The 116,990-nt window shown below is 44.6% G+C and overlaps 1 protein-coding gene across 4 annotated transcripts; it reads left to right on the top strand.

The window, feature by feature from the left end:
* Window positions 1-8,326: 8,326 nt before the first annotated feature.
* Window positions 8,327-103,095, top strand: LOC121291464 (large proline-rich protein BAG6-like). Of its 4 annotated transcripts, none has more exons than XM_041212677.1 (27): window positions 8,327-8,509; window positions 20,301-20,389; window positions 26,012-26,129; window positions 28,216-28,427; window positions 29,879-29,950; window positions 53,181-53,234; window positions 56,665-56,739; window positions 59,941-60,212; window positions 64,330-64,459; window positions 66,124-66,318; window positions 67,306-67,555; window positions 67,897-67,959; window positions 75,194-75,298; window positions 80,412-80,524; window positions 81,124-81,238; window positions 84,610-84,926; window positions 85,680-85,980; window positions 86,436-86,605; window positions 88,479-88,532; window positions 89,012-89,114; window positions 89,663-89,787; window positions 92,464-92,628; window positions 94,804-94,872; window positions 95,995-96,135; window positions 98,626-98,733; window positions 101,438-101,584; window positions 102,722-103,095. In XM_041212677.1, exons 2-27 carry the CDS (start codon window positions 20,321-20,323, stop codon window positions 102,815-102,817), a joined length of 3,639 nt encoding a protein of 1,212 aa, XP_041068611.1. In that variant the 5' UTR covers window positions 8,327-8,509; window positions 20,301-20,320; the 3' UTR covers window positions 102,818-103,095. The 4 variants fall into 4 exon arrangements, with proteins under 4 accessions (XP_041068611.1, XP_041068610.1, XP_041068613.1 ...); XM_041212676.1 differs by having other exon boundaries at window positions 67,303-67,555; XM_041212679.1 differs by lacking the exon at window positions 53,181-53,234.
* The last annotated feature ends 13,895 nt before the right edge of the window (window positions 103,096-116,990 follow it).

Raw genomic sequence — 116,990 nt, 5'->3', positions numbered from 1 at the left:
CCCCACCCCCTCCTTTCCCATTCCGGAGTCTGCGTGCATCCTCTCCCACTCATACATGTGGTAGCCTATCCATCCCCTTGTTTGTCAGCATTTCAGTTTCCCTTGTCAGGCTCCAGCTGCCCACCTCTTGGTCTCCCCTCTGCCTTCCATCGTTACCCCTCCTCCCTCAACCCCTTGCAATGCCTTCCTGCCCCGTGCGTTACCTCCCCCAACCCTTTGAAATGCTTTCTTGCCCCTTTGCCCCCACATGTGTTCACCCCCAACCCCTTGCAATGCCTTCTTGCCACTTTGCCGCCCCTTCCTCCCCCCATCGTGTGTTCCCCCTTCCCCCACCAACCCCTTGCGATGCCTTCCTGTCCCTTCCCCCTCCCACCCCGGTTAAAAGGCAGGCCTCATGTTCAGCCCTGCCTGCGTACCGCTGCTCAGTGGTGCCCTTCTGGACTACAGAGGAAGCCAGCGGGAGCAGCATAACGCTAAGGCCCCAGCAGTGTGGCGTTCCACTGGCATTGCAATGAGACTGGTGCAGCTCTGTGGCAGGTAGGCTATGAATGTTGAAACTCACCTCGAAATTGCGAGTGCAATGAGGTCCAACTGCTGCACACCGCTCTTTTTCAAACATGATTTAGACCGGTGTTATTTTCCGTTGGCATGATACAAGATTGGAAGGCGGCACATGATTCCATAAGACCATAAGACGTAGGAAGCAGAAGTAGGCTATTCGGTCCATTGAGTCTGCTCTGCCATTCAATGTTATCGTGGCTGATCTGATGATCCTCAACTCCACTTTCCTGTCTTTTCCCCATAACTCTTGATTCCTTTACTGATTAAAAATCTGTCTACCTCAGCCTTGAATATACTTAACAACCCAGCTTCTACAGCCCTCTGCGGTAAAGAATTCCACAGATTCACTAGCCTCTGAGAGAAGAAATTCCTCCTCATCTCTGTCTTAAATGGGCGACCCCTTACTCTGAGATTATGCTCTCAGGTCCTAGACTGTCCCACAAGGGGAAACCACCTCTCAGCATCTACCCTGTCAAACCCCCTAAGAACCTTTGTATGTTTCAATCAGGTCTCCTCTCATTCTTCTAAGCACCAATGAGTACAGGCCCAACCTACTCAAGCTCTCCTCATAAGAAAATCCCTCCATACCCGGGATCAACCTAATGAACATACTCTGGACTGCCTCCAATGCTATTATATCTTTCCTTAGTTAAGGGGACCAAAACTGTACACAATATTCGAGGTGTGGTCTAACCAGTACCTTGTACAGTTTTAGAAAGACTTCCCTATTTTTACACTCCATTCCCTTTGAAATAAAGGCCAGCATTCCATTTGCCTTCCCTATTACCTGCTGAACTTGTATGCTAGCTTCTTGTGACTCATCCATGAGGACCCCCAAATCCGTCTGTGCTGCACCTTTCTGCAGTCTTTCTCTATTTATATAATATTCAGCTCCTCTATTCTTCCTGGTAAAGTGCACAACCTCACATTTTCCTACATTATATTCCTTCTGCCAAGTTTTTGCCCACTCACTTAACCTGTCTATATCCCTCTGTAGACTCTTTGAGTCATCCCCACCACTTGCTATCCCATATATTTTTGTGTCATCTGCAAACTTGGCGATAGTACATTCACTTCCCTCATCCAAGTCATTAATATATATTGTGAATAATTCTGGCCCCAGCACTGATCCCTGTGGCACTCCACTAGTTACATTTTATCATCCTGAAAATGCCGCCCCTATCCCAACTCTCTGTTTTCTATTAGTTAGCCAATCCTCTATCCATGCTAATATGCTACCCCAAGACCATGGGCCCTTGTCTTATTGAGTAGCATTATGTGCGGTACCTTATCAAACGCTTTTTGGAAATCCAAATATATTACATCTACTGTATCCCCTTTATCTATTCTGCTTGTTACCTCCTCAAAGAATTCTAATAAATTTGTCAGGCACGACTTCCCCTTCATGAAACCATGCTGACTCTGCTTGATTATATTATGTATTTCTAAATTCTCTGCAATTACATGCTTTATTATAGACGCTAACATTTTTCCAATGACGGATGTTAAGCTGGCCTACAGTTACCTGTCTTTTGTCACCTTCCCTTTCTGAATAAGGGTGTTACATTGGAAGTTTTCCAATCCTCTGGGACTTTTCCAGAATATAAGGATTCTTGGAAGATTACTACCAGTGCATCCATTATCTCTGTAGCTACTTCCTTTAATATCCTAGGATGCAACCTATCAAGTCCAGGGGACTTATCAGCCTTTAGCCCCATTAGTTTCCCTGGTACTTTTTCTCTAGTGATAGTTATTGTATTTATTTCCCCCCCCCCAAACCCCACCCTGGCTTTTGCCCCTTGATTATTTAGTATTTTTGGGATGCTATTAGTGAAGACTAATGCAAAGTATTCATTCAACTCTTCTGCCACTTCCTATTTCCCCATTATTACTTCCCCAGCCTCATTATCTAAGGGGCCTATGTTCACTTTGGCCTCTTTCTTTTTTATATATTTAAAGAAGCTCTTACTATCTGTTTTAATATTACTTGCGAGTTTACCCCAAAGTTTATTTTCACCCTCTTTATTATTTTTTGGTCACAGAATCACACAGTGCAGAAGAGGCCCTTCGGCCCATCGAGTCTGCACCGACAAGTGAGAGACACCTGACCTACCTACCTATTCCCATTTACCAGTGCTTGGCCCATAGCCTTGAATGTTATGACGTGCCAAGTGCACATCCAGGTACTTTTTAAAGGATGTGAGGCAACCCGCCTCCACCACCCTCCCAAGGAGTGCATTCCAGACTGTCACCACCCTCTGGGTAAAAAAGCTTTTCCTCACATCCCCCCTAAACCTCCTGCCCCTCACCTTTCACTTATTTCCCCTTCTGACTGACCTGTCAACTAAGGAGAACGGCTGCTCCCTATCCACGCCCCTCATAATCTTATACATTTTGATCAGGTCGCCCCTCAGTCTTCTCTGCTCCAACAAAAACAACCCAAGTCTATCCAATCTCTCTTCATAACTTAAACATTTCATCCCAGGCAATATCCTGGTGAATCTCCTCTGCACCCCCTCCAGTGCAATCACATCCTTCCTGTAATGTGGCAACCAGAACTGCACACAGTACTCCAGCTGTGGCCTCACCAAGGTTCTATACAACTCCAACATTACCTCCCTACTTTTGTAATCTATGCCTCGATTGATAAAGGCAAGTGTCCCATATGCCTTTTTCGCCACCCACTAACATGCCCCTCTGCCTTCAGAGATCTATGGACACACAAGCCAAGGTCCCTTTGTTTCTCAGAACTTCCTAGTGCCATGCCGTTCATTGAATACTTCCTTGTCAAATTACTCCTTCCAAAGTGTATCACCTCACACTTTTCAGGGTTAAATTCCATCTGCAATCTATCTGCCCATTTGACCATCCCGTTTATAACTTCCTGTAGCCCAAGATACTCAACCTTAGTGTTAACTACCCAGCCAATCTTTGTGTCATCCGCAAACTTACTAATCCTAGCCCCCACACAGTTATCTAATAATACAAATAATAGGGGACCCAGCACAGATCCCTGTAGAATGCCACTGGACACTGGCTTCCAGTCACTAAAGCATCCTTCTGTCATTATCCTCTGTCTCCTACAACTAAGCCAATTTTGAATCCACCTTATCAACTTGCCCTGTATCCCATGTGTATTTGCCTTCTTTATAAGTCTCCCATGTGGGACCTTGTCAAAGGCTTTGCTGAAATCCATATAAACTACATCAACAGCACTACCCTCATCTACACACCTGGTCACCACCTCAAAAACTTCAATCAAATTTGTTAGACATGACCTCCTCTGACAAAGCCATGCTGACTATCCCTGATCAAACCTGGCCTCTCCAAGTGGAGATAGATTCTTTCCTTCAGAATTTTCTCCAATAGTTTCCCTACCACTGAAGTGAGACTCACTGGCCTGTAGTTCCCTGGCTTATCTCTACAACCCTTCTCAAATAACTGAACCACATCAGCTGTTCTCCAGTCCTCTAGCACCTCTCCCGTAGCCAGAGAGGAATTAAATATTTGGGTCAGAGCCCCTGCGATCTCCTCCCTTGCGTCCCTCAGCAGTCTGGGACACAAATCACCCGAACCTGAAGAGTTGTCCACTTTTAAGCCTGCCAGCACCTCCAATACCTTGTCACTCCCTATATCAATTTGCTTAAGAACCTCGCAGTCTCTCTCCCCGAGTTTGATAACTTCATCCTCATTCTCCTGGGTGAAGACAGATGTGAAGTATTCATTCAACACTTTAGCGATGTCCTCTGGCTCCACCCATAGATTGCCCCCTTGGTCCCTTATGGGCCCTACTCTTTCCCTGGTTATCCTCTTCCAATTGAAATACTTATGGAATATCTTGTGATTTTCCCGACTTTTACCAGCCAGAGCTTTCTCATATCCCCTCTTTGCTTCCCTAATTGCTTTCTTAAGCTCCAACCTGCACTGTCTGTACTCCACTAATGCCTCCGCTGATTTGCTTCCCTTGTACCTGCTAAAAGCCTCTTTTTCCCTTCTCATCATAACCTGAATATCTCTGGTCATCCATGGTTCTCTAGGCTTGTTACCCCTTCCTATCACCCTAGGGGGAACTTGTTGAGCCTCTACCCTCCCTATTTCCTTTTTGAATGCACCCCCCCACCACTGCTCCCCTGTAGATTTCCCCAAAAGTAGCTGTTTCCAATCTATTTTGGCCAGATCCTGCCTTATTTTACTAAAATCCACTCTCCCCAATCCAAAACATTTTTTGCAACTTGTCTATTTCTTTGTCCATAACAAGCTTAAACTGTACCATGTTGTGGTCGCTATTACTAAAATGCTCCCCCACCACCATCTCAGCCACCTGTCTGGCTTCATTCCCCAGAATTAGGTCCAGCACAGTGCCGTCCCTTGTTGGACCCTTTACATATTGACCTAAAAAGTTCTCCTGTACACATTTCAGAAAATCAACTCCATCCAAGCCCTTAACACTATGTCTATCCCAATTAATGTTGGGAAAGTTGAAATCACCTAATATAAATACCCTATTGTTATTGTTTTTACACACCTCTACAAATTGTGCACATATTTGCTCCTCTATTTCCCGCTGACTATCTGGGGGTCTATAATAAACACCTAACAATGTGGCTGCCCCTTTTTTATTCCTAAGCTCTACCCACAAATCTTATTTCGATGCTTACTGCAGTAACTGACCCCTTAATTAATAATGCAATCCCTCCTCCTCTTTTACACCCTCCCCGTCTCGCCTGAAGATTCTATATCCCGGAATGTTGAGCTGCCAATCCTGCCCCTCCCTCAACCACGTCTCAGTGATAGCTACTATATCACAATTTCACGTGCCAATCCTCACCCTTAACTCATCCCTTTCACCTGTAATACTCCTGGCATTAAAGTAGAGGCTATCCAGCCTTGCCTTACTCCCTTGAAACTTAATGGTCATCTTTTGTTGGTTTTTAAAACTTTCCCAATACTCTGGTTTAGCACTAATCTTTGCCACATGTATGTTTTCTCTTTCAATTTGATACTACCCTTAACTTCCTTGGTTAGTCATGGTTGGTTTATCCCCTTCCTAGAATCCTTCTTCCTCACTGGATATATCTTTGTTGTGAGTCATGAACTATTTTCTTAAACATCTGCCATTGTTCAATAACCGTTTTTTCTGCTAACTCCTTTCACAGTCCACTCAAGCCAACTCTGCCCTCATTCCTTTGTAATTACCCTTATTTAAGTTTAGCACAGTTGTTTCCAACCCAAATTTCTCACTCTCAAACTGAATGCTAAATTCTACCATGTTATAGTCACTCTTTCCTAGGGTATCTTTTACTCTGAAATCATTTATTAAACCTGCCTCATTACACATTACCAGATCCAAAATAGCCGATCCCTGATTGGATCCACAACATATTGTTCTAGGAAACTGTCCCAAATACCCTCTATGAATTGTTGCTCATGGCTATCTCTGTCAATCTGATTTCCCCAATCTACAAGAAGATTAAAGTCACCCATGATAAATGTACTGCGTTTGTTACATGTCCTCATCGTCTCTTGATTTATTCTCTGTCCTGCAGTATAGCTACTGTTAGGGGGCCTATAGAATACTTCCACCAGTGTCTTCACCCCCTTGTTTTTTCTTACCTCCACCCATATGGATTCTACATCTTCCGAACAAAGATCATTTCTTGCTATCGTACTTATTCCATCTCGTACCAGCAAAAGCTACCCCACCTTCCTTTCCTTCCTGCTGCCCTTTTGAAAAGTCACATACCCCTGAATATTTAGTTCCCGGCTTTGATCTCCTTGTAACCATGTCTCCATAATGGCTATAAGATCATATCCATTAACCTCTATTTATACCATTAATTCACTGATTTTGTTTTGAATTCTACACGCATTTAAGTAAAGAGCCATTAATTTTGCCTTTTTACCAATTTTCCCCTCTTTGACCCTATTTGCTGCTGTTTTTTATGTTTGTACACTGTCCCTTCCTGTCACACTCCAGGTATCATTACCTAAATAGCTGCCCTGCAATGCTGCCATATCCTTTTTCTTTGTAAGCTAGTGTACCCCCTCTCCAGAACCCTCCCCCCATCTATTTAGTTTAAAGCCCTCTCTACAGCCCTAATTATTTGGTTCGCTAGGATGCTGATCTCAGCATGGTTCAAGTGAAGCCTGTCCCAGTGGAACAGCTCCAGCGAGCAGCATGTTTAACGAGCATTCATGCCACGAATAAGCAGGATACCCAACCCATCTTTAACCCGCCACAGCGAGAATTTCAAATTGTTTTCATGGCAGTGCGACTCCGGATTTTTGGCTGCCCACCACAGGATGGGAAAATTCCGTGCAGTGAGTGTGATCAGTGAGTTTGAACAGAAGTGAGTGTGAACAGACAGTGAGTGAGCGTGAACAAATAAGACAGTGAGTCTGAACATTGAGTTTGAACAGACAGTGAGTGAGAATGGACAATGAGTGAGTGTGGACAGTGGGTGAGTGTGAACAGACTGAGTGTGAACAGAGTGAGTGAGTTTGAATGCAGTGAGCGTGGACAATGAGTGAGTGGGAACAATGAACGTGAAGACAGACAGTGAGTGTGCACAGACAGACATTGAGTCTGAACAGACAGCGAATGTGAACAGTGTGTTTGAACACACAGGGAGTGAGCATGAACAGTGAGTGTGAGTTTGAACAGAGTGAGTGTGGATAGTGAGTGTGAACATATAGACAATGAGTGGGTGTGAACAGATGAGAATACTCTGTTCAAACTCACTATCCACTCACTCAGTCTGTTCACACTCACACTATTCCCACTCACTGTTCAAACTCACTCATTCATTGTCTGTTCACACTCACTCACTATCTTTTTGTTCACAAACTGTTCATGCTCACTATGCCTGAACAATGAGTGTGAACAGTGAGTGTGCACAATACACATGAACAGACAGTGTGGACAATAACTGTGAACAGACTCTAAGTGTGGACAGATAGACCGTGCATAATGAGAGGTGAACAGACTGTGAGTGTGCACAATAAATGTGAACAGACTGTGAGTGTGCACAATGAATGTGGACAGACTGTGAGTGTGGACAATGAGTGTGGATAATAAGTGTGGACAGACAGTAGGTGTGGATAATGAGTGTGGACACAATGAGTGTGCACAATGAAAGTGTACAGACTGTGAGTGTGGACACAATGAGTGTGAGTGTGGACCATAAGTGTGGACAATGAGTGTGGACAGACAGTGAGTGTGCACAATGAGAGTGAACAGACTGAGTGTGCATACTGAAAGTGTAGACTGTGAGTGTGGACACAATGAATGTGGACAGACTGTGAGTGTGGACAATGAGTGTGGACAGACTGAGTGTGGATAACGAGTGTGAGTGTGGATAATAAGTGTGGACAGACAGTAGGTGTGGATAATGAGTGTGGACACAATGAGTGTGCACAATGAAAGTGTACAGACTGTGAGTGTGGACACAATGAGTGTGAGTGTGGACAATAAGTGTGGACAATGAGTGTGGACAGACAGTGAGTGTGCACAATGAGAGTGAACAGACTGAGTGTGCACACTGAAAGTGTACAGACTGTGAGTGTGGACACAATGAGTGTGTACGGGCAACGAGTGTGGACAGAGTGAGTGTGGACAATGACTGTGGACAGACAATGAGTGTGAACAGACCGTGTGTGCACAATGACTGTGAACACTGTGAGTATGAACAGGCAGTGAGCGGGGCAGCTCCGGTTTCCATGGCAGCCGGTGGGGGGGGAGGGGTTATGGGGGGGGGGCCTGGCGGGGTTGCGCAGGCGCGGTGGAGTCACCGGGACACAGATCGAAGCCGGAGAAGAAGGGGGCGCCGCCGGGATCAGTGCTTCTTCCTGTCGCTGTCCTCTGTCCTCAGGGAGTAGCCCCTTCCTCCCCGGGGGTGTGGGGTTTGGTGAGCGCCGTGAGCCCGGAGCAGGAGCGCGGGGATCCAGGGTGAGTGCGACGCTGCGGGCCCGAGGCCTGAGCTCTAGGCCGCAGGCAGAGGGAGAGATGAGGAGGAGGTGAAGGTTTCGAGGCCACAGGGATAATTCCCCTGATTAACCTTTGTCTGGAGTAGAAGAGCAGAGAGCTCGTGTTGGGCCTGTATAAAATATCAGGTAGAGAGTGAGGAGTGGAGCAGGATTAAACCAATCCTCATGTAAGGTCACACACTTGACATGTTCACTTTGTTTCTTTCTCTCCACAGAATCTGCCAGACCTGCTGAGCATTTCCAGCACCTTCTCTCTCTCTCTCAAAAAAAATGTATAAAACACTGGTTGGGCCACAATTGGACACCCACAGCTCTGGTCACCACCTTACAGGAAAGCAGGGTGACCTGAACTCTCAGGGAATAAATTGAAGAGGGCACTATTGGCGCTGCTTACCCTGCCAGAGCTCTGCCATTCAATACAATCGTGGCTAATCCTCTTTCTTAATGCCATGCACTCTCTCTCCCCATACCTCTTGGTGCCTTAAGAGTCTAGAAATCTATCTATTTCCTCCTTAAATATATTCAATGACTTGGCCTCTGCAGCCTTCTGTGGTAGAGAATTCTACATGTTCACCACCCTCTGAGTGAAGAAGTTTCTCCTAATCTCAGTCCTAAATGGCCTACCCCATATCCTGTGACTGATCCCTTGTTCGAGATCCCCCTGCAAGAGGAAACATCACCCCTGCATTTTTCTGTCCAACCTTGTCAGAAATTTATATGTTTCAATGAGATCCCCTCTCATTCTTCTGAACTTCGGTGAATATGGCCTAGTTGGCCCAATCTCTCCTCATACAGCAATTCTGCTATCTCAGGAATCATTTTTGCTGCACTCCCTCTAGGGCAAGTACATCCTTTCTGAGGTGAGGAGACCAAAACTGCACACAATACTCCAGGCGTGGTCTCCAAGGGCCTGTACAGCTGCAATAAGATATCCTTGCTCCTCTACTCAAGTCCTCTTGCAATGAAGGCCAACATACCATTTGCCTTCCTATCTGCTTGCTGCACCTGCATGCTCGCTGGTGGACAAGAACACCCAGGTCCCTTTGTACATCAACATTTCCCAATCTATCATCATTAAAATAATACTCTGCTATCCTGTTATTCCTACCGAAGTGGATAACTTCACACTTATCCATGTTATACTGAATCTGCCATGTATTTGTCCACTCATTCAACTTGTCTAAATCGCCTTGAAGTCCCTTAACATCCTCCTCACCTCTCATTCCTACCAAGTTTTGTGTCGTCAGCAAACTTGGAAATATGACTTTTGGTTCCCTCATCCAAATTATTGATATATATTGTGAATGGCTGGGGCCCAAGCATCGATCTCTGTGGTACCCCTTAGTCACTGCCTGCCACTCTGAAACAGATCCGTTTATTCTTACTCTGCCACCAATTCTCAATCCATGCCAATATATTACCCCCAATCCCATGTGCTTTAATTTTGCACACTGACTCTTATGTGGGACTTTATCAAAAGCTTTTTGAAAATCCAAATGCATCACATCTACTGGTTCTCCCTTATTTATCCTCCTAGTTATTTCCTGAAAAAACTCTAGTAGGTTTGTCAAACATGATTTCGCTTTAATAAATTCATGTTGACTTTATCTAACCCTGTTGATATTTTCTAAGTGTCCTGTTATCACACCCAGTTAGCTGATATCCTCCCTATAGGAATGGAAATGAGAATGATCCCCAATTATTCTGTTAGATAGTTCCATTTTCGCAGAAGGCCTAGTTTTGATATAAGTTTCTTCTAAATTTCTGGAGCCAAAAAAAGAGAACTGAGCTTTGTGGGCTAGCATTAGTGAAAATTAACAATTTAAAGTTGCTGGATTGTCAGTAAAAAGCCATCTGGTTCTCCAGTGCCCTTCAGAGAAAGAAACTTGTCGCTTGCACTCGGCCTGACTTCCGTGCAGGTTTGACATGATTCGAAATGCCCCCTGGTGTTACCTATCAAATGAGGATGGGCAATAAATGCAGCCCTGTTGCTGCCATGCATAGCCCAAATCTCTGGATCCAAGCAAGTTTCATTGTGTGTCCCACCTAATGTTAAGCCAATAGGAGATTTTCTGCTTTATATATTTAAGAAGGAGGGGTTATTAATCATGTGTCTGAACATCTATTGATTTTAATATAAAAGCAAAAAAACTGCAGATGCTGGAAATCCAAAACAAAAACAAAAATACCTGGAAAAACTCAGCAGGTCTGGTAGCATCTGTGGAGAGGAGCACAGTTAACGTTTCAGATCCGAATGACCCTTCAACAGAACTAAGTAAAAATAGAAGAGAGGTGAAGTATAAGCTGGTTTAAGGGGGGGTGGGACAAGTAGAGCTGGATAGAGGGCCAGTGATAGGTGGAGATAACCAAAAGATGTCACAGACAAAAGGACAAAGAGGTGTTGAAGTTGGTGATATTAGCTAAGGAATGTGCTAATTAAGGGTAGAAAGCAGAAAGCAGGACAAGCAAGGTACAGATAGCCCTAGTGGGGGTGGGGTGGGGTGAAGGAATCAAAAAAGGCTAAAAGGTAGAGATAAAACAATGGATGGAAATACATTTAAAAATAATGGAAATAGGTGGGAAAAGAAAAATCTATATAAATCATTGGGAAAAAAAGGAGGGGTTGGAAAAGGGGTGGGGATGGAGGAGACAGTTCATGATCTAAAATTGTTGAACTCAATATTCAGTTCGGAAGGCTGTAAAGTGCCTAGTCGGAAGATGAGGTGCTGTTCCTCCAGTTTGCGTTGAGCTTCACTGGAACAATGCAGTAAGCCAAGGACGGATATGTGAGCATGAGAGAACTAGGAGGATAAATAAGAGAGAACCGGTAGATGTGATGTATTTGGATTTTCAAAAAGTTTTTGATAAAGTCCCACATAAGAGTGGAGTGTTGAAATGGCAAGCGACAGGGAGGTCTGGGTAATGTTTGCGGACAGACTGAAGGTGTTCTGCAAAGCGGTCACCCAGTCTGCATTTGATAATCTCCAATGTAGAGGAAACCGCATTGGAAGCAATGAATGCAGTAGACTAAATTGAGGGAAGTGCAAGTGAAATGCTGCTTCACTTGAAAGGAATGTTTGGGTCCTTGGACAGTGAGGAGAGGGGAAGTAAAGGGGCAGGTGTTGCACCTTCTGTGGTTGCATGGGAAGATGTCGTGGGAGGGGGTTGAGGTGTAGTGGGTGATGGAGGAGTGGACCAGGGTGTTTCGGAGGGTATGATCCCTGCGGAATGCCGCTGGGGGTGGGGTGTGAAGGGAAGATGTGTTTGGTGGTGGCATCATGCTGGAGTTGGCGGAAATAGCGGAGGATGATCCTTTGAATGCGGAGGCTGGTGGGGTGATAAGTGAGGACAAGGGGGACCCTATCATGTTTCTGGGAGGGAGGAGAAGGTGTGAGGGCAGATGCGCGGGAGATGGGCCGGACACGGTTGAGGGCCCTGTCAACCACTGTGGGTGGAAAATCTTGGTTAAGGAAGAAGGAGGTCATGTCAGAGGAACTGTTTTTGAAAGTGGCATCATCAGAACAGATGTGACGGAGGCGAAGGAACTGAGAGAAAGGGATGGAGTCCTTACAGGAAGCGGGGTGTGAGGAGCTGTAGTCGAGGTAGCTGTGGGAATTGGTCAGCTTGTAATGGATATTGGTGGACAGTCTGTCACCAGAAATTGAGACAGAGAGATCAAAGGAAGGGAAGGGAAGTGTCAGAGATGGACCATGTGAAAATGTTGGAGGGCTGGAAATTGGAAGCAAACTTAATAAATTTTTCCAGGTCCAGATGAGAGCATGAAACAGCACCAAAGTAATCATTGATGTACCGGAGAAAGAGTTGTGGGAGGGGGCTGGAGTAGGACTGGAACAAGGAATGTTCCACATACCCCATAAGGGGACAGGCATAGCTGGGGCCCATGGTCACATCTTTTATTTGGAGGAAGTGAGAGGCGTTTAAGGAGAAATTGATTTTATTTTTGTCTTCGTCCTTTGCCTGTACGTTTATTTTAATCTGCTCTGCTTTTGTGCTAGCAACTAATTTCCTTGAGTCGCTGGCTGTTGTGTCACCTATGCGGCTTCAGTGAGTTTAGCCATAAATGAATGGAGTTCATTGGCTATCCCTTGTTGTAGGTGGGCCAAATAAGAGAAACTCAGCTCCGATTTTGGTGGCAGTTAGGGAAGTTTGGGTGTTTGGTGTGTTGGGGGAAAAAAATGAATATTTTTTCTATTAGGGCTTAGATTTCGAAGTCAAGTGGAAGTTCCACAGTGCAGGACACCATCAAGGTTTAAAAAGAAAAGATGTCACAGAAAATTATGAAGTATTGATAAGGTGGCAATGAGCTTGTGCTTAAAAGTAAGAGGAAATGAAGTACCGAACTTGAATATTGCTGAGAAGAGAGGAATGTTGCTGAAGCTTTTCATCTTACACTCATCAGGAAGGAAAAATGCAAGATTACCAAATTTCAAATGATCACAACAATGTATACTTAAAGAGAAAAGGTGCTGATTGGTTGGCAAGTGGACTCTAATTGGCTGAGGTGTTGCCATGGAGAAAGCAATGGGGAGCTATCGGCTCCCCAGGCCCCCTGGTAATTCAAAAAAAAGGCACAAGGCTTGAACATATTCCTTTTGTTTGCAGAGAACGGGTTCCTCTGTGTGAATGTATGTCCCTTCGAATAAATGTTACTGAGACATGTTACGAGTTTGATTGATTATCTAATTGGTTGTTTATGTAACCATTATTGGACTCAGGATTGTTAAGCAAGTGTTGTCCAATCACTGAATTACATGTAATCGAGGTTTTGTTTTGTTGGTTTTGCAAGCATGGGCTAGTTGATTACGCCTGTACTCTGCTTGCTGTTGATGATCTTTTGAAATTTGGCATTCTTGCTTTTGCCCTGATGAGTGCAAGATGAAAAGCTTCGAGGCTTGGCCTAAATAGCCAAGTGGTTATGGTACTGGGTTTGTAATCCCAAGATCAAGAGTTCAAATCTCACAATGGCAAACAATGTAACTTCATCTGAAACAGATGGAAACGGGTTTGTACTCGAAAGAGTTACATTATAAGCTTGGCCTAATAGCCAAGTGGTTATGGTACTGGGCTTGTAACCCCAAGATCAAGAGTTCAAATCTCACAATGGCAAAACTATGAAAAGCTTCGACAAGTTATCTTTCTTTTCCACAGTATTCAGGAAATAAAGTATTAAACATGTACGGAATTTCATCATTAGGATCCTGGAGAAAAATGGATTCGACTTGGCTTCCAGATTCCAGCATCATACTGAGGAGAGCTGCAGGAAAAAGTGTGCATTGAGGGATATTTGGACCTCGAAGAATGAGGTGTGGGGGGGACGGGGGACGGACGCAGTTCAGAGGACAATTGATCAGAATGGAACAGATGACTGAGGAACAATACTTGGGCTGCAAGCCTTGATCATTCAGCCCATGAAACCCAGCCAGCTTAGTTCAGTTTTACATCTGTAATTCTTTAAGGATCTTGCAACACAGAAGGAAGCCATTTGGCCCATTACAACCATGCCGGCTCTTTGAAAAAGCTCTCCAATTGAGCCTGCAGCACTTTCTCCATTAACCCTGCAAATTAGTCCTCTTCAAGTATATTGCACCGTAAGTGAGGAGAGGGAGAAGAAAGGAAGAGCAGGAGCGATAGGGGATTCGTTAGTTGAGGAAACTGACAGGCATTTCTGTGGCCGTAGGCCTGACTCCGGGATGGTATGTTGCCTCCCTGGTGCCAGGGTCAGTGGAGCGGCTACAGGACATTCTTCTGCGGGAGAGTGCACAGCCAGAGGTCGTGGTCCACATTGGTACCAATGACTTGGGTAGGAAAGGGAATGAAGTCCTGAAAGCAGATTGTAGGGAGCTTGGAAGGAGATTGAAAAGCAGGACCTCAAAAGCAATGATCTCAGGATTACTGCCAGTCCCACCTACAAGTGAGCATAGAAATAGGAGAATTCAGTGATTGAACATGTGGCTGGAAAGCTGATGAAGGAGGGAGAGCATCAAATTTCTGAGGCATTGGGTCTGGTTCTAGGGAAGGTGGGGTCTGTACAAGCCGGACGGTTTACATCAGTTTACATCTGAATATCTTCACTGCGAAGTTTGCTAGTGCGTTTGGGAGGGTTTAAACTCGATTGGCAGGGGTTAGAAACCTGAGGGCAGCTTCAGATAGGACAAATTCCGAGCAGGGGATGGGAGACAGAAAATTAGTGTCTCAAAGTCAGAAGAATCAAAGATTGAAAAGTGTACAGCACAGGAATTTGGCAGTGTTAAAAGGTTTTTTATGTAAATGGAAAGAGTATAGTAAGTAAAGATGATGAGCTGAGGGCACAGAAGATATCACATGCAGCATGATATCAAACTATAATGGAAACTTGGCTTAAAGAGGGGCAAAAATGACATTCAACATCCCTGGATCTAGTTTTCAGGCAGGATAGAGAGGGAATAAAAAAAAAAGGTGGGTGGTAGCATTATTGGTTAAGGAATCAGTGACAGCTGTGAGGAGGGATGATACACTAAATGAATTGTCAAACAAGACCATGGTGGGTTGAGCTCAGAAATAAAAAAAGGAGCAGCCACACTACTAGGTGTGTACTATCCCCCGCTATTAACATCCTGGGGGGGTTACCATTGACCAGAAACTGAACTGGACTAACCATATAAATACTGTGGCTACAAGAGCAGGCTAAGAACCCTGCGGTGAGTAACTCACCACCTGACTCCCCAAAGCCTGTCCACCACCTACAAGGCACAAGTCAGGAGTGAGATGGAAACTCTCCACTTGCCTGGATGATGGCAGCTCCCACAACACTCGCAGCTTAACACCATCCAAGACAAAGCAGCCCGCTTGATTGGCACTCCCTCCACCACCGACGCACAGTGGCAGCCATGTGTACTGCCTACTAAATGTGCTGCAGAAACTCACCAAGGCTCTTTAGACAGCACCTTTTTTTTGTATTCGTTCATGGGATGTGGGTGTCACTGGCTAGGCCAGCATTTATTGCCCATCCCTAATTGCCCTTGAGAACCGAATAGCTTGCTAGGTCATTTCAGGGCCATTGCTGTGGGCCTGGAGCCATACCAGGTAAGGATGGCAGATTTTTTTCCTAAAGGACATTAGCGAACAGGATCCAGATGGTTTTTTACAACAATCGACAATGGTTCCATGGTCATCATTAGACTTATAATTCCAGATTTTTATTCAATTCACATTTCACCACCTGCTGTGGTGGGATTCGAGCCTGGGTACCCAGAGCATTATCCTGAGTCTGTGGATTACTCGTTCAGCGACAATACCGCCACGCCATCGCCAACCCCCAAACCGATTACCACTACCACCTAGAAGGACAAGGGCAGCAGATACATGGGAACACCACCACTTGGAAGTTCCCCTCCAAGCCACTCACCATCCTAACTTGGAAATATATCGGCCGATACTTCACTGTCGCTGGGTCAAAATCCTGGAACTCCCTCCTTAACAGCACCGTGGCTGTATCTACACCACATGGACTGCAGCGGTTCTTGAAGGCAGCTCACCACCATCTTCTCAAGGGCAGTTAGGGATGGGCAATAAATGATGGCCCTAGCCAGCGATACCCGCATACCTTGAATGAATAAAAAAAGCTATAGACCCCCTAATAGTGAGTAGGAGATACAAGAACAAATATGTAGGCAAATTTCTGAGTGCAGAAACAATAGGGCAATAATAGATGGGGACTTCACTAATATCACCTGGGATATGAACACTGTGAAAGGCACAGAGGGCACAAAATTCTTGAACTGCATTTAAGATAACTTTTTTAGCCAGTAAATAAGCCCAATGAGAGAGGTTGCAATTCTAGATTTAGTCTCATGCAGTGAAGCAGGGCAAGTAGATGAAGGTGTAGTAGGTGACCATTTTGGAGATAGTGACAATAATACTGTTAGATTTAGTATCATTATGGAAACGGACAAACATGGAATAGGAGTACAAGTTCTAAATTAGGAGAAGACAAATTTTACAAAGCTGAGAAGTGATGTTGCGAAAGTGGACTGTTTACAGCTACTTGATGGAAAATCAGTGTCAAATCAGTGGGAGGCATTAAAAAGCGAGATTCTACAAGTATAGTGTAGACATGTCCCCAAAAAGAAAAAGGACGGTACTGCCAAATCTAGTGCCCAGTAGTAATCCAGAAGCATACAGGGTAAGATAAAGCAGGAAACGAAAGCTTATGACAGTCACAAAAAAACTTAACACTTTAGGAAGCCTACAGGAGTATAGAAAGTGCAGAGGTAAAGTAAAAAAGGAAATTTGGAAAGCAAAGGGAGAATGTGGAAAAAATATTGGCAGGTAAAATCAAAGAAAACCTAAATATGTTTTATCAGTACATTAAGAGCAAGAGGATAACCAGGGTAAGGGTAGGGCCTATCACAGATGTACAAGGTAGTTTGTGCGTGGATGCAGAAGATGTGTGCAAGGTTCTTAATGAACTTTGTCTCTGCCTTCACTAAGGAGAGGGGTGCTTAGACATTCTAGTTAATGAGTGTGAAACATTAGATATAATAAGCATAGGGAGAGAGGAAGTACTGGAGGGACTGTCATCCATGAAGGTAGATAAATCACCAGGGCCGGATGGATTATATCCCAGGCTGTTAAAGGAAGGAAGTAGAGGATGCTCTGAAGATCATTTTTCAATCCTCACTAGATATAGGTGAGGTACCAGAGGATTGGAGGTCTGTAATTGGTGCACCATTATTTAAAAAGGGTCCGAAGGATAGGCCAGAAAAATTATAGGCCAGTCAGTCTGACTTCAGTGGTGGGCAAATTATTGGAAACAATTCTGAGACACAGAATAAGCTGTCACTTAGAAAGGCACGGCTTGATCAGGGATAGTCAGCATAGTCCACAGGTCCCTGAATGTAGCAGGATAAGGTGGTAAAGAAAGCATGTGGAATGCTTTCCTTTATTGGACAAGGTATAGAATACAAAAGCAGGGATGTAATACTGGAACTGCTGGTTAGGCCAGTTCTGGTCGCCACAACAGGAAGGACATTGCTCTGGAGAAGATACAGAGAAAATTTACAAGAATGTTGCCAGGAAGTGAAAATTGCAGCAGTGAGGAAAGTTGAAAAGGCTAGGGTTGTTTTCCTTAGAACAGAGGAGACTGAGGGGTGATCTAATTGAGGTGTAGAAAATTACGAGGGGCCTAGATACAGTAGACAGGAAAGACCTATTTCCCTTACCTGAGAGGTCAATTATCAGGGGATAAAAGCAAAAACCAAAACAAAAACAAAAAATACCTGGAAAAACTCAGTAGGTCTGGCAGCATCTGCGGAGAGGAACACAGTTAACATTTCGAGTCCATATGACTCTTCAATGGAACTAAGTAAAAATAGAATAGAGGTGAAATATAAGCTAGTTTAAGGGTGGGGGGGGTGTGGGACAAGTAGAGCTGGATAGAGGGCCAATGATAGGTGGAGATAACCAAAAGATATCACAGACAAAAGGACAAAGAGGTGTTGAAGTTGATTATATTATCTGAGGAATGTGCTAATTAAGGGTAGAAAGCAGGACAAGCAAGGTATAGATAGCCCTAGTGGGGGTGGGGTGAAGGAATCAAAAAAGGCTAAAAGGTAGAGATAAAACAATGGATGGAAATACATTTAAAAATAATGGAAGTAGGTGGGAAAAGAAAAATCTATATAAATTATCAGGGGACATAGATTTAAGGTGATTGGTAGCAGGATTAGTGGGCACGTGAGGAAGCATTTCTTCACCCAGAAGGTGCTGGATGTCTGGAATTCGCTGCCTGAATTGGTGGTTGAGGCTGAAACCCTCAACTCATTCAAAAGGTACCTAGGCTACTGCATCTGAAGTGCCGTAACCTGAAAGGCTATGGACAGGGTGCTGGAAGGTGGGATTAGAATGGGTGGCTAGTTTTTCATTCTTTTTTGGCCAGTACAGACATGATGGGCTGAATTGCTTCTTTCTGTGCTGTAACTTTTCTCTGGTTCTATATGTCCACTTGCCTTTGAAAATTTCCAATAGAACCTGTGTCCTGGATCTGAAACAGCTGTATGTGTGAAGACATTTCTCATTATTTCCCCTCTAATCCCTGCCATTGCTTGTACCATTTACTGGATCTGAAGGTTTGGAAGGGGCTAGGCTTAGTGTGAAGCCTCATTGATGATTAAACCAGAGCAGTAGAGTCTATTCGATTGAATGGGAGCATTGGTTTAAACTTGATGCAGGATTTACCAGTCTTCACACTACGCTCCTAAGTGGGCCATAAGAGAATACCCCAAAGACTGCTCCAGTAAAGGCAAGGATATTAAGGGTTTTGGACTGGTGGCCCAGGATCGAGGGGCCAAATGGCCCACTCAAGTTCCTACATTCCAATGTCCTGCAAAAACTTAAAATACAAATTATTTCTATGTGGATGATTCATGGTGCAATTTTTTTAAAAATGCCAATATGACAAATATTTAAGTACCCAAACTGGTAACTATTACCTAATTAAGGTACTGCAAAATAAATGTGCTTATATGCTGCGTGGTGAAAATCCATATATATTTCACCCATGTTCCAGATGAGTTTTTGATGCTGCATCAATTTTGTGGCTGAATTATCTGACTGATTGTGTTCTCTCCTCATCAATTGATTTAAATTTTCCCTCACTGATAACCCTGCTGCTTGGGCCCACAGGTTTTGTGTACTGTGTGCTGATGCACCTGTAATTACATAAGTATTGGGAATCCTACCATGTTCTTGCATACTGGTGGTGGGATCAATTTAAGATGATGCATTAAGGGTCCAAAACAAGATGCAAGTGGTGGAAGTACAGATTTTGCTTTGTTCTGAATAGCTCCAGTCGCAATGCTAGCTATTTTTGTATTTTATGCTAATTGAGGTGAGAGCTGGTGATGGTGGAGAATGGAACACTTTCTGTTTTGTGCAGCCAGTGAGACACTCCCAATGATTCAATTTCTCCACCTTCCTGCCCCAAACTTCTTTGGAGCATCTCATGAGACTATGAACTGTTTACCTCCTTGTCAACTCGGAAAATGGCATGAAAATGCTCCAGCTCATTTTGCATTTTAAAGAACAAAAGACTTACATTTATTTCACGCTTTCGGGAAGCCTCAGAGCACTTTAACAGCTGACAAATTCCTTTTTGAAGCAAAGTCGCTATTCTAATGTAGAAAACCAATTGGCCATCAATTTATGCAGAACAAGGTCCCACATACAGCAACGACAACATAAAACGTTGATTGAGGAAAAAATGTTGGCCCAGGACAATGGGGAGAGCCCCCCTGCTGTCCTTCGAAATATTTTCATGGGTCCTTCTAAGTCCACCTGCGAGGGCAGACAGTTTAACTGTACCTCTGCCAGTGCACCCTCAGTATTGTTCCAAAGTGCAGATCAATATTTTGTTCCCCTGTATCCTGGACCCATGTTTATCCCTTATGTGTGGAGTGGGCCCTGATTTACTGATTCAGAGAGTAAAGTGCTACCTATTGAACCGCAGCTAAACATCTCAGGATGCTGGCAGCTAACAGATGCGCATCTCATCAAACTGGGCTGGATTTGAACCCAGGTTCCAGAGATGATAGGACTGTATCTGAACTGAAGTCATAAAATAGTTCAGCACAGAAGTAGGCCACTTGGCCATTGTGTTTTCAGATCTTTGGCTTCCATCTACTGTGATCAGTTTTTAAAAATTAGCTATTGTATATAGAGACCATATCAATTATGAATGATTTGTTCTATTGCAGAGGAGAACTAAAAGCCAGGCATGGCCACAACAGAGGTTACAGTGAAGACTCTGGACTCCCAGAGCAGGACATACACAGTTGAAGAAGAGGTAAATACTGGCTGTATCTGGGGAGCAGGCCACCGACACTCCTTTCTTACCTACTACCTACTTCCTTAACCTCACCACCACTTGTGTGTGTGTGTGTGTGTGTGTGTGTGTGTGTGTGTGTGTGTGTGTGTGTGTGTGTGTGTGTGTGTGTGTGGCGGTGGGGGGGGCTATTTTCAAAGGACTGACTCGCCTATCCAATTGTTCTGCATTTCTTCATCTCATCAGGAGAAAAATCTTAGTGCTGGGCAATGGCAACCTTTTCATTTCAGGCTGAAGCCCCATTCTAAAGATGGTTCTGGTCCTGCTTCATGGCTTACCTGTATCTTTTTCAATGACCCATAGAGGTATGAGGGGCTCAATTCATAGAGACATCATGGCACAGAAAGAGGCCATTCGCCCCATCTAGTCCATGTTGACTCTTGATAGAGCAGTCCAGTTAATCACATTCCCCCGTTCTATCCCTGTAAGTTTATTTCCCTCCAGTGCTCATTTAATTTCCTTTGAAAATCATTCATCATCTCTGCTTCCACCACCCTCATAGGCAGCAAGTTCCAGACTGTTACCACTCACTGTATAAAGTTCTTCCTTGCATCCTCCTGCATCTCTTGCCCGAAACCTAAACCTGTGCCCCCCAACCCTTGTACCATTAGCTAATGGGATCAATTTTCTCTTTGTATATGTTATCTAAACCTGTCATAATCTTGTACACCTCTATCAAATCTTTCCTCAATCTGCTTTGCACTGTGGGGAACTACCTTAGCTTTTCCAACTTACCTTTGTGGTTAAAATTCCCCATCCCAAAACCAGTGTGGTAAATCTCTGCACCCTCTCAAGGACCCTCACACCCTTCTTAAAGTGTGGGACCAGAACTGGACAGAATTCTCTAGTTGTGGCCTAACCAGAACTTTAAAGAGGTTCAGCATAACTTTCCTGCTTTTGTACTTGGCAAGATGTAACAAGTGGAGTGCCACAAAAGTCAGTGCTGGGGCCTCAATTATTCACAGCCCATATCAATGAGTATTGCTGAAAAAATATATTTTGTTGGAGCTTTTCATCTTGTACTCATCAGGATAACCGCAGTGTCAGGGAAAACAACTTTATATTGTATAAGAAGAGACTACTGATTGGTTGGCAAGAGGACTCTGATTGGCAGAGGTGCTACCATGGAGAATGCACAAGTTAATGCTGACTGACAGCTGCCAAGTGTTGTTTGAAATTTTAAATTAGGCAGCTTGACTCTGGTCAAGGCATTGCCCCGAGCAATGAATCAGCGAATGGCTATCACTTATTTTGTTTAGCTGAAATAGGCGCAATGTGTGTACATGTTCTTTCTGCCTGCAATGAACAGGGCCCTGTGTATTGATATATGTAGCTTTGCAGCACCACACTCTGAGCTTGACTGAAAATCTTAAATGGCTGTCAGCTTAATTTTTAGCACACTGAGGATTATTTAGCAAATGTCCAATTGCGGAATCACATCTAATGTTGGACACTGTTTTGAGTTTTACAAGCACGGGCTGTTTGAATGTGGTCTGTACCTTGCCCTTGTGAAAAGTGGAAGAGACATACTGTTTAATATGATCTGCTGGCCTACGTACAATAGCATCCACTGGCACTGAAATTCATATACCACATTATTAATTGTGTGATAGGCAGAATGTCTTTTTGGTTTGATGGCAGCATCCTGTTAGTGGTGAATACCTCTTGTGTTGCTACTGCATTGTAGCAGCATGAAACAGCTAGCTTCACTTGTTGCTCAAATTTTTGAGATGCCTTACCCTTCCAGGGTAACCTGCGGTAGGCTGTGCACTTTTCAGGGCTAAAAGTGACTGCGTTAGGCCCATTCATGAGTCTGCGTGCTTTACAGCACAAAATGATCTGATCAGGGTAACAATCGTCCTGTAAGATGCCTTTGATGTGCCCTATTTCAGCATCCATCTTGCCTGGTGAGCAAATGGTTCAGGCCCTATGTAAGTTGTTGATAAGGGCAATCTTATAGCGCGTGGAACTGTAAGAATCCTAAAGCGTGTATTAATCATTGTAGAGAGGCTTGTGGTAGACTGTGGTAGAGAACTCCCTGGCAGATTTCTCAACTCGTATGTCAAGGAAGGGGAGTTCATTTGACTGCTCCATTTCTAAAGTGAATTTGAGTGCAAGATGGAGCCAAATAATACATGCAAATAAATTATTACATGTGCCACGGATTTAAATATAGCAAGCACATCATCCACATATCAGCCCTGAAAAGTGCCCAATCTACGTCAATACCCTGGAAGGGCAAGGTGCCCCAAAAATTAGAGCAATGGGTCGTGAGTCTGTGGAATTCTCTTCCCCAGAGAATGGTAAAGGCAAGACCATTGAATATTTTTAAGGCAGAGGTCGACAGTTACTTGATTACCAAGGGAATCAAAATATTTCAGGGTAGGCAAGAAAGTGGCCACAGTCAGATTAGCTATGGTCTTGTCGAATGGCGAAGGAGGCTCAAGAAGTCGAAAGGCCTCTCCCTCCAAATTCGTATATTTGTATGTACTCAATATTTCTATTTATGAAGCCCAAGAGCTTATATGCTTTGCTGACCACACTCAATATGTCCTATTCAAAAATCTGTCCATGTGAACCACCAAGTCTATCTGTCCCTGTACACTCTTTAAAACTGAGTCATATAGCCTATATTGTCTCTTCCTGTCCCATCTGCCAAAGTGCTCACCCCACACTTGCTGTGTATTAAATTTCATCATTCCAATTGTCTTTTTAATTCTTTCATGGGATGTGGGCATCGCTGGCCAGCATTTCTTGCCCACCCATAACTGCCCTTGAACTGAATAACTTGCTAGGCCATTTCAGAGGGCAGTCAACCACATTCATGTGGGCCTGGAGTCACATGTAGGCCTGACCAGGGAAGGACAGCAGATTTCCTTCCCTAAAGGACATCAGTGAACCAGGTGGGTTTTTGTGACAATCGATGTAGCTTTATATTCCAGATTTATTAACTGAATTCAAATTACACCAGCTGCCGTGGTGAGATTGGAACCCATGTCCCCAGAGCATTAGCCTGGGTGCCTGGATTACTAGTCCTGTGACATTGCCACTATGCCACAATACCACCATCTCCCCCAATTTTGTCCATTCTGCTAGCCTACCTATGTCCTGTTGCAATTGATTGGTGGTATCCACGCTGCTACATCTTCCAAGTTTTGTATCGTTGCAAATTTTGAAATTTTACTCTCTTCCAAAACTCAAGCTATTTTCATGTGTATAAGTGACCCGAGCATTTAATCTTGGGGAACATTTGAAAAACCACCAATAAGCATGTCACGGTCCTATGGCTTTGAGCCAATTTTTTTTCTATGCAAGCTGACACTGACCCTCCTATCCCATGAGTCTCAATTTGATTAACCAGCCTTTTCTGTGGTACTTGTCAAAAACTTTCTTATAATCCATAAAGACAACATCCATTGTTTTCCTGTCAACTTTCTTTGCTACTTCATCAAAAATTTCAATTAGATTAGTCAAGCAGGATCTACCTTTACATATCTATGCTGGCTCTGCTTAATTAACTCAAACCTCTCCAATACTCTGTTGGTCTCTTATTGTTTCTAAAACTTTAACTACCTCTGTGCTAAGCTATAAAAACAAAAAAACTGCGGATGCTGGAAATCCAAAACAAAAACAGAATTACCTGGAAAAACTCAGCAGGTCTGGCAGCATCAGCGGAGAAGAAAAGAGTTGACGTTTCGAGTCCTCATGACCCTTCGACAGAACTTGAGTTCGAGTCCAAGAAAGAGTTGAAATATAAGCTTAAACCAGCTTATATTTCAACTCTTTCTTGGACTCGAACTCAAGTTCTGTCGAAGGGTCATGAGGACTCGAAACGTCAACTCTTTTCTTCTCCGCTGATGCTGCCAGACCTGCTGAGTTTTTCCAGGTAATTCTGTTTTTGTTCTGTGCTAAACTAACTGGCCTATAGTTTACAGGAATGTGATTGCATCCTTTCTTGAATAAGGGTGTCACATTTGCCACTTTCCAATCCTCTAGCACCTCCCTCCCTGTTTAGTGAAGATTTGAAGATTATGGCGAGCCCTTCCTCTATCTCCACCCTACTTCCTTTAGTAACCTGGGATGCAAGCCACCTTAACCAGGCAACTTATTCACCCTTAAGGATCGTCAGCCTTTACAGTACATCCTTCCTATCAGTTGTCACCCTGTCCGTTACCTCCAACACCTCTGCTTCTACCACTATTTTGTCAGCAGCCTTTTCCTTAGTAAACACCAATATAAAGTACTCCTGCCAATAGGTTCTCGCAGAATAAGAAAAGCTAAATTCCACACAAGTACACGAAAACAAGTTGCAAAGACACGCATTGGACACACGGTTTTCTTAAACCGATGAGATTGCTTGAATTTACCCTCACATTCTAACCTCATCCTAAGCATATATCACCCTCTTTGTCCCTCATAGGCCCCACTGCACCTTTTGACTGCTTGCTATTTACAGAAGATGATTCTTGGGTCCCCTTTTATGTTGGCTGCCATTCTATTCTCATATCTCTTTGTCAGTCATATTTTCACCTCAACCTGGTTCTTGCTTGAAGAATTCATCTGATATGCATCATACGCCCTCTGTTTCTTTGTTGTTTCATATTCTCTGTCTTGTCATCCAGGAAGTTCTGGTTTTGGTTCCCCTGCCTTTCACCCTTGTTGGAATGTACCTAACCTGTACCTGCAACAGTTCTTCCTTAAAGATTACCAATTGTTCCATTTCAGTATTTCCTGTCAGTCTTTGGTTCCATTTGACCCTCCCATTGAAAATAGCCCTCTTCCAATTTAGGAGTTAAACTTTAGATTGTTCCTTCCTTTTCTCTGTTACTAATCTAAACCTTTTGATACAATGATCACTCATACCCAAGTGTTCCCCCACAGACGCTTGATCTATTTAGCCCACCTCATTGTCCAGCACCAAATCTACCAATTTCTCCTTCCTAGTTGGACCAAGAACATACTGGTAAAGGAAATATTTCTGAACACATTTCAGAAATTCCTCCTTTCTCTTACCCTTTAACTCTGACTATCCCAATTGATAATTTAAAGTCCCCCAGTATCACCACTCTATAGTTGTTGCACACCTGTGATTTCCTTGCAGATTTGCTTGTCTATTGTTCTCTCACTATTTGAAGGCCTATAAAATACCCCCAGCAGCATTATTAGCCCTTTTTGCTCCTCAACTCTAACTAAATGCATTTTGTCCTGGCCTGCTGAAGGATGTCCTCTCTTTCCAACACTACAATGTCTTTCCTAATGAGTACTGCTACTCCACCTCCCTTTTTTCTCTTCCCTATCTATTTGGAACTGTATCCTGAACTATGTTGTATTGTTCTATGAGGATCCAGAATACTCTCCCAATGATTTTCCTGTGGGAAGTACCGGGCCTTTGTTCAAAAGATTCCTGTAACAACACTTATGAGGTTCAGAACCCTTCCGAAATCTCGACTGTTAACCTGCCACTGTATTGCATGTGTTGTTTTGTGTCTTGGTTTGTGCTGAACTTTTGAGGATGTTTTGGTGAGTTGTTATTTGTTGCAGCCTAGTTTGGCTGAGCTGGTGTTTGTTCTCCTTCTCCATTAGCTTACAGTCAAAGAGTTCAAAGAACACATCTCTAGCTCTGTGAACATCCCAGCGGACAAGCAGAGGCTCATTTATCAGGGTCGGGTCCTGCAAGATGACAAGAAGCTGAAAGATTATGGCAAGTATTAGCCCTTTCCTTTTTCTTCTTCCTTTAAGGCGCTCGGCTTTTCCTCTATCCCATGGTACAAGTGCTCTTTTTACAAACTTTATTTACATGGCTCATTTCTTAAGTATGTTCTATTTGGCCCAGTTGATCTTATTGACAACAATATGGACAAAGTTTTGGCTTGGGGTGGGGGGGGGGGGGGGGTGGAATACAAAGCAAGGAATTTACAACCCTGTTGAAGCCAGATGCAGTGACGAGAAATCTACTAGCAGATAACACACTTACCTGAAAGAATATTTTTCAGCAAAATCTTTAAATGATTTTCACTTTATAAATAGAAGAAAATATAAATACGCACCTCAAGTGCTGTAACTTGCAGGGCTACAGACCAAGCCCTGGAAAGTGGATTAGGCTGGATGGCTGGTATTTCAGCCAGTATAGACACGATGGGCCAAGTGGCCTCTTTGTATTGTAACCCCTCCGATGATTCTAAGAATCTTGCAGGTGTCTACCTGTTCGAAGATTAACATCACCGTTAACTTACTTGGGCTAAATAAGTTGGAGCTGTTCCCAGTAGCAGAAGGGCTGGTAACAAGAGGACACAGATTAAGGTAGTTAGCAGAGAACCAGAGGCGGCACGAGGCAAAAATATTCCACGCAGTGAGTTGTTGTGATTTGGGAATATGCTTGAAAGGGTGATGTGGTGGTTGAGGTGGGGGGGCGGTTTGAACTGGCTGGATAGCTCTTTCAAAGAGTCAACGTAGACACGATAGATTGTGTGACCTCTTGTGCTGTATCATTCCGTGATTATATGAAGGTAAAAGCCATTTGCCTAGTGGAGAAGAGGAAGTGATTAGAATTGGAATCTCTGCCTGAAGAATAAAGACAACAAGGTGTTACTGGCATTAGCAGTCTAATTGACGAGCAGGAGTAGAAACTAATCTGTTCTGAGGCACTGTGAGATGGTTAACAACTATTTTTTGTCCCTTCAGCAATATTAATCACACAGGATGACACTGTATTCACAACACAATCTTTAGGCCTATGCCGGAGACTATGCTCCACACAAGCCTCCTCCTGCCTTACTTCATCTCACCTTATTGTGTTAACGCTGAAATGGTGGTGATTTCTAAGAACCATGACAATACCAGGCATCTCATTTATCCTAAAGCTTGATCTCAATTTTTCCAAGACTGAGTCTTTGAAGACTACATTTCCATTGATAATTGATGTCTGTTACTTCCAGTTACTGACTATCTCAGCTTTACAATTGAGGAAATGCACTGAGGTCAGGAAAGGCCCCGGGTTCCATTGTCTTTACTAAATTCACTGATTGTGCAGCGGTTGCAGGCTGGGGAGTGCCTAATACCCACCGGTTGGCACCATAGTACATTCACTAAGTCAGCAGGGATGTCAGACTCCTGTGTTGCACTTGCCTTTGAGTACACACGGTTTGCTTTCAAGAATGGTATTATAGGACGTAAGCTTTACTCTTGTGGCGTTGTCAGCCTCATGATTCTAATTCTGCATGTGCGTCCTTGATTTTCGTCACTCCACTATTGGTGATTATGCCTTCAGCTGTCTGGGCCCTCCTCTCTGGAATTTCCTCCCCAAACTCCACTTCTCTATCTCGCTCCTCCTTTAAGACGCACCTTTAAACTGACCTGTTTGACCCAGCTTTTGGTCACCTGTCCTGATATCTCCTCACCTGGTTCAAGGTCAAATTTTATTTGATAAACACTGCCATGAAGTTCCTTGTGATGATTTACGATGTTAAAGGTACTAAATAAATTGCAAGATAGGTTGAATAGAACATGTCTGTGCTTGCACTTTGACTAATGGTCATTTGGTTTAGGCAATCAAGGTTGATTATCACCCTTGAGACCATTCACCTTCAGGGGTGACACTTTTTGGGAGCTGGGAAGCATTCCCAATGTAACAGGCACCAATATTATCCATTTTACTGGAAGGGCTTTGATCGTATTTGTTTATAATGTTATCTTATGCCTGTGAAATAAGCAGCTAAATGACTAAAGCAGACTTTGTGTGTTGCTTGCTGCAGAGTTTTAACTTTTTTTTTTGTGTTCCTTCTACTCAGATGTCCACCACAAAGTCATCCATTTGGTCGAGCGCGCTCCGCCACAAGCGCAGCCAGCCACTGGAGGGTCTTCCTCGGCGGGTGCTTCCATGCCACACCCCGGAGGCACGCGAGGGACTCCAGCTGGGCCGCATGACAGGAATGCCAACAGTTATGTGATGGTGGGCACCTTCAATTTGCCAGTCAACCTTCTAGACCCTCAGCAGATACAGGTCAGTGGTGGAGAACTGAGGGTAAGGGGCAGCAAGCGGAGCCACCTGGTTAGAGGCAGAGTGAACCCCCTCCCCTAAGCTGCCCCCTGCCCCTCCCCTCTCCAAAAAACACTATCTTAACCTCAGGCGGCATGTCCGGCTTTCTGCTTCCTAACTATCGTAAGCTCTCTGCATGCATTCTTCCAAAATAACACAGCTTGCCTCCATGACACTGAGAATGGCCTGCGAAAATTCATGGCCTATTTCTCCACCTATGATCCTTAGCAGCAGCAAGTGTTTGCATTCAATGTAGTGCCGTTAAGATAAAGAAATATTCAAAGGGACTTTATAAACAGGTATAGCAGAAAGGAAGAGAGGTTAACCGGGCTGGCCAGAAGCTTGGTCAGAGATTTTGAAAAGCATTTTGTTTAAAAGGAGGGGGAGGCAAAGCATTACAGAGACAAGTCCAGAAAGTAGGATGGAGATGGCTGATCATTGTTGTAACAATGGTTGGATGAAGGCGCGGGGAGGGGGATTGTGGGGAGGAATCCCAAGTTCCTTTTGAGTTGTCGGGTTTGGGGTTTGGGGAGCGGTTTGCTTGGGATGGAACGTGGGGGATGTGAGCACAATGCGTCAACAGTAACAGACCTATCCTTTCTGAAGTTTCCCATCCTCCAGATCCCAGCTTTTCCATCAAAACGAATCTGCACTGTCCTGACTGTGGCCCTCATATACTTAATTGCAGTAGCTGCCAACCTGTGCTGTTTTAATGGTGGTTTTCATTTTCATTCCCAGAGTTCAGACTTGATTGTGTTGTTACAAAACTAGTTGAGAGTGTTAGTGGCAGTGTATGAGCCAACAGTTTTAACATGCTTTGAGATAACTTGTGTAAGTTTATCCAAACGCTCCAATAGGTCTGTAACTAGCAGCACTTCATCCTAGCATTGCTTCTCTTCATATATGCAAACCCAAGTTTGAAGGGACAGAATCTATACTTGTAGCATGACATTTTTCCATAGTTCAGCAATGAATACCTTAGAAATCTTGAGTACAACACAGGGCCTCGTGTTCACTGTCACACTTCAATAACACTGCTATTACCCTGAAGCAGTGAGCAACACCACAGAAGATGTCTGGTGGTACGAAACCTTGACATGCCCACCGTTAACAGCAGGTTTTCAGTAAAGTGTTACACTATTTTGCACAGCAAATAGCCAAGACTGCATATTAAGTCTGTTACCACCTTATGCAAACCAGTATGGTGGCAGATATCCTGCATAGATCTTATAGCTGCGCTTGCTTTTAGGAAGGTCCTAGGTAACTGCGGATGCATGCACGTCGCAAGGGCGTGTCTTTTTTTTTGTTATATGTGTGTGTTCCCCGATAACGTGACACTGATTTATGGTGTGAGGTACATCCACACGGGTGCTGCAGTGTCGTCCCGATGATGTTTCCTTTCCGTATTGTTACAGCAATCAGTACAGCAGGTGATGGCAGGTTTGGGTGAGGCTGGTCGGAATACACGAGTCACAACTTCCACCGGGGTAAGTGTAAGTGTGTGTCTTTCACTGTGCTTGGGCTGGGAGTGGGGTGGTGAGGGGTGGTGGGAAAGGGTTATCAGGTGCACAGGCCGACTGGCGCAGGTACGACCTTTTAAAATTTTTCCTTTCAGCATCGAAAGTTGAGTTGATTCTCCCAGGACTCCCAAATCTGCAAATCTTTCAACCATTCAATTGCCAGTTCAGTTCCAGCTTCCAAAGCTTATTTCATCGGTTGTTTGGTCTAAGCTGAATATTTTGCCATGTTTACACATGAGTTTTGCACATTATGACACTTGGAAAGCTGCACGCTGCATATTATTTAAACTCCTCGTTTCGGTGGGATATTAGAATTATTGGCTGTATTAGGCCAGCATTTTATATTTTCCCACCTTAAAGACTAGCAACGGTGGTAATGAGGCAGTAGAGCATGCAGTTAAGGGGAATATACCCATATGGGTGGAAAGGTTGTTGCGTGGAAGAAAGCGTAGTGGTAAAAGGAAATTATTCTGAATAATGAGGTATGGTGTCCGTCTTGGTACTGCTTGTATTTACTATGTATCACAGTGGTCTGGGTTTAGGCATTGAGCGAGTCAAATTGAAATTTCATTGACTGAGTTGATGAGGATTGTAATAAATTGAGAGAAAAGTTGCGAAAGAGTGCAGGGGGATACAGGCTAGCAGGATTGACAGACCGGGTTAAGCGTAAAAGTGAAAAGTGTTACATTTTGGGAGTAATATATTTTAAAAGGACCAGAGGGGGATCTCAGTTGACAGAATAGAGGTCGTCAAAGATGGCAGTGCAAGTAGGGTTGGATCTAGAAGTATAGAGTACAAAAACAAGTGAGGGGGTCAAGACTGATCTTGTACAAGACTGTAGAGCTATTTTTCTTTCAATTCTTGGGATGTGGGTGTCGCTGGCAAGCGTTGCCCATCCCTAATTTTTCTTCAGCGTAGTGGCTTGCTAGACCATTTCAAAGGGCAGTTAAGAGTCAAACACATTGCTGTGGGCCAGGCCAGGTAAGGATGCCAGATTTCCTTCCCTAAAGGGCATTCGTGAACCAGATAGGTTTTTACGACAATTGATGATAGTTTCATGGTCACCATTACTGAGACTAGCTTTATAACTCCAGGTTTATTGCCAGAATTTAAATTCCACTAGCTCCCGTGGTGGGATTTGAACCCATCCCCCCCCCCCAGAGTATTAGCCTGGGCCTGTGGATTACTCTTCAGTGATATTACCACAATGCCACCATCTCCCTATCTCACTCCATGTTGGAGTGTTGCCTACAGATTTGGGAAACGCATGAGAGAAGCAATGGATGAGGTATGGGGTAGATTAACTGGAATGTTGTCAGAGATAAGGAGTTTTATGAAAATTGGCTGAAATGTGGACCATTTTCACGAGAGCTGAGAAAACGGAGGGATGACTTGGTAGAGGTTTTCAAAATTAGATTTATCAATTTGACAAATGAGAAACAGGGTGCAAATCAGATAAGCACAAGAGGCTTAGGGAAATGAATAAAATTCTTTCATCCACATAGTTCTTAAAGTGTGGAAGCTTTTGTCACAAACCATTGTTGAAAGCCTTTAAAAGGCATTTAGGTTGCTGTTTGGGAATAAAGGAATATTACAGGGGTATGGGTGGTAATCAAGAAAGTGGGATTAGGTTCGAAGGCTCATGGGAAAGAAGAAACGAGCACAAAATTGAATGGCTGAATGTTTCTCTGTTTCAAAACATTTTATAATACTCAACTAGAAGAAATGATGTGAGCTTCAATATTTTCTACCCTATAATGGAAGCCATTCTTTTATATTATGCATTTCGCTGAATGTGCTGTTTAATAACATTGTTCATGTTTCTGAAGGAGTAATCACCATAGTGCAACCTAGATCGTAAGGTTGTGCAAAAGCAATTCTCTCTGTTTCCTTCCACCCCATTGAATAGTGGGTAAACGCACAGCTTATTGTTTTACTAAACCAGGCAGCCATGGAAGATCCCAGCTGCTAGTCCTGGTTGTGGATTGATCTGCCCACAGTCAGGATGGCACCATATTGAGGATGGCTGCAATGACTGTAGAGAGGTGCAAGCAGCAAGATTACTATGCAGTAGCTCTTGCTAGGAGTTATATAACTGACCTCAACAAGTATACCCCGATGGTAGAACACTCGTTGAGGATTGTGTGCGAAACATGGTAATTAGGGCGAATTATTGGAGAACTGCTAGTGTTCCATGTAACCTTACTAAATGTTAACTAGTGCCTCGGGGTGTTGCCGGTGCGGCGGGGTGCCTCGGGGTGTTGCTGGTGCGGTGGGGTACGGCCGGGCACCTCGGGGCGTTGCCGGTGTGGTGGGGTGCGGCCGGGCGCCTCGGGGCGTTGCCGGTCCCTCAGGCGAGAATCTAAGCTAGGAGAAAGTGACAGATTATCTGTTGAGTTGCAGGTCAGATCTAACCCTGTTGGATCCCATCTGACACCTGTAGCAATCAGATCCGTCTCATCACGCGATCAGGAAAACTTCGAAGATGTTCTTGTGCCATGAACTTGTGTGTTGCTCTTCATGGTTGTTTTGAAGATGTGACTCACCTTCTGGTGACTGTTTAGCAGGATAACTCGTGTTGATTCATGTGCAAATGTATGCTGAGGAGACCTAGATCTCCTTCTCTGGGAATGGTTAAAATCTAACCGATCACTGTGATGTTCTGCGCACACTGAGCAATAGGACCTGTCCCTAATTATTGTGGAATGAAATACTTGATATAAAGATGGGGAAAGGATGCAATTTAATTAATATCATGGACGTGTTACATAGAATATACCACACAGAAACAGCCTTTTTAACTCAACTATTCTATGCTGTTGTTAATACTCTTAAGGGCCTCCTCGTATTCCATCTGGCTTATCTCAGCCTTTCAGTGTACGTTTCCACTCCCTTTCTCTCATGTACTCTCGAGTTTATTTTTTGAAAGCAGCTGAGTTATTCACCTCAACCACTTCCGTGGCAGCTGGCCCTAGTCACCATGACCTATGATGCTACTTTCAATGATTTGTTTACCAGGATCCCTAGATCATTTTGCTCTTCTACTCAAAGTGTAGCCTGGTACAACAAATTCCTTTGAGCTGGAGCCACCCCTGGTGTACTCTTACCAGAGCAAAATACTGCAGATGCTGGAAATCTGAAATAAAGACAAAGTGCTCAGCAGGTCTGGCAGCATCTGTTGAGAGAGAAACCGAGTTAACGTTTCAGGTAGATAACTTTGAGTGTACGAAGCCTTGAATGACCAAATGCAAACGTAGGAACATCCAGCACAGAAAGGGGCATTTTCTCCATCATGCCTTTGCTGGTTCTTTGAAAGAGCTGTTCAATTAGTCCCATACCTGCTCCCTTCCCCTGCTGTTTCCCCATAACCCTGCAAAATTTTTTCTTTTTAGGTATATACTGACTCCCTTCTATTGTTAAATTTACTTTCACTGTCTTTTTGGGCAGTGCATTCCAGATCATCATAACTTGCTACGTTTAAAAAAAAAAACAAAATCCTCATCTTTTCTTCCCCACCCCACCCTTTGCCAACTACCTTAAATCTGTGCCCTCTAGCTACTAGCCCTCCTGCCGATAAAAACAGTTTTGTCTTTATTTTCTCTATGGAAAGCCTTCATAATTTTGAACACCTCTGTTATATAACATTCAAGCAACGTTATTGAATATTCACCATTTTACTGAATGAGTACAGCTCCAATAACACTTGAAGCTTGATAGCATCTAGGAAAAAGCAACCCCATTGATCAACAACTCATTCACCACCTTAAATGTTCAAACCCTGCAAAATAATTCACTGGATAAAGTGATTTAGAGATTTGAGAACAGTGTGGATTTATGAGATTTCCCTGTGCAGTTGATCTTTTTCACCCAAAGTATCCTGACCTCTTGCATCAGTTGTCAGCAAGCTTAATGTCACCAGTGACATGTACATTTTACGATCTGATTACCTCGTGCTGAATATTTCAGAAGCAATGATTGAAGATGAAGGAAGACATTTATCGATGTCCCAAAAAATTATGTCTCTGATGTGACCATTTCTGCTCTCTGGCTCCTTGAGATCTTTCCCTGGTTTTAAGCATACAGTAATTTCCATGAGTAGGTAATGTTTCTGTCAACACACTCTGGCCAAGTATGAACCCGTCTTTCTACCATCTCTCTTTCTCTGTCCCTCCTAAAGAAACTTGGTTAACATAAATGTAATTGCTTGCATGCTAATCTGAGAGTAATAGAATTATTATAGAATACTAAATAATTAAGCTCAGGCAACATAAGCAAAATCCAAGTTGCCAGGTTGTACTGACATGTTGTCTGGGCTAATTAGCAAATCTTGATGGAATTTCTGCGTCTCTGGACCTCCACTTATGACTTGCCTGCCTATGATGCTGTCACCAGAGCTGAGATGCAATGCTACTTCCCTTTCCACTTACTATCCAACGAAGTAAATCAAAATGTCCACAGAGGGAAATCCTGGAATCCTCAGCATAATTCACTGCAAGGGCATTAGTAATCCATTAAATTTGGGAATTATTTTTCCACAGTCTCTCGTCTTTCACCTTGCATGTCGATAGTGTGGCTACATTTGAAATAGAGAGCTTTAACATACTGGGCACAAAGCCATATCTGATCATTCTCTGTAATGTGCTGGATCGTTCTTTGGAATGACCCTCAAGTGAGTTATTGCTCATAATTGTTTAATGTAAGCTATGTATCAGCGTCTGTATCTGTCTGTCTTTCGTTCGTGTATTTCTACTGCAGCAACTTCAAGTGTTGCGTTCATATCACTACGACATTCAAAAGAACAGGCGAGCTGTCATTTGGAATGTACAGATAGCTATCATAGAAACATATAAAATAAGAGCAGAAATAGGTCATTCGATCCTTTGAACCTGCTCCACCATTCAATATCATGGCAGATCCTCTAGCTCAATGCAATAATCCAGCTCTCTCCCTATACTCCTTGACGCCTTTAGTATCTAGAAATCTATCTAGTTCCTTCTGAAATATATTCAGTGTCTTGGCCTCCACAGCCTTCTGTGGTAGAGAATTTCACAGGTTCACCACCTTCTGAATAAAGAAGTTTCTCCTCATCTCAGTCCTAAATGGTCTATCCCATATCCTGAGACTGTGACCCCTTGTTCTAGACCCTCCCCAGAATTTTCTACTTTTCAATGAGATTCTCTCTCGTTCTTCTCAGCTCCAATGAACACAGGCCTAGTCTACCCAATCTCTCCCCATACGACAATCCTGCCACCCCAAGAATCAGTCTGGCAAACCTTCGCTGCCCTCTTTTTGGAATGTATATCCTTTCTTAGGTAAGGAAACCAAAACTGCACACAATACTCCAGGTGTGGTCTCACCAAGGCCCTGTACAGCTGCAGTAAGACATCCTTGCTCCTGCACTTAAGTCCTCTCGCAATGAAGGCCAACATACCATTTGCCTTCTTAACTGCTTGCTGCACCTGCATGCTTGCTTTCAGTGATCGGTGTACAAGAACACCCAGGTCCCTTTGTAAATCAACATTTCCCAATCTATCACCATTTAAACAATACTCTGCCATTCTGTTTTTTCTATCAAAGTGGATAACTTCGCACTTATCCATGTTATACTGCATCTGTCATGTATTTGCTCACTTACTGAATTTGTCTAAATCGCCTTGAAACTTTTTAACATCCTCCTCACCACTATCATTTCCACCAAGTTTCATAATGTCAGCAAACTTGGAAATATTACATTTGGTTCCCTCATCTAAATCATTGATATATATTGTGAATAGCTGGGGCCCAAGCACGGATCCCTGTGGTACTCCACTAATCACTGCCTGCCACTCCGAAAATCCAGAAACATTATGTTCTGGAGTCAGAACGTTAATTGACCTTATCAAACATCTTTTCTAAAAGAAAACAGACTGATGGTCCTAACCTGTAACGAACATGGTTGTCCAGTTCATATTTAACTTCGTTTGACTTTGTGGCCTTGAAAAGGCTGACAGCCTCACCTCAGCAGCATTGTGCATGATGCCCAACATTCCTGCAATTATAGACAGCACAACCGGGCTAATCTCCCAGCAAATTTGCTTTCTTGTCTCTTTCCGCATGAACCTCCTAATCTCTTCCCTGCTCACTCCCCATACGATTTCCTCTTTTTCAAGCAGCCAGCTTTAATCCCTCTTAAAAGTATTGATGGACTTGACTTCGACACTGCTTTGTGGCGGAGAATTCTGTAATCTAACCACCCTTTGTGCAAATAATTCTGATCACCATCAATGTGTGCTCTTGTCTGACAGATTGTTGATCATTATTTAATTATGAAGGCTTATAATAGGATTGTGATTTTTAATATTGTCTGACATGCTGAGAAACCACCACAGAAGACGGCCCAATTTCTGCTATTTGTAACTGGTGTATTGATGATATCATGTTCTCATTTAATTCCTGGGTCTATAAGTGATGATGATCCATAGACTTAGCAATGCTCACATCTCATGAAAGGATAAAAAGAATACTCCCCGTAACCTTCTCTGCTCCAAGGACACCAATCCCTGCTGCTCCAGTCTCTTCACATAACTGAAGTTCTTCCCTCAAACCTTCTGAGTTGCTTCTGAAAATTAAATTGCACATGTACGTTTTCCGGTTTTATGTGAAAGTTTACACTGGAAGACAGCCTTTCCTTTCACACAGCCTAGAAAGACCAAACGGGTTGGGGCCTCATTCTTTACAAATGTGAACACTTAGATCTGATAGAGGTCTTTAAATTTGAATGGATTGGGCAGGGTAGATGAGGAGGGAATATTTCCACTTGTGGAAGAATCTAAAACCAGGGGCCATAAATATAAGATAGTGGAAACATCTAAAACTCAGCTGTAAATACAGGATGTTGGAAGAATCTAAAACTAGGGGCCACAAATACAAGATGATGGAAGAATCTAAAACTGGGGCCATAAATACAAGATGCTTACTAATAAATCCAATGACTGTAAAAGAGAAATTTCTTCACTCAGAAAATGGTTAGAATGTGGAACTTGCTACCACGGGATGTGGTTGAGGGCAAACAGCTTGGATGCATTCAAAGAGCCAGTGAAGACTCGATGGGCCGAATGGCCTCCTTCTGGACTGTAAAGATTCTGTAAAAGGGAAATTACATAAGTACGTGAGAGAAAAGGGAAAGGCTAAGATGGAATGGGAAGAAACTCGTGTAGAGGTGAAGTACCAGCACAGACTGGTTAGGCTGAATGGCCTGTTTTTAACACAAAAACAGAATTACCTGGAAAAACTCAGCAGGCCCGGCAGCTGTATATTCGACCTTGGTATTTATTTGCCACCTGAGAGTTTAAGACCATGAGTGCTATTGAGGTATTCACTCAAGACTGATGCTATAGTTCCCTGGCATCGATACAACTGCAAATTTCAGCAGGTGTAATTTGAGAAAGGCACCAGAGTGGGAAGGCGTTTACTTTAATTCGGTCTTTCAGTCTTTTTGGACAACAGCAGCTGTGAAATCCTTGCTTTTGCGATGACAGTTTTTTCTTTGTGTTCTGCTGTTGTCCAACTGAGCTGATGCTTTTCATTAAGTTTGTTTTGCATGCACTAATCAGAGCTGGTGGATTTTCAGTCTGCCAGAACTTAAATTTGTTTTGTGTCACTGACTATCAATGCTAAGCATTTTTATGGCCTTTTTAGCCAGTCGGTTGCAGCACCGAGTTTTCTGCCACTAGGTGATGTAGTTTGCTAATTTACAGCAGACACCCAGTGGCTTAAAATCCAGTACTGCAGGATCATTTACTTTATAATGGCAAAAAAAAAAATTGCCTGCTCTTTGTGTCAAGGTGTAGGAGTATTATACTAAAGTGAAATTGTTATCGGCACCCTTCACCTATAAAAGGTGTTGGACATGCAGCAAACAATCCATTTTAGATGGGCTGCCTTCATCTGGCCCATCTTTGCTGATCGATGAACAGGCCAATATCTTTGAGAGGCAGGTTCTGTCACAAGTGCCGCACATGAAGCTTCCAAGTCTAGTTGTAGGTTGAATTCAGCGTTGGGGCCTGTAGTCACTGGTCATCGTGGTGGCTGCACGCCAGTCCACAGGAGGTGTTACCATAGTAGTCACTGGTCATCGTGACGGGTGCAGGCCAGTCCACAGGAGGTGTTGCCATTTTCCTGCGTCATCAGCTAGTGATTACCGGGCGTGATAATCAATGTTTAAGACCTTCACGTTATGCTTACAAGTATCCTCGAAATGGAGGTTTGGGTGTCCTACTGGTTGTCCGGGACCAGCTACCTTGACATACGAAGGTCCTTGGGTATGCAATCATCTTCCACCCTGCAGATGTGCCTGAGCTAGTGAAGCTGCCCCTGTTTGAGTGCTAACAGACTTGGGAGTTCTGCCTTTGAGAGGACAGCCGCATTTGTGATTTTTCCCTGTTAGGATCTACCCATATTACACTGCAGACAGCAAAGATGGAAACTGTTGAGTTTCTTGATTGCTGTTTCACAGCCATCCAGCAAGGTGCTGAGAACACAAGCCTTCAGCTTGTTCCTAAGGCTCAGCTTGCGCATTTCATGAATCAGCCAAAGTTGGTAGCTGCTTTCCTTGTGTGTGTCAAGGGACAGATTATTGGTCGCCATGGACCCAGAGCAATAGAGTTTGCGAACCACTTCCAGTGGTATGTTATTTAGTGTGATCAAGGGCGGAGAAGCAGCACCCTGTCCCGTAACCATCGCTTCTTGACCACAGCAGTCAGGGAGAATAAGTTACAGGCATGGGGGAGAAAGTCCATGAGTCTTTGTAGCTGAGTTTCCATGTGGATGACTAGCACAGCATCAGTGTAGAGGATTTCTCTGATCTGGACGGGATGTGTTTTTGTGTTTGCTTTCAGTCTTGGTAGATTGTAGAGCTTGCCGTTTGAGCTAGTGTGCAAGTAGACTCCTTCCTGTCAAAATGGTGGACGGCCTGCTCTAACAATGTGCTGCTATGCCTGACATTAATTGGCTGAGTGGTGGTGATTAGAAAGGCCAAGGTTGGAAGCGGCAAGCAGATGAGGGACAGTGAGTGGGAGAGAGGGCCATTTCTCAGTTGGGCTTTTCTTGGGAGCTGGGGTCTGGTGTGATGTGAGGCTTGAGTGTGGGGCTGGCTGGGAGAGGAATGGAGGCTGGAATGACCCTGGGATTAGCTTTTTGGAGTTTGGGTTGGGGGGGACCCTTCACTCCAGCAATACAGGAAGCTGTTCTCCTGGCTCTGCGGGTCCAGCTGGGGGAGGCCTCACTTAATAACCAAGAGGCTATATGTCTCCAGCCTGGTTTCTTTTTTTTAGTACTCAGCGAAGGGCAACTTGGGAGTATCCTCCCCTCATTGGGGCGCAAGTCCCGCCTGCTGGAGCTGCCAACCACTGAGATTGCTGCCAACTCCATCACTTCTAGCCGTGTCAGGAAGGCATCAGTGGCGGCTGCTGGGACTGTAGGAGAAGATGACCAAGGCCCGTGGATCCCCGGAACAGGCAAGGCTGAAGTCTCGGGTTGGGAGGATTTGCATAGGTTAGGCAGAGGGGTTCACGGGGTGGGGGATGGAGGGGATGGGTTTAAAGGAGCAAGCGGGTAGGAAGGAAGGAAGGGAAGTCTGACTTAAGGGGGTGGGCCCCGCTATCGTCAAAGGGCAGGCCCCGAAGAGTGATACCACCTTCCTTCCTGACCTTAAAACTCTTCAATGAAAAAATCGAGCCTTCTACTCCCACCCGGCTGCCCACACCAAATGCTTTATGGTGTGTCCAGTGTATTATCAGTGTCAATTGGCTTGATAACAAGCCTAATGCTGCATTATTAATTTAAATATGTATTATGGGAGTGAGCTTGGGAAGGTGGTGGGGTGGGTGGACCCTTGCCTGCCCTATTTTACGTGCTTCCCCCCACAGGAAACATGCCTGCCGGGGGCATGTAAAATTCAACCCATTATTTCTTTGCGCTTTTCTTTATTGCCACAACATTGGGCTCGTTTTAGAAACCACTAGATGTTGTAATGGAAAGATGGTTAGGTTGATGTTCTGGGAGGCTGAAATTAAAATTCTCAATGGGTCCTTCACCATCCAAACGCACCTTGTGATCTATGTAATTGTCAGCTTCACTCTGAGCCAGAAGATTGTGCATTCAAGCCCCATTCCAGGGCTCGAGAGTGTAACCCAGACTAACATGTTAGGGCAATACTGAGAGAGTCAAAGATTATTGCCTTTTGAATAATGCATTGAATTGAGGCCCCATCTGCCTGCTCCAGTGGTTTGAGCAGATGTTGAAATCCCTAAGAACAATTTGAAGAAGAACTGAGAGTTTGGTGTCTTGGCCAGTATTCTGGCCTCAACCAGAAAGTTGAACAGATCATTGCTGTGGTATTTGTCTGTGTCACAACCTTTGATCCGGAAGCAGGACCTTTAAGGAAAATTTGTAATTTCCTTAGGATGTCTATGGAATCTAAAGAATGTTTGAAAAGGACTTTTGAGATTGCATCAATTGTATAGGGATCAATTGTAATTTTTTGGATGATAATTACTGGTCCATGTGACTTGGCGACCCTTGACCTGACCTGGAAGCTGTACCATTAGGAAGTTAAGACCAGAAGCTAGGTGGCTGGCAGACACAAAGGAGATCTGGAGGCAGAAAGTGATCAGCACACAGATGCAGACACAAAGTGTTGTAGTAGGACACGGTTATCAAACTCCTGGTGTTTTTAGGAACAAGCCAAGCTCTCTACAAAATGGTCGGTTTTCTGTTTGGAAGAAGGAAAATAGAATTCCAGAAGCTCTTCGGGAAGCAATATATGACCGAGCTAAAAGGACTGAATCCTAAAAGCAGTATGAATAACTCAGGCATCTGAAAGAGCTGAGAGTTGGTATCAGAGCACCAGATCGTGAACCAGGTATTTTTGGTTGGTTGGTTGAAAAGGAACTCTGGAAAGCTATACCATCAGGACTGATGTGACCCGAGTGATAGACGTTTGTAGAAGTGTGTCTTGGTAATGTTAACTATACCCAGTGACCTCATGGAATACAGCTGCTGGTGAACGCGACTCAAGGGCTGAATTGGTTGAATAGGAAAGTGAAAAATCCTATGTACCAGACGCCGAGTTGGAAAGATTGTGGCATTGCGCATGGTGCCATGTTTGTGCTGGGGCTGCTTGTGGTTACATAAGTCGTATCTTTGCATGGACTATTTAAGTGAAATTTACCTTTTCATTTGACATACTGTGAATTGATTTAATTTGCATTGGTCCTGATTTGTGTTAAAGTAAGCTACAAAAAATGGCATCTTGTGAGCACTTTCTTCATTTGGTTGGGCATGGGACGGGACCGGTCATTCAGTAAGTTTGGTTATTTTGGTTTATGGTTCCCCCTTGGGGATTGTAACTGTCTGCATCAGTTATTATCCTTCAAAGTAATTCACTGCTTGAAGTGATTCAGAGGTTTGAGAGCCAGTTTGGATTTACATCTTGAGATTTTTCTGAGCGGTTGTGCAATGACTTTTTTCTTCCAATGTACCCTGACCTCTTGCATCAGTTATCAGAATCTTCCGGTTTTTGTACATGTTTAACTTCACCAGTTACTTCTGTAAACAGATTTTGTTTCTTTTCTGAGCACACCTTTTACTGCCTAATATCCAATTAAGCACTAGACTGACTAGGGTATCATATCTAGGAACGTTGGTGTCTGCTGACGCATGCATTCTCTTTCTTTAAATGGAAGTCAGGCTATAAGGTGCTCTGTAGATATAGGCAAAGCTTCAAACCAACAGCTAGTTTATTTTGCATTACGTACAGGCACAGTATGTGGCTTTCACAATGAGAAACTATTTCCCTATGATGCTGTGTCATGAAGAATAATAAAGTCGAACTTTTAATTATTTAAATATAGGTTCAGTTCTCCCATATTTCAAACCAAGCTGCTTCAGGCTTTTTAATCTGCTGCTGCTTTCTAACCTTACAGGCCATTCTGTATCTGGGGGAGAGAGAGATTCTGTCTTTTCCCTTAAGCTGATATGTCGATAATGTGCATTTTACGATCTGTTTACCTTATGATGAATATTTCAGCAACATTGACTGAAGGTGAAGGAAGACATCTTCATCGATGGCCCAAAAAATTCTCTCTTTGACATGGCCATTTCTCTGACCCCTTGAGAACTTACCCTGGTTTCAAGCATACAGTAATTTCCATAAGTAGGCAATGTTTCTTCAAAAACAGCTACTCTAGTAGCCAACCAAGACCCAGCCTTTCTACCTTCTCTCTATCTCCGTCCCTCCTGAAGAAACTTGGTTAATTAAATTTAATTGTTTGCGTGCTAATCCGAGAGTAATAGAATTATTACAGAAAACTAAATAATTAAGCTCGGGCAGCACAAGCAAAATCCAAATGCCAGGTTGTACTGAAGTGTTGTCTGGGCTAATTAGCAAATCTTAATGGAATTTCTGTGTCTCAGGACCTCCACTTATGACTTGCCTGTCACCAGAGCTGAGATGCAATGCTACTTCCCTTTCCTCTTGCTATCCAATGAGGTAAAATGCCCGCAGTGGGAAATCTGGAATCTTCAGCACAAGTAATTGCAAGGGCAGTAGTGATCCATTAAATTTGGGAATTATTTTTCCGCAGTCTCTGTCTTTCGCTTTGCATGTCGATAGTGTGGCTGCATTTGAAATAGAGTTTTAACATACCGGGTACTTGGGCACAAAGCCATATCTGATCATTCTCTGCAATGTGCTGGATTGTTCTTTGGAATGACCCTCTAGCGAGTTATTGCTCATAATTGTTTAATGTAAGCTATGTATCAGCATCTGTATCTGTCTGTCTTTCGCTCATTATTTTTGCTGCCACCACTTCAAGTGTTGCGTTCATATCACCACAGCATTTGAAAGAACAGACGAGCAGTCATTTGGAATGTACAGATAGCTATCCAGGAACATTGTATTTTGAAGTAAGAACGTTAATTGACCTTATCGGTCAGACACCTTTTCTAAAAGAAAACAGGCTGATGGTTCTAACCTGCAACAAACATGGCCGCCTAGTTCGTATTTAACGTCATTTGACTTTATGGCCTTGAAAAGGCTGACGGCCTCACCTTAGCCGCGTTGTGCATGATGCCCAACATTCCTGCAATGATAGCACAAACGGACTAATCTCCCACTAAATCTGCTTCCTTATTTCTTTCTGCATCAACCTCCTGATCTCTCACCTGCTCACTCCCCATACATATGCTTTCCTCTTTTTCAAGCAGACAGCTTTATTCCCTCTTAAAAGTATTGTTGGACTTGACTTCGATGCTTTGTAGCAGAGAATTCTGTATTCTAACCACCACCTGTGCAAATAATTCTGATCACCGTCATCGTGTGCTCTTGTCTAGCAGATTGATCGTTAATTATGAAGGTTTATATTAGGATTGTGATAGTGATTTTGAATGTTGTCTGACATGCTGAGGGAACCATCACAGAAGAATGTCCGGTTTCTGCCATTTTAGTGCTGTAACTGGTGCATTGACATTGCCTTGTTTTCCTTTCATTTCCGGGTCTATAAGAAGTGATGATGCTTTATAGACTTGCGGGGTGTGCTTTGGAAGTATATTGCAGAGAAGCTGAAAGCGCCAGTCTGGTTTCATCTGGCATGCTTCTGCACACCGGAGATTGGGAAGATACCAAGTCTGATGCCATAACTACATGGAGTTCCTGGGGTTTTCCTTTTTCGCGCAGAAAGGAGCATCAGGAAATCTTTCACCACCACCACCATCGCCTCCCCATAACTCATCATTAACAAATTAAGACCATTAACTTTAATATGCAGCCATGCATGATTTGGGCTGCCCTCCTTTATTTGAGCTGGATGTGCGAAAGTGGAAGATCGTAGAACTGATCTCGGCTGAGACAGACAAAATCATTGAACTCAGTGTCACCACGTTGGGATGGATGAATGAGGAAAACAGCAAAGGTTTTCATTTCGACCACTGCCAAGTGACAGCTGCTGGAAATTTGTCTGGGCTCCAGGTGAGGACAGGGTTGTCTACAGTAGAATAACTTTCCAAAAGCATCTAACTGAAGAATGACCACTTGGATGATATACCTTTGAGTACAACTGTGCGTTTATGTAGAGTGTCATCAAATAACTGACATCTCGCTGCAGAGGGTGGGTGGTGTACACATGGAATCTGGCTTGTTTTCCGATGATGTCACTGAAGTGTCGGTGGGAGAGAGCAGGTCAGTGAGAAATGCGAGGGGAAATACAAGTGGGTCAATGATAGATCCTTGGAGGAACTTCAGAGGCAGCGATTCAGGGAGAGGATGAGAAGCCATTGCAGGATAGTCTTGGGATGTGACTTGATAGATACGAATATGAAGCAGGTGAGGGCAGTCCCACTCGGCTAGACAGCGGAGGAGTGATGTCTGAGGAGGATGCTGTGGTCAACCGTGTCAAGAGGCTGCAGACAGATGGAGTTGGATGAGGCGGTGTAGTACACCATGGTCACAGTCACAGGATATCATTTGTGATTTTGATTTCGGTCAGATCCAATGCCTCCACAAGATGAGAATCAATGGATGAGAGACTAGGGAAGAAAGGAGCAGGAAGCTGTTTCGAGGAAAAAAAACTGTTGAAACTTTATGAAGCTGGAGGGAGCTTCACACCCTGTTGCAAAATTTATTGCCAATAAAAGACTGGTCTTGATTGATCTAGTAAGAAATACGACTACTGCTGTTTGGATCTGAGCACAAATGTGATGAAATTCACAGATAAGTGGAGTTGGCCTGAAGGTCAAAATCTTGCACAAGCAAGCAGTCTGCATGCACACAAGCAAACTGAATCAATTAGGCGTCTGCAGCTTTGAAAAGGATCTCTGAGGTGTAATTAACATTTTTTTTCAACTTAATTATCTTCCCTGCATTGTGAAACCTACCCATAGGCTAGAGGCAGACACTGCAGAATGCCACCAAAGTTGAGAGAAGCAGAGGAGATGAGGGAATCGAAGGAACAGTGAAGCTGAGGTTCTAAATATGTCTTCCCAAAAACAAAAATAATTTAAAAAAAAACCCTTGTATATGGTGGGATATTGTACCCATAGCTCCTAACATCAACATTCGTGCTATTACCCAGAACTGGCTGCCAAGCTGAACTGCAGAACACATTCTGGGGTCTCCCTCCTTGTTATGCTGTACATGGTAGCAGTTGTGTGGTGAAACCAAAGAATAATTCCTGTTTAAAAAGTTATGGGGATACTTAGTAGAGATGTTCAAAATTGTGAAGAATTTTGATAAAGGGTAAATTAGAACAAAAACTAGCATTTACACAGAATCTCAGGATATCCCAAAGTGCTTCACGGGTACTTAAGTACCTTTGAACTGTGATAATATCGGAATCATTAAGCATATAAAATGGGAGAAACGAAGTACAATGGTAAGAGAGTCAATATACCAGAGGACATTATGGCCATTCCTTTACTATTCCTGTGTAAAAAAAAAAACCTGAAACTCCCTTCGCACCGGCATTGTGTGGTTGTATCTGCACCACGTAGACTGCAGCGGTTTAAGAAGGCAGCCCATCGCAACCTTAAGGGCAATTAGGGAGGGGCAGCAAACATATACTTACATAGGAAATCTTTGCAGGGCTATGGCGAAAGAACGGGGTATGTTGGGAGTAATTGGATAATTTCGGAGCTGGAAGATGGACCTTCTGTGCTGTATGAGAAAAGACAATTGCCTTTACTGTCCTGGATGTATCAGGAAGTGTTTTTTTTTGGAAGCTGGTCTCCTTCTGCAGCACCAGATTTTTAAAAAAGAAAGACTTACATTTATGTAATACTTTTCATGACCATTGGACAGCTCAAAGTGTTTTACAGCCAGTAAAGTACTTTTGAAGTGTAGTCACTGTTGTAATGTAAGAAACATAGCGGCCAATTTGCACACAGCAAATTCCAACACACAACAATGTGATAACGGCTAGATAATTTTTTTTGAGATATTGATTGAAGGATGAGTATTGTCCAAGACACTGGGGAGAACTCTCTTGCCCCTCTTTAAAGTAATGCCTTGGGACTTTTATACATCCACCCAAGCAGACAGAGCCTCAGTTTAACATCTCATCTGAAAGACAGCACCTCCAATTGTGCAGCACTCCCTCAGCGCATCAGCCTTGCGCGTTCACGCCCTCGAGCAGGACGCAATCCCACAGCCTTGTGGTCCAGAGACAAGAATACTACCAATGTGTGGGAGCGTTCCTTGTCGTTGGGCAGGGCACTGATTGGTTGGTTCTAGGGTGCCTGTGCGGGGGATTTTTTAGGACCAGGAGGGGTCTGAAGCTTGGAAGCACTCTGTGGGAGTTGGTGTTGGAAACTGCATATGAGAAAACTATTGGCACCACAGAACCTCAATCCTGCAACAGTTAACAGCTTCAAGAAAAGGAGAGAAAAAAAGAGAGCCCGTGGAGAGAGGTGTTTATGTCACTTAGTATTATCCTCAGTCCTTTAATGCTGTGCTGCACACCTCATTGAGCTTTCTTATAGGGGCCACACAATTTTCAATGAACTGTAAGTTAATTCCCAATAAAACTGGCATGATGCCACAATCACAAGCCTCTTGGTGCCATTGTGACACATCAGCGATCAACGGCATAGAGCATTGCCAACAATAAATGCCAGCATAGGAAGTAGCCAAAAGTAAAGGAATCCACCCTGCACAGTCTGCCCTTACTGGAGTGATATGTCCTGGAGCAATATCAAGGTAGCAATCTTAATCATTGAAAGTCAGATATCAAATGACACAAGGTTTGGCATAAACTTGCTTGTTTGTGTTATGTGATGACTGCACATCCATGATTGCTGCCAGTTATTCATTATTCAATATATAAGTCACCTAAATTGCTTAATTAAAACCCAGTCTATAACTCATTCCCAGGAATCAATTTTCCATACGTAAAGCACCTGAATCCTCTTGATTAGAGTCCAGCTTGTTTTGACAGTTTTGAAATATGAATATATTTGCAAACCCATTCGTACACGCATCCTGATTCAAATAGTGTAATAATGGCAAAGGTTGTAGGATACAGGCATGCAATACAGTACACTATAAAATAATACAGCTGGTTGCAGAATCAGTTTACAGGCATTTTGCCCATATCTAGCATGAGCTTCGACAATGAGCATCGGTAACCTTTGAACCCAGGAGTATACGCCATCTGATACTGCTCCTACTTGATGTCTGAATCTTGCAGCACAGGAGGAGGCTATTCAGCCCATTGTGCCTGTGTCAACCCTCTGAAAGTGCTACTAAACAGTCCCACTCCTGCTCTATCTACATTCCTCTTCAGGTTTTATATTTCCCTTTTTGCAGTATATATCAATTTCCTTATATACATATTAGGACTGGGGTCACGACAGAAATTAAGAGCATGCCCCTGAGCTGGATTTCTATCTCCCCTTATTTATCTCTTTTCTAGTCCAACGACATTGAGTCCAATTTGTAGCGTCTGAACCGATTCTTTGCTTGAGATTACGTGATTAATTATTGAAGTCTGTTTAACCTATTACTGCTGATCCCCATAATGACTTTATAGTCCCCCAATTTCATCATAGCAAATTGCCTATGCAAATATATTTTGGAGGGCACTGTTTAAAATGCAAAGAGTTCTAAACAACCATTTTACACCCCCCCACCCTCCCGACCAGTTCCCAACTGCCATTGCCCACCCCGAACTGCTTTGTGTTCTGTTTTCATTGGAATTTAACAAAGACAAGTGGATTAAGTGTTATAGATAGCGGATGGGTTGGAGACAAAATGAATAGGTATATTAGTACTGTGCAAGGTATAGGTCAGACTCTATCTGGAGCACTTAGTGAGGTTCTGATCATCCAAATCACAAAGTGATTCCTGCAATTGGGAGGAAAGATGTATTTTTTTTAACCCCAGCATTTTGTGCTCCTCTGAAATTAACTCCTTGCTAGAGTACAGCTCCATGGGTACTCTCCAATATCTTGCTCAAAGGGGGTTGTTATTCATGCCTGAACTTGGAGTTTGAACATCAGCATATTATTCTACTATGTTGGGAGGTACATGGAATTCTAATTGTTATCCTCACCACCACATATTCCAGTAGGAGTCACATACACACAGTAGTATGTGATTGGGGACTCTTGCCTCTTTCTCCAAGCTCCCCATGCAATCCAGCAATGCAGAGGCAGTGCACCCAGTACTCTTCTGAGATTAACACAGACCTGGAGATTGAATTTGGGACCTCTCTGTGCACCTTGGGTGCTTGCTGAATGGAATTCAGTAAGCCCCAGGCTGAAAAGGTTAAGGCAACTCGATGTTGACTCCTTTGGGAAGGAGCAATGCTGCAAAACAGTGGAATGGAAAGTTCCAAGATTATTCACAGAATTCCCCTGAGGAAACTGCGGTAGTGGGGGGAGGGGGTTGTGTGTGTGTAAGTGTGTGTGTGTATATCACGTATCAAGATGTGCAAGCTCCAAATCAGGAAGCGCAGAAATGCAACATTCTCACCTAAAGGATAACAAAATTGTGGGTTAATTTGGCAGGAGACACAAGGGAGCACCATCACCTGCAAGTTTCCCCCTCCAAACCACACACCACCCTGACTTGGAGCTATGTCACCACTTCTTCATTGTTGCAGGGTCAAAATCCTGAGATCCCCTAACAACACCAGGGACTACAGCAGTTTAAGAAGGTGTCTCGCATCCCAAGAATGAATAAAAAGAAAGAATTCCTTTCAAAATAAGAACTTCGGGATATAATTAAAAGTTGGGGTGATATCTGAAAGAAAGGAGAACTTAAGATAAGAATGAAAAATGCTGGAAAAACTCAGCAAATCAGGCAGCATCTGTGGATAACTCTGTTTCCCTTCAATGAAACTTCCTGATCTGCTGAGTTTTCTTTTATTACAGCGTTACTTTGTTCTTTCGGATTTCCAGAATCCGTAGCACTTTGCTTATGAATGGGATAAGAGAGGAGTGCTTGCTGGATCTTAATATATTGTTTCTGTTCCTAAAACACTGTTCAAAAACCTTAAGACATTTACTGACTGGTTTTGTACATTTTTTTTAAAAAAGACTGAACTGCTTAAAATGCCTGTCGCTGCTGGGTCTTGTGAATAATTCTGAATTAATCCTTTTCTACCCGATTAAAGCAAAAATATTCTGAGAATACGCAAGGTCAGCTATTTTCCGGAAGAGAACTTTGCCAAGATAAAGCCTAGCATCCAAAACGTTAACCTGTCGAGATTGTGGCTGTGTTCTGCCAGAATTTTCAGCTGTGTTTTTGCTCATGTCTCAGGCTTAGTTTTACTCCTTGTCTCATTCATTCAGCTGTGTGTGCTTCATTCCTCACTGCCCTTTGCATGTTTCCTCTATAAATCCATGCTCTAGAGCAGAAAGCAGCATCTGTGAATCTGAATATCCAGCGAAAATCGCCCACTGTTCTCCATGCTCTTCATGTCAGCATTTTATTTGGAGTACGTGTGTTATTTTGACTGGCTGAACCTAATCCTGCACAGCACCACTGTTTTTAAAAGATCAGAAATGTTGGAAACGCTCAGACCCCACAGCATCTGACAAGAGAGAAAGAGTTAATGGTTAATGATCTTCCACTGGAGTTGGAAGATGTTCAAGATTTAACAGTTTTTAAGTATGTGCAGAGCCAAGGGGAAAGAGGTGGTGGCGGAGACAAAATGGCAAGATCTGCGACTGTGTGGAGGGCAGAGTTATTAAATAGTTTGAATCATGAACAAAAGAGATAAGGGATTCAAGGCAAAAGGGGCTGATGATGGGACTAATGAAGAAACGAAAGATGGGCCTAGATGAGGTGTAAATGGTTACAATAGAACAGTTATCAGCTCTGCTGTTTGAGAAAATGTGGTTATGATCTGAAGTTGTGGACCTCATAAGGTGCCCAGTTGGAAGGCCAGGCTGTTACTGGAGCTTCAGTTGAGGTGTTTGCAGTCTGCTATTGAGTGACCCCTAGTGTTACTGTAATCGTCATTTGGAACAGTTGGAGAAATGGGAAGATTTGGAGATGAGCCCTTGTTTTTGGATGCCTGCTTGCAGTATTTCTTTGTGGGATTGTCACTTGCATTCCACCCCAATGGAATTGTGAGCTTTTTAGTGAACATGAACTTGGCTCGCTTCAGCATTGTGCAGTGATTACAAGCTGACTTATTTGCCTATTTTGGAATTTTATACTGCTGCAAGTTGTCAGAGGTCAGATTGCAAGACTGCCCCCTTGCCCCTTGAGCTTATAGTTTTCTAAGTTACATGCAGGATGTCTAAATGCAGCATTTGGTTCCTGCTGTATTGCCTATCCCCGCAAAAACAACACTTTCCAGGGCCGTTGCAACACAGGTTAATGTAAAGCTGATTCTGCAATGTCCAATCAAGGACTGCTAGGTTAGGTTTACTTTATTCTTTCATGTGGTATGGGTGTTGCCTGCAAGGCCAACATTTGTTGACCCATCCCTTGAGAAGGTGGTGGTGAGCTGCCACCTCGAACTGAATGGCTTGCCAAGCCATTTCAAAGTTCGGTTTGTCAACCACGTTACTGTGGATCTGGAGTCACGTATGAACTAGATCAGGTAAGGAAGGCTAATTTACTTCTCTAAAGAACATAGTGAACCAGATGGGTTTTTACTGCAATCGATGACAGTTTCATGGTCACCATGAGATTACAGTTCCAGGTTATTATTTACTTGAATTTAAATTCCACCTACTGCCTTGGTGGGATCTGAGCCAGTGTCCCCAGGACTTAGCCTGGACCTTATGTTATTAGTCTAGTGACATTTGCTACTGTGCTATCCCCTGCACCTTTGGTTAGTAACAACAGAAACTTCCTTCCATACTGACATATCGGAAACTCTTTGTTCAGGTGCAACACCAATTCAAGTGCATGTAAATCTCCCTCTACACTATTTCATTGAACATTTCCAGCTCAGAATGAAGCATCCTCTGCACTGTTCCTCAATCTCTCCCAGGCTTTGTACAATGAATTCCTACTGTAAAGATCCCTCTACACTGTCCCAGGACAATTGAAGCTTGGTTTGATACAGTCTAACACTTTTTGATCTGTCCAAACACTCTGCCTCAATTTCTAAGCATCCTCTGCTGCAGCAGTGTGACAGTTTTCCATTTCCTGCAATATCTTCTCTGTTTAAGATTGCCACAGTCCCAAGTTTGATTTTGAACTTTAAAACTAGTGGTTGTGACCTGCACTTAACATTCACTGGCGATCTGGGAATACCACCTAAAGTCTCCATTGATTGCCTGATCTTCCCTGTTGCTGAGTTAGTAATCCTTTGTTGAGTAAATTCTACTTCATTTCCTACTCTCTATCCTGCACATGGAAAAACAAATCGGGTAACACATCTCAGTTGATGGTTCAAGCCCCAATCCCGAGACTTGAATGCGTAATCCAGGCTGAAGCTCCAACTGTAGTGTTTCGGGAGCTGGTCTTCTTCTGGATGTTTCCCCATCAAGTGGATGTAAAAGATCTCATGGCAGAGGAGTTCTCCTGGTCAACATTTATCCCACAAACAGTTCCTAAAGTAGCCAACCTGGTCATATCTGGATGCTGTTTGCAGGAGCTTATTGTGCACAAACTGGCTGCTGCGTGTTTCTACATTACAACAGTGACTACACTTCAGAAGTACTTCAGTGGCATAGAGCATTTAGACGGGTGTCCTGAGACTGTGAAAGGTGTGATATAAATCTTTCTACATGGAATAAGCCAGGCAACCTATACCAGGTTGTCATCAGCGTTTATAAGGCATAACGTTGATGTTGCTGCCCTTTTATATGAAAGAATGTCATCAACTTTCCAAATGAAATTGAAGGATCTAACAAACCTCGACCAGTCCATGATCATGTGGAGAGAGCTAGGCAAGATGTAGAAAAATATGTTTGAAGCCTCTTTACAGTTGGACAACTAGTTTGATTCAGCTACCTTAAAATCAATGCTGTTCCTTCACATGCAACAGCAGTAGCAAGCACCACTACACCTCAGTGAAACCCTGATGACAACAGACTTCTCTCGTTCCACGATGATGTAACCATGATGTGAAGTAAACACTCATTTGTATAGTACCTTTTCTCCTCTACCAGATATGTCTGAAAGTGTGTTACATGCAATTAATTTTGAAGACCATTGATGGTTGCCCATGCACGTGCATGAGGAGTTGGGTTTTTGTCAAGGTGATGCAACGGAGGCCCCAGATTATATTGTAGCTCCTTCATAATTCCGTTTACCAGCTGCACACACTTAACTGAAACTCCGAGAGTTGATATTTATTCCCTATTTGAATTGGAGTTGATGCTTTGGCTGGGGTCTGCATAGGAGTGTTGACCTAAACCAAATGCCTGAGAGAGATTGTTCACAGCGCAACGTATCTGCGGCTCAATGACCTGTCCTGGATGGCTGGCTCAAGATGTTTGCTTTCCAAATGCGCAGGAAACCTTAATGTGAGCCACATTAAAGTTTGTCTGGAGTTCTGTGTACAGTTTTGGTCTCTTTACCTAGGGAAGGATATACTTTCCTTAGAGGAAGTGCAATGGAGGTTTACTAGACTGATTCTTAGGATCAAAGGATTGACCTCCGAGGAGAGATTAAGTAGATTAGGTCTATATTTTCTGGAGTTTAGAAGGATGAGAGGTGGTCTTATTGAAACATGTAATATTCTCAAGGGACTTGACAGGGTAGATGCTGGCAGAATGCTTCCTCTGAATGGAAAGTCTAGAATTAAGTTGGGGAGGGGGAGTCACACTCTCTTTATAAGAGGTTGGCCATTTAGGACAGACGTGAAGAGAAATTCCTTCACGCAAAGGGTAGTGAATTTTTGGAATTCTCTAACCCAGAGAGCTGTAAATGCTCAGTTGTTGCGCATATTCAAGTCAAAGATTGATTGATTTCCCTAGTCTCCAATAGGAGACTAAGGGGGATGGTGCGAGAAGGCGGAATTGAGGTGGAAGATCAGTAATGATCTTATTGAATGGTGGAGCAGGTTTGAAGGGCCGACTGGCCTACTTTTGTTTCTTACGTTCTTATGTGTTGAGGGCACCTTCTAATCTGTCTTGTAGTGTAGTAGGCTGAAATTCCCAGGTGGGCTGATCCATACAGGTGCGTCGAGGCTGGAAGTGGCTGCTTATTTTGTGATTGGTGCTTTTTTCCTTCCTTTCCCTTGCACTCCTGGAGAATGACGGATCGTCGGTGGATGTGCACATCAATGTGGAACAGAGTCCCATCCAGGTAACTTTGCATTCTCTGCCTTTTTTGTTTCTCCCACCAGCCCCTGCAACTTCTGTTTTTCTCTCTTTTCCCCTCCCTGGTCCATCTCATTAATCCATTCCAACCATTGAACAAGCCTCTTCCATCTTAATCATCCATGCTGCTTGTAGTTGGCATGCAGGGTGAGGATGTGCAATGGGCAGAGACTGCATATAGCATAGTGTAAGTGAGCTCAGTTGGCATGTAGCTCATTCCCCAGTCCCGGTGACCAAGGTGTAAAGTTGGGGGTGGCGAATAGGTTTGGATGATGATCTACTGAGAGAGTCTGGAAGCAGGAATCCCTCTCTCAAATATTTTAACCATTGAAATAATTTCTTCTGTGGCCACACCTTACCTGTGCATTTCCAGAAACTTGAAATGGATACTGAGCTATACATTTTGTTTTGTGTACTGTAAATACTTTCATTGTCTAATTTGTTTGATTTAAACACCTTGTAGTTACGAACCCACACTTGTCATATTGCACACCACCTCGGCATAATTTCTGTCAGTCCCATCGGCGTTAATCTGAATCTTTTTGGGATTTAATCTCACCGGCTCAGCCTTGGAAACTATTTTCCTGTTTACTGGTCTTCTGTGTTCTGGAAGGAAGTTTTATTGAGTCTTCAGTCTAAAAATCTCAATAAATACTGAGAGTGTGCAGGACTGTAAGAGTCTTTCGGATGAGACATCAAACTGAGGTGCTATCTGCTCCCTTAGGTGGATGTAAATAATCCCATGGCACAATTGCGAAGAAACAAGAGTTTTTCCTAGTATATGGTCAATATTTATCTCTCTAACAACATTGCTAAAAATAAAATGATCTGATCTCTATCATATGGCTGTTTATGGACGCTTGCTGTGCACAGATTAGTTGCTGTGTTTCCTCCATTACAATAGTGACTACACTTAATTGACTGTAAAGTGCTTTGGGAAGTCCTTACATTGTGAAAGGTGCTATATAAATGCAAATCTTGTTCTTTATTAAGCTTTTAAAAAGTGTGGAAGTGGAATGCTAGTATGCTTAATACTTGGTGCAAACATTCAGCCTTTAGGAGTGGCTCTCAAACATTTCCAAGGCAAATCTTAATTCAGTCTAACAAATAAACATGCTCTCGAACTAATGCCCGGTCCTAACTTCTGAAGGACAGCGTTACTCTGTATTTGAAAAGAAGACAATGTCATCTTTGCTGAAACATGCTCGAGGTATACAGCAATATAATTGATATGCTCAGAAACCAACAAAGATAGAATAGAAATCCAATCGCTTTGGGGACTTATCCAAGGTCTGGTTTGGAACGTAGAGACTGGAGATTGAATACGTGTAGATGCTATCTTTGAGTTGAGTAAATGCTCCGTATGATATGGTGGTGATGGTTGATGCAGGCTGGCTAGGAAACCCCACCAACCCCCCCCACCCCAGCCACCATATTTGTACTGGGTTAGCCAATCTTGCTTGTTGCAGTGGAATACGACAATTATCCTGATGTGCCTGAATTAAGGAGAAGGAAAGGAACCGACCGTTCAGCATCTGAATTGCGCTGAGCTTTTAATGACTATCTCATTGGAAAGTGTGTGTGTGTGTGTGTGTGTGTGTGTGTGTGTGTGTGTGTGTGTGTGTGTGTGTGTGTGTGTGTGTGTGTGTGTGTGTGTGTGTGTGTGTGTGTGTGTGTGTGTGTGTGTGTGTGTGTGTGTGTGTGTGTGTGTGTGTGTGTGTGTATCTGACTACCAGCATGTGATTTTGGGAAGGCTAAAACTTTCAAGTAGTCCCATAAGATGGGACATTGATGCGATTTTTGAGAACTGCAGCACTTGGTTCAGGAATTGGGTATTTCAGTGGCAGGATGCATGGTGCCACTATGTCATGCCAGACATTGGGCGGTTGCAATCTTGCATCTGATTCCATTCTCATCTGGGCTATGGCGAGAGAGAGATGGCGCCCTTGTTTTCCCTGTAACTTTACTCATTCGTATGTCAGTAGGAGGCTGAATTAACTGTCTGCTGGAGGCGCAAACCCGGGATCGGTTGGAAAAACGGCTGGTCCATTCTCGAAGGATGAGGTAGAATCAGCTGGGGCTGCTACCTTCTGTGTCTTGCATCCTGCACACCTCCCAGAAAATGGTTATGTAACAAAATTGGCCGTGACATAGAAGGAGATTGCCAGTTTTCTCCATTTGGGAGAGATGCAAGAGGCCTGACGAGAAGCGGCAACATCATTTGACGCCTTGCTCATTAATGATAGAGGCACTGGACAAGGTGCAGAGACGATTTGCAAGATGATACCAGCCATGGTATCATGAGAGATTATGACTATCAGGAAAGATTAAATAGAAAGCAAAGGCTAAAGTGTGACCTAATAGAGATCTTTAAAATTAAGCGACAGTTTGGTAGAGAAGAAGTTTCTACTTGTGGGGGACTTCAAAACAGGAAGCCATAAATATAAGAGAAACAGCTTTACCTTGAGAGTGATCAGAATGCAGAACTTGCCGCCACATGGAGTGGATGAGGCCAATAGCTTAGATGCATTTAAGGGGAAGCTGGATGAGCGAGGGGGAAACAGAAGGGTATTATGCTGATAGGGTGAGATGAAGTAGGATGGGAGCTTCATGTAAAACATAAATAATGGTATATACCAGTTGGTCCAAACGGCCTGTTTCTGTGCTATAAATTCATAGATAATTGAATGGAAATAGTGACACTGACTATACCAAAATCAGCGACTGCCATTTACCAACAAATGGGGGCCATTTCCCTTTCACCTTGGGAGACAAACCCGCAGGGTCAGCGGCTCGGTGCTAACAGCTGTTTTAGCTCTTTGCCTGCAGAGGCAAAGTGGCCAGACCCACTCTGTGGATTCTGACTGCATATCAATCAGTGCTACCATTGCATTTTTGAGGTACACAGACCTGATTGTTGTGGTCGGTGAACCCAGAGTGTTCCAAAAGCAACTGTTTCACAGATGTCATCTTGTGTCCCTCACGATTATTTTGCTGAATCCGCCTCATCACCTTGGAGTGGGAGCATTCGCCTGTGATAGTTAAGTTCAAAATTGATTTGACATTAGAAAGGACGAAATGATTAACCATTAGTGATTGATCCTTTTAATGCAACAGTGCGGGAATTTTGCTCCTTGAAATCAGGGCTGGCTTATTTTCCGACTGGCCAGTCGTAGGTGCTCATTCTCTGAGCGCTGTGTGAGGAAGACACAAATCAATGTGATCAGAATTCAACTAGATCTTGTGCAGGTAGAGCACTTGCTTTTAAATACACCAGACTACATGTACAGTAACGCATGGTATTATTCTCCATCAAAGCAAAGATGTGTAGAAGAGAATCTAGGCCTCATGGAAATGGAGCGAAGGGGGCAGTAAGGTATTTTTTGCTGATGATACTTGTCTTTCTGTTTTTACAGAGTGAGCCGAGAGTTCGCCTGGTGTTGGCCCAGCACATGCTGAGAGACATTCAAGGGATCTTGAACAGACTCGAGGTGAGAGCAAGATTCTGTTCCGCGCTTCCCCTCTGTTTAAAAGGTCATCTTTCTAGATGAAACTGTGTTGCAGTCAGGATTTCAGTAAAGTGTAATGGTGGCTGCTGCAAGTATTGGCTGTGAGAAATGCATTGAAGTGCGTGTGGTATTATAAGTAAAATGGCGGCATAGTTAGATGATTGGCTAAAGGATGGAGTGTAGGAGTAAATGGGAGTTTTCTTGGATTGGCGAGATGCAGCTCTAGGGATCTGTGTTGGGCGCTCTCTTTGTTTTATAACACATCAAGTAGTAGGATGAAAATTGAAGCAAAACCAAAGGAGGAATGGGATTGTAGGAGCCTGTTAGGGAAGTGTGCGGGTATGGAGCAGTTCAAGGTTGACCAATGTGAAGATTGGCATTTCGTGAAAAAAACCAGAACGGATATATGTGCTCAACTGGTAAAATTGTTAATTGAATAGACAGCCAAAGTGTGTATCCACACAGATTTTTAAAAGCACAACTATCAGAAGTCTTAAAAGGGCAACATCAAACATGAAAACAAAGGTATGATATAAATCTGTACAAGGCAGTGCCATACAATGTCAGTTGTGGAGTTCTGGGCTTTTATTGTAATCAGTATATTTGACTGTGGAAATGATACAACAGATTTATTAGGATATGTACTCGGGATGAAAGACTGTAGTTAAGTTAAGAGCACAGCATTAGTTTTCACATGTACATTGACGACAGCAACTCTACCTTACCACCACCCCTCTCAACTCTTCAACTGTTGCTAAATTATCAGACATCTTATCCGACATCCAGTACTGAATGAAAAGAAATTTCCACTAATTAAGTATTGGGAAGACTGAAGCCAGTACTTTTGGTTCCCTCTCCAAACTCTGTTCCCCGTAGCCACCAACTCCATCCCTCTCCCTGACAACAATCTGAGATTAAATCAGACTGTTTGCAACCTTGGCGGTGCATTTGATCCCAAGATGAGCCTCTGTCCTCATATTCGTCCCATCACTAAAACCGCCTATTTCCACCTCCATAACTTTGTTCAGATTCGCCCGTTTCAGCTCCTTTGCTGCTGAAATGCTCATCCATGCCTTCGTTAGCTCTAGACTTGACTATTCCAACGCACTCCTGGCTGGTCTCCCACATTCAGCCCATCGTAAACTTGAGTGCATCCAAAACCCTGCTGACCATGTCTTGCTCCAGATCCTGTTCCCCTACCATCCCTGTGTTCACTGAGCTGCAATGGCTCCCAGTCAAGAAACGTCTCAATTTTAAAATTTTCATTCATGTTTTCAAATCCCAACAAGACCTACTCTGGAGCCAGTGGCAGTGTCTGTTCCGAGTATGGGCAGCTTCGAATTAACTCTCGGGCAGATCCCAAATTCTCAGCCACCACAGCATTCAATGAAGCCACTCAAGTGTGTACCTTGTCAGCAGTGTTTTAAAAAAAAAATGCTCCACCACCTTCCAAAGGAAATTGGAGGGCATTTGTAACAAAATGTTGGCCTTCTAGGTATTGGTTCTTCATTATACCACCTCACCCATTACTCACAGCATGCTACTAAGCTTATTGTCACCTGTACACTGCAGAAGTGTACACATCTTGCATGAAGGCTTAAATTCCTTCAAATTGATCCCACTGTCAGTGACAGGCCTTTAACTACTAACCACCACACGCTAGTGTAATCCAGGATTTGTATCATTTGGATGTCGGGTAAGATGTCTGATAATTTAGCAACAGTGGAAGAGTTGAGAGGGGCGGTGGCAGGGTAGAGTTGGTGTTGTCAACATACATGAAAACTAATGCTTAATCTCTCAGCTTAACCACAGTCTTTCATCTCTCGTACAAATCCAAATCCTTAGTGACCTCCCCAGGCATAACCCAAGCTTGGTAGAACAGTATAGCTGCCACAGAAATGACAGCACAAGAGTGCAGCCAATGTGCCCGTCTGCTGTTAGAGCCATCTGAATATTATATACAGAAGGGGCCTCGGGGAGGTTGATTATTTTGGAAATCAAGCAAAAACTTAATTTGCCTCTGTAGTAGGTTGGCAAAAAGTTTCATTCCATTTCTTAGATCATTTGTTCTTCCAGGATCGAGAGCTTGAGTTCTGCTCCGATGGTCCCTTGCTAGACACTCACTGCTACTGCTTAGCCCCATTGCCTTCACCCCATGAGTTATTGGAGGGCGGGCCTGGCATTTAATCCCTGTCACTACCTCATTGGGAACCATCATTATTTGCTTTGGGCTTGTTTTCTTTGCAGTCAGAGTAGAAAATGAAAGGCCCTTAAAGTTAAGCAGCTGGAAAGGATTTTATGGTGATGGTGTTTAAAGTTGTAGGTGAATTTAAGATTTTATTTGTGGTGAGTTGCACTGCACGCGAAAGCCATAGCAGCAGCATTCATATAAATGTTAAAGACCCAAAGAGACACTTGGAAGCGGAAGCAAAAGCAAAATGCTGCAAATCCAAAATCGAATCATAGAATGATACAGCACAGAAGGAGGCCATTCAATCAATCCTACTCTTTAGTAGAGCTATCTAATTAGTTCCATTTCCCTGCTCTTTGCCCTTCAGGTTTTCCCTTCAGGTATTTAGCCAATTCTGTTTTTAAAGTTCCTATCCAAACTGCTTCTACCAGCCTTTCAGTCGGTGCATTCCAGGTCACAACTCTGCATCGATTTATTTCCCACCCGCCCCCCCCTGTTCTTTTGCCGATCACGTTAAATTGGTGTGCTCTGGCCCTACTGCCACAAAACAGTTTTTTCCTTACTTATTCTATTAAAACCACCCGTGATTTTGATCACCTATATCAAATCTCCTCTTAACCTTCTCTGCTCTAAGGAGAACAATCCCAGCTTCTCCAGTCTCTTTACATAACTGAAGTCCCTCGTCCTGGCACCAATCTAATAAATAAAAGCAGAAAATGCTGGAAACGCTTAGGTCAGGCAGCATCTGTGATTAGAGAGAGAAAAACTGAGTTAACCTATCAAGCCTTTGAGCTTTCATCAGACGTATTTGGGAAGTAAGAATATTTAAACAATACAGAGAAATGATAAGGCCATTGCAAAGAATAACAAATTGGTGGAATAAAAATGGCTGCCTCTTGTTCATGTCACTTCAAGCAAGCCAGCGGTCAAGTATTGTCCATTCTGGTTATGGTTTCTGTAAGTAAAGCGCTGTTTTTAAAAACCTTTCTCAGGGTCATACAAATGGCACTCCGCAGGAGGCAGCACAGAGCCCTGTGGGTACCACAAGCTTGCCAGGAGAACCTGTAACACCAACAGCACCAGTAGCAGGAGAGACCATGGAGACGTCCAGCACAGAGCCCCAAGCAGCTGCAACTGTCCCGCCTCCAGAAGCTGCGGCAGAGGGTAGCTCCCAGGAGAGTACAAGCACATCAACAGCCACCGAACCCAATGTGGGCTCATCCTCAGCTACCACGCAGACCGAAGAAGCTCCGCCTGGGCCCAAGTAAGTAGTCTGCTCACGAGGTTCGTTCAGGATTTCTCCCTCTATTTGTTTTATGTGTAAAAAGTTAAACGGAAAGGTTAGTGTAGGACACGAGGCCTCTTGCCATAAGGTATCAATGTGGCTTGGTTGATAGAACTCTCGTCTCTCAGATCAGAAGGTTGTGGGTTAGGCCCCACTCCAGGGACTTGAGCACAAGATTTAGGTTGACTGAGGGAAATTTGAGGGAGCACTGCATTGTCGGTGGTGTTGTCTTTCAGATGAGATGTTAAACAGGCCTGTCCTCTTGAGTGGAAGAAAAAGATCCTGCAGTACTCTTTTAAAGGGGAAGAGGGCAGTTCTGTCAGTGCCCTGGCCTATATTTATCCCTCAACCAACATTACTTGAACAGATTATCTGGTCAGTTATCCCATATTAGGGAAATGCAACTTTCCTTTTTAAATGTGCTCCCTGTTTTGTTTTTTGCATCTCTCATTGAAAATTCTGACACTTAATTTTGTGAAAATTGAGTCGAGATACTTTTTACCGCCCATTACTTTGGTAACAACATCTTATGACAGAGTGAAATATTATTGTTAACCCGGTACTAAAGGGACAAGGGACCTCACTTGAAACTGAATGAAAGTGCCTAAGTTGGAGCAAGCGTCAGGAAAATCCTTGTTCTCACAGTCTTACATATGAAGCTGCCCTCTGGGCAGGGTATCGGAGTCAAAAGCCTTGGGATAGTTTTCTAGATCTAGGGGTCACTATTTGAAAATAAGGGGTCTCCCATTTAAAATGGAGATGAGGTGAAATCTTTTCTCTGAGGGGTCGTGAGCCTTTGGAACTCTCTTCCTGAAAAAGTGGTGGAAGCAGAGTCTTTGAATATTTTTAAGGCAGAGGTGGATAGATTCTTGGTAAGCAAGGGGTGATATGATATCGGGGGTAGGTGGGATGCAGTTTTGAGGTTACTATCAGATCAGCCATGATATTATTGAATGACGAAGCAGGCTCAAGGGACCGAATGGCTTACTGCTGCTCCTTATTCATATGTTTAGTTTAATAGCCAGTTGCTGCAATCCCTCCACTCTGGGGTCTTTCATTCTGGTGAAGCTTGCGCAGACTGAGTGTCCTTTTTTAACCTGTATTTACCATGCGAGTGTGAAGTATTCTGGTATCTCTAAACTTTCATCAGTGATCAGAAAGTTTAAAAAAAAAACACAGCAGAGGCAACTGTCGTTGGCTGGTGTTTCCAACACTACAAGAAAATTACTGCAAGGAGAATGCCATTGTGGCAAAATGCTTACTTTCTGTCTCTTCATTTCAGAAGCCCTTTTGTGGTTTAGTGTGTGATTTTTTTTTTAATAATTTAATGAATTTTTCTGTTCCTGGGTAAAGAGTAATGCCATTCTCGGAATCGTCTCATAGATCTCTCCTCTGTAGGAAGTCCTGGCGTGAGTGAGGCTCGTTAATAGATTGTCCACAGCCGCCCCTTTTGTGCCAGCTAAGGCCATTCGGTCCCTCGAGCCTGCTTTGTCATTCAATAATATCATGGCTGATCTGATAGTAACCTCAAAACTGCATCCCACCTACCCCCGATATCCTATCACCGCTTGGTTACCAAGAATCTATCCACCTCTGCCTTAAAAATATTCAAAGACTCTGCTTCCACCACCTATTCAGTTAATGAATTTCTCTGTTCCTGGATAAAGAGTGATGTCATTCTCGGAATTGTCTCATAGATTTCTCCCCCGTAGGAAGTCCTAGCCTGAGTGAGGCTCGTTAATACATTGTCCACAACCGCCCCTTTTGTGCCAGCTAACGGACACCCAGCATCAGTTTTTTTTAATTTACTTATTCTCGGGGTCCCCATCCTTCATTGCCCTTTGAGAAGGTAGTGGTGAGCCACAGCCTTGAACTGCTGCCGTCCACGTGGTGTAGGTACGCCCATGGTTCTTTTTATTTTGATTTTGATGCAACTGAGTGGCTAGCTTTGTCAATTTACGGGCAGTTAAGAGTCAAACACACTACTGTGGATCTAGAGTTATGCGTAGGGTTAGGATGGCTGATTTCCTCGCTTGGATTGGTTTTTGCAACAACCCCAGTACATGATCATTATTAATGCCAGCATCTTATCTCATATTTATTAATGGAATTCCAATTACCCACCACTCCAGTGGTGGGGTTTGAACTCATGTCTTCAAAGCATTAGTACAAGCCTCTGGATTGCTAGTTCAGTAACATTACCACAATGCTACCATCCCCAAGGGTATGAGGGGCTCTGCAGTACTTTGCATTTCTCTATAATTATGGAATGACACTACTATCAATATCATTTTCATTCATGGGATGTGAGCGTCATTGTCTGGGCTAGTATTTATTGCCAATCCCTAATTGCCTAAGGAGGTGGTAATGACCCAACTACTTGAACTGCTGCCAACCATGTGACGTAGGTACACCCTGGGTGCTGTTGTGGAAAGAAATTCAATTGGGTTGAGTGTGTCCATGTTATTTCCATTGCCAAGGTCTATCTGGATTTGTTGTTCTTCAATTTTACTGCAGTGACTTTGATTTGCCTGCATGGTTTGCTAGGCTATTTTACAGGGTAGTTAAGAGTCAACCGCATTGTTTTGGATCTGGAGTCAATAGTCCAGAACAAGTAAGGGTGGCAGATTTCTTTCCCTGTAATGGTTTCATGATTATCATCAATGATATTAGCTTTTTATTCCAGCTTTATTAATTAATTATATTCAGATTACCCCAGCTGCCCTGATGGGATTTGAACACATCTCTCCAGAGCATTAATCCATGTCTCTGGACTACTAGCCCATAACATTACCACGATGCTACTGTTCCCTCATATATTACCATCCATCAGCTCAGTAGTCACACTGACTACCAGTGAATTCACTCTAATGCTCTCAGTCCTGAACTAGCCTTGTCGCTTCAGTTACCTGTATCCCTTTCTATGACAAGTCACCATTGACATTCTGTCCAGCACTTCCTTGGACTTCCTAAGCTTCATGTTCAATGCAACTCTGAATGCAGGACTCTCAAATATACTATAGCTGTCTCCGTCCTTGACCCGTGTCCAACCCATCGCTGGTCTCTTTCACTGGCCTGTATAAGCATTGTTTCTTTTCCAGGTTGTGTTCTTGTAACATCATTCCTGATTCTTTGAAGTCTGGATCTCACAGTGATCCTATCGACTAACTCCTCTCTGTCGTTTGTACCTTGTAACCTTTACCTGTGGAATGGTGCCTGGCATAAAAGGGAAAGGGGGAAGGGAATTTTTTCTGGAAATTAGCAAAATAACTCAAATGCCTTCATTGATTCTGGGTGTTTGGAATTTACACTATAAAAATGGTTAGTATATTTGTGACTTTTTAAAAATAATTGAATTTCTTTTAAAAATCCTTTGCAAAGTAGGAAACTTAGAGGTGAATGTAAAAGATGCTTGCCTTTATATAGCACTTTATAAAGCACTTTTCAGCCAATGATGTACTTTTTGAATTGCAGTCACTATTGTGATGTAGGAAACGCAGCAGATAAATTGTGAACAGCACAAATGTGATCATGACTATATTGTCCGTTTTTGTGATGTTGAGTGAGGCATGAGTGTTGGTCAGCTCCCCAGCTGTTTGGGAATAGTGCCATGGGATCTTTTGCCAAACAGGCAGATGGGAGCTCGGGAAGAAGGCACCTCCAGTGATGCAGCACACCCTCAGTACTGTACAGAGCGTATGCCCTGATTTTTATGCTCAAGTCCTGGAGGGGGACTTGAACCCCTTGAGACTCCGAGGCGAGAGTACTACCCACTGAGCCACTGCTGATTATAACCGTGATTATAAACCTGTACAATTAATTGAAGTTAATAAAGCTATTGTAGGAAATTGGTTCAAATCCTAGGGGCCACAAGTTTAAAGATACGAAATTTAGGATTAAGAAGGGAACCCTTTCACCGGAAAGAAATAGTTATGGAATAAATAGCCTGGAAAGGGCATTGAAGCAGACTGTTTAATGGGGAAGGGCCTTGGAGAAAGGAAACTGGGCAATGTGGCGAGAAGATGGGTCAACTGGTTAAAGGGTGGGCCTGCTGTTCACAATTTTCACGCTCATTTGACTGCTTGCTCTATTTCAGCCACCCATCCCCGACAGAGTATCTCGAGGTTCTGACCGAGCTGCAGAGAGTTGAGGCAAGACTGCAGCCATTTGTGCAGCGATACCAGGAGATCCTGAGCACAGCCACAACCGCGGACTACAACAACAATGTATGGCCTCTGAATTGTAACGTCCCTTTGCTCTTTTCTGCAGCTTTACCTGCTTCCAGCTTTCAAGCTTTCCACCAGGATAAGGGGTTGGCCATTTAGGGCCTGAGATGAGTAATTTCTTCACACAGAGGGTAGTGCATCACAGAGTCACAGAGCTGTGGATGCTCAGTCATTGACATATTCAAAACTCAGATCGATAAGTTCTTGGGCAATAAGGAAACCAAGGGCGATTGAGGATTTGGGGATGGAGACAGTGGAGCTGATGTAGGAGTTCACCCATGACTTTACTGAATGGAGAATTAGGCTTGAGGGTCCATATGGCCTACTCCTCCTATTTCTGATGTATGTTTATCATCTCCCCATTAGAAATTAACTGTTCAACCAGGATGGAATATTTATCAACTGGAGTAGGCCATTTGACCTATTCTGCCATTTATTAAGATCATGGCTGATCTGTATCCTAACTCGAAACACCTGCCTTGCTTCCATTTCCCTTCATATCCCTCGCTAGCAAAAATTTGACCTCAGGTTAAAAATTCTTAATTGAATTATCACCTACTGCTTTTTGTGGGAGAGAGTTGCATGTTTCATCTACCCATTTATGTGAAGAAATGTTTCCTAACATGTTTCTTGAACCAGGCTCTGACTTAGAATTGTAGGATGGTTACAGCACAGAAGGAAGCCATCTGGCCTATCATGTTTATGCTGGCTGTCTGTAAGAGCAACCCTCAGCTGGCCTCACTCCTGTGCCTTTTCCCCATTATCCTGAAAAAAAATTTTCTTCAGATCATTAGCCAATTCTCTTTTGAATTAAATCTGCCTCCACCTCACCCTCAGTGCATTCAGACCCTACCCAGTCACTGCATAAGAAAGATTTTCCTCGTGTCACCATTGCTTCTTTTGCCAATCACAAATCGGTGTCCTTTGGTTCTCAATCCATCCGCCAACGGGAACAGTTCCTCCCAATATATTCTGTCCAGACCCCTCATGATTTTGAACGCTGAAGATAAGGCTGCCTTGTCCAAGGCTCCCCCACCAGCAGAAAATATTTCTTTCTTAAATACCCTATTATTTTCTTTCAAAATCTTAAAAAGCACAATCAAATCACCCCTTGACCTATATTTCAAGGAATGCAGCATTTGCAAAATAGTTGTACACAAATTAAGCTCCCCACACCCTGTCCTCCCTGCACTTTGATGGTTTAGTTGCTAAATTCACTGCCCCCTTTGTATCAAGGCCGTCCAGCTCTGCCTGGTCAGTGAGGAATTGCTCCTGTCAGTTTTTATAAGGGTATCCCATGTCCTTTCATACAAAGGCATAGCCTGATGTAGCATCACAGGCCTTGATGGTCTTACATTGGATCCCTAGCCTGCGTTAGCTGATCTCATTGGAGCTGGTAATTAAGAGTGTTGTGATTGGGTTTCAATCAGCTAGCTAGCCCCCTACCTGAAGATGTGCATACCTGAATTGCCTGTTGGTCTCCTATTCGAAGGATTGTCACTTGGGGCAGGGTATTGTATGAGGGTTGCATCTATGTGGAACTGTACCTTCCTGAGAATAGCCAGCACCTTTCGGGAGAACTGGGGGCCGGGAAAAATAAGATGAATGATGTTTATGTAGCATTGTTTATTTATTGTAGCCTTTTTCACTCTTCCTTCCTGCAGATTGAAGGCAGAGAAGAAGACCAGAGAATCATCAACCTTGTAGGAGAAGCCCTTCGTTTCTTGGGCAACACCTTTGTGGCTCTGTCTGACCTCCGGTGTAACCTGGCGGCTAATACTCCCCGTCACCTGCATGTGGTGAGGCCAATGTCCCATTATGCTTCACCTGTGGTGCTGCAGCAGGCTGTGCCCATTCAGGTGAGTTACTACACACTGGCTGTTGGACCTGGCACAGGAGTGCAGACCAGTCAGTCAGAGTGACGGGGCTTGGGATTTCCTGGAGGTGCCTTTGTCTGTGAATGCTCTATCTCATGTGGTACTAAGTGTTTTTGACCAACATGGTCCCAGGAAAAATTTCTGTCTTAAGGCGTTAAGCTTGCACCCAGTACTTGGATCTCCCAAGATGGCAGCAGTGGAGGGAGCTCTGGTTTAAGGAGGGCAAAAATCAACCAGTCTTTCAGCTTCCAGCCAACACATAGTGTCCTGTGGTGGGAAGTGTGTCAAAAACGAACTTTTGATCTTTAATGGCCCCATATTATTGATAACCTAACATTGCCTCAGTTCTTGGATGGGAGACTGGGGAGAGATGTGTCAGCACCTGGCATCCATCTTTTGCACATCAGCATAAAGCTTCATTTCAGGAATGGAGGGGAGAAAATTGGACACTGGGCCAGTGGATTGATGGTGTGTGTCCTGGAAGACTTTGAAGGGTGCATCTGCATCCTGTAAAATTGAGCAAGTCATACGGCCTCTCAAGCAGTCTGTTCTGATGTTCAATACCATGGCTGATATTTAGCATCAATTGTACTTTCCCACCTTTTCCCCTATCTTTCCATTCACTTAGTGCCCAAAAATCTATTGATCTCTGATTTGAATATATTCAACAACTGAGCATTCCCATCTCTCAGCCAGAGAATTCCAGAGATTCACAACCCTCTGAGTGAAGGTATTTATCCTCATCTCAGTCCTAAATGGTCAACCCCATATCTTGAGACTATGACTGCTATTTTGAGACCCCCCCCTTTCGGGGGAAAGGGTTAAGGCAGAGTACTTAAGCTTTGATGGTGGGGAGTGCTTCTGTGCTTGGTGGACCACTTAAAAAGGGAGTGCGTTATTCTGCAACCTTGCTGAGCTGCTACACCTGCTCCCCGATACTAAAATTACAACTTTTCGTCCTTTCAGCAGATCAATGTTGGAACAACAGTCACCATGACGACCAATGGCAGCCGGGCACAACACAATGCCGAGGGGCAGACAGCAGCCTCACCGACCGCCAGTGCAACTCCTGCTGCCCAACCGCAGGGCACAGAGTCGCGGGAAGTGCCGGAGACCCAAGGCTCGCAGGCTCAGACCCAGACTCCGCATCCCCGGGTCATCCGCATCACGCACCAAACCATGGAGCCCGTTGTCATGATGCAGATGAATCTACAAGGAGGTATGGTTGAGGGATTGCAAGGGCTCAGAGGTGCCCATCGGGGATTTTTGGTTGCCTTTATCCAGCACTGTTCTAGGACCTGAATTTAAACCCAGATTTGAGAGCAAGGGGATATGTGTAAGCAAAAAATTGTTTCAGACTTGCCCCTATTGCGTGCAGAGTAGTCCTTCTGACGTCCAAATTCGGAACGTTGAAAGGCTGACCCCCATCTTGTTACGCATGGGGCATGCTGACTGTGTTTTTGTCTTGCTTGACATTGTCCCATATCAGCTGTATAATACTGAATGTTTCTAAAAGGTGTTGTTTTATTCCCTTGGTGTTTTTTTTTGTTCTCTGGACAGATTCTGCGACAACTGGGAATGCTTCTGCAGCTGCCTCATCTGCAGCCGGGAGTGCTGGACCAGGTAACGGCCTAGCTCATGCAATAACGTGACTGCAGAAAATTCCTCCTGCTTCCCCATCAAAAGAATTGGATATTACTGGAGGGCCAAAACATGTCTGTCAGCAACTGAGGAAAAAGTTGGTTCAGTGTTCTCCATAGTTTGGGTGAAACAAAAAAAAACTTGCATTTATAAAGCGCCTTTCATGACCTCTGGGTACCCCATATCATATGACAGCCAGTTAAGTACTCCTCACAAGTTCATATTCATTCTTGGAGGTGAAGAAGACACCCAGAAGGCTCTGCTGCAAATTGAATAGGATACTGCAGATAATTGAGTTTTGGATGAGTTGCTGGCTTGGGATTTCCCCTCGTATTTTTTCTCTGCTTCTGCTATGCACTTCTTCTGAAGGAGACCGCACTTTTTTATTTAGTTGCACCAGGTGCAGTGATCCTAGGTGAGCTTCTTGAAAAACTCGAAGTTGATATCAAAACTTCTAAGTGAAGCCTTCAGAGTGCCATTGCAGCACTTTCTTTGATTATACTGAGAGGCATGACCCGGACTCCATAAAATATTCACTTTGGTAAGCGAGTATTAGGCATTCTGGCTACATGTCCAGTCCAACTCGGTTGTGACTGTCTCAGTATGGTGTGGATGCTTGGCATGCCAGCTCGGGTGAGCATCGCAGTGTCTAGTATTTTGTCCTGCCATCTGATCTATGGAAGCTTCCGAAGGCAGCTCAGCTGAAAGTGGTTGCCATGATGCTGGTACACAATCCAAGTCTCTCAAACGTAGAGCAGAGTGACAGGACTATTGCTCTATAGACTTTCGGTTTGGTAGGCAGACACCTTCCTCTTCATTCTCAAAATAATATCCAAAGCCTGCTAAAAGCTGCATTTGCTTTGCAATTCTTGCATGTGTCTCATCATCAATATAAACAGTTTGAGAGAGTGTGCTTCCGAGATAAGTGAGCTTATCCACTCATTACAGTTCTGGCCATGGACTGAAACCTTTGGCTCAGGATAGGGCTTTCCTGGAACAGACTGTTATGTTACTTCAGTTTCCTTTGTGCCGATATAAGACCGAAGTTGTTGCATTCATTAGAGGACAAGACAAAGCCACGTTGCATGTCCTGCTCTGAACCAGCAGCTAGTGCATAGTCATCAGCAAACAAGAAATTGCAAAGTATGGTCTTGGAGACCTTGGCCTTTGCTTGGAGTTGTCTCAGATTGAGCAGCTTCTCATCCAAACAATGTCTGACTTCACTGCCAAGATCTGGGGAGAGTAGGAACTGTACTGTTGGGGCAGTCTTCACCTGAACCACACTGGGTCCATTGTTCTGGCGAGTCATGTAACCAGGGTGGTAGAGAGGACTTTAAACTAAATGTGGGACTGAGGGATCAGATGCAAGAAAATGTGATAAATTAAAAAGAGGGGGGCAGGGCAAGAGAGAAAGGTAGCAATAAGGGAAATGATTATCAGTGTAAGGTTAGAGGTTGCAAAAATAATAAAAAGACAATTATAGGTGCCCTATCTGTGCACAGCATTTGCAACAAGGTAGATGAATTGATTCCACAAATAAAGTAACGTGACTGCAGGGTGACCAAGACTGGGAACTGAATGTTCGAGAGTATTTGACATTTAGGAAGGATAGGCAAAAAGGAAAAGGAAGTGGAGTAGCACTGTTAATAAAGGATGGGATCAATACATTAGTGAAAGATGATCTTGGATTGGAAAATCAAGTTATAGAATCAGTTTGGGTGGAACTAAGAAATAGCAAGGGGCAGCAAACATTGGTAGGAGTTGTTTATAGGCCACCAAACAGTAGTAGTAATGTAGGGCATGGTATAAATCAGGAAATTAGAGGTGCATATAACAAGGGTTATATGGGTTATAACAAAGGGCATTCAATTTCCATATAGACTTGGGTGAAGCTAATTAGAAGTAATGCTGTGGAGGATGAATTCCTGGAATGTATATGGGATGGTTTTCTAGAACAGTATGTTGAGGAACCAGCTAGAGATTAGGCCATCTTAACAAAGAAGAAAGGAAAGTACAGCACAGGAACAGGCCCTTCGGCCCTCCAAGTCTGTGCCGATCACATTGCCTGTCAAACTAAAACATTTCGTACTTCTGGGGTCCGTATCCTTCTATTCCCATCTTATTCATGTATTTGTCAAGCTGCTTCTTAAACACCACTATCGTACCTGCTTCCACCACCTCCTGTGGCAGCGAATTCCAGACACTCGCTACCCTCTGCGTAAAAAAACTTGCCCTGCACATCTCCTCTAAAGTTTTCTCCTCTCACCTTAAATCTATGTCCCTTAGTAATTGACTCTTCCACCCTGGGAAAAAGCTTCTGACTATCCACTCTGTCCAAGCCACTCATAATTTTGTAAACTTCTGTCAAGTCACCCCTCAATCTCCGATGCTCTAATGAGAACAATCTGAGTTTCTCCAACCTCTCCTCATAGCTAATAACCTCCAGACCAGGCAGCATTCTGGTAAACCTCCTCTGCACCCTCTCCAGTGCCTCCATATCCTTCTGGTAATGTGGGGACCAGAATTGCACGCAATATTCCAAGTGTGGCCTAAACAAGGTTCTATACAGCTGCAGCATGACTTCCCAGCTTTTATACCCAATACCCCTGCCGATGAAGGCAAGATGCCATATGTCTTCCTTGACTACCTTATCCACCTGCGTTGCCACTTTCAGTGATCTGTACACCCAGATCCCTCTGCCTGTCGATGCACTTAAGGGTTCTGTCATTTACTGTATAATTCCTGCCTGTATTAGACCTTCCAAAATACATTACCTCTCATTTGTCTGGATTAAATTCCATCTGCCATTTCTCCATTTTAGATCTAGTATTTTGCAATGAGGGAACGGCTAATTAATAAGCTTGTTGTAAAGGAATCTATAGGAAAGAGTCACCATAATATGACAGAATTTTACATTAAGTTTGAAAGTGATGTACCACAGGCAGAGACAGGAGAATTTATAGGGCTGTAACTTCCGAGCTCTAGGGACCCCCACCCTCCCTCTGTTGCTGCTGCCGCCTCCCCCCCCCCAAGGAAGGATATTCTTGACATAGAGGGAGTGCAAAGAGTGTTCACCAGACTAATTCCTGGGATGGCAGGATTTTCCTACGAGGGCAGATTAAGGAAACTGGGCCTATAGTCTTCAGTGTTTAAAAGAATGAAAGGTGATCTCGTTGAAGTATACAAAATTCTTACAGGGCTCAACAGGGTAAATACAGGAAAGATGTTTTCCCTTGCTGGTGTGTCTAGAACCAGGGGACACACTCTAAGAATAAGAGGTAGACCATTTAGGACTGAGATGAGGAATGGCAGAGCAGGCTCAAGGGGCCAAATGGCCACTCTTCCTATTTCCTATCTTCCTATCAACATCATGGAAGGCATCGGAGAGCGTGGCAGTGATGGAACATGCTGGCGAGGATTGGTGCAACTGCCAAACCCTGTTTAACTCCATTAGTGACAGGGAATGGGTCAGAAGACTTGCCATCGTCTAGGACGTGCGCAAGCATGCCTTCATGGAAGGCATGTTGAACCAGTGTGATGATTTCTCAGGTCAGCAGGATTTTTCCATTACCTTACAAAGGTGGTGTAGAGGCCCATTCCTCCTCGGGCTGTCTAACTGAAAACACCATGGCAGTGGTTCCTTGATCTTTTGTGAAACTGCACTGACTCTCTGCCAGCAAATCCTGGTTGAGATGTTGCGCTAAGCAGTTCAGAAGGATTCTGGTGAAATTTTTGTCAGCAATGTAGAGGAGTGAGATTCCTCTATGATTGTTGCAAGATTGGTGAGTTCCTTTCCACTTGTACAGATGCAACTGCTCCCTTACATCCTTCTTGCAGGTTAGACACAGAAGGAAATGCAGTAGCCAATTTGCACACAGCAATCTCCCACAAACAGTAATGTGGTAATGACTGGATTATCTCTCTCTATAGCGATTTTGGTTGAGGGATAAATGTTGACCAGGGCAATGGGGAGAATTCCCCTGATCATCATCAAAATAGTGACCTTGGGAGCTTCAGCATCTACTTGAGAGAGCAGATGCTTGCCTTTTTTTTTTTGAAAAAGAAATCCTGCACTGGCGCCTTTTCTTCTTTACTGCTGTGTGTTAAGATCTTGTGACATCAAGTCTTTGGAGCATTGCGTTTTGCAGAACGTTTCTTTGTGATATGTTGACCGACTTCTAGAGTTACATTTTCTTTTAGTGTAAAGTTGAAACGATCTGTCCTAAATGTTGTTTGGGGCTGAGTGGCTGCATTGTGATCTTGTTCCCTTCCTCGGAGTTAATAAGCACTGCTGGCCAATCCTCAGTTGTTGGTGACTGCAGCTGCACTGAAAATGTAGCTCAGTGCTGCTGTCAGGCACTAATTCCTCTCAGTCAGCACTGTTTGTTATTATCTGCACTGATAACACAGTTTGTCATGCAGCAATGTTTATTAATTCCTCCCTGTCAGCACCTTTGTGAATTCTTTCCCACATTGGATTCAGTAACTGAAATGAAGCAAAACAAAACTCAAGGCTATCTACTTAATCAGAATTCTTTTTATTGTTTTCTTTCTAATAATCACTGTCCCGTTCCACTGAGACTGGTTGATGAGAAGAAATCAGCTCCCAAGAAGGGAGCCAAGAAAGCCTTAAAGAAACCAGTGGCAAGAAGGGGCGAAGGTCGAGGAAGGAGAGTTACTCCATCTACATCTACAAAGTGATGAAGCAGGTTCACTCTGACACCGGTATCTCGTCCAAGGACATGAGCATCATGAACTCATTCGTGAACGATATTTTCGAGCGCATCGCGGGCGAGGCGTCCCGCATGGCCCATTACAACAAGCGCAGCACCATCAGCTCCTGAGTGATCCAGACCACTGTGCGCCTGCTGCTGCCCGGGGAACTGGCCATGCACGCCGTGTCGGAAGGGACAAAGGCGGTGACTAAATACACCAGCTCCAAGTAAAACCTCTTAATGGACTGAAAAACACATTCAAAATCTATCTGACAAGAGAGAATCTATCTATCAATGTGGGAAATTGCCTGGGTATGTCCTGTTCACCAAAATCAGAACAAATCAAATCCAGTCAACTGCTGCCCTTATCAGTCTACTCTTGTTCATCAGAAAAGTGCTGGAAGATATCACTGACTATGCTATCAAGTGACACTTCTACAGCAAAACATGCTCACCAATGCGCAATTTGGGTTCCGCCAAGGGCGTTTGGCTCCAGACTTCATTATAGCCTTGGTCCAAACATGGACAAAAAGAGCTGAATGCAAGAAGGGAGGTCAGCATGACTGCCCTTGGCATCAATTGCCCTTGACTGAGTGTGGCATCAAGGAGCCCTAGCAGAACTGAAGGCAATGGCAATCTACACTGGTTGGAGTCATATCCAGCGCAAAGAAACTTGGTTGAGGTTGTTGGAGGCCAATCATCCTGGACATTGCTGCAGGACTTCCTCAGTTAGTGTCTTAGGCTCAACCATCTTCAGCTGCTTCATCAATGACCTTTCCTCCAACATAAGGACAGAAGAGAAGGAAGGGTGTTCGGTGATGAAGCTTGGGCTGATAAGTGGCAAGTAGCATTCATGTTGCACAAGTGCCAGGCAATGACTATTTCCAACAAGAGAGAATCTAGCCAAATCCCCTTGACATTCAATGGCATTACCATCACTGAATCTCCCACTATCAATGTCCTGAAGGTTACATTAACCAGAAACTGAACTCGACTAGCCATATAAATACTGTGGCTGCAAGAGCAGGTCAGAGGCTGGGAATTTTGAGTAACTCCAACACCTTACTCCCCAAAGTCTTTTCACCATCTACATGGCTTAAGTCAAGAGTGTGAAGGAAGACTGTCCATTAGTCTGGATGAGTGCAGCTTCAACAACAAAAGAAGCTTGACACCATCTAGGACAAGGCAACCCACTTGATTGGCACCCGTCCATCATCTTAAACATTCACTCCCTCTAGTGGCAGCAGTGTGCACCACGTGCAAGATGTACTACAGCAACTTGTCAAGGCTCCTTTGACAGCAAATGACCTCTTCCAGTTAGCACGTCAAAGACAGCGGGTGCATGGGAATACAGCCACTTGCGAGTTCTTTCCAAACCAGAAACCATCCTGACTTGGAAATATATCGTCGCTCCTTCACTGTTGCTGGGTCAAAATCCTGGAACTCCATTCTTAACAGCTTGTTGGGTGTACCTGCACCAGGTGGACTTGAAGCAGTTCAAGAAGGCAGCTTATTACCACCTCAAGGGCAATTAGGATTGGTTAATAAATGCTGGTCTAGCCAGCGACGCCCACATCCCATGAAAAAACAAATTTTCAAACAATCACATACAAATGACAAGAGCACTCATCCCTTTGCCTTTAGATTTCAGAGATTTCTATACTAATATTAGAAATGAACATGCAAGGAAAGGCTGTCACCTGGTTATTGCTCGTGTGGTAGGTATTGATGTCAAGACGATAATATTTATTAATTCCAACCCTTCCCCAGTCACCCAGAATGAATTAAAATAAAGTACCCCCCCTGACAGGGAAGGACTGAGTCCTGGTAAAGTCAGTGCATTCGCACCCACCCAGCCTTCACCTCAAAATTGGAATGACTAACTTCCTTAACCCAAGAGGTTTTTTTCCCACTTAGTTAAGATTTGGCTTGAGGTTATTCCCTGCAAACCCCACACACACACACACACACACACACACACACACACACACACATACCCGCCCCCCCCACCACCACCACCATTTCCCTCTCGTCTTTGAAAGCTACCTTCATGGCCTCACCCTGCCCTATTTCTGTAGCATCCTCCAGCCAAACAACCTTCCAAGATTCCTGCTCCCCCACCCCTCCCACCTACAATTCTGACCCCTTGCACATCCTAGGTTTTAATCACTCCACTAGTGGTGGCTTTGCCTTCTGCTGCCTAGGGTCTAAGCCCTGGAATCCCTTCCGAACCCTTGCCATCTTGCTACTTTGCTCTCCTCCTCTGTAAAATGCTGCTTAAGACCTACCTCTTTGACCAGAATTTTGGTCATGTGTCCTAATGTCTCTGTCAAACATTGTGTGACGATTGGCATCACTTTACAAGTTGAAAGGCGCTATACAAATGCAACTTGTTAAACATCTGCAATGAAAACTTTACATTGTAAGCATGTATTGTTTGCCAGTGTGCTAATGTTACACCCTGAGCATGACCTCTAACTTCAGTACCTTTTCTTGTTCAGGTGCTATGCCCCACATTCAGATCCCAGGGATAACGCCTGAATTCATGCAGACCATCATGCACCAGATTACGCAGCAGGCAATGGCAGCAGCTGGCGCGAGCTCAGGTACAGCGGCGGAGCATTGCCTGAAATGAAGCATGATGCTTGACTTTGTAAACGGGGGTGGGGGGTGGAATTGACTACAAAGGCAAGGAAGATCTCTGGCAAGCCCTCAGCTAGCGAATGGGTCTAATTCTGGGAAGGGTGCCAAGGCTCGGTACTGAGGAGGTTTACCAGGATGATACCTGGGATGAGAGAATTTAGTTACATGGAAAGATTGGAGAAGCTAGGATTGCTCTCTTTAGAGTAGAGAGGGTTGAGGGCAGACCTAGAAGCAGTGTTTAATACTATGAGGGACTCTGATAAAGTAGGGCACAGCAGTTTTTAACCTGACAAGTGAATCGGTAACCTGAGGTCATAGATTTAAAATAATTGGAAAAAAATTAGAGGGGAAATGCAGAGAAATTTCTTCATGCAGAGGGTTGTTAAAATCTGGAACACTACCTGTGGTAGGATTATTCTATAGTAACTTCCAAAAGGCAATGGGACATGTACTCAGAGGGGACTATTTTGCTGGGTTATGGGAAAACAGCTGGGACTAAATTGGACAGCTCTTTTAAAGAGCCAGCAAGACCCTAATTGGCTGAATGGCTGCTTTTGTCACCATAAGATTCTTACAAATACACAGCAGATGCATTAACCTGCACTGTGAATGGTTAATGCAGATAGCTGTAGAGATATGTAGTGAGAGCACATGGGAAAATAGTTTTGAGTCGGCGTATGTTATGCAATCCACTCTAATGGGAAAGGAAGTAATTGTGGGACATGTGGTGTGATTATTGTGAAACCATAATTTTTTTTTCCCTAAAGGACATTTTGAGAGATTGGATGAGGAGAGTTTTACACATTAACGTTGCAGTTCACATCACAATGAGCAAAATCCTGTCTCTAATGTTTGGCATTATCGTTAGCACAATCAAGTGTCTCTGGAATGTCGCAACACTCGGTTGTCATGTAGGCCAACGTAGGACTCACTTGTAAAAACATAAGAAATAGGAGTAGGAGTAGACCACACAGTTCTTGAGCCTGCTCTGCCATTTGGTATGATCGTGGCTGACCTTCTGCCTCAACTCCACTTTCCCACCCTCTTCCCATATCCCTTGATTCCCTAAAGGACCAAAACGCTTTCTGTTTCAGCCTTAAATATGCTCAGCAATAGAACATCCAGAACACTAGGGTAGACAGTTACAATGATTTACAGCCCCCTGGGTGAAGGAATCTCTCCTCATCCCAGTCCTAAATGACCGATCACCTATTCTCAGACTCTGTCTCCAGAAGGGGAACAACCTCTGCCTGCCCTGACAAGCCCCTTCATAATCTTTTATGCTTCAATGAGATCACCTCTTTTTCTTCTAAAATCTAGATAGTATAGGCCCAGTTTACTTAGCCTCTCATTATTGGACAACCCTCTCATCCCAGGAACCAATGTAGTGAAATAAAAACAGAAAATGCTGGAAATATACTGCATGTTAGGCAGCATCCGTGGAGAGATGAACCAAGTTAATGATTCAGGTTAATTATCTTTCATTGGAATTAGTGAACCTGCTGAATATTTCCAGCATTTCTGTTTTTATTTCAGTTTCTCAGCATCTGCAGTATTTTGTTTTCATATTATTGTTTCCCCTGTCATCTGAAAGACCAGCATTTACTTTAGCAACTCTCCTCCTTTTTATATACTTCTAAAAGCTTTTACAGTCTGTTTTTATATTCCTGAATGGCTTATTCTCACTCTATTTTTTTCCTATTTATCGACTTTTTAGTGGCCATTTGCTGGTTTCTAAAACACTCCAAATCATCAGGCTTACTATTCTTTGCACTATTAAGCTGCTTTTAATTTGTACTGTAACCTGTTAATACTGTAATCTAATGCTACCCTACAATTTCCCAGTTAGTCATGGATGGATCATTTTTGGCAGAATTTTTGTTGTTTAACGGAGTGTATTCTTGTTGAACATTTTGAATCATTTCTTTGAATATTTCCTAATGTTTATTTACTGCCATACCTTTCAGTCTGTTTACCCCATCAACCTTAGCCAGTTCTCCCCTCTCCCTATGTACTTGGCTTTTTTGAAGATTCTTGCTTGGGACTGGAGTGTGTCGCTTACAACTGAACTCCATATTACATTCGGTTTTCCCAGATGATCTATGAGATTACTAATTAAATCTGCCTCATTGCACATTATTAGACCTAAGATTGCTTTATTCTTAGTCGGTTCCATAATATATTATTTCGGGGAACTGTTGCGAATGGATTCTCTAAACCAGGTCACCTTTGCCAATTTGATTTGCCCAATGTATATGGAGATTAAAACCCCCCGCTTTTGTTCAAGCTCCAATTATTTCTTGCTTAATGCGCTGTCCAACAATATAATTATTGTTAGGGGGCCCATAAAATAACCCCACCAGTGTTTTCTGCTCCTTGTAATTCCAAATCTCCAGCCATGCTAATTCTGTTTCCTGATCTCCTGAACCAAGATCTCACTACTTACCCTGATGTCATTCTTTATTATCAGAGCTACTCCTTTTTCATTCTGAGTTTTCAAAATGTTTTGTACACCCTGAAACACTTATTTCCCAACCCTGGTCACCTTGTAACCAAGACCTAAACCATTTATCTCTATTTGTGCCACAAGCCCATCTAACTTATTGCAAATGCTTTGTCCATTCAGATAAAGAACCTTTCATTTTATTTCTTACTACCATTCTTTGCATGGACCTTAATTGCTGTTGCACTATTATCAAATTCTGACCCATCCTGTCTCGCTCTGCTTGACTTTAGCCAAATTGCTGCACTACTCGATGGCCTAGATTTTTCCCTTTATGTTTCTAAATCCCCCTTCACCTGACCCCACATCTCTCTCTCTCTCTCTCTTCTCCCCCCCACCCCACCCCCCCCCCCCACTTTAGTTTAAAGTCTTTTCCACAGTTCTAGTTTTACAATTCGCCAGGATGCTGATCGCACCCCCCAACAGAAGAGCTCCCTCTTTCCCTAGTAGTGGTGCTTGTGCCACATGAATTGAAACCCCTTATTCCCACACCACTCTTTGAGCCATGTGTTTAATTCTCTAATCTGCTTGACCCCACACAATTGGTACGTGGTTCAGGTTATCATCCGAAGATTATTACCTTCAAAGCTCTGCATTTTAATTTGGATCCTAACCCCTCAAATTCTCTCAACAGAATATCATTCCTAGTTCTGCCTATGTCATTGGTTCCTACATGGACCACGATAATTTGGTTCTCTTCCTCCCACTACAAGTTCATCTCTAGCCACAAGGAGTTGTTCTTAACTCCTGCACTGGGGAGGCAACATAACCTTCGGCGCTCCTGGTTGCAGTTGCAGAGAACAGTATTCCCCTGACTGTATTATCGCCTATCATTGCCACGCTCGTTTTCACTTGCTCTACTTGCATTGCCTCATGCACATGCTGCTGTAGCCAGTTTGCAGATGTATCTGCAGCCCTCCTCCCTCATCTACACAGATAGCAAGTACCTTGTACTTTAGTCAAAGCCGAGGGCCGAGGCTCCTCCACCACTACATCCTAGATCCCTGATTCAGAGTCTCAACTTCCTGTCCCTGACCATTGACCAACTCTTTAAAAAAAACAAAATTTTTTTAACCTAAGGGTGTGCCTGCCTTGCCAAACAAAGTGTTCAGGTATCTCTCCACTTCCTAATATCCCGCAGTGTTTGCGGTTTTGGGTTCAGCTCAACAATTCCGAGCCAAAGTTGCTGGAACTGCAGACGCTTACCACAGATATGATTGTCCGGGAATACAATGCATTCCGCAAATTCCCTCGTTGCAGTCACGGCACACCACCAGCCCTGCATGTCTGTCTAACCCTATTTATTTATTTGATTTACTAACTAGTTACTAATTAATAGCAAGTTACAGTCTCCTAGCTTGGAGACAAAAGCCAAACACTCATCAGATATTGAAGGTAAAACAAAAAGAATTAAAAGCAATACCATTCTCCCTCTGCAGCAAATTCCCACTTTGCACCCAAATTCCTGACTTTAGCATCCTGTTTACAAAGCACTGTGTTCGCCAATTACTCCGTGATTTGCATGCTTCAGAGCACAACAAGAGGCCACACTTGGGGTGACTGAACAGTTAATCTGTTTGCATTTGGGAGAAAGATGGCACTGGAAGAACTCGTTACATGTCTGTGAAAAGCACTTCCAGACATTAAGCGTTTACCTGAGCTATAAGAGCAGGCAGACAGTCTCCTTCAAAGAATGGCAGCGCTTAATGGTGCAATGCAACAGTGTGTTGGAGCCCAACTGGAAGATTGACTGATGTCCTGCAATGGGGCATGAACTCTCAACCTTCTAACTCTGAAGTGGGCGCTGCCAGCTAGGCAAAGCCGACATTTGACCTTTTTTGCAGCAGTGCTGCCTCAAAAGAAAGTGGACTCATCAAATCGATTAAAGTAACCATATCCATTGATGCCTAACCTGTTACTGTGACGTTTCATCAGAACCATGAATACCTGATGAAAGGCCACCGATCTGAGACATTAACTCTGTTCCCCCTCCACAGAAGCTGCCTGACCTGCTGAGTATTTCCAGCGTTTTCTGTTTTTATTTCAGGGCCAGCGAGGACTGACACACCTAAGACAACTCTGTAAAGTGAGAGGAAGTTGGGTGTTGGTCATAATCGCATATAAAACAAATTCATTACTTCCTGATCGTTATCAGTGTTTTTCATAATTCCACGTAAGACCAATTCATTGCTTCCTGATCATTATCAGTGTTTTTCATAATTCCACGTAAGACCAATTCATTGCTTCCTGATTGTTATCAGTGTTTTTCATAATTCCACGTAAGACCAATTCATTGCTTCCTGATTGTTATCAGTGTTTTTCATAATTCCACGTAAGACCAATTCATTGCTTCCTGATTGTTATCTTGGTGTATTATGTGGTTTGGAGCTCTTGGCAGTGGAAGTGTGGCTCCTGCACTAACCTGGTCAGTGATCAGTAGAGCTGGTGGTGTGGGATAAAGAGAGGTTACTGTTTGTGATGCTTTTATGAAAGGTTGTGTTACACATGAGCCCGTACACTTGGTTTTTCCTGCGGTGTCTCGTTTGTTCATTTTTTTTGCCCTTCTCCAACAGGACAACAGGTTCCCGGGTTTCAACCTTCACCTGCCCGAGTGGTAATTACCAGACCACCACCACCTCCCCCACGACAGACCCAGCCAGCATCAGCACCACAACCTGGCACCCAGGTAACATACATAGATAAACCGTAGCACGAGGGTTACTGTAACGTCACGGACCCATTTCCAGTATGAAACTATCTGCATTACAAGCAGACTCATCCATCTGCCTGGTTTTATTGGGGTCATAGGAAAGTACAGAACCATTAAAAAAAAAAAGCACCTTCAGGCCGATCTCAAATTCCAGATACTATCACAGAACATCTTCACACTCTCGTGCTCCTTCTCTCACGCTCTTGCGCTTTGCTGCCTCCTGCAAGGGGAAGTAGGTTTAAAATGAGCAACTAGTTTCTTTTTTCCCTTTTTGGCTGGCGCAGACATGATGGGCTGAATGGCCTCTTTCTGCACTGTAACTTTACTACGGTTCTGTAACCTCTTTCAATCCTCAGGTGGAATAAGTGTGAAAATAGCTGGCAGGAACATGGTAAAAGAACCATCATTGAGCAGAAATCCAACAGCATGTAACTTGTAGTTGTGCCCAGAAAGCCCATACGGTTCACTGCGTAAATTAAGGGTTCAAGCCTTGGACATATTAAGGTTGTTTTGATTCTTGAGTGACTTCTTTATAAATGTGTAGCCCACTTTATGTATTTTCTCTTCTACCCCAGGCTCCTCCTGGTTCCAGCCCTGCCCCTGATCCAAGCACCAACCCTGGCCCTGCCACTCTGGCTCAGATGATCACTGGACTGGTTGGGCAGCTTCTGATGCAGCCTGTTGTCTTCAGTAAGTATACAATTGTCACAGACTGTCGCAGCCCCTTTCCCTGTGATCTCCAGTGTTTTCTATTGATTTAGAATCTGAGTGTCAGCTTAGTGAAACCACCAGCACAAGAGGTTGCCTGGTTGAGTCCCGTTCCAAGGTGGTCCAGCCTGGCATTCCGGTGCCACTCTGCGGTGGTGAGGAGAAAGGGGGGTTGGTGAAGAAACTGTCTTCCAGGGAAGTCTTCAGCTCTGTGCAGCACTGTAACATTGCTTCCACCGCTTTGTATTCAGGTGGGGGAATGTTCAGTTGTAATGGAAGAACAAGAGTTGGGGGCCTTGCTGTGGAAAGGTTCTAATGGGGGAGAGGGGGAGGAACTGCTGTGGGAAGACAGTTATGGAGAAGAGTGGTGGTGGGCCATTGCAGAAAGATAGGGTTAGTATAATGGAAGGTGAGACAAATAGGCTAAAGGTTCATCTTATTTAACTTCGTAAATTTCTCATTCAAAAAAGCTTGGCTGTTAATGCTGTTGTGAAAGTTGGTGCTGAATCATGAGCACTGGTTGGGATTGATTTGCATTTAGCCAAATTGAATTGGGGGAATTGCTTGGGGCAAGACTTTCAGTGCTCATTGACCCAGTCAGGAACTAGGGGATTCAAATTTTTTCCTTGTGCATTGTTTTTAATGGACCTGTCTAGTCATCTGGATGCTGTGGGCAAGATTACCCTTGAGTGCAACTTTAGGATCTAGTGTGATTACTTCTGATATCATTAAGTTGATGGTTTTTGCATAAAATGGTGTTCTAACTGTTCATATGTCAGTGAAGGCCCAGGCTCTTTGTGGATCCAGTACAATTTGTATTTGCATAGCAGCTTCAGTGCAGTAACATGACCCAAGGTGTTCCTCAGGAGCGTTAGCGAGCAGGATTTGACACTGCACCATGCCATTTTAGGGCAAGTGACCAAAAGCTTGGTTGAAAAGGTACATCTTAACGGAAGAGGGAGAGGTGGTGAATTCTGGAGTCTAGGACCCAGGCAACTGTCAGCTCAGCCACTAATGGCAGAGCCGTGAAAGTGGGAATGCGCAAGTGGAACGTAGAGATCTGAGGGCTGTAAGACTGGAGGAGGTTACAGAGACTGGGAGGATCAAGACCAGGATGAATTTGGGGAGTTGGGGGGGGGAAAAGGATGAAACTTTTAAAAATTAGGGTTTTAGTTCACATGAATACCTGCCATCTTGCCTTTTTCTTTGTTGCAGTCAGGTAAGTTGCTTAGACCATACAAAGATGATTTTAATTGTGTAGGATGTGAGGTGAACTTATGAAAACATAGTGCTTCCACATTTCAGCTGCAGCGGGGTAGAAGTGGGCGTCCACTCACTGAATGAATTACACTAGTTTGCATCCTGTACGTGACTGATAGGCAGAAGTGAGTCCAGAGGCCGATCTTCGTTGTTATATGCCACTAAGACCCTTTGTGTTTTTGGGCCTTTTTCTGGTTGGTAGGAGGTTCGCAGCTTTGCTTGCAGTGTGACCTAAATATAAAGGCAATGACGGCCTTTAGGAGCATTCAGAAGAAACATCTTTATAGCACACAGTGGTTAGAATGTGGAACTTGGCTCCACAAGGAGTAGTTGAGTGAATAACACAGGTTGGTGCTTCCTAAACCTCTTCCTGCTGTGACCTCATTGAGAGGCTTAAAAATTGGCCTGACCTTTCTGTGAGAAGGGCGAGAGAGCAGTATCCATCCCTTCAGAGATTTTTAGAAACCTTTTTTTTGAGCAGGAATCAGCCCTCAAATATCAGTCGGTTAGACCACACCCACCATTTTTTTTGTCTTTAAAAAAAGATTTAAAGAGACCTTGCAGCTGGTTAACATTCACAGTCAGAGCTCCACGACAGCCATTGCTGCCCTCGGAGCACATGGTCCCAGAATCCCCCCTCCGTTGCGACCGACGGCTTGGGAAACCCTGGTATGGATACATTCAAGGGGAAGCCAGACCCGTATCTCAGGAAGGATGTTCTGGCCCTGCAGAAGGTCCAGAGGAGGTTCACAAGAACGATCCCAGGAATGAAAGGCTTAACATATGAGGAATGTTTGAGGACTCTGGGTCTATACTCAATGGAGTTTAGAAGGATGAGGGGGGATCTCGTTGAAACTTACAAAATACTGAAAGGCCTGGATAGAGTGGACGTGGGGAAGATGTTTACATTAGTAGGAGAGACTAGGACCCGAGGGCACAGCCTCAGAGTAAAGGGAAGACCTTTTAAAACAGGGATGAGGAGAAACTTCTTTAGCCAGAGAGTGGTGAATCTGTGGAATTTATTTCCACAGAAGGGTGTGGAGGCCAGGTCATTGAGTGTATTTAAGACCGAGTTAGATAGGTTCTTGATTGGTAAGGGGATCAAAGGTTACAGGGAGAAGGCGGGAGAATGGGGTTGAGAAACTTATCAACCATGATTGAATGGCGGAGCAGACTCGATGGGCCAAATGGCCTAATTTCTGCTCCTATGTCTTATGGTCTAATGGTCTTATGAACATGTGCAAGAGAATCCAAAAGAAGGATATGTTGAAGGGGCCAGGTGAAGAGGGATGGGAGGAAGCTCATGTGGAACACAATTGCCAGCGCGGACCTGTTGAATGGCCTGTTTCCATGCTGTAAATTCTATTTGATTATCAGTGTCATGGTGTCTTGTGCACATACCTTAGCCATTGGAGAATCTGTATTATTATAACATAGCCCAATTCTTGCCTTTATTCCATGAAGTTTTATTAAGTCTTACCGCCTCTCTCTCTCTCTGAGGATTTAGTTTGGGAGGCACAGATTACCCAGAAAAAAAAGGGTCGAGATCATGAGTGGATTTGAAGTGTTTTATTGCAAAGCCACAGTTTAAATATGTGGATGAACTAAATAGACAGATAAAACATATGACCCTGTGACAAGCAAGAGAGGTCCCGGAGAATGAACAGACGGGTGATGCAGAACATGTGTTGGTCTCGGAGGCATATGGTTGTGTTTCTTAAGGGAAGTATTTGGAAGTTCCTCTCTGATCTTCTGTCTGACAAAGGCTGCAGCCCGCATGGGTCGTTTCGAGAACTTCTCTCTGGCCTGAAGTGGTTCTTTTTATTTTTTTGCTCTCAAGAGCTTGTTATTAACCTTTTCTTTGCCAACTGGTTTACCTATGGGCTTTGAAATCCAACCTCATCAGCAACATCAGTGCCAGAGAGATGCCCTTGGCAGGGGTAACAGGCCTCTGTCAGACCAGCAAGCTGCTGTGGAAACGTTCTTCATCAGGTTTCTGTGATATCCGATTAAATTTCTGAAGATTTTATAAAGCGAAGGTTATCAGGCGATTTCTCACATTTCTCTCTCTCTGTCTCCCTCGTTTCCTGCAGCCCAGCCCACCACTTCCGACACCAGCTCCTCGGCAGCCACCGGCACCAGTACGACAGCCCACTCGGCCACCACTACCTCTGCCACGGCTGGTCAAGCCCCCACCTCCACCACCAACTCCACTGGGACTACCTCCTCGGCCACGGCCGACGGCAACGGCCAGCCCCCGGCCCCGCCTGACTCCCAGTTCTCGCAGCTTCTGGGCAACCTCCTGGGAGCAGCCGGCACCGGCGGCGTTGCCAGCATGGGCTCGCCCACCATCACCGTGACCTTGCCTGGGATGCCGGCCTTCGTGCAGGGAATGTCTGAGTTTCTGCAGGTGAGTGAGTGGCCGCTCTCAAAAAGGGAGCTGGATCGACGCTCGAGGAGGAAAGCAAATGTCAGCTGGGCTGTGGGGGAAAAGAGCTGGCAGGGTGGAAGTGGGTCTGTTTGGATAGCACTTGCAAGAACGTCACAGGCATGCTAGTCCGGATGGCTTCCTGCGCTGTGTAATTCCAGGTGTTGCTGCAGTGCAGTTACCCATGCAAGGGGCAAGCTGTGGAGTCCACCGCGTGCACGTCCTGCGTTTAGCGCCTCTCAGGCGGGAATTAGTCCAGTTATCCTAAGGCCTGTGGTTCGAGTGGGAAACATGATTAGCCTAAACCGCATCTGAACTTCCCGCGTGAATTGCAAGCATTGAAACGCTTTTTTTTCAGCGAGTTAGCTCTACTGGGATACCTGCTGCTGCTTGCGAATAAAGCACCTGGCTGTGAAATTGGACTCGGGTGGGTGTCGCAAGAGCAGATGCTGTTGAAACGCTCACCTGTTGTACACCTGGCCCCCTATCAGGTTTTGCGTTGGCTCCAATAGAACCGACTCCGGGCATGTGGAATGAAAGCAGGCTTGCCCGTTTTGCCTGCTGTTTCCAACCTCTTGCCTACAGTGTCCACGTGTTTCAGGGCACAATTTCAACATTGAAGGACTGCGGAGAGGTGTTTAAATGTGACCGGTTGCCTGTGCATGCTTGACTTATCTGTTCATTTTCATGCCAACTGCTCATTTCTCCTCATCTTGTATTCTTCCCCCCACTAAGGCGGCTCAGGGAGCTGCGACGGTGCCACAGCCAACTCCTCAAGCTGCTCCCCAGCCGGCGACTCAGGCTGCGCCCCCACCTCCATCCCAGTCGCAGCCGAGCCAGGAAAGAGGCAACAGACAGCAGGCGGGAGCAGACACCCTGACGCCAGAGTTCTTCACCAGCGTGGTGCAGGGCGTGCTGTCCTCCATGATGGGCTCGTTGAACGCACAGCAGGGCAGCACGGAGAGCATCGCTGATTTCATCCAGCGACTGAGTGGCACCAGCAACATCTTCGAGCCAGGAGCAGACGGAGCTCTAGGTGGGTTTACCATTTACTGTACTGACTAGCTGCTCTCGGTTCAATAAGTATGTGGGAATTTTCGCTCAATTATCCAGACGGCTATGAACACACAGCTTTTTGAGCTTCGAAGCACCTGATTAAGACTTCTCCCCATGACAAGCATAATGTAATGGAAAAGGGCCTGAAAACAAACAAACTTTAGTGTTCACTTGAAGGCATGTTTTATTATTTATTCATGTATTAATATAGAAGAATTTCTCGGACTGAGGAAAGATACACTTGTATCTTTAGCAATCCATGTTTGCACGCTGTTTGTCTCTGGCAAAGCATCTTGCGTTTCAATCCCATTTTATACTATTCACCTGGCCTTTCCTGGTGACTTGCTCTGCTGCCCTATTACCCTTCAGATGTAAATGTTTCTGTCTTGCTTACCTGGCATTCAGATTTTCTTAGGCTACTCTTCTCCTTGGCAGGATTCTTCGGCGACCTCCTGTCTCTCATCTGCCAGAATTTCTCTATGGTGGACATGATCATGTTGCTGCACGGCCAGTTCCAGCCACTGCAGCGCATCCAACCACAGCTCAACAGCTTCTTCCGCGAGCAGTACCTCAACAACCAGGAGCCAACAGAGCAAAACATCCGGGTAAGCAGGGACACTAGTGTGGAGTTTCTCAGTCTCTCTTGTGCTCTCTCTCTCTCTTTCGCACCCCCCCCCCTCCATCTCTTTACCACCACCACCACCCTTCATTCTCATTCACTCCTTTTCTCTCAACTTTCTCGCTCTCTCAGCCCTGCCATCTACTCCCACATTCTCCAGCTCCCTTGTTTTCTGCATTTATTTTTTTTTCACGTGTTTTTCCTCCCTTCCGCTAACCCCCTCCCCACCTCCACACTTTCTGGTTTATACTATAGTAAAATTTCACCAGGTACAAACAAACTGGAAGCGTGGTGCATTGTTTTAGACTGAAGAATTTCCTTAAATTGTGATGTTCCAATGTGTAACATTTGCAGCATGGGGAGACTGTGACACAGTGAGAGTCACCGGACTATTATTGCAGAGGTCCGGGCTAATGCTCTGGAGGTACGGGTTCAAATCCTGCCACGGCAGCTGGTGGAATTTAAATTCAATTAATAAATTCCAGAATTAAAAGCTAGTCTCCATAATGGTGACCGTGACGCTATCATTAATGCTCTAAAAACCCATCTGGTTCACTAAGGTCCTTTAGAGAAGGAAATCTGCCATCCTTACTTGGTCTGGCCTACATGTATCTCTGCGATAACGTGGTTGACTTTTAACTGCCCTCTGAGTGGCGGTTTGGCAATTTCAGTTCAAGGGCATTAAGGCATGGACAACAAATGTTGGCCTTGCCAGCGACGCCCACCTCCCATGAAAGAATAAAAAAAAACTATTTATTGAATGGAGTGCCAGACATCCAGGCGTGAGTTATCGGTTACAACGGGCTTGTCCAACTTTTTTGCTTGGTGGGGAGCCCACATTTCCATTTGCTCACTCAAGGAGCCGAAGGGCAAATTTCTGAAAGATAAGGTTTGGCGCCATTTTAAACTGAAGTGTTGAGGTGTTGAGGAACAATTGAACAGGAGCAAAAATAAAGCAATGTCATAGTAATGCACTGAGCTAAAAAGCAAGAATAATTAAGAAAGATGACCAGTGTGTGAGGGCGCGGGGAGGTGGTGAGGATATGTGTACCAGGCTCAGTCTCAGGGTGCTCACTCAGTAACCTACAGCCACTGTGAGTGGTTGTGTGACGCACACACGCACACACACACCCTCACCCTCCATCCCCAGCCTCTTTCCCACTCCACCCCTCTCCCTGACCTAGCGCACTGCAGCATCTCACTCCCAGACCTCTCAGCCAGCCTCCCCTCCCTGGGGGCACTGGGTGCCCGTTCTCTGTCGCCGCCAGGGGGCCGAAATACCTCATCCACTCAAGCTTGCTGCTCCTCCAATCACACTGCTTCTCTCCCACGTTTGTTGCTGATAGGATGAGCCTATCCAGCAAATGTATGAGAGGAAAGGCCTGTGATTGGAGGAGCAGCTGCTTTGCTGAGTCTTCCGCTCCAGCTTAGCTGTTTGACCGGCATTTTGAAAATTGTCTCCGGGGGCCAATGCAGCCCATGGGGATGCTGGTTGGATAAGTCTGGGTGAGAATCTAATTGTGGGGTTCAAATGATTTACCATTAGAATAAGGGACGCCTGTGGTTGGGTTCCAAGCTAGAAACTCATCGAGGCTTGTCCCAGTTGCATTGTGAGCCAAATATCTGACACTGATTTAACTAGGGTTGCTTCCAGGACCAAACCTGCTGAACTGTTGCCGTGCTAATTTGATGCATATGGTGGGTTTTGGCTTTCTGTTGCTTTGGACATTGCATCAGAGTGGAGAGCTGCAAGATGAGGTGATTGCCCTGGGTGATGTGTGCAGATCGGTGCCTCTGGTTTTATGTTGCAAGTGATTTGACACGAGGAGTTACATGAATGCATGTTTCTTTAATTCCAGGCATCAACAGATGTCTTGATAAATGGTTTGGAGGAGTACATCCAGGAAAGTTTTGTAAGTATGCAATAAATTGTTTTGCTGGGGTGCGGGATGGGTAATTTTCTCCCCTGTGAGGCTTGATGCTATGCTACCGCTCAAGAAGGACATATTCCAGATCACCACCTTGCACGCCAGCAAGAAATGATGCCCATTTAAAACTGATGCTGGTGAGCCAATGCCTCAGGCCTTCAGCACTTGCAGTGCTTTTAAAGCTTTTCTTGAGTTATGGGCATGAAGCCAGTAGACATCAGGCCAGAGTGAAGGCAGCACGTTGCACGCTCGGCATTTAGCATTGGAGCAGTGCCGAGTGTGTGTAAGGAGATGTGAGGGAGAGATGCGTTGGCCTGTGCCACGTCGATTCTGCCCTTGCAGTTTTTTTTTAATTTGCCAGGAAGGAATTCGTTTCCTGGGGTCTGGTGCCGGACTCAGTTTGGCTGTGATAAACAGGCTGATGTAACCATGCTGCCTGCTTATTTTGTTTGTTTTCTCTCTAGGCATCTGTTGTGGTGCGAGATGAAGTAGACATTACACGCACAAATTTGGACTTCTTACGGGAGCAGTTCAACAAGATCGCTGCACACATTCTCCGATGCACTGGTACCTTCCCCACTGCTTTTTTTCCTTACAGCCACCATTGAAAATTTGCTTCCTTTTGGTGATCTTTCTTCTTCCTCCCCTTCCTCTTCCCCGTGCTGATTTTCCTGCTGGTCTTCAGTTCAAACGAGTGCTTAAAGCCCCCTAGTACCTCTGGGTTGTTCTTGAAGAGTGAGTTGGGGGGGCCAGGCTATTCCATGTGATCAATAAATCTCATCCTGTCCTCACTAGAATGACGCATGCAGGCTTCTCAGGACCCTGTGAATGACTGTCAGGAGTGACAGTCCTGGCGGGTTTCTCTCCCACCCACAAACCGCAGAGTCGGTGAGGCCAAATGCCTTGGCTGAGATCAGCTAACACAGCACGTGCCAAGGATTGGATCCCGGACCTGCCCAGGGATTTGATGCACTGAGCCATCAGGGTGTGGCAGAGGAGGCCCTTACCTGCCTTGCTCTTTCATTTACTGCCTCATTCGTTTGTTTGCTCTTGCCCTATTTTTCACACGTGTCCTCGCCCCTCACACACTGAACTCTCTCTCGCTCTCCCTACAGATGCTAGCTTTGGTCACCGACTGCTGGAGTTGTGTAATCAGGCTCTGTTTGAGTGCTTGGCATTGAACCTGTACAGTCTACGAGGAGAACAAAGCGCGCTGACCACAGTGATCAATGATCGGATTGTAAGTGGGCTTTTCATCTAGGGGAGAGCACAAAATCACAGCAAATAGCAGCATGGGGAGACAGTGGCGTAGTGGTAATGTCATCGGACTAGTAAACCGGAGGCCCAGGCTAATGCTCTGGGGACATGGGAGCTGGCGGAATTTGAATTCAATTAGTAAATCTGAAATATAAGTATTAACCTATCCTCAGTAATAGTGACCGTGACAACTGTCATCGACCATTGTAAAAACCCATCTGCTTCACTAATGTCCTTTAGGGAAGGAGATCTGCTGTCCTTAACTGGTCTGGCCTACATGTGACTCCAGGTCCACAGCAATGTGGTTGACTCTTAACTGCCCTCTGAAGTGGCTGAGCAAGCCATTCAGTTCAAGGGAGATTAGGGATGGGCAAAAATGCTTTGCCAGCGATGCCCACATCCCATGAACGAATAAAGAAAAAATTGTTAAGTTGATCATTTTCCTTTTGAGGTTATCGAGAAACTGCTTTGTTTCAAGGTGGCTGTTTGAAGCTCTCATTCACTGGATTTATGACATCTGGAAGAGAATTCAGCAGCTCCCTTAATGACCTAACTAGTTTATCCAGTGAGTTCCTACCCCATAGATTCTGGAGAGGGTCCTGTAGCTGCAGTCACCAGATTCGGGCAAGATGGTGCTGAGCTGACAGTAGAAGTTATCTTGTGTCTCTGCCTCAAAAAAAACCCCTTTAAAAATAGAATCTTATAACACAGAAGATAACCATTTGGCCCATTGTGCATGTGACAGCAATCTGATTTCAGTGGATCTGACAATTGATCAGTGTGTAGAGTAGGCAGCCGATGCAATATCATATGGTTTGCACCATATGGTTGCCTAGGACCAATTTCTACTTCAAAACCCCTGCGAAATCTCTTATTCCCTTTATATTACAAGCCCACTCCCTTTACTGCCATACTGACCCTGCCTATACAAGGGAACAAATCGAGCAGCCATGGAATAATTCCCTGTTAGCGAATTCCTGTCTGACTGGCACCTACCGTGGTATTGGGGGCCAGGACTGGCAAAGAAATTGACCTGAAACCACCCGTGAGATAAGGAGGGGGCTGTGGCGGTGTGGGTGGGCAGGGAATAGTGGCTGTATTCCTGCTAATTCAGGCATTATTTCCTGATCTGTGTTTGAGATTACACATAACGTTCATGAATCCATTCTGTGCCGACCGGTTTAATTGATTAATATCAGAGTGAACTTAAAAACAGGAAATGCTGGAAATACTTAGCGGATCAGACAGCATCTGTGGAGAGAGGAACAGAGTTAAAGTTTCAGGGTTTCTCCAGGACTGGGAAACATCGCAAGATTTAACAGATTTTAAGCAAGTACAGAGGCAGAGAAGGCAAAAGGTGTTGGAGGCAGAGCGAAAGCAAAAGGGGAGGCCTATGATGGGGCAGAAGACGAGAGAGATTAAATGACTAAAAAGGGATGATGGTGCAAGGAAGAAGTAGGTGATAATGGGACAAAGAAAGGAGCTGTAAATGGCAAGGGCAGAAGCATTAGCCGCCGCTGCTGCCTGCAAGAAATGGGAGCAGAGGTTATGGTCTGAAATTGTTAACTTCAGTGTTGAGTGTGGAAAGCTTTGACGCACCTGATCGAAAAATGAGCTGCTCTGCCTTGAGCTTCTTCGCAGCACCATAGGAGCTGTTCCCCTTTTGGAAAACTTCCTTGTTGGTTTGATTTTTTTGTTCACTTGGTGGGACTTAAACGTATGCAGAGAATTCATACAAGTAGGGAGGATGTTTCTACTTGTGAGGGGAGTCCAAAACCAAGATAGTCACTAACAAACCCAGCAGGGAATTCGGGAAAAACTTCTTTACTGAGTGTGGTTAGAACAAAGAATTGACTACCACAAGTAGTTGAGGTGAATAGCATAGACGGGGAAACTAGATAATCACATAAGGATGAAAGGAGTGGAAGGCTATAATGATGGGATGAGATGAAGAGGGATGGGAAGGGGCTTGTGTGAGGCACAGGCACTGGCGTGGAGCTTTTGGACCTGTTTTTCTGTGCTGTAAACACTTTAATTCCAAGTTTAATTGATTCAAGGGGGCAAGTGATTTTGAACCAGTAAACCTGCCTCCTGATGTGATCCTTGAAACATTTACTAATAAATGCGTTCCACCTTTGCTTCATTTTTATCTTTTATTTTAGTAACTGTTCGCTTGCCAGGCTTGTGAATTGAAGGTGGTGGATTGATAGCTACTGATGATTCGTGCACTGCTGTAGCGCTGCTTCTATACTGGAGCTGTAAAAGTCTTACAACACTTTGGCGTCACACCACAAAATGACTGAAAGCTGCCGATTGTTATAAAAGCTTGCCATCCCTGCCCTGTCTATCCTCCTCCATACCCTTCCCTTCATTCTTTTTCCCCTCTTCTTTCTCCTTCCCTTCCTCTTCTCTCCTTTTCCTCCTCCTGCCCTCTCTCCTTCTATTTGCTTCTATTTATCCCTGCTCTACCCCAAGACCACATTTGACCTTGGCACCCCGTGTGCAACACTGCATTAGATCAATGGTGGCCCTGATTACAATTCGCTTATAATCCAGAGGCTGCTCCATGCTGACAAAAGATTTACACTGTTAGCACTGTATTTTCTAATCACATTTCATTCTTTTTTGCTTTCATTAAACCGCCTGGCCTGTACCTCAGCGGCGTATGTCAGTGGATGTTAATCCTTCACTGGTGAACTGGCTGACCACTATGATGGCGATGAGGCTACAGGTGATCCTGGAGCACATGCCAGTGACAGAGGAGCAGATTCTGCAATACGTCAGGAGGAGGGAGCCTCATCACCAGGAGCCAGAAGCACAGCAGGTAAACAGTAAAAAGTCAGGTGAGAGGGAAGACATCCCTACGTCCCAGCATTTGGTACCCAGGAGTGCATTTTATTCAGCTGTTCCCTGAGGTGTTACAAAATGAACTTGCATTTATATAGCACCCTGGGGCATCCCAAAATGCGTTCACAGCCAGTAGATTATTTTTTGAAGTGCAGCCATTGTTTTAAAGTAGGAAAAACAGCAGTCTAGGTCCCACAAGCAACAACTCTGTGGTACAGAGGGATCTGGGTGTCCTGGTGCATGAATCACAAAAAGTTAGTATGCAGGCACGGCAAGTTATTAGGAAGGCAGTTGGAATGTTGGCATTTATTGCAAGAGGTTTGGAGTATAAAAGTAGGGAAGTTGTGCAGGGCCACATCTAGTGTACTGTGTACAGTTTTGGTCTGCTTACTTAGAGGGTAAAATTGAATTAGAAACAGTTCAGAGAAGGTTCACTCAACTGATTCCTGGTATAGTGGGGTTATCTTATGAGTTGAGGCTGAACAGGGTTGGGCCTATACCCATTGAGTTTAGAAGAATGAGAAACATATGAGATCCTGAAGGGGACTTGACAGGGTGGATGCTGGGAAGATGTTTTCACTGACGGGCAAGAGTGCCACCAGCTGAGCCATAATTGGCATTCGAGTGACCTTGGCCCTTCCTAGTGAGAATGCTGCCATTCTCCGCAGGAAGATGCTTCAACCCACTGAGCATTGGTGGTAGCTGCAACCTGTTCAGTTCAAAATGGGAGTCAAAATATGAAATTGCATATGGTAATGAAGTGTTATGCCTGGATCGGAGAAGTGTGAGGTACTTTGGTACAAAGAGCATGGAGAGACAGTATAAAATAAAGAGTACTATCCTAAAGGGTGTGCAGGAGCAGAGAGACCTGGGTGTATACGTACATAAGTCATGAAAGGTGGCAGGACAGGTAGAGAGAGCTGTTTGTAAAGCATTTGGTATTCTAGGCTTCATTAATAGGGGCGTAGAAAGAGGAGACTTGGCGGAGGTTTTCAAAATCATGAGGGGTCTGGACAGAGTAGATAGGGAAAAACTGTTGCTACTCGTAAACTGATTGAGAACCAGAGGGCACAGTTTTAAAGTGTTTCGCGAAAGAAGCAAATGTGTGGTGAGAAAAAAATTTTTCACACAGCGAGTTGTTAGGGTTTGGAATACACTATCTGGAAGTGTGGCGGAAGCAGGTTCGATAGAGGCATTCAGGAAGGTGTTGGATGATTGTTTCTATTTAAATAATGTGCAGGGTTATGGGCGAAAGGCAGGAGAATGATACTAAGTTAAAATGCTCAGAGAGCTGGTGCAGATACGATGGACCGAATGGCCTCCTTCTGCACGTAACAATTCTGTGCTCAAAAGAAAGTTCACCTTTCCTTTCGCCGATAGCTCTCCATCCCCACTGCTTCCTTGAGGCAGTTGCCTTGAATGCAGAGGAGACACGTTTGAGGCTCACCTTCCCTATTGCTTGGGAAAATTTGTCAGCAGCTTAATTGGGGACAAAATCGATGTACTAGAACGCAACCCTGCAGCATTGACCGCTAGTCAATGCCCTGCAGCCCTGCTTCCAGCATTGAAAGCATTAACTGATGCAGTCTTTCTGATGAAAATGTTAAGACTTGACTCTGCCATAAACCATTACCGCCTTTCATTACTGCAGATTTGGAGGCAGCTTACAAATTAACCCTTCAAGCACTGGTCTGTCTTTGATTCCCTTTTTGCTAGTATTTGTGAAGCAGAGCGATTCTCGTCCATTTTTCAAATTTCCCATGTCCTCTCCCCTCCCTGTCTCTGTAACCTCTACCAGCTCCACAACCCCCTGAGATATCTGCACTCCCCCAATTCTGGTCTCTTACATGTCGCTGACTTCCATTGCTCCACCATGGCTGTCTGTGCCTTCAGCAGCTTGGATCCTACGTACTGGAGTTCCCTCCCTCTCCCCATCTCTCTCCTCCTTAAAGACTCATAAAAATTAACCTCTTTGACCAAGCTTTTTGGGTCACCTGTCCTAATATCTCCCTATGCGGCGTGACGTCAAATTTTGGTTGACAACTCTCCCATGATGCTCCTTGGTAGGTTTTCATGATATTAAAGTTGCTGTATAAATGCATGTCATTGATATTCTTCAAGTACTGTGCTGATAATGCTCTCATCATCACAGGACATGCCTGAGGAACGCATGGAGGAACATCCAGTAGAATCTGAAGAAGCTACGCAGGAAGTACCACAGGTAATGAGTGATCTCGTTGGGAAGCCCCTATCATTGTTTTATATGCATTGGTCAGGGTGTGTAATTTTCGCTTTCACCATAGATCGTCTAGGTGTCGGTCTTCCGGCCTGGCCAAGCAGTGAAAATTACTCCCACCCCAAGACTATTGATAAATATTGCAGACCCAATTTGTTAGCCTGTTAATTGGTGAGCACCTCACACCCGTCACGTTTGGAAACCCTTGTTCCAGCCCACTCAGCAGAGCTTATCTGGTACAGCCCTTCCCAGCAGGTAAAGATAGGGACACACACGCAGATGCACACACACACACACACACACACACACACACACACTCACACTCGTAAGCCAGAAGGAGGCTTTTGACTCAAACTGGGAAGATCAGGACGTAGCTGAGGTACAAGATGTTTTGGGAGTTAACGAGCTGCAATCGGTGGGACCGACAGTAACCATTCACACTTCTTAACTCATAGCTTTGGTGTACTGAGACCTGGTCCCAGAGTAGTTACGATGTGGAAACTGGGGAAGGAAGGTCAAAATTCCACAGTGGTCACTCCACCTTTTTTTTTTATTAGCTACAGAACCTTTTTGAACAGTGAGTGATAATGACTTGGAACTCACTGCCCATGAGGGTGGTGGTCGCAGAGATAATCAATGATTTCAAAAGGAAATTGGATGGACGCTTGAAAGAAAACAAACTTGCAGGGCCACGGGGACCAAGCCCAGGTGGGGGACTGACTGGATTGCTCCTCAGGGAGCCCAACATGGAGTTGATGGCTCAAATGGCCGCCTTCCTTGCCCTAAATGGCCCTATGACCTGTGAAGCCATAACATTAGGACCCTGACTGCCAGCTAACTTTGTAGCCTGCCTTCAGTACATTGAGTTGGAACTCAATATTATTCATCCCGACATTCTGCTGGAGTTGCAGCCACATTCCTCACCAGGTAACCCGTGCTCAAAGACTTGCCCAGAACCTCGTGATCTCGGAGAGCGCCTATCATTTTCTTTCTTCCCTCTGTTGTCGTGTCTGTGCCCTCTTTTTTTTTTAAATTATGGGCTACATAGTTGCTGCTTATCTCTTAAACGTGACCTAGTCATTGACGGCATTCTCTTTTGGTTGATAGAGGAAAGACTCGACTGCTTCTCCTGCTCCCGCCACCACCGCGGAGGAGGTGATGTCGACTGAGCCTACGGTATCTATCGGCGCAGACGCCGCGCAGAGGGAAGGGTCGGAGGCAGAGCCTTGGGTGGCTGCCGTGCCGCCGGTAAGTTACGTGGAATGCACAACACAGAAACAAACCACTCGGCTTCACCGGTCCATGGTTGTGGCTCCACGCTTGCCTCCTCCAAACCGACCTCATCCAACTCTATCAGCATATCTTCCTATGTCTTTCTCCCTCATGTGTTTACCTAGCTGCCCCTTTAAATGCATCTAGAGATGCTGCTCACCTTAACCACTTTTTGTGGAAGCGAGTTCCATGTTCTCACCACGTTGTAGGTAATAAAGTTTCTCCTGAATTCCCCATTGCATTTATTAGTGATTATTTTCTGTTTATGGTCTCTAGATTTGATCCCCCCCATTCCAAACATTTCTCTGTCTCCTCTATCAAATCCTTCATGACTTTAATCCTCAGTGAAATCATCCGCAGCCTTCTGTTTTCTAGACAAGAGCCCCAGCCTGTTTAACAAAAAAATGATCTTTCTCCTAAAAGTGTTAACTGGCAGGCTGTGCAACTCAACAGGCATTAATTGCCCTGCCCTGTCTGCGACTGGGTGGGACAGTGGGTCAGACACTGTCCTTTTCCCACCTTTGGGACTGGGTGGGGCAGTGGGTCAGACACTGTTCTTTCCCCCTCTGGGACTGGGTGGGACAGTGGGTCAGACACTGTTCTTTCCCCCTCTGGGACTGGATGGGACAGTGGGTCAGACACTGTTCTTTCCCCCTCTGGGACTGGGTGGGACAGTGGGTCAGAGAGTGTCCTTTCCCCCTCTGGGACCGGGTGGGACAGTGGGTCAGACATTATCTCTTCCACCCCCACCTCCTGGGATTTGTTGGTGCAGTGGGTCAGACACTGTCTTTTCCCTCTCTGGGACTGGTGAGACAGTGGGGCAGACACTGTCCTCGTCTGGGACTGGGTGGGGCAGTGGGTCAGACATTTCATAGAACATAGAAACTAGTAGCAGGAGTAGGCCATTCGGCCCTTTGAGCCTGCTCCGCCATTCATTTTGATCATGGCTGATCATCCAACTCAATAGCCTGCTCCCATTTGCTCCCCATATCTTTTGATCTCTTTCGCCCCAAGAGCTATATCTAACTCCTTCTTGAAAACATACAATGTCTTGGTCTCAACTACCTTCTGTGATAACGAATTCCACAGGCTCACCACTCTCTGGGTGAAGAAATTTCTCCTCATCTCAGTCCTAAATGGTCTACCCTGTATCCTCAGACTATGACCCCTGGTTCTGGACTCCCCCACCATCGGGAACATCCTTCCTGCATCTACTCTGTCTAGTCCTGTTGGAATTTTATAGTTTTCTATGAGATCCCCCCTCATTCTTCTGAACTCCAGCGAATATAATCCTAACCGACTCAATCTCTCCTCATATGTCAGTCTCGCCGTCCCAGGAATCAGTCTGGTAAACCTTCACTGCACTCCCTCTTTTGCAAGAGCATCCTTCCTCAGATAAGGAGGCCAAAACTGCACACAATATTCGAAATGTGATCTCACCAAGGCCCTGTATAATTGCAGCAAGACATCCCTGCTCTTATACTCGAATCCTCTCACTATGAAGGCCAACATACCATTTGCCTTCTTTACCACCTGCTGCACCTGCATATTATCTTCAGCGACTGGTGTACAAGGACACCCAGGTCTTTATGCACATTCCCCTCTCTCAATTTATAGCCATTCAGATAATAATCTGCCTTCCTGTTTTTGCTACCAAAGTGGATAACCTCACATTTATCCACATTATACTGCACCTGCCATGCATTTGCCCACTCACTCAGCTTGTCCAAATCACACTGAAGCATCTCTGCATCCTCCTCACAGCTCACCCTCCCACCCAGCTTTGTGTCATCTTTGGAGATATTACATTTAGTTCCCTCATCTAAATCATTAATATATATTGTGAATAGCTGGGATCCCAGCACCGATCCCTGAGGTACCCCACTAGTCACTGCCTGCCATTCGGAAAAGATCTGTTTGTCTCTTTGTTTCCTGTCTGTCAACCAGTTTTCTATCCACCTCAATACACTATCCCCAATCCTATGCACTTTAATTTTACACACTAATTTCTTATGCCGGACTTTGTCGAAGCCTTGTGAAAGTCCAAATAAACTACATCCATTGGCTTCCCCTCATCAACTCTACTAGTACATTCTCGAAAGATTTCAGTAGATTTGTCAAGCATGATTTCCCTTTCGTAAATCCATGCTGACTCTGTCCAATTCTGCCAAATCTACTGTTTTCCAAGTGGATTCTAGAATTTTCCCCACTACTGACATCAGGCTGACTGGTCTATAATTCCCTGTTTTCTCTCTACCTCCCTTTTTTAAATAGTGGGGTTACATTAGCTACCCTCCAATCTATAGGAACTGTTCCAGCACCAGTTCCAGTGACATTGTCCCTCCCCCACCATCACCTCCCCTCTGGGACTGGGTGGGACAGTGGGTCAGACCATGTCCTTTCTCCCTCTGGGTGGGACAGTGCATATGTACACGTGTGTGAAATGCTCGATTGCTTTCTGTTCAGGAGTGGGTGCCCGTTATCCGACAGGACATCCAGACCCAGAGGAAAATGAAACCACAGCCGCCGCTCAGTGATGCCTACCTCAGCGGCATGCCAGCTAAACGTCGTAAGGTATTGCACCTCTTCTCTCATCTTATCCATTCGCCCCTGGTTTTAATCAACACTTTCAGGAGCAAATTGAGCAAAACCCATGATTACTGAACTAATTTGATAAATGTAACAGCAAAACGGTGGTGGCAAGCAGGGTCAAGTTGATAATGCTGTCAAAAAAAGTAAATTAGCCTCTGGATTTTACAGAGATAGAGTCCAACGTAAGGAAATTGTCCTGAGTCTTTTAAGTATCACTGGCTAGGCCTCACCTTGAGTATTGTGTCCAAATCTGGGTATTACACTTCAGGTAAAATGGCGAGGCTTTGGGGAGGATGCAGTAGAGATTTTACCAAAAGGCTGCAAGAGATTGGGGAAAAGCTGGGACTATTCTCGTCAGAACAGAGCGAAGGTTAATCCACGAGTTCATGTTTTGATAGAACCAATAGGGAGAAATTATTACAACTAGCAGGAGGGTTGGTAACCACAAGGCGCAGATTGAAGAGAATTTTCTCAAGAACCAGAAGAAAAGTGAGAAGGAATATTTAAATGCAGCAAGTTATGATCTGAAATGCACTCCCTCAAAGACTGGTCGAAGCTGTGGTAATTTTAAGAGGGGATTGTATATGTGCTTCAAATGGAAAACTTGCAGGGATGTGGGACAAGAGCAGGGGAGTAGGACTAAGAGCTGGCACAGGCATAATGAGCAGAATGGCCCCCTGTGCTGTATGACAACATGAACAGACTACAGTGGTGGATTGTGTTCAGAAGCAGTAAAGGTTTCTGCTATTCTCTAGCACCTCATTGTGAGAATATTGTGCATGAAGTGGTGCAGCAGTAGTCCTTAAAGCAGCACAATGTCCCACATTGGCCTGCTTTCTTTTAATGGCATTTAAAGTCTTATCTGCGTGCAAACATCCTGTTACTTTTGCATCAACGTTTACCATTGAACTGCCTAAGTAAACACTTAAGTTGGAAATCTGTATGTAAACCATTTTCCTGCAATGTTACTGCAAGGCTGGGCCTGCTAGGAAGTGGTGAAAAATGTGTTTCTGAAGCAACTTTAGCAACTCTGCTGTCATCTGTATGCTTAAAAAAAACATTCTCCACTTGACCTTGAACAGTTCGCCAGCATTTCTAAAAAAAAAATGTTTGTTTCGGCTGGTTGGAATCTACAGTAGATAAGTTAAATTGACATGAAAGTGGCACAGGAGCATGAGTAGGCATTCAGTTAGATCCAGTTGATTTGTATCTGAATTCCATCTAACCTGCCTCGGTTCCATAATCCTTAATACCCTTTCCCAACAAAGATATTTCAGTCTTCAGATTTGAAGTTCCCACCACCAGCCCCCACCCCCCGAGTCTCTCAGTTCTTGATTGGAGAGTGTTCCAGATTTTCACCACTCTGTGTTAAATGTTTCCTATCGTTGTCCCTGAATGGTCTAGCTCTGATTTTAAAGGTTACATCTGCTCGTTCTGGACTCTCCACTCCAGAGGAAATAGCTTCTCTCCGCCTACCTGATTAAATCCCTGCTTTGGCAGTGCTGACGTTGGTTCACTATAGTTTTCCGTCATGCTCCCTTTACGCTCCACTATTGATGTGATGTTGGTGCTTGCTTTTGGGACTTTTGGTTTGCCCGCAGCATCAGGTTACGCCACTTGGCTGAGCCCCTAATGCAGTTTGCCGCTCATCGCCATCAGACAGCCAGTGAAACCTTCAGCGGGGCAGAGTGCTGATAGAGCAGCTCGCAGTTCATTCATGTTAAAACACGATGGTGGTCAGATAAATAATGCCGGACAGAAGTAGACCCTCTGGACGATCCAGCCTGTTCCCCACCGTTATGGCTCCTTGTACATCAGTGTAGGCACTATCTGGGAAGGCATGACATATCTGGGAAGGCATGGTATCGTCACTAGACCAGTAACAGGGCACAGCAGGTGGTGGAATTTGAATCTAATAAAAATCTGGAATTAAAAGTCTAGTGATGACTGTGAAACCAGCTGGTTCACTAATGTCCTTTAGAGAAGGAAATCTGCCATCCTTACCTGGTCTGGCCTACATTTGACACCAGATCCACAGCAATGCGGTTGACTCTTAAATGCCCTCTGAACAAGGGCAATTGGTGATGGGCAATAAATGCTGGCCGAGCCGGTGATGCCCACGTCCCATGAGCAAATAAAAAAAACAAATGTAGGCATTGCCCGTTACACTCTGAAAAGCCATCTGCCTGAGCCGGTCTGGAGAAGCCGGTCTTAAAAACCCAGGCCAATTTGGGAAGAAAGCAATCTAGACCCCAGACCCCATTAAACAATCAAAACTACTCCAGGAGGCCCCCGCCGATCAGTGTTATGCAGTAGCTCGCCATTGTACGAGGCGAGTTCTGCCCCGGCCAGGAGGAGGCCCAGCTCTCGCTTGAAGCAGCTTAAGCAATCGTCCGCCGCATGAGCTGCCAGCCAGGTTCACCATTCTCTGGGAAAAGAACCATCTCCTGACATCTAACCTGGAATCGGGACTTCATTCAACTTGGTGCCCTGGTCCTCCCTAAGTTGTTGAATTGGAACAAGCCCTCTGCTCAGGCGCAACCTCTGTTCCCTTCATTGTATAAAGGATCTTTAGAAAGCTTCAGCCGAAGGTTACGTTTATGTGCAAGCTCTCTCCTGGCGGTCGCTGCCTCAAACCAAAATGCACGGCACCCTCTGCACTGAAATTTTCTTTCATCTGTTGCAGACGATGCAGGGTGAAGGCCCACAACTCTCGCTAGCAGACGCTGTGGGGAAAGCCGCAAAGGCTGCAGGCGTCAAGCCGGTCACCAGCGCAGAGAGCCTGACTAGAGACCTGGAGAAAGCAGAGGCACAAGAAGCCTACAGGCAACAGGTAAAATGTGCCACGATTGTTCAGCTAGGCCGAAAGCTTCCAGCCATGGGGCTGAAAAGAATGCGAGGAGAGCAGGTTAGCACGGAGAGAGAATGGGTGAGCCATAGATTGTAGGGGAATTGGGGAAAGGAGAGAGTTGTATAGTTTTGAGCGAAGGAATGAGTCAGACAAGAAGACTGCAACCAATCCTGCTTTTTATATTCATCATACTGGTTGGTATCCAAGGGGGAGGAAAATTGGGAGGTGCCAACAGAGTAAAGGGTTGCAGGCTGAAGATTTAAGAGTTGCTTCATCTGTCAGGCAATGACTCCTCTTCAGTGTGAGAGACTTGCTTTTGAGGCAATCTCCTCAGATATTGGCAGTGTTTCAGTTTGACCTCCTGCTCAACTCTGATTTTAATTGCTTCATCATTGGCAGCCATTATCCAGCTGTCCAGGCCCTAAGCTCTAAAATTCCCTCCTTAAGCGGCTCTACCGCTCACTCTTTTTAAAAAAAACAAAAGTCCCTTTAAAAACTACTTCATTGTCCAAGCTTTTGATCATCTGTTCTAATATCTGGGAGAGCGGGAGGAGTTTAGGATGGCCGTGGCCCTGGAAGAATTTGAATACAAGGCTGATAGCTTTAAAACCTGAGACATTGGTGGACCTTTTAATGTAAAAAGCCCCCAGTACATTTATAATTGGCTACAGCCACCCCAGGCCAGAGAAGGGGTACAGTTAGATAACCTGGTTGCTGCTGATAAAGTAACTTGTGACCCATGCTGGCAAATGTGGATGAAGACATGTTTGGACTAAGCAGTAATGCCCTCCTTGGAACAGCCTCAGCCTGAATAAAAGCTGTACCCCCTAACAGAGGTACCAATAGGCAGAAGTTTCAACAAGTAGAGTAAGAAGTAGAGGTGGAAGTTTTATATATTTTAAAAAAGGGCAGCGTGATGGGGAAAGAGCTGGGGGCAAGCGGGACTAAGTGAGTTGCTTTTCGAGAAAGCCGGTGCAGACTTGATGGGCCAAATGGCCACCTCCTGTGCTATACTGTCCTGTCCTGACTCTCGGAACCTGGGAGGGTTGGGTGAGGTGCGGACACAAGACCTTGAAGTCATCCTGAGAGTTTCTTTTTTTTCTCTCTTCCCCCGTTCAGATCCAATCCGACATCCAGAAGAGGATAAGAGAAGACCCGGAATACAGCGCGCAGCGGTTTCCAAATACACACACTGCCTTTGAGGAGCACTCCTAGTGCCTCGGCCCAGCACCCTCCACCCCCACCACCACCTCCTGTCACCCAACCCCCGCCTCCGCCGAGACTTTTGAGCTACTTGTCCGAATTCTAACCAGGGAGCGAGCAGAAGGTTCAGATGTTGTGCAGGTCCCGTCAAGCATCCAGTCATTGTCCACACTGTTTAATTATTCCCCTCTTGCCACTGGGCTCCGAGTGTTGCACATTTTTTTGTTGTTTTGTTCTCACTGTTAAATAAAGTATCACGGCTCAGTGCAGCAGTGAAGCCTGATAAACTTGCCGAGCTTTTTCTCTTTTTTTTTGCTTGAAGGAAGGTGAGGTCTTTTTTTTTTTTTTAAGCCCTTTCTTTCTCTCCCTTTCGCACACGTTCGCTCTCTGGCATGTACCTTCCAAACCGCTGGAAAGAAAAGCAACGGAATTATCTCCCGAAGCATCTGCACAACACAAGTTAGTTAACGAATATAGGGAAAGCTGTGCAGGCATCTGGAGGATTCCTACACTCCCCCCCATCTCTCTGTCCGCTTTACCTCATTTATGTGCCCCCACCCCCCTTACTTTGTCATCCCCACCCTGTGTGCCTCCCCAATTCCCCCTCAGCCATGGGAGTTCTGATGCCCCCCCCACCTCCCACCCAGTGTAATGTGGACCTGCAGTTGTGCATGCAGTTTGGTCTTGGTTGTGATCGTCACTCCTATACCTGCTCCGTGCAGGCAATTGGCACAAACCCCAGTGCCTCCAGGAGACAGGAACAAAGGGACGACAAATGACGCATTGCAGAATCTTAGAACGGGCATAGCACATAAGGAAGCCATTCGGCCCCTCCTCTCCATGTCAGCGGTCTGCACGAGCGATTCACTCCTATTCCCTCCCACCCTTTCCCTGTAGCCCTGAAACTTAATTTGCTTTAAAATTAAAAGCAGCAGCACCGCATTCACACTACGTGATTTCAGCCTATTAGTCAAATGAGCGCTGCTGTACAAAAGAGTACACAAGGTGTGTAAACGTCATCGGGTTTTTCACCACCTCCTTAACAAAGCTAAACCTGGGGTGGAAATTTCCATTTGTGGCCATCCTCCTCCATTTTTACAGTGACGAGAACATGATTTAATTTTCTTTTTTGACCTGGTAGTTTTGCTGGCTGCTCCGGAACCTGGTGTGTGAGAGTCGTTGCCTTCCGCGATGAGGTTGTCCCAAGGTGGCTGTATCTAAAAGAATACAGTCTCTGAGCCACTGGGGCCTCAAAACCTTTTTTTCAAACCAGAAACCGGAATCACTCATTTATTTTTAAAATGTTTAACGCATAATAAAAAAAAAAATTCTTCATGATTGAATGGGGGTGGGTGGGGGCTGCGTCAGACAGGGGAAGTTTGAACCTAAAGGTTCTCCAGATTGTGGACTTTTACTGTCAATCGTTAGAGCCACAGGAACAAACAACTGGGTGACTGTGGGGCCCCTCGGGTTTAACAGGAGATGGGGAAGAACCTCTCCAAACCCAAACTCGCTCGGACCTTCCTGGAAATTTTTTATTCCATTGAATAAATAAATTTTCCTCTTCTTAAAGCCATCAAAGATTTTCTCACAAATGTTATAAACTGAATAATAAGCTGGTACTGAGCACACAAAACAGCACATGGAGCCTGAAAGTATTTTGAGGTAATGCAGTTCATTTAAGAGGAAACTTTGTGCACGTGTGTGCGTGTGTGCACACGCGTGCACATTTCTTCATCCATGCAGATTTATTTGTAAGAATGTATTAACAGATGTTGATAGATAATAAGCCAAATATAAAAGTTGTTGGATTTTTGGCCTACTTTGATTCCTCCACCCCCACCCCCCGTCCCAGCTTATAAACATGTCCACTTATACCTCTGATTTATGTATAAGGAAGATCTGTGTTGATAGGTGAGCAGGATAGGGTTAGAAAACTACTGTTGTGGAGACAGTCCATCCTGTGAGATGACAGGGGAAGAAACTGAGCAGTTGGGGCTGTGACTTAAATTCATTCCCAAGTGCGGCGCACAGCAGACTGGTGGGCAAAATGATGACTCCCGTGAGTCAGTAAATTTGAAGAACTGAGTGCCGGAGATCCGAAATAGTAGCTGAAAATGTATCTGGCAGTATCTGAGAGAGAAGTTGCCACTAATGGTTAGATCCCTCGTCACAAACAGTTCCCATGTAAGATTGCACCTGAGTTAGGTTTTTGATTGATAATGGAATCAAAGGCACAGGGAAGCAGGGTTCAGGGCACAGTCAAATGAGCCATGATCTTATTGAAGGGTGGAACAGGCTCGAGGGCCCAAATAGCCTACAGCTCCTCTTCCTTATGTTCTTCCATTCTGCTGTGTTTAGCACCCAGACAAAATTTGACTGGCACAAGGAAGCTATCAGAGATCCCTTGTGATAAAGGCGTGTGCAATGGGCCAGACACCATTCCTCTGCCTACGGAAGTAGATGGTGCAGTGGATAATAGACTCTGTTCTTTCACCTCAGCTTCTGGATTCAAATCCACCCTGCACTTGGTGGTTGTGGGTACTCGTCACATGTGGTGCATAGTGGGGGTGGTCTTCTGTGGCCAGTGCGAAGGCAGTTTGATGCAGTGCGGGGTTGGGGGTGGGGGTGTGGAGTTTTACTCTGCGAACTTGGCTGGATGCTGAGAGTGGATGATATTCTAAATTTTTTCTGTTCCTCAGTATCGTCAGCTCCCCTTTGGTGAGCATAAGAATTAAAAAATTAGAAATTGCCTCCATGCGTTTGAACTTTGCCCGTTTAAAATCCACATTGTGATGCTAGAATGAGGGGTGAGCTATTACAAAGGGACATGTCCAACTTTCTTTTTTAAAGTTATTCTACCTCCAAGTTTAGTCAGGATGAGGTTCCATAATTTGGAGATATTTTATATATATATATATATATATATATGTACACACACACACACACACACACACACACAGGATCCCTTCTGAAAATTATAATCCAAAGTTTAAAGCCTAACCTTTCGTTGAACCACCAACTGTGTCCCACCCTTGTTTCTGGCAGAATAACCTGGGTTGATTTATCTATCGACAGCAGTGTTGTTACTGTGATCACACGCACCTCACCTAATTAGGTTTTAATGCTGTGCCTCATGTGCGACATCTAATGCCGATTGTTTTTTCTCCACCCCCCCACCTGCCCTCCATTGCTAAGTGAAGATGTAGGTCCTTTACTGAACTTCCACTGGAGTTAGCTGACTTCCAAATCCTTAATCTTAGCTGTACATCCCTCATGCTGCAGTTCGTAGAGGAGAGATCATTTCTTGACAAGATTTTGAACTTCACGAGTGCTAAGGTTTTGATCACATTGAAATTGATTTTTTTCAAGTGCGCGCGCAGTTAGTATGGTGGCAGTATCATAGACCTCCCCTAAACACAATTAAATACTGCTGCTCTCCCAATTGAAATGTTCCTGATAAGTTTTAAAATGTTGTCTGCGGTACTGTACAGTATGACTGCAACAAAGCACAATGTAATATATATAAAAAATGCCCATGATGTCTGTTCTACTGTACCTTGTGAATGTGATGCTTTGTTGATCCTGAATACAGTTTCTCAGTTTTCATAATGTAAACAGTGAATTCTAGATACACCCCTCATACTTCAGTCCCGGTGCAGTCTTTAAAACAATGATTTTTGCATAGGTTTACTCTCTCTTCCCTCTAACCGCCTCCCACTCTTCTCCCAGTCAACTATAGTTTTCTCCTATATGTGTTACTTCTTGTAGCAGACTGTGTAACCATCCATTCTGGTATCTTACACAATTGCCCATTCTTGCGTTAGCTTCTCCAGTGAATGGGCCAGCAACTAGTTTAATTCTGGAGGACCCACCAAGTCTGGTACAGCCCTTCTGCTCACTGACCGATGGTTAGCTCCTGGTTAGCAGGCAGCCTCAGAATTTTCATTTTTTGTTTTCAGATCTCCTGCCTAACCCAAGATATCTGCACTCCTCCAATTCTGGCCTCTTGCGCATCCCCAATTTTAATCGCTCAACCATGAAGGTCTAGACTTTCAGCTGCTGTGGTCCAAGCTTTAGTCTCCTCTGCCTTGTTACCATTCTCTCCTCCTTTACGATGTTCCTTAAGACCTACCTCTTTGACCAAGCTTTTGGTCATCTGCCCTAATATCTCTTCATGTGACTCAGTGATAAATTATGTTTGATAGTCAGTCCTGTGAGGTGCCTGGGGGGCATTTTCGCTGAAGACACTCTATAAATGCAAGTTGGTGTTTCTTTGATCCTGTTCCGGATCGAATCTCCAGACTGGTGAACTTCCTATCTGCTTTCTGGCAAAAGCTCCAACCACTGGGCTTCTGCACAGGAACTTAACGCTGCAGTCATAATTCCCACAATCCAGTCTGTGCTGAGAATATTTAAGTGAGTAGAGACTGTTTATCCAATGTGATCAGTGAGATCAAAACCTGGGACAGTGGCGTGGAACGCCTGATAAGGGAATCTGCAGCCTGTTTCACAGTGCAAAACTGGTTGCTGATGTGCTATCGCCTGTTTTACGCAACAGCCTCAAGAAGAATTTTACCCCTATGTTGTCTGTAAGGCACTTTCCATCCTGCGTGAACCTTTTGGGTAAATAGCCCCTCCATTTGCATGACATAGAGAACTCGTATTTATACAGTGCCTTTCACATTAGACTTATTGGTTGAAATGTTATCAGGTTATAGAAGCAACCAGCAGCCAATTTCTGGCACACAGCAAGGTCCTCTTATATAGTAAGCGTAGTAAACGGCAGTGAATCTGTTAGAGTGATTTTGACCAAGGGGTGAATATTAAGTGTAATGTTGGTTCCTTTACATCCAGCTGAGTTGGTCAAAGGAGTATCAGCTTAATATCCTATCATGACAGCATCTGCCCACACAGCACTTGCTCCTTGCTCCATTAAAGTGCCGGGTGATTATGTGCTCAAGCTTTGGGGTGGGAGCTTGATCCCACAGCTGAGAGATTCAGCAGAGAGACCTAGCAACTGAGACAACGGGGCTGAGAGAATTTTTTGGGACTGGCAGAATCGACTCGAAAGAATAAATTAAACACGTAAGGAAATTGAGATTAAACATCTATTTGCTTTTTAAAAAAAAATAGTTTTGTTTTAAAAATGAGAAGTGAGCTTACTTGATAAGGTGTGTGTTTTAATGTAGGAAGGTCTGAAATCTAAACAAATGCTGGAAGGCATTCAGCAGATCAGGCAGAAACGAGAGTTAAAGTTTCAGACTAGTGACCATTTATCAGAACTGAAAAATGTTAGAGATTAATCTTTTTTCAACAAGTGTAGTCAGGTAATCGTTGGAAGAGGTTGAGGAGTGGTTTGGAGAGCTTGGTTTTTAGCTGAGAACAAAAGGGATTGCCTGTAATGGGTATCAAATTGCTTCTGCAGAAATAGAATTCAGGGCTTCTAAATCAGGGAGATGAGGAGGTCTTGTGGTGTAGTGGGTAGCATCCCTGGCTCTGACCCAGAAGATCCGGGTTCAAGTGCCATTCCAGCACTTGATGGCAAAGGAAGGCACGTTCATAACGTAGCCAAGCAGGTTGAATATCAACTTGTAAATCCTTCCAACACTCGCCACTGGAAGACAGTAAGGGCGGGAGAGATTCCTAGTCAACAATGTGATGGAAAGAAATTGGAACCTCAACCATCACTAGCTGTAGCTCCAGGCTACACACTGTGTGTTGCCAAAACAATTCTGATTCTGTTGGGGGGTGGGTGGGTAAGTTGGCCTGTCTGGGTCAGATTGGTGCTAACAGCATGGGGTTCGATTCACGTTCCAGCTGGGGTGGATTCAGGAACTGTCTCCTTGACCTACCTGTAGCAGAGATCTGGGTGCTGGGATCAGACCTGCGTTCTGGCAGGGAACTCGAGAAGAAATCATGGAGATGTTAATTGACCACTGAGCCTGCTCCTGATTGTGCTCTCATTGAAAAGCACATTCTCCTTGTTAGGCAACAATAGAATTGAATTAGGCCAGGTAATCGCATAGAATGATACGGGACAGTGAGCTTTGAAAGAATTATCCAATTAACCCCACTCCCCTGCCCCTTTCCCTGAAAATCCAACCTTTTCAAGTATATATCCAATTCCCTTTTGAAGGATTCTACTTCCACCGCCATTTCAAGCAACACATTCCAGACCATAACTTGCTGCATTTTTTTTGAAAAAAATCTCTCCCCCCAAACCCTTACTGTCCAGACTCAAAAAATGAGGTACTGGAGGCTAAAAGCAAAATACTGCGGAAATCTGAAATAAAAATAGAAAATGCTGGAAAAACTCAGCCGGTCTGACAGCATCTGTGGAGAGAGAAAATAAGCATTTCTACTCTTCAGCTCTGAAGAAGTCATACGGACTCAAAACGTTAACTCTTGTTTCTCTCATCACCTGATGAGTTTTTCCAGCATTTCCTGTTTTTATTTCAGGTACTGGAGGCTGATTAGTATCCATAGAGGTTTGCTGGGATGGGTCACTGAGGGCTGGGGTGAGAAACTTTAATCTGCTCTCAAAGACAGTCCAAGAGGAAGGAAAGGAGAAGGAATAGTGGGCCTGCATTTGGTACTGGATAAAACTACGGGGCCCCTGCTGGAAGCTGAGATGTTGTTTCCCATGGTGCGGAGAGTAATTCCTCCCACAGATTGACATGCTGTGACTGGCTGATTAAATGGGAGCTTTGATGGATAAATGAGATTGAAAGACAAGCGGGCGGAAGCACACTGCAGCCAAAGAACATGCTGTTCACTCTTTCATCTGCCTTGTCTCAGCCACTCTTCTGTGCAGAATGTGACCTCAGCAATTTAGCCATGAGCACTGATTGACCTCAGGACCAATAAAATCAATGGAATGGAGTTCATAAATAGCCAATACTTTTGGAAAGTGGTGCTGGAATGGTGGGTGGCAGCTGTTACCATCCTGTACACTGGGCTTTCAAAGGGTGGGGGATTAAATTCCTGGGGTTTAATACTGGCTCTACTCACGAAAATGACCCTGACCGGCTTAGTAACTCTTCACAACTAATGTCTGCAGAATATGCAGCAGGAAGGTTGGGATGGGAGGGTGGGTTAGTTTTATCTTCCAGATCAGGGTTCCCATCCAACCCCCACCAAATTTATATTTTAGAGTCTCTGCATACTTGATGCATTTAAGGGGAAGTGTGATAAACATGTGAGGGAGGGAAGAATAATTAGACAAGTTGAGCTGAATAGCCTGGTTTCTGTGCTGTAAAATCTATGGGAAAGCAGCTGCATATTTGTTTTAATAATACAGAAATCCTGTTGCTCAACTCTTATCCTGTCACTGGACGTCAGATTCATGCCTGACTGCAGCTTGCTGACGTCTCACCCTTCCTCTGAAATTCTGCCACCTTTTAAAAGGTGCAGCTCCAGGTCACCTAACCAGATGTACTGGTTCATGTTGCACACCCTCCTTTCTTCTCCTCTGTCCTGCATCTCTACAGTGTTGAAATCCAGGTTCATTGCAACATTTCCTATTGTAAACATTGTGCTCTGACCAACTCCATACTGTTGGTTGCTCAGTTTAGTGGAATTAATGCCACCCCTGGCTCCCATAATGTTGACTCTACTTTCCACCCTCCATGAAGGGGGATGGGGGGGAATTCACAGAGTAGTTTTTTGAGATCAGAATTCCAACATTGAACCATACTTTGCTACAGTCAGGTATCTACCAGTGCGCTGCTGTTAAAGGCAGGATTCCATGTGCTATCAACCTTGCTTTGGGGGATCGTCCGTGGGCCTTATGCACAGCTCCACATACTCCTTGCTGAATTTCATGGTGAATGGTCTATGTGCTGATGAACTATCATTCGATGAGGCTGCCATAAATGAAGCCTGTATAAAGTGAAGCTGCAGATCCCATGTGTGTAATAAGGAAGAAGATGATTTTGCATCTTTTACCACTTCAGGACATTCAAAAGCACTTTACATCCAATGAAATACTCTCTTGAAGCTTAGTCAATGTTGGAAAGAAAATGCTATGCCCCTTGACCTATACCTACCACACTTGACCCAGGTGGCCATTCTGTCGTCCTCCAACACCTCTTCCCCACTGCCCAGCTCAGTGGAACCACTCTTATTTCGTTCCATTCTTACTGACACAACTATAGCCAGAGCATCTGCTGCATACTGTGTTTCCCCCTCCACCCAACATTGTTTCCTCTGGAGCCCCGCCCCAATCCTCCTTCCCACCCCCAGCAGCAATCTATCCTTTGCCCCTTCATCTTCCTCATCTACCTGCTAAACTTTGATGGCCTCATCTTAGGACATGGGGTCACCTTTCCGCTGCCTGACAGCAACAGTCCAGCTCTACCTACCTGCCACTGCATTCGGCCCCTCCACTGTCTCTGCTGTGAGATTGCTTGCCCAACATTCAGTCTTGGATGAGCCCTTTAACTTCCCCCAGTGAAGTGCTGGGCAGACCAAAATTGTTTTAGACCTCTACTGGTTGCAGTCCCTCCATGGTCCCCGACAGGAGTTGAACCAGACCATTAACGACCCTAGCCTCTGATAGGAACCCGGGCTGAGTTTCTGACCCCTGTGTTCTTGTCGAGATAATCTCCATCATGGGCACTACCTGCTATTCTCATCATAACGTCATCCACCTCCACCCCTGCCACATGCCATGTGCTGCTGAAAATCTCATCCATGCCTCTGGAACGCGCTGTGCCAATGTGCATCCTCCCACTCTCTCCTCAATCGAATTCTGCTGCTCAAATCCTGCCATTCCGCTATCAATCCTGTCCTTGCTGACCCCATGTTGGCTCCCCATTCCCCAATGCTTCCAATTTAAAATTCTCATCCTCATGTTTAAATCCCTTCATGGCCTCCAGCGTGCTCAAAATCACGAGGGGTCTGGGCAGAGTGTATGGGGAGAAACTGTTCCCACTGATGGAAGGGTCCAGAACCGGGGTTGGGGGTGCGGTGGGGGGGGGGTGGGGGGCGGGAAATACCGATTTAAGGTGATTGACGAACCAAAGGCGACCTGAGGAAAGATCTATTTTGAGCAGTGAGTTGTTAGGACCTGGAACGCGCTGCCTGAGAGTGCGCTGGAGGCAGAAATTGGGCACGAAACTGATGGGAAAAGATTTGCAGGTGTGTGTGTGTGTGTGGGGGGGGGGGGGGGGGGGGGCGGGGTTAGGGTTCTCTCCCCCCACCCAACACCCCCCCCCCCGCCCCCACACACCTTAAACCAGCTTATATTTCACCCCTTTCTTGGATTCACTCAAGTTCTGTCGAAGGGTCATGAGGACTCGAAACGTCAACTCTTTTCTTCTCCGCCGACGCTGCCAGACCTGCTGAGTTTTTCCAGGTAATTCTGTTTTTGTTTTGGATTTCCAGCATCCGCAGTTTTTTTGTTTTTATATAGGGGTGTGGGACTAGCTGAGTGGTTCTTGTAGAGAGCTGGTAATGGAGACGACAGGCCGAATGGTCTCCTTTTGTGCCAGAAACGTTCTATGGTTTACCCTTCCCGAACTCTGTAACCTCCTTCAGCCCTGATCTCTCCTGGACAGGATGCTGAAAATGCACTGTTTGGCGGAGAAGCTCACGTAACTGACAGACATGCTTTCCCCCGCTAAACATCGCTCCTCCGCCTTTTCTCCTCTCCTTAAAACCCACCTCTCTGACCAGGACTCAATTAATTCCTGTTCCTATCTCCTTGCTTTGGCTCAGCTCCCATTTTAATCTGATCATGCCTCGGGGCATTTTTCTACATCGCAGGCGCGATGTGTGTTACTGATGTTGTCTGACCGTTATGTGCTCAGTTTGGCAAACGCTACGATTAATGTGTGGTGACTCACTGTTAAGAGGCCATGAGAAAACAGCTCAAAACAAACTTCGGATTTTTTTTTATTTTGGGTTTGAGTTCAAATTTTTTTTTATGACTTGCCCCTGCCGAAAGTTTCAACTTTCCCCCACTCTGTGTAAGGTTTTGACCAGCCGACGGGGTCTGATCTACACTGGCCACATCTGAAGTGACGGCATTTTGAAATCCATGTCTGGCTGTGCTTGATGGAGAACATCAGTGCTGCTTGGGGCGAGAGAGTTTAGCAATGAGATCTCGCTGAAATTCTTACTCTAGTTTCTGCACGATCACAGTTTCTCGCCCACAGTGGCGTTTCCAAGCCCTGGGTTAAGGTCAGGATCAGGGTCAGGGTTAGAATTAGTCATCGGATAGGGGTGAATCTGACCGGGAGGGGGGGTGGTGGGGGGTGTGGGTTGGGGAGAAACAGTGTGCCCACCTCAACAGGAATTAAGGGGGGTGAAGAAGGCGGCTTACCTAGAGTGGGGCAATGAAGAGGTGACATCGTGACAGCTCCGTGAACCATTTTTACAACAAATTCATTGTGAATGAGGAGGTGGCTGAGGGGGTTAGTCCCCCACTCTCTGTATAGACTGCCTGAAGTCACAGTAAATGGGGAGAAGTGGGTGAGGGGATTAGTCCCCCACTCTCTGTATAGATTGCCTGAAGTCACAGTAAATGGGGAGAAATGGGTGAGGGGGGTTAGTCCCCCACTCTGTGTACACACTGCCTGGAGTCACAGTGAATGGGGAGAGGTGGGTGAGGGGGTTAATCCCCACTCTGTGTACAGACTGCCTGGGATCACAGTGAATGGGAGAGGTGGGTGAGGTGGTTAATCCCCCACTATGTGTACAGACTGCCTGAATTCATGGTGAATGGGGAGAGGTGGGTGAGGGGGTTAATCCCCACTATGTGTACAGACTGCCCGAAGTCATAGTGAATTGGGAGAGGTGGGTGAGGGGTTAATCTCCAACTCTGTGTACAGACTGCCTGGGATCACTGTGAATGGGAGAGGTGGGTGAGGGGGTTAATCCCCACTTTATGTATAGACTGCCTGGAGTGACAGTGAATAGGGAGAGGTGGGTGAGGGGGTTAATCCCCACTCTGCATAAGACTGCCTGGAGTCATGGTGAATGGGGAGAGGTGAGTGAGGGGGTTAATCCCCACTCTGTATATAGACTGCCTGGAGTCACGGTGAATAGGGAGAGGTGGGTGAGGGGGTTAATCCCCACTCTGCGTACAGACTGCCTGAAGTCATGGTGAATGAGGAGAGGTAAGTGAGGGGGTTAACTTAAACACTGTTCAAATGCTCAGCAGAGGCATGACATGGAAGATGCAGTATTAAAGTTAGATGCGGACAAGATATATCCACGGCGCCTTGTCTGTATAAAAACTGATAGAGATAATGTGCCAGAACCACTGAGACAAGTATTAAACAGAGTGCAGCCAACAAAACACTGACCTAATTATCTAACATGAGCTGTAATAATGTACTGTACAATCCTGTTTTTGTGTTTTTGCTGTCTCTTGCTGGTCTCACAGGCATTAGCTACCCTCCATTACCTTCATCAAGAAGTTGTTTACCATGCGGGGGCTTCCCTGCACAGCTAGCTATTTGACTGTGGAAGCACAGCTAATTCTGACCCTGTCCTCGCCTGATGTCCCTGTGCGTGCCTCCGGCTGAGTAGAGATGTGGCAAAAGAACCTCTTGGCCTGTGTGTGAGTCATGGAAGCGCTCTTGTCTGAACTAAAAGGTCGAGGGTCCAAGTCCCACTCCCAAGACTCGAGCACCACAATAAAGGCTGACACTCTCAGTGCAGTACTGAGGGGGGTGCCGCACTGTCAAGTCTTTCAGATGAGGTGTTAAATGGAGGCCCCATCCACCCTCAGATGAATGTAAATGATCTCATGGCACTGGTTCAAAGAAGAGCGGGGGGCAATTCTCCCCCTTGTCCTAGGCCAGTACTTACCCCTTAGCCACACTAAACCCGATGATCTGGTCATTTATCATGTTGCTGTTTTGTGGGATCTTGCTGTGCACACATATTGGCTAATGCTTCCTACATTACAGCAGCGACTGCTCTTTATAAGTATTTAATTGTCTGTGAACCCCCTTGGGACGTCCTGAGGTTATGGAAAGGTGCTAAATAAATGCAAAGTCTTTCTTTAATTTTTTTCCAGGCCCAAGTTGCCTCAGTACTGGAGAGTGCTTATGTTTCACTGAGCCCACTTTGAGAATCTCCCAGCACAGTCTCAGCGAGTGAGCAGCTCTCGAGTGAATGGTGACCATAACTTGTGCAGGCTTCTCCTCTGAATAAACAGACATACCATAAAAAGGGACTGGAATTTGGAAACTATTTGATGAAGTCCAGCATTAACTATAAATGGAGAGAGTTAACGAAGGGTTCATTCCTTCTCTTGACAACGGAATGTCTTTATGCAACAACTCACTGCCAGATCCAAAACTCTCAAGCCCCCTCTGCATTGGCCTCAGTCACATGATGTGTAGGGGCACTGCAGTTTATTGGAGTATTTCTGGGCCTAAAGAGCTGGCAGCCAGTGATGTTCCTGTTCCTGCCCTTCCTGGGAAGGGCTCACTCTGATCAGAGGGAGAGGGAAGGATCATGCTGGACCTGTAATGTACAACATTGTGAATCATGCTGTCGTTGTATAAAGTCTTGGTGAGATGTACCTGGAGTATTGTGTAGGGTTTTGATCTCCTTACCTAATGAAGGATAGAGGGAGTTGCATTGTGGCCGAATTTCTACCTCAACTCCAATTTCCGCACTATCCCCATATCCCTTGATATCTTTAATATCAAGGAACCTATTGATCTCTCTCTTGGACATACTCAATGTCCTGAGTCTCCACAGCCCTCGGGGATAGAGAATTCTAAAGAGTCACCACCCTCTGAGTGAAGAAATTCCTTCTCGTCTCAGTCCTAAATGGTCTACCTCTTATTCTGAGACTGTACCCCTGGTTCTAGATCCCCCAGCCAGGGGAAACATGCTTCCTGCATCCACCCTGTCAAGTCCTGTAAGAATTTTGTATGCTCCAATGACATTGCCCCTCATTCTGCTGAACTATAGAGAATACACGCTTAGTGTCCTCAATCTATCCTCATAGGACAATGGTAAAGCAGGCTCGAGGGGCCAAATGGCCTACCCTTGCACAGAATGAGGCCATTCACCCCATTGTGCCTGTGCCAGCTCTTTGGAAGAGTTTTCCAATTAGTAACTCACCTCTTGACTCCCCAAAGCCTGTCCACTATCTACAAGGCACAAGTCAGGAATGTGATGGAAGACTCTGTACTTGCCTGGATGAGTGCAGCTCCAACAACACTCGAGAAGCTCAACGCCATCCAGGACAAAGCAGCCCACTTGATTGACACCCCATCCATAAACATCCACTCCCTCCACCACCGACACACAATAGCAGCAGTGTGCACCATCTACGAGGTGTACTGCAGAAACACACCAAGGCTCCTTACACAGCACCTTCCACACCCACGACCACTACCATCTTGAAGGACAAGGGCAGCAGAGAGATGGGAACACCACCACATGCAAGTAACCCATCAAGCCACTCACCATCCTGACTTGGAAGTATATCGCCATTCCTTCACTGTCGCTGGGTCAAACTCCTGGAGCAACCTCCCTAACAGCACCATGGGTGTACCTACACCACATGGACTGCAGCGGTTCAAGAAGGCAGCTCACAGCCACCTTCTCAAGGGCAATTAGGGATGGGCAATAAATACTGGCCCAGCCAACAATGCCCATATCCCAAGAATGAATAAAAAAAAGTCCCCACTCCCTTCCCTATTCCTCCAACTGCCCTATAAATTTGTCCTTCTCAGGTGTTTATCCAATAACTTTTTGAAAGTTATTATTGACTTAAAATATTTAAGTTATTTGGGAAAATGTTGCATAAACATGATTTGTAATCCCTTGAGTTTGCAAGGTTAAGAGGTGATTGAATTGAGGTGTTGTACATGATACGGTGAAGGCATTCAATAGTATTACCGGGACAGGAGGAGGCCACTTAAGCACATTCCGCAACTCTATACGTCAAATCCATTTATCCATAGATCTATATTTGATCCATATTCCTTTACACCGTAACCTAATAAGACAGCCTGTTGATAAAAACAAAAAACTACGGATGCTGGAAATCCAAAACAAAAACAGAATTACCTGGAAAAACTCAGCAGGTCTGGCAGCATCGGCGGAGAAGAAAAGAGTTGACGTTTCGAGTCCTCATGACCCTTCAACAGAACACAGCCTGTTGACCTGTCTCCATAATTTCAATTGATTCCCGACATCCACAGTC

Source organism: Carcharodon carcharias, chromosome 19 (assembly GCF_017639515.1).
Source record: "Carcharodon carcharias isolate sCarCar2 chromosome 19, sCarCar2.pri, whole genome shotgun sequence".
In the NCBI taxonomy this organism is placed as follows: Eukaryota; Metazoa; Chordata; class Chondrichthyes; order Lamniformes; family Lamnidae; genus Carcharodon; species Carcharodon carcharias.
The sequence above is the reverse complement of the archived record's forward strand: the minus strand, read 5'-3'. Positions and strand labels throughout refer to the sequence as shown.

Coding starts and splice junctions, on each gene's coding strand:
- LOC121291464 (XM_041212676.1), top strand. CDS start 20,321: ATGGCCACAACAGAGGTTACAGTGAAGACTCTGGACTCCCAGAGCAGG. Junction 26,130..28,215: donor CAAGAAGCTGAAAGATTATG/GCAAGTATTAGC, acceptor CCTTCTACTCAG/ATGTCCACCACAAAGTCATC. Junction 80,525..81,123: donor CACCACAACCTGGCACCCAG/GTAACATACATA, acceptor CTTCTACCCCAG/GCTCCTCCTGGTTCCAGCCC.